A 144,179-nucleotide genomic window follows, 5' to 3' on the forward strand; every position below is an offset into this window, starting at 1 on the left:
GTAGAATGATTGCATCAATTGTCTGTGGTAATTAGATGTTTGAATCATGTGAGTAATAGTTCACTCATCTTCTAGCTATCTAATTCATGGTTAATGAGTGCTCTTCAAGCACTCTTCACCATAAGGACTCAGCTCATAAATCGCTTCCTATTCATGTGGGAGTTCACTTCAGTCTGAAGAAACAGACTATGTAATGATGTGATTTTGATGCTTGTCATCTCTTCAGAAGGTAGCAGGTCAGTGGGAAGAAAAAAAAATCACACTGCCTTGCCCCGCAGTAATTTCCTTTTGTCTTGGTACAAAGAGATTCTCACTTAAGCATATAACAGGAGAGCAGCTAGTCTACTTCTTCACAAGGCTTTTTTTTTTTTCTCTTTGCCTTAAAAAGAGCTCACACATGCTGTTTCTCTTCAATCATATTTTTCTCTCTTAAGATTTAATTATCATTCTGTAACTTTGTTGTTTCCCTTCTCCTGACCTCACTGACCCATTTAAAGATCTTGCTTTAACCACTCTAAGGTTTACAGTCTCTCTTCCTGTAAAAGAAGTAGCAATGCAGTGGCCTTTAAGCAGGTGAACAGGGAGAAACTAGATTACCTATGGGGTGCCCAACACTTGGATTTTAACTCCATGACAGATTCTCAGAACAATGGCCTCTAGTTCTCACCAGAGCCAGTTACAGCAAGAATAAATAGTTTTTAGATAGGCCAAGGTAGCGTCAGACATTAGTACTGGGCAATGAGCATGCAGAATTGCCCAGCAAGGTTAAAGGATTTACTTTCAGGGATGGTAGAAAACACAAACCTCTTGGCCCACCAAGTTCAGGCCTTTGTTATTGTTGGCAACTAGTTTATATAAACCCTTTCCTACATAGCAAGGTATCAGATGCTTATTAATAAGACGGATTTTTTTTCCTAGCATGTGGAGACACTATCAGGGTAGGTAAAATCTTCAGTGTGTCATGTTGCAAAATTACTCACTTTCCAACAGCTCTGTGACAGGGAGCAGCAAGGGCAGGCTAAGCCTCAGGGGAAACCAGTTGGGAGCTGAGTGTGACAAGAAGGCAGGCAGAGACAGTATCCACACTGAAAGGGGCACGGTCCCACAGTACCTGAGCAAGAAGGGCAGAGCAAGTACAGTGATGGTAACCAGGTTCAGCCAGCAGTCCACACTGCCAGACAAGCTCAGAGCGATGAAGCAGGTCTGAGATCAAGCCAGGAAGTCAAGATCATGTGTCAAAGTCAGGGTCTGTACCAGCCAGGCACAGGAATGGCTCAAACACAGATTAGGCAAGGATCATGTATGAGAGCCTCAGCTGAAAAGCTACTCCTGAGCAAAGAGTACCTGCACTATATTTAAGCTGCCTTCAGCCCAAACAGCCAAATCCACAGGAGGGGTGTGGGGGGGTGCACTCTGAGCCGTGACACTCTGAAGAAGTCTTGACCTCCTGTTGTACTACAGGTTTGTCTGCACTATACAATGAAATGCTGTACAAAGACATCTGTTCCTCACAGGTGAACTGGCCCTTCTTCTCAGCCCAAGGATTTCAACATGTTAAGGAGCAATAAGTAGAATTAGCTATGCCCTCAGGAATCAGTGCTGCACACAGATGAATGTGGAACCTGAATGGACAGAACTGCCTACATATTATTCCTCACAATGGCTGTACGTACTCAAGATAGGCTACCTGGAAAAGGTTAAATCAAATAACAGCTCTGCAGAGTTCATTCAAGATATGACAGTTCTGACAGAGATTAAAGGGGATGTGAGTACCCTCAGCTCTTTCCTTATAAAAGCATATGCTGCATAGGCAAATGCCACATCTTTCTTCTGCTCAGTGAACACATTTGGTATTGTGTTACATTATTAGTTCTATTAGAGTTCTTATTGTCCTGAATGATCATCACAATACAGATGTTCTGAAATAGCTAATTCACAGAAACCAATCTAAAAAGTTACATCTTCCTTTGTCATAACTCATCTGATGTTCCTTTTGTATTCATCATAGAAAGATGTCCTGGTTTGGACTAGGACAGAACCAATTTTCCTTTCAGTGACTTTTCCTTTCAGTTAAGTTTCTTCTAAGTAACTGCACTTTATGAAGATAACTATGTGTTTTTCAGTCAGTGTCCGCTTCTAGAATTGATAACACTTGAAGTTTATAGTTATTACTAAGGTAACAGTATGAATGGTATGCAGAAAGGCTCTTGCTTATACTTATTCCTATGCTTCTTATGGGCCACAATTGAAAGGCCATAAAAGAGTCGCACTTGCAGGGAGAAGCAGACAGGACAGGTGACTCAAAATTGACCAATGAAGGTATTCCATCCCATACATGTCATTCTCAGTATAAAGTTGAGGGATCATGAGGGTTGCCCTCTCTTCTTCTATGGCTGGTGTCCAAACAGGACTCTGTCCATTTTAATCCTGCCCTCGATCCCGATCCGTGCATTCCTAAATCCAGTTCCCATCTGTCACTGAGTCCAGCCAGGGCCTTCCCAGAGCCTGCCCTGCAGTGCCGGTGGTGACGTGACCGACATCGGGAAGCTCCATCTTGGCTTTATATGCATTTAGTTATTACTATTACTATTATTATACTCTTTTTCATTGCTATTTTTTATTAAAACGGTTTTAACTTTCCAACCTGGAAGTCTCTCTCCCTTTTCTCTTTTCCTTCTCCTGTGGGGTAAGGAAAGGGTTAACGGAGAGCATCTGCCGTCCATTTAACAGACAGCCCAGCTTTAAACCTTGACAAAAGATAAGCAAAATCCTTTCCATCCAACATTAAGATTATCAAAAGAGTACTAAACAGAACAAGGTAGAAAAGGATTTATGAGTGGGTACCAGGGAAAATCCTGACAGTTCCCTTTAGCAATTAGGCTAGTATTAGTGCATGGGCTGGATGTGAATGGAATTAAATTTTTAATAAATTATCAAAGGTATGACTGAAATGACATTATGGCAGCTTGCTTGTGCAAATTTTTACATATGGCTACAGTTTGCTTAGGAAAAGATGGGAAAGAAAAAAAGAGGAGTTTTTGGACTGTTTGTAACAATAGTGTATCTATTTAGTCCTGAAACTCAGGAGGTGGTGAGTGGAAAACTTGTTTAAAACATGCACAGGAAGATAAAAGGAACAGTGAAATAATAGGATGCCTGTTCAAAAACTCTTGCTCAGGGAAAGGGGGCTTTCTGGAGTCCCACGCTGGCTGTCTGCCAGGTGCCCACCAAGCTGCTCTATCCTTCCCCCTTCTCATAGGACAGGGGGAGAAAAACAGGACAAAAAGCTTGTGGGTCGAGATAAGGACAGGGACATCACTTACCGATTATCATCACAGGAAAAACAGACTCAACTTAGGGAAATCAATTTAATTTATTGCCAATTAATCAGGGTAGGATAATGAGAAATCTAAAAACACATTCCCCCCACCCCTCCCTTCTTCTCAGACTCTACTTCACTTTCAAATCTTCTACCTCCTCCCCCCACCAGCAGTGCAGGGGGATGGGGAGTTGGGGTTTGTGGACAGTTAATAACGCTTTGTCTCTGCTGCTCGTTCCTCCTCACGCTCTTCAGCATGGGACTTTTCCATGGAGTGCAGTCCTCCATGGAAAGAGGACTTGTTCCAGCAAGAGTCCCCCATGAGGTCACAGTTCCTGCCGGGAGCCTGCTCCAGTGTGGGCTCTCCACAGGCTGCAGCTTTCTTCAAGGCACAGCTACTTGCTCTGGCATGGAGGCCTCCATGACCTGTGAAGTGGATACCTGCTCCATTATGGACTTCAATGGGCTGCAGAGAACAACCTGCATCACCACAGTCTTCACCACAGGCTGCAGGGGAATCTCTGCTCCAGCACCTGGAGCACCTCCTCCTTCTCCTTCTTCACTGAATTTGGTGCCTGCAGGGTTGTTTCTCTCACATTTTCTCACTCCTCTCTCCCAGCTGCTGTCGTGCAGCACTTCTTACCCTTTCTTAAATATGTTATCAGAGTATATTAAGTAAGTTTTACTAAATTAGGAGGAGCTGTGGACTCCCTTGAGGGTAGAGAGGCCTTACAGAGAGATCTCGATAGACTAGAGATCTGAGCAGTCAACAAGCGCATGAAATTTAACAAGGGCAAGTGCTGGATTCTGCACCTGGGACGGGGTAATCCTGGTTATATGTACAAACCGGGGGACAAGAGGCTGGAGAGCAGCCCTACAGAAAGAGATCTGGGGATTTGAGTCAATGGCAAGTTGAATATGAGTCAACAGTGTGCCCTGGCAGCCAAAAGGGCCAACCGTGTCCTGGGGTACATCAAGCACAGCATAGCTAGCTGGCTGAGGGAGCTGATTGTTCCACTCTACACTGCACTGGTGCAGTCCCACCTCGAGTACTGTGTGCAGTTTTGAGTGCCTCAATATAAGAAGGACATCAAACTATTAAAGTGTGTCCAGAGGACAGCGACCAAGATGGTGAACGGTCTTGAGGGCAAGACTTATGAAGAGCAGCTGAGGTCACTTGGTTTGTTCAGCTTAGAGAATGCTGGGGGCCGACCTCATCACAGTCTACAACTTCCTCAAGAGGGACAGTGGAAGAGGGAGGTGCTCATCTCCTCTCTGTGGTGACCAGCCATAAGATGTGAGGAAATGGAATGAAGCTGTGTCAGGAGAAGTTCAGATTGGTCATTAGGAAAAGGTTCTTCGCTGAGAGGGTGGTCATCACTGGAACAGGCTCCCCAGGGAAGTGGTCAGGGCACCAAGACTGTCCGAGTTCAAGGAGTGTCTGGACGATGCTCTTAGTCATACGGTTTAGCTTTAGGTAGTCCTGCAATGAGCAGGGAGTTGGACTTGATGATCCTTATGGGTCCGCTCCAAGTTGAGATATTCTATGATTCTAGAAGGGCTACCAATGTCGCTGATTGACTCAGCTTTGGCCAGTGGTGGATCTGTCTTGGAGACAGCTAGAACTGGCTCTGTCTGACATGGGGGCTTCTTCTGGTGTCTTTTCACAGAAGCCACCTCTGCAGCCCCCTCCACCCCAAAAAAACTTGCCGTGGAAACCCGATACACACACTGAATCATTTAAAGAATTGAACGCTATAGCAGTGAGGCCTTTACCCATCCGTCCATGGGAAAATGGCATGACAATTCATCAAATGGCTAGAGTGCACTGAGGACTTCTTTAATTTCAAAAGGGAGGAAATTATTTGGGGAGGAGGTTGTTTAGATTTGTACAGCTGGAGAGGAAATGTTAGAATGTAATAAGGGTAAAAACAATCACAGAGTTCACTCTTCTAAGGAAAGGAAGCTGAAGACCAAGCAGAATGATGGTATTGGACTTCAGCAATCCCTGGGATATGGCAAGCGGAGTTACTTGCGATTCTTATCTAAGGCAAAAAGGGCATAAGGCAGTAAACGAGTAGTAACAGACACTGCATTAAATACTCAAGGGCAAATTAGCCCAAGACAAGGGAAAGTTATTTGTACAGCAAAAGACTATACTTGCTACTTCAGTAGTTCCTTAAGTGCCCAAAATTTTAAAAATAGTTGTTCAAGAATTGAGGAAAAGGCCATGTAATTGAAGTACAGATAAATAACACCAGAATGTAGAGATAATTATTACAGCAGCTGCAGTGAAAAACAGTTCACAACCAGCAAAAACCACAAGTACCAAAAAGAGAAGGTACTTCTGTGTTTACAGAGAAGGACAAAGAAAATATAGTCCATGGCTAAATGGAAAAGAATAGACAGCTAATGCTGAGTGAACCATGGGCCATCCTACCTTCCAGGATTTGGCAGCCTAGAAATAAAAAAAAAAAAACACCCTGATTTATTGCCAATCCTAATCAAAAGTTATTGTTGAAAACCACACAGAGTTACATTTTTAATCATCTCCTCCATAGCCATGAAAGTTAAAAGCTTACTTTAAAAATATATATCAAAAGATATTCCCCAAACAGATACTTCCAGTAGACAGGACTTCAAGGAAAATTATGAAAACTGGCAAAACCAATACCATTTGCAGATCAGATCAAAACTGAGGCCAGTGAAAAACTTACTGGATTCAGTGGGGTCCGAGTCTGACCAGGATGAAGAGCAAAGCTGATTTTGCCTATATTTGGTACAACTTTTAGCAAAGCAGAACATGAACAGCTGAAGTATTTCATTGATTTGAGAAAGATACTTGAGTTAGTAGAGAGTTAAAAATCTCCATAGCTGTATATTGACTGTAGTTTTAATGATCCAACTCACAGTAGATTTATGCAAAATATCTTCCTATATTTCTGGCTATCACATCACCTTATAAGTAACAGCTGCTTCCACACTGACATTATTTCACCCTTGAGAAAGAGCTGAGTGCTTGACAGGCCACCTGCAAATCTTCATTTTATCACCCATAATACAGTAAAGACTTGTCAGAGGCCAGACTTCATCTCTTCAAGGAGTGGTTCAAGAAATATCACCCCAGGTTTGCTCAATAAAGAAAGAACTGCTCAGCAGCCACAATTACCTTCTACACAATACAACTGGGCCAGTCTGTTTACGTTTATTGTCTATACCCTAACTCCTGGAACTCTGTAAATCATTCTAGTTAGTTAAAATGACCAAAAGTTTCCCTCAGGGTTATGACTTTTCTCTTACAAACTTTCTGAATTCATATTGCCAGTAAGCATAGGCAGACAAGTTTTGGAAAAAATAAGTTCCTTACTTCATTTTCAGAACTTCAGCTAGACAATTCTTTTGTGGCATTTTTGGGCAGAAGATATTCCTATATTCCCCTCAGCTTATCTTTGTTACCTTTTCTCTGTTAGCAGGTCTCCTAGCAGAGAAATAAAGATTCTAAGCTACACTGAACTTCACATGCAGCAGTTAAGACACAGAAAGCAATCCAGTTTTCACTCTACAAGTTTTGTACCACTGCACACAGTGACACTTCATACATCTGAGTACATCATCCCTGAAACACAAGGGAGAACAGGTAATTACACTGCGTTGTCAATATGATTCACATTAGTGCAGCACAGGTTTTTGTGAGTAAATCAAATGGATAGCTCAAGTTAATCACTTCAGGGAGTGGTACCCCCCTAATCTCAATAACAAGTGCAATATTTAGCAGTCTATGAGCAGCATGCTTACATGGGACCCCATATCTCTTGCAATGAGTTATCTCAGCTATGTCCTAAAACAAAACTTTTAACTTATCCCCTCAAACAAGGAGTAAACATTTGAATAAAATACCAAACATAATGTGCATGATCTGATCTTCCGTAAACAACACAAATTTGTGCAAAGAGCTAATGAACATTAAAACCACTGTGTGGGGTTTTTTTTGTCTAACAATGTATGTCACATAAATCAATGGAGTGAGACAGATATATCATTAAAAGGAGTGCCTCTCAAAGTCTGTTATAACTGAAGGAAACATAGCTAATGCACACCGTCCAGACAAGGAACAGAAGAGATCTCACAGCTTGAGCAGACTGGCTGATGGGGGAGGTGGAGGAGGGTGGGGGGAGAAAGCTTGATTTTCAAAGGGCTTACTTATTTCTAGTTACAAGCTGTGGACAAAACAAAGGCTGTTAAATGTGAAAAATCAGACCTCACATTTTCTGCAGTGATGACCCCCAGATATCAGTACTTTTCTCTGTCTGAAAGCTGACAATAGAGCAAAATGAAGCAATTCTTTTCTGCTTTCTTAAAAGCCGAGAGAATCCCTTGCTTTGCTAATATACACATAACAAACATCCACCGATAGACTTAACTTTCAAAAAGAAGTTTGTGAAGCCCCCTTAGGAGTGAATTTCTCAACTTGATGAGCATTTGTCCTCTGAAACCAAGATCCTTTAATCTGTATTTACCTACTCAAATCAATAGTGTTCCTTGAAAGGTAAGCTTTGCCTCTTCCTGGCAATTGATGCTCTAAGAATGTATTAATATGCAGATTTAAGCTGTTTGGGAATTATTATTTGGAAAAGAATGGGGGGAGAGGAGACAAAAAAAAAAATCTATGTGGCATTGTGGTCATCTCTGCTTAACACTATGCAGGTCTGGCCACCTCATCTAACAAAGGAAACAGGGGAGGCAGAACAGGTACTGAGAAGGCCAAGTATGGAATAGATTCCATTAGAATAAGAAATGAAATGGTATGTATGTCTTCTGTTTAGTAGAAAGATAATTATAGTTTGAAATAAGTCTGCAAATTCACACATGGGATCAGAAAAATTGAATATGAAATAACACACATTTCTCATAATGCAAAAGTTAGGAAGGGCAAGTTAGAATCAAGCTAATGAAAAAAAATTATCACACAGCACATTGCAGAACTCATTACCACGAGACACTGCAACAAATGTATAAGGAGTTTAAATATAATTAGACAGACTCCATTAGAGATTAGTAAACATGCTTATTTAGATGCGTTCTTTAACTCTGGTGATCTCCTGAGGCTTAGAGGATAGAGGGAAGTCTTGTTCCATAAATGTTTTTTTTCTTTCACAGTTTCACATAAATATCTGCAACTAGCCATTGTAAAACACAGGATAGTGTGGAAGATGACTCAGAGTGGCTGCCCTGAGAACACAAGAGTCAAAGTTTTGCATGAAATATAAAAGCAGCTCAGATTTATGCAAATTGCTGAATTTATGTTTAAAATTGTACACGTAATTGCAAAGAAAAACGCCTTAATCTACATATCTTTAAAATTTTAAGGCAAGAGGTGAAGCCATAAAGCAAGTAGATATTTTCAAATGAAATAATTGGTTTGAAGTAGTAAATAGTTGTAAAACTCTACACGTTTGTCTTGGAACGGTTTCAGTAAGTTATTTATCACACAGTGGATAATAACTCTGTGAGATTGTAATTGAATACATATAATAAAGAAAATAATTTGTTTAAAGCCTAAAAAGCACTGTAATCACTTGTACACAAAAATAACACCAGCTACAATTTGTTAAAATATTACCAGTTTGAGAATGAAAGAACACATGTATTGATACATTTAGTCTTTGAACTGATACAGATTTGAAAATAACACTCCCCTGCCTCACCACAATAAATTATATTTAAACTGGGTTTCTGCTGCATAGGGATGCATCTGCCTGTGTTTTCTGGACCTGGAGAATAGATGAGGAAGCCAGGAAAAGATGAGGAAGCCAGGAAAAGAAGAGGAACAGACAGCTAGCTCAACTCCACATTACAAGAGAGCCTCTATGCAGGGGTTCAAGAATGCCGTTGGTTGCTAACTACAAACTCTGGGGTAGTTTTCTGAGTTCCAGCCAGGTCATGTGGACACACAAGCCACTGACCAAGCTGCAGAGTAGGGGCACAGGTGCTACTGAAGTTTTTGGGTTGTCTTATCTCTGCATGCAACTGCAGTGGAATTCTACTTGCTGAACATGTTCACCTCATCTCTTTCTCCCTCATTGTCCTGAATAATGGGATCCAACAGAGGCAAAAGGGAGCTCCGAGCAGAGCAATGCCTAAATACCGTGCACATTGAGACTCACGTAATTTCTCTGTCTGTATCTAGTCACAAACACAGTGAACCTCTAAGTTCACTAGTTGATGAGTCACTGCTTGGTTACACAGCTTCTGAGATCCTAGGGCTCTATTTCAGTGTTGGTTTCCTCAAGGTATAAAACTGGTTACTTCAATGCTATGCAAGTTAAAATTTAGAGCAAAAATTGGCCTGTCTTCCCTTTAATCTTTCAGGCCTTTCTTAAATTCCATTTAACTACAACAGGAACTTTCAACTGAGAAAAGACACACAAAATCAGATTCTATCTTCTTCATCTTGTAATAAAAACAGGTCTTCTTCAAACCATTCTGGCACCACAAAAAGTTAAAAAGAGGAAACTGAAACTTACATCCATTGGGAAGCCCTTTGTAAGGTCAGAAAAGTAAGAAGTGGCCTTCCTGCAAATGAGGCATAGGCAATGGTGTTTAACAACTGCAGAACTGGAGAGAAAAACATCTTCATGCAGTCATAACCAAATCTCATTCTTTCAGGCTGTGCTTCTAATTACAACAAACAGCAAAGCAGGAATCTTGGAGATACTATAACTACCTTGTCCCTTAGTTTTATTTTAGTCTGGACGAAACATTTTGCTATGATCCTTAGCTTCATTTTCATATATGAGTGTATAAAAAAGCAACCTTTCTTTGTGGTTGAAACACAATTTAATTTTGTAGAGTTCTGTAAGAGTAAGATGTTAAATAACTTTTTGCTTTTTTTGTCTCATCATTATTAAATCTAGAAAGCACAACAACAACGGTACAGTTACCATTGTCGATCCTACATGATCAGTGGGGCCACTTTTAATAGGATCAAGCTACTTTTCTAATGAATCCTACCATTATTATAGTCACTTAAATGCATACAGTCATTGCTTTTGCAATCAAATTATCAAAGGCCTGAGACAGGAATATCAAAAAAGTGAAATAAGAATGTATTTTTATATAACAAGCCAGTGAGCAATATAAATATAAATAAAGGCTGCAATGAATGCATTGAAAAATACTTGAAAGTAAAACAAAATCTTTACAGATACATGAATGCTATGACACTGCATAACTTATGAAAACTGAAAATAAGAATGCGACAAAAAATGCACACATAATAAATGGAGTCAGTTAAGAAAGGAGACTTCTTTTTAACATCTTCTTATAGTCAGTTGTTTGTTGTTCTAGAAGACAGGATTGATGATGAAGATTACATGTAAGCACCACCTACTGAGAATGCTTGACATTTAGTCAACTTGTGTGTTGTGTTTTTTTTCTTTCAGGTACACATTTTTTCCAGATCTCCTGGGGCCAACTATCATTAACAACCCTTGTATAAGAGAGTCTGACACATAATTTTCTAAGTTTAGCTGAAGAGAAGTCAATTATCTAGTCTAAGCCACTTGTCCAATTTTCCTCTCCACACAGAGGAAAAGAAGCACCTCCAGAGGATGATGTATCCCATCCTAAGACGAGATCAAACCATCAATGAAGACAGAGAGAGAGAAATATGTCCAGAAAACAGTTAATTGTCCTTGGAGGCCTCTTGCTCTCCTTCTTCATTGACGGTGGAAAAAGCCTGTGCAACTAGCTTAATGTAAAAGTCCGACTGTAGGCATGTCTAAAGTCAGGCAGGCTGAATCTCAGTCTACAAGCACAAAAAGCTGTACAGGACTACAGTATCTTTTGTCTATAGTGATAAGGAGAACCTAGGGGCCATGTAATTTCTTTGTTGAAAACACTACACAAGGAATTTGAACTATTTAATCTAACAAATTGCCTGGACAATGCAAATCTCAACTCACGGTTACTGCAATAATCTTCAGGTTAGCTGAGCCAGGGCCAGAGCCTTGCCTTTTACAGTCATTGTTGACATTCTGTAGCAAGCAGCAGCACAATTATTCCTCTGCCCAGATCTAGTCTCCCTCTCGTACACCCAGTACACTAATACCTGTTGCCTTGAACTGGATGTTGTGTTGATAGAATTGTTTTCCTGAATTGTTTGTTTCTCTCTCTCTCATTTTTACCAGATGGCAGGAGATACACCTCTGACAGTGATGGACAGTATTACAAGCTTAATCTGGAGGACTTAAATGTATTTTTAAAAAGTAGGGTTTTTTTTAAAAAAACAGATAATTTACCAGTATACTAGCTACAGATAAATATCTGTTGCTTTTCATCATATTAAAAGCAAAATCCTTTTTTGCTGGTGTAAGTAGTTCTAACTCCTTCTCTGTCTCCTTCTCTGGAGACATTCAAAACCCACCTGGACGCGTTCCTGTGTGATATGATCTAGGAAATCCTGCTCCAGCAGGGGGATTGGACTAGATGATCTTTCGATGTCCCTTCCAATCCCTAACATTCTGTGATTCTGTGATTCTGTAACTCCACCGGATTATTTAAACTACAGAGAATCCATTCCTTGGTTTGGTACACCAACTGAAATCTAAGGGAAAACAGACGGAGGCCAGGATTTTTCAAAGTGGTTAGAATTATTCTGTCTCTGCTGCCTGTGACAATTTGAATTCTCCAAGAGCAGAATTAACCAAGCACACAGCACTGCCCTCCCTCCAAAACCAGTGGTATTTTAAGAATTCAATGGTTTCTTGGAAAAAAAAAAACTACATCAGAAGTTTGGTGATCTTTCTGTATATCTGGAGTTGAGAAAAGTCCAGCAGCAGTTTAGTGCATTTCCCACGCCCAAAAGAACTGTGACTGCAACAGGATGACATCAGGGAACAAGAGCTGCCCTGACAAGAGAAGGATGCAGTGCAGTAGTGCAAGTACCACATACAGAGAGTATGAGATGATGTCAGGTGCCAGAAAGAAAGAGCAATTTCAGTGTTATGGCAAGTAGAATTTCTTCAGTGCTTATGACACTACAATCACTCTCTGTGAGTACAAAGCAGAGTTAGTTACACTGTTGGGAAGTGGCTGTTTGGGGATACAGCACCACTGTCTCACAACAGAATCACAGAATCATCTTGGTTGGAAAGGACCTTCAAGATCATCAAGTTCAACCATTAACCTAACGCTACCAAGTCAACCACTAAACAATATCCCTAAGCACCACATCTACACGTCTTTAAAATACCTCCAGGGATGGTGACTCCACCACTTCCCTGGACAGCCTGTTCCAATGCTTGATAACCCTTTCCATGAAGAAATTTTTCCTGATATCCAATCTAAACCTCCCCTGGTGCAACTTGAGGCTGTTTCCTCTCGTCCTTTCGCTTGTAACCTGGGAGAAGAGACTAGTACCCTCCTTGCTACAACGACCTTTCAGGTACTTGTGTACAGCAATAAGGTCTCCCCTAAGCCTACTTTTCTCCAGGCTAAACAACCCCTGTTCCCTCAGCTGCTCCTCATAAGACTTGTTCTCTAGACCCTTCACCAGCTTTGTTGCCCTTCTCTGGACTCGCTCCAGCACCTCAATGTCTTTCTTGTAGTGAGGGGCCCAAAACTGAACACATGTATTCGAGGTGCGGCCTCACCAGTGCCGAGTATAGAGGGACGATCACTTCCCTAGTCCTGCTGACCACACTATTTCTTATATAAGCCAGGATGCCATTGGCCTTCTTGGCCACCTGGGCACACTGCTGCCTCATATTCAGCAGGCCAACGATCAACACACCCAGGTCCTTTTCCACCAGGCAGCTTTCCAGCCACTCTTCCCCAAGCCTGTAGCATTGCATGGGGTTGTTGTGCCCCAAGTGCAGGACCCAACACTTAAGCCTTGTAAAACCTCATACAGGTGGCAGTGGCCCATCAATCCAGCCTGTCCAGATCTCTCTGCAGAACCTTCCTGCTCTCAAGCAGATCAACACTCCTGACCAACTTGGTGTCATCTGCAAACTTACTGAGGGTGCACTGGATCCTCTCATCCAGATCATTGATAAAGACATTAAAGAGAACTGGCCCCAATACTGAGCCCTGGGGAACACCAGCACTTGTGACTGGCTGCCAGCTGGATTTAACCCCATTCACCATAACTCTTTGGGCCCGGCCATCCAGCCAGTTTTTTACTGACTGCTCATGGCCCATCCAAGCCATGAGCAGTCAGTTTCTCTAGGAGAATGCTGTGGGAGACTGTGTCAAAGGCTTTACTAAAGTACACAACATCCACAGCCTTTTCCTCATCCAGTAAGTGGGTCATCTTGTCATAGAAGGAGATCAAGTTAGTCAAGCAGGATCTGCCTTTCATAAACCCATGTTGACTGGGCCTGATCGCCTGATTATCCTGTACATGCCCCATGATAGCGCTCAAGATGATCTGCACAGCAGAATGGAACAGCACAACCTGAAGATTCCACTTTTTCTGGAGTGGGGCCACAGAGATTACATTCCCACTAATTTAATGGGGGCAAAAATTAATTTGGAGTGCTCCTAAGAAAGAGACCTGGGATTTTTCAGCGTAATCCCTAGTCCTTCAGTTGCTTCTGAGGAACATCAGAAATCGGTAGCATTACGAGATCACCCGCTAACTGTTGCATAGCGGGTCAACAGTTTAGGGAAAACATTCTTGCACAAGAAACATGATCAAGCACATATGTAGTAGCGATGGACTTTAAATATATGCTACAGAATCTTCCTAGAATCGTGCCTGTAAAAGTAATCATTACCAGAAGATTAATGGCAGAAACTAAGTAACTTCATTTAGGCCTCAGTAGTCTACAGTTAGTCTCCATTCTCCATTAGACTTTCGCACTGGCCATATAGGACTGCTAAAGGGTGAGCAAGTCTTACTAATCACTCCTTGATTTTCTAATTGTCTAATCAGTTTATGAATGGGGATCAGGGAGTCTCGATTGGTGCGGTATTGTCGTTGGTGCACCGTGGTAGTAGCAATTGGCACCTTTTGTTCTTCAACCTTCAGCAACCCCACAACAGAAGGATCCTCTGAGAGGCCAGGCAAGGTAGACAGCCATTTAATGTCCTCAGTCTCTAGACCTGCTATACCAAAGACCCATCTATACCCTTTTGGGTCCTTAAAACACCCTCTCTTGAGGTAGTCTATGCCAAGGATACATGGAGCATCTGGACCAGTCACGAGCGGGTGCTTTTTCCACTCATTTCTAGTTAGGCTCACTTCGGCCTCCAATACAGATAATACTTGAGATCCCCCTGTTACTCCTGAAATACTGATAGATTCTGTCCCTTTATGATTAGATGGCATTAGGGTGCACTGTGCACCAGTGTCTACCAGGGCTCGATACCTTTGTGGTTTTAATGTGCCAGGCCATTGAATCCACACAGTCCAATAAACTCGTTTGTCCCTCTCCTGCACCTGGCTGGAGGCAGGGCCCCTCTAATTAAGGAATGGATTCGTGCTGCTCACGGGGATTGGACCTTCATTCCCCCTATTCACATTTGGGAAATAGGGATCTGAGGCCCATCTACCCTGACTGGAGTACTGCTCACTGGTAACTGGAGCAGTCATCCTCCTAGGAAAATTCTCTCTGGTATTTCTTTTAGCTTGCAACTCACGTACTTGTGCCTGTAGGGTACTGGTAGGTTGTCCATGCCATCTGCTCATGTCCTCCCCATAATCACGCAGGGAAAACCACAGAACACCTTGTGGCATGTTCCATTTCCTTTGAGCCAGTCCTGTAGGAGTGAGTTTATTCTCGATCCTGGACAGTTTGTCTGACAGTTGTTTAAATGAATCCTTGTTTTCCTTAGTCAGTTTTTCCACAGCTGAGATGCGGGCCTGAAGTGGGGAAGAAATACTATCTTCATACTGTCGCATACAGTTAGCCATTTTACCCACAGTAGATGGTTCCATAGCATCTTCTCCCCGTACTGATATTGACAATGTATGGGTATATGTCAGTGGAGCACTCTGCACAACCTTCCAGAACATGGATCGGTTGCATTCCACTTCATCAGGATTTACAGGATCTACAATTTCCCGTGGGTGTCTATAAATGATCTCTTGCACAGATAGTTCTCTAAGGTAGTTAACACCTTTTTCTATAGTGGTCCATTTGCTTGGGTGGCTCAGAACATCATCTTCATAGGGATACCTGCTCTTTACGGCTGACAAGAGTCGCCTCCAGAGGCTGATAGTGTTTCACTTTTTCGCAAGCACCTTATCAATACCACCGTCTCTGGACAGGGATCCCAACTGTCTGACTTCTCTACCATCCACGTCCATGCTATCCGCCCCATTATCCCATCATTGGAGCAACCAGGTAATAATTGGCTCACCGTCATAACGACTGAAGTCTTTCCTTATATTTCTCAGGTCCTTCAGGGATAGGGAGTGATAGGTTACCTCTGTGTCCAAGTCTTCCCCTGTGATGGTTCTGCTTTAGAAGGACCTTTCTTCTGTGATGGCTCTGCTTTAAGACGATGACCAAGGCAGCCCTCATTTGCATCAGGTGCTGGTTCTGCCTGAGAAGGACCCTCACCTGCGTCAGGTGATGGGTCCACCTGAGAAGGCTCTGCGTCATCATACTTCTCTTCACAAGCTGATTTCTTTTGGTATTTCTTCGTGGTTACAGGGCGATTGATACCAGCACGGATCAGTCCTCTGGTCCATCTGTGGTGTTTCCCTATGGGCTTGAAGTAGGCATAGAGCACTTGCATCTGCACTGAGCACCAGTAGCAGATGGAGGTAGAATCACCGTGGCAGACACCAGAGTTAGTGTAGCTGCGATGCCCATCATTGAGGTTAAAGTAACTACAGTGCCAGTTGCCAGAATTGGAGTAGCTGCGGTGCCTGTTGTTGGAGTTGCAGTGGCCGCAGTGCCTGTTGCTGGAGTTTGAGTAGATGCAGTGGCCATCTTGGGGGCTGTAGCAGCTGCAATACATGCTGCAGAGGTCTGAGTAGATGCAGTGGCCATCTTGGGGGGTGTAGCAGCTATGGTGCAGGTTGCCAAGGTTTGAGCAGATGCAACTGCTGTCTTGGGGGGTGCAGTGACTAAGGTCCAGACTGACGAGGTTTGAGTAGATGCTGTGGCCATCTTGGGGGGTGTAGCAGCTGCGGTGAGTATTGCTGGGGTTTGAGTGGATGTAGTGGCTGTAGTGGCAGCACATGCTGTAGGACTGAGATGGCTGCATAACACCTACACCTGCACCGATATTTAATTTTATACCACACCTGAAACACATTCAGGAAAACCAATAATAAAAACATGCCATTTAGATAGCCCCATCCGAAATTCCCCAAATCTAGCGGAATCAGCTTGGCAGAAAAAAGGAAGGTACTATTTCCAGAAGTAAAATTGAAAGCGTAATCATTAACGAAATCCGCTAGAGGTAGGCAGATGAAGTCACTGCTACTGATTCGTGGTTAAAGCTGCCCATCATTGTGTCAGAGAGATAAGAGATTGGAACGGTAACATTCCAGTTTATCATGGCATACATCAGTATCAAACCCCATAGCAAAATAATGCATTTTGACCAGCATCCACTACTAATCCGCACATAAATATTAATAAGAAGCAAGCAGTAACACAGTGCATACGGCAGGTATGGCAGCATTGCAATACTCAACTGTGAAAGAAATTCTATAAAGAGATGAGATAACACTGTGCCCAAAAGTGACATTACCGTCTTAGCTATCTGTTTTAATTTCCAACCCCTCATGAATCTCAAAGGAAGAAATCTGATACTCTCTCGGCTGAACTATCTGGGTCTCCTCCCCCCAGAGCTGGGATTCGACTTATCAGAGCAACCTGTGGGAGCCCTCTCAAGCTGAGTCAGGTGCCCCGTGTTGGGCACCAATAAATCTGTCACAGTTAAAGGCTGGCTGGCTATTAAACCTGTGGCAGATGCTCTCTATTAACCCTCCTCGCCACCCCAAAAGGGAAAGAAAAAGAGAAAAGGGAGAGAGACTTATGGGTTGGAAAGTTAAAACAGTTTTAATAAACTATAACAATATAAATGAGTATAATAGTAATAATAATGGAAATAATTAAATAAATACAAATATATACAATACCAAGATTGAGCTCCTCCGATGTTGGTCACATCACCACCAGCACTGCAGGGCAGGCTCCGGGAAGGCCCAGACTGGGCCCAGCGATGGATGGGAACTGGATTCAGGGATGCACAGATTGGGATTGAGGGCAGGAGAAAAAAGGACAGAGTCCTCTTTGGACACCGGCCATAGAAGAAGAGAGCGAGACCCTCGTGATCCCTTCATTTTATACTGAGAATGATGTGTATGGGATGGAATACCTTCGTTGGTCAATTTTGAGTCACCTGTCCTGTCCGCTCCTCCCTGGAGGTTCGTCCCTTCTAATTACCAGCTCTTCACTGGTATTTAGTGAGGAATTTAGCAGTGACCTTGGTTTCTCTAAGAATAAGTACAGCAAGAGCCTTTCTGCATGACATCGCTACCGGTGCCTCAGTGATAACTACAAACCTTGAGCATTATCAGTTCTGGAAGCAGACACTGTCTGCAAAACATGCAGTTAGTTTCAGAAAGTGCAGTTACTTAGAAGAAGCCCAGCTGAAAGTAAAAATCACTGAAAGGAAAATTGGTCTGCTTTCGGCCAAACCAGGACACATTAATAAGCAGATACATCTCATCTATTATTATTTCATATATTTTAATTCAGTTAAACTTACAGTGCTTGCTTTCTTCTCCAACTTCACTACAACACAGCTCAGAAATCTGAACAGATGTTTAATGGATGTTGTTGCTGCCAGTTTCATGAAACTTCCTAAAAAATATGCCGAATTCTTGCATAAGACCTAGAAAAAATAACAGCATCTCACAAGCATGCTGCTTTGATCTTTTCTGTGCAAATTTTAAATTTTGTCAACTACCCACTGAAAAGCTGCCTCAGCTGCTCACCCATCATACTGACACAGGACACTACCATAAACCAGATCAAATTATTTATATTGCTATGATCTGGCAAACAGTTGTGGTCTGTGTTTGCGTATGAAGATGATATGTTTCAAACATTGACCTGAGCTCTGCTCTCTCTCTTACCATTTCTCTACTGCGGTGCTGACACTAGTTTACAATGTTCTTTAGTCATCTCTGGTTTAGTTTTTAATTTACCGTGACGGGACTTTGATGGAATTTCTGCCATTGAAGATAGTCCTAGTTCTACTCCATTACAAGGGTCCTGGGCACAATGGTAACATCATGAATACCAGTGAAATCCAGGTGCCATAGTCTAAGTTTAATACATTATAATTGTAATAAATTGTCATAATTTTCACCATCTCTGCATAGTTTATAGTTGAAAGAATCATCTAGGATTGCATAGCCTGCTGTTGCTTCCTGATAAATACCAAATAGCGCCTTGTTGTCAGTTCTGCATTCAGTGAAGTTTGTTGCCACTTTTACCATATACCTGTTCTATCTTCTGTGCTCTAGCAAAGCAGGAAAAATTACTGGACTTGATTTTTTTACAATGTCTTTTAGCAAAGTAAAGGAAACAGTGAATGACACTGCACAAATACAAGATTTTTTCTCCAAAAGACACAGAGCTATGTGTGAGATGTAAAGACACAAAGCAGAGTATAGGCAAGTCCATGTATAAGATCACTGCCTTTCATAACTGACTGAAGTCAAGTGAAAGACTTCTACTAATTTCACTGACTGGTCAATCCTGCCCCTGCATCAGAAAGGAAAATCTTTCCTTGGTGCCTGTCCCAGTACTGTAATGCAGAAAAGAACGTATTCAAGATGGCCCATTTGGCTATGAAAATCCCACTAGCAGCTCCAATTGCAAGGACAGCTCCCAAGGAAGAAATTTTTACAATGCTCCTTATCTCTTGTTCCAATAAAGAACACAGCTGTTACATGTGCTTATATCCACTTGGAGCAAAGAAAAGGGATTTGTGTGTTATAAAACTGAAGAAAGCAATTCTGCAAGACAGATTCTCAGTAGAACAGTGTGAGGCTCAAAAAAAATCCTTTCTTAAATGAAGCAAAAATGTTAAAACATAAAAGTGACAAAAAAGATTAATGCCTACTCATTTCTACTGAAGAAAAAAAGTGATGTTCACATATTCACATCCAGCGAAGAAGTCTATTCTGTATTCATCTGCCTATCTCAAATCTTCTCAGTACTTAGTGCATAATCAGAAAACTGCAAAGCTGGGTTTCTCATGGTCACTCTGTGAAGCAACACACAGTCTGATGCTTATGGCTCTAAACTGAAAAGTTGCTTGAAACTTCAAAACTTCCCAGTCTGAAAAAATAGATCTCATAACATTTTTTTTCACTTACTTCCCATATACTTCCTTCTCATTTACACCACTGAGCTAGACCATGCTCTTTACATGGAAATTTTCCCTTGCTGCATTAGTACAATTGTCCCAATTTTGATGTGTGCTATTACTTAAGCACTACTGTGACTGGAACAAACAATAGAAATTATCAAGAATACAAACTTACTCCCAGAGACAGAGGAGCAGTACTGCATTTCACTTGATTAAAAACAAACAAACAAACAAACAACAAAACAGATAAACTTAAATAGTAATGTTTTTGTTGCTACTCTTCTGATTTTTCAAATAGTAGTGCCTAACCAAGCTCTAGTAACAATTCAGATATGATTACCAGACTCTGACAATGTATCACCTATACCTTTTCCATAATTATTTCTGCACTAGCATTGACAGCTTCCAAACCATGGCAGACCTGCAGCAATCTCTGCAATAATCTCTTATTATTGTTATTATACTCACTGCAGTCAGAATCTCTCTTGAGGACTGCCTGTTACTGCTTTTGACAGTACATACACCTTAAAAGGCTTCTTAACAAGACACAAGAGAAAAGATATGCAGTGAAATGAGGCTGGATTAATTATATGAAAATGTGAAAAAAATGTAGACTTGGACAGCTTCCTGCTGAAGTTGCTTTTCATTGTCCTCAGTCCTGTTCGCGTGTAACAGAAAAATACGGTACTTTCTCCCATATGTTCTCTTCTTGAAAAAAAAGATGTTTTTAAGGTTGTTACTCTGACCCCACAATTTCACATTTCTAGACATTTTAAAGGAGACACTTCAATCACCATAAACATTATTAGTAAATGGCAACCATGTATAGCATTTGCTAAGATCATCGCATCAAAAGAATTTAGCTTAACCTGACACTTGACTTTCTCATATTCTGCTATGTTAATTGAACCATCCATACTCAGTTGCTGGCCTTTACCTTTGTAATCAAAGCAATTTCGAGCACCATGTTATTCTTATCAGTTTTGTATATCATATATTGCAAGAAATATTCCACAAGTAGACATTTCTTTTCTAGTCCAGGGCCATCAGCTTGCACTCAGCAATTCAAACATGGCACATTAATGCAACAGAAAGTAAAACCTGCAAGGAGTACTTATATCATGCAACACATTTTCATCAGCCCACACCCAAACACAAACTGCCACTCTCAAATGACCTAGTGGCACCGTCTGTCTATGAATTTTGACACTGCATAATACCTGTGAAGAGACTGGCTTTGCTTTTCAGTATCCCTTCTGGACTATTTAGGATTGAATTACTTGGCTAAGTTTACAGGGAATGGCCTGTCTCTTCTTCCACAGCTGTTATATTAAACATCTAATACTGTATTAAAGAAAATGTGAAATGCCAGGTTTCCCTCAAAGACACAAAGGAAGGTGAAAACTGAAACACAAATTAAATTCTATAGCATGCAGAATAATTAGAAGCTGACTCTAGTATTCAGGAGGTTTGACATATGAACAAATTAATACCTATTTACTTGACTGTAAAAATAAGTCCATACCAGCTTCTCTGGACAATCCAGTTCAAAGAAAAATGCATCTTTTGCATAATAAATCTACTTCAAAGACAGACATCTACTGCTTTGAAAGTACAGAACACAAACTCATTCACATATTTCAAATAGATTTCCTCCATGCTTGTTAAGGAACAACTTTTTTTCCCCTTCATGGACTAGGAATTTGTAGCTTCAAACTATGATTTTGTTTCCATGCTCCTTTCAGATCAGAAAACTTCTCCTACACCACATCAATAATATAATTATACCTAAATGTTTCTCTTGTTACAAAGAACTGAAGCATTACATTGCCTTTTACCAGCTTCCTTGCTAGGACAGAATACAGAGGGATGTGTTTCTAGCTACAGTAATTACCTTAATTTTGTAGGAACATAAGATTGCTGTGTAATCGGCTATTACTAATGCAATTACTCTGAAGAAATGGCTCACAGAAAGATGTGTCAGGGGTGCTTCTACATCAGCACAGATTGAAGTAATTTAATAATGAGTCACATTTGGTCTCTGAAGTGGGTAATACTGAATGGCAAATATCCACACTATAATGAAGATTTATGAAAGCATTATTTTGGGGCATGCTTATAGGATAGCTACTGGGTTTTGAAAATTCACTATACACCTCTTCTTTTCCCAAACATATTATCAGTATTTCTATAATTTATGTTAAAGTAGAGGCCCCAGCTGGGATCAGGGCCCCGTTCTGTTAGGTACCTGTTCAGAGTCTGATACGCCTTATTCTTTCTAAAGGCCTGACTCAGAGCTTGCTGAAGTAAATGGAGAGACTTTGGATGGGTTATGGACTGAGCCCTAAATAACTGGCAGACTAAAGGAAAACAAGGAGGAAGGAGAGGCCTGTCATCCCACTTCCAAGAGTCCTAATTCAAGAAGGTCCTTGACAACATGCTTGACTTTATTATTCAGTATTCACTCAAATGTTTTCCTGAATCAAGGCCAGCAAATCTCTCAAGACCAGCCAGGAAGCATGTAGCAGACCTAAGAAGTGAACTCAGGTCTCTGAAGTCCCTCTTTAGCCCCTTAGCCACAAACTACATAATTTCTGTAAACAGAGTTCTGTGGTGTGCAATTAATTAGTAAATTTTTTAACTATTAGCACCTCTCAAAAGGCCTGTATGACATAGCTTAATTAGTTATTGACTTTGATTGTAAAAAAGAATTATAATGAATAAGCAACATAATGTATGCCACAGCAGGTTGCCACACTGCAGCAGTTGGAATGAAGACCATTTGTGTACAGTTGCCCATGCACTCTGTTAAATGATTACAATTAGCTCTACATAATGAGCTGACTTACCATTGCTTTACCCCAGAAGCAGAAATACAGACATGCTCAAAGTAACAAACATACATAGAACTGTCACTACAACAGGTACAGTCATTCTTTTTTTCTCTTTTTTTTATTCCTGAAACTTAAAAATATAAACCAAAATCACCTAAACACAGGGATTAAATGATGACACTAGAGTTTTATCATCGGATAAGAAATTACTGCTGCCACTATCAGTGCAGTAAAATAGAATGCAATGAATATAATAATTTTAATCAGTACAAAGTTCGTCACTTTCAGTAATACTCGTTAATTGTTAAGGTATGCATAGAGAAGGCCAGACCTGGCCATGGTTAACCCAACAGGGTGTAAGAAATTGCCAGGTACTGTAGAAAATGGAAGGGGAAAAAATCAGCTGGCCCATCTTAACCTGAGGCTAAATTAATAGGGCAGTAACAGAGAAAATTTCTAGATATAAAATACTGAAAAGGGAGTATCCGGAACTCCCTTTGGGTGAAGACTGAAAAGACAGTGAAAAGGCACGTGTTGACTTACTGGGGTCACTAACAAAGGCTGAAACTACCAAGCAAGGATGCATCTCCCACAGTCCCCAAACAAAAAAACAAAACCAAAACCCAAACCCTAATAAAACTGGGAACAACAGTAAAAGTGTAAAATGGGGACAAGCTATTTATTTGAGAGGGAGAAAAAGGGTTACCTGCTTTACAGGTCTCTGCCTAATGAACAGAACCTGGAGCAGCACAATAAACCTGTTGTTCTGACCATATTCTTAGGACCCCAATGCATCAACAGACTCTGCAACCTCTTCCTCCCCTCCTAGGGGTTTGGCTGCCTGTGCTGGAGGCCAGCTCAGATATGACACAGCTGTAGCCTTGAATCAGACTTATGTGAGAAAGAGCTGCAAGAAGCCTTGCTGGGGACCTCTCCCCCTTTGCTCAGGAGCTGCATTTAAGCTCAGGCCTTGCTCCTTCCTGAGCTACTTCATAGATATGTCTGTGCCCGGTCATACACCCTGCTGATCCTCACTCACTGATTTGAATTCCTGGTTTGACATCGTAGCTACCTCATCACTATGGACTTGTCTGGCAACAAGTAGACTGTAGGCTAATCTTCAATCACAAGAGCTCTTCTGCTCTTCTTGCTTAGGTACCATGCACTTTGTTGGTGTGGAATTTAGGCACACAGTGTTGGATCTTCAAACCCAGTCTCTTGTTGATGATAAGCAACATCTGTGTCCAGTTTAGAAGGGACCTCAGAACATCTACTTCACATTCCCCAAACACTTCTCAGCACTTTCTTGTATATTTCAGACATGAATCAAGAGATTCAAAACAATACCATGCTACAGAAAGAATCAGAAACTGAGAGCATCAACGTCAAGTAAATCTTTGAATTGGCAGGATGTTAAAAAACACAGAAGATCTTCATAGATGATCCTAAAAAAATTCCCTATCTCATGTGGTTGAAAATTCTTTCACGATCCCAAAGTAAGATTGAACAATTCAAGCCTGAGCATTTAAACAGGGGAATTTAGTATCTCTAGAAATATGAATGCACACTGCCTGCATTTTGCCTCAGCACCTCTTAGTGTTCAGTACTTAGGGGTTCTAAGAATGACATATCAAGGAGAAGAAATATTTTTCTGTGTGCCATAGCTGACTAGCAAAAGCCCTGAAGTATAAGATTCATGTAAAGGAAATATGACATAATCTACTGTCTCTCCTTTCAAAATCCCTTGAATATGCCATAATATAGATACCCAAAGCCTTGTACCACATATATAATTTATTGTCTCCAGGAAATCTGTTTTAATTATGCAGATTTGAAGTTCCATTTTTAAATAGTTTAGGTTCCTGGCTCACACTATCCTATCAGAAAGACAATTTCAGAACCCTACTCTTTGAATGGTTAGGAAAACTTACTTTCCATTCCAAATTTAAGTGGTATGTATCCAGTATTTTTAACAGCTTCTATCCCCTTCGATATTTATCCCCTGAGTTTATTTATGAAGAGGAATCATATCTCCTCTCAGCCTTTATTTGCCTAGACTAAATCAAACTCCTCTCCTTTGTTCCCTCCACCTAAAGACAGATATTCCACTCTCTCATTCGTCCCAGGAGCCTTTCTGAGAACTGTATCTGTTCCAAATTAAGTTTATCTTTCTTGAGCACAGATGACCAGAACTGTACAGTATTCCAAATGAAGATTTAGCAGCATTTTATAAAGTAATATAAACATTTTCCTCTATCTACTAAAAACATCTTTTCTAATATTCCCTAGAACAGTATAAAGCTTTTTCATACCTGTATGAAATGAATGAATACTGGTAGCTTAGAGTGACCTTTTGATTCACCATATAATTCACATCTTTCTTTTTTCCTCCCCTTGCCTCAAACTGACGCAAAACAAATATAGAATTAGAACTATTTCTTACACCTCACTACTTTGCTCCAGCTGACGTTCTTTCCAAGGTGTGTCTCTCATACCTCCATTTGCTTTCATGTTCCTCTGCATCCTGGTCTCTATTAATATTGGGGCTCTTTTGACGTTTACCCTTTTCTTTTTCTACCCATATATGTCAGCTTCTCAAGTGGACCAAGTAGTCTAAAAGCGAAGGGGTCTCCTGTCAGAATGTGTTACAATGTTTTAGATCTGTAGATTGAAAGGGAAATAATCCCTAAGATCCTTAAGAACAGTTGATTAAATTTGATGACACCTGCCCTAATCAGAGACAAACTCCAAACCTAACTAATAGGGAAGGCATCAGACAGCAACTTTCAATTTTTATGTAAAGATCTCATGCAGTGAATTGTATTGTGTTTCGCTTCTCTCATCCAATACATATATATGAGAAACTCAGTTCCCCACGTAATTTTTATTCTGTACCAATCCATACCTCTAAACAAGATCTCACATACCCCATTACAACATCCTTCAGCTGAACTGCATGATTATGAGCCAAGAGAGACCTCTTAGAAGTATCTGAACTTCTTAATTTCAGAGACCTCTTGAAATAATTTTGATGTGCTGAGCCCTGGTCTCTGCACTGAAGATCTTGACAGCAGTTTACCAGGCCTTTAGAGCACTGTCGGATATACCCGTGGGTAAAAAATGAAACAGAAAAAAGACATTTGATGAGAACATTTGCTCTAACTTTGCAACGGTACTCATCAAAATAATCTCTATCCTTACCTATTTTTAAAAGAAGAGTATTTCTTATTATTTTCAGATGAGACTGACACATTGCCAGTTTCAAAAATGTCGTTGTGTTTTATTTGTAAGGTTAAAACATAAGTAGTTCATGGAGTTATTGGCTGTTTTTTTTGTTCATGGGCTTGCCTGTTTTTTAACTCCTGCATGTTTCCTCAGAAACATGAATATCAAGTATTTCTGATATATCATAGTTTTATATTCAGAAACTGAACAAATTATAAAATACTGTAAAAATAAAAGAAGATCCATTACCAAGAACAGCACAATAGCTGCTATAAAGAGAGCTATCTATGCTTCATCTCTTAGCTACCCTTTTCCTTTTTATTTATTTATTTGCTGGGGCCAGTGTTTGTTTTGCTAGATGAAGCAGTAGTGACTGAAGGCAATTTAGCTTAGTTCTTGTTCACGTAAAGCCATTTGAAGAAGTTCCATTCATTAGTATCTAATTTCCAAGACCCTTGTATGAAACAGAAAGGCAAATTATCAACTCATTTGAAAAGTTATTTTCCCCCTAATATAGTACCCACATGTCCCGGTTCTATTCAGTTAAAGTTTTTCTCCTCAGTCTTTCCTGTACAGCTGTTAACCCCTTGACCTACTCAGGACTGGATTTCTGGCGCCCTTTTCCCCAAGACAGTTTTTGCCTCTGCTATGAAACCAAACATTTTTTTAGTACAAAAGGGCTACACTTAGTTAAGAAAACTGATACATATTTCCTACCTGACTGTTTCAGGAAGAAACGTTGTCAATGTTGTTCTCAAATAATTTCACCACTGACTGCAAAAAGCATTACTCGTAAGAGCACAAAGGTAGTTTTAGCTTTCTTTATTGAATATATAACCCTTTTTGACAGAGTTTTTCAGTTTGTTAACAATTACAGAAATTTCTTCTGCTAGGCTTGTCTATTAAATTATGTATTAACAACTACTGCTTTGTATTTACTTTTTGTTTTCAGAATACAATTACAATCCTAGTCATCTGAGAGCCTGGGAGTGTTTTTACAGACTGACTTTATACCATCTGTAATATAAAAAGTATTAAATCGAACCGGTTTTACCTCTCTATAATGAAAAAGAGAATTAATTTCAGCTTTTTACATCTAGCAGTTGGTTTTTTGTTGCTTTAGTGTAAACTCTTCCACATTGTAGTGCCTTGTATTTTTTGTTATCAAATTGATATTAATTTCATTTACGCCTGTCTCATTTATATAGTGACTTCAAAATTTATGCAGAAAATGCAGAAACCTTCCTTCAAGGCTTCTTAGCTGGCACCCTGGGTGAAAGCCTCAGTATTATATATATCATGTTTCTCAGAGACGCATGTTTATCATAGATGAGAGCCTAGGGATGTTGCTCAAAGCTGTAGCTCATGTCTTCTTCTTTCATTTCCCTTACTATGCTATTTGTATCTCTCCGCTGCACCCCTACCCTTTACTTTTGGCGGTAGAATTTTATTATCTTTCCCACTCTAATTCCATCTTAATTCTTTGTGATTTTATCCTCTTTCTTCATTATTTTCCAACCTCTTGACTAGTCAAAATTTTGTGATTTTTCTTCCTAATTGTTTTTTCCTTATCACTTGAGTTCATCTCTCTTTTGGCCTTAATAACTTGCCATTTTATATTATGGCATTGTCTCCTGCTGTGTGTATTCAAATTAAGATGCATTTGAAGATGAGACTGTATTACACTAAATTCAGTTTTTCAAGGATTCTAACAGTTGTTCTTACAATGTATTTATCTTTTTTTTTACTCTTCCCAATAATTTTTAATTTTATTTTGCATTTCTGTTCCTGATTACTATTTTTAATCCATACTTACATCACTAGTCCTAACCCTTGTTTCTTGTTTACTAGTGTTAATCCTACTGAACCTTACCTCCACTGGGAATTTTAGGGAGTTGATTTCTGAGATTTAATTTCAAGGCATGATTTAGCAATACAGGCTGGTTTCTTCATGCTTTGCTTCCTTATGGAGTGTCTATTGACTCTCCAGCCCTTGTGTGCTCTTCTGATTTATGACCTCATAGTAACTCTATCTGGGGACAAATACTTTTTAAGATGATGCCTTTAGGTAGGTATTAATTCTAAAATCAAGAGAAATCATCTTAGGAGTTGAAGAGCCCAGGAAGGGGTGAAGCGTACAGATGGTGCTGTATCCCTTGGGGACCACTTTGAGAATCCGTTTTCTCCTGTGACCTTCAGCAATCTCCAGCAGCAGTTGATTAAAAAAAAAAAGATATAAAATGCAATCCATTCACATATCAACTAACATTAGTAAAAAAGCCCTCCCTCTTATTAAACAAAATCTTAAAATAGCACGTAGTCTCACCTGCTGTCCTGGCAAGAATTTTGCATGAATCAACACGACATTGAGAATATCTTTATTCTTTTAAGCATAAATGCCAAAAATACCTAAGTATATACTATTAACTTAGCATAAAATGCCTAAAAAGAAAGAACACTAAACTTTATATAATCTGTCAATTCATTTAGATGACAATTTATTTTCCTTTTCCAGAAACATGGCAGCAAATACCTTACTCCTATGAGAGAAAATAAAATTTACTATTATCCCAATAGTAAGAACTTTAAGGGAAACTAGATTGCAAATGTAGGATTCAGCAAATTTCAATCCTAAATGGTACGTACGTAAAAGATTTTCCCATCACAAACTCTTTTACATTACAATAGGAGCAAAAAGGTGGTCATCTTCCTCCTATTCTTTTGGAGGCTCATCTATCTAACAAATCTAATGTTGAACAAAGTCTAGTGCGGGGTTTTTTTCCAATAGTAAATACCAAACCTACTGACAACACTGCTCTGTTTTCCAAAAATAGTACGTCTGCAGGCAGCAGAAATAAGTTGCCAAAACAGAGAAGACCCAAAGCTATACTTAGTAGATTTGCCTACTGCCTACTACCACTGGAAACTGAATTGTTTCACAATTCATAAAATAACTAAACTAAGATAGCAAATTCTTACTCAGTTTTTACTGCACCTCCACTCACATAAACATCCAATAAAGTAATTTTAAGTTAAACTTACTTTTAATAAGAGTCTAGGTAAAGACTGAAGAATCGGCTCAGACAGCCCTAACTACAGAGAAAATCTGCTTTAGTAGAAAATATAATAAGCTTTCTACAGTATTAATTTACTCGAAAAAATGCTGGATGTGGTGCTGGTTTCACTTACACCAGCATAATTCAGAAAGAGTTCAGCTGAAGTCAATGAAATTATTCCTATGAAAGATCAAAGTAAGATCATTAAGCAGCAAAATTGTGGAGACTATGGCAACATATCAATATTAATACTTATTGGCTTTATAATACATTGAACTTTATTCAACTTTCAGTCCTTTAGATTTTAATCATGCACGTAGGATCTGGGATAAACAGCTCCCAAATTCCTCCATGATCATCTGCTCAGCTAGACAGGCAGGGTAACCTGTTTTTTCTGCCTCTTCAGCTTGCACCAGGAGACAAGCACATATTGCTTTCACTTCTTCCCAAGATACACATACAGCTGGTTGCCTGACAGGGGAAAAGAAACTAGTATGAAACATCTCCCTTTTAAATACACAAAATAATTTAAAAGACAGACCGCAAAACTCAGTTAAGAGCTGATGCACAGAGCTGAATCAGAGTAGCTGCACCATTACTGTAAGAAACATCCTTGTAGGAGTCTCACTGATCTACACTGAATAGCTTCTGCTTCTAAAAGATTGCTTCTGAGTTTTTCTAATTTGTCACAAGGAAGACTGTGTTCACACTACATAATTAATCTACGCAAATGCTGCCCAACAGGTGCAGACAGAGAAAGGTTATACAATAAGCCTCTTCCTCCATCTGCATGCAACAGCCAGATCCTGCCTCATGTACAAGGAAATGTGCTAAAAAGGCTTAGTCAGGGTCTAGGAGGTACTAAATATAACTTCAGTCTACTGCTGTTAAAGTAAAAAGCACCAAGCCCCTCAAGGATTTCCTGAATGGCACCTTAGCAGCCTTGCTTTGAATAAACTCTTGAAACTACCAGACATTAACATGACAACTCATTCTCCTATATTAATAACATAATGCACATCCTACTGTGCAATTCAAGCAAAGGCAAAATTTGGCAACATTTACCACATCAATACACTTCCAACACCAGAAATTATTAAAATATTTTAAAAACAGATCATCAGAAAGCATTTTAAAAATTGAATTAAGATAAGAATTTCAAGGTAATAGTTGATGCAAAGAAGCAAAGAAAATTATGTATGCAAACCGAAAATCTTAGAGCCTGGAGTAAAGCTCCCTAAAATCAACTAAGAGGTGGTTTAATTAATTTTAACTGTTATTAACAGGTGTTTCTATCTATTAGGCAAATGACTATAAACCAACCCAAAATAGAGACTAGGCTACAACTATGTCAGAAAGCATAGCAACATCAGGATAGTATGGCCGCCTTAGAATATTTTACAATCCAAATTGCCATAATAAAATTGACAGGAGGTGGACCAAAGGAAGAAGAGATGGGCAAGAAGTAGTGATATAAACATGCTTATTAATTGAACATCACAAACATATTAATAACATAATTTTCTTAGTACTTCTTTGGCCATGGTTTTGTTAGAAATTAATGTTTGAACACAGAAAAATTTAAGAACAGATAAACTGAAGGAAAAACATAAAGTAGCTAGGGGGGAAAAAGTTGAGAGAATGAAATATGTTATCAATACATAAATAACTGCTGTTTTGTAAGCAGAACTAATATATATATACCTGAACTCTGTATATGATATTTTTAAAGGATAGTTATAGCCTCTCTTTAGATATCTTTTTATTTATAGAAACAAGATGGCAAATGCTATGTGAAGTGATACCTTGTATAGAAGATACCTGTCATTTTAGTCACTATTTCTTAGATAATTATGATAATGGTTACACAAAAAATTAATGAAGTCAGACCAATGGATATATTCACCTGTCTTTCTTCAATTTTGGTAACGTTTTGAATGTTGATGTTAAAACTGGGCTATTTCCTTCATTATTTCCAATGTCCATGTGGTTTAGCACATTCATCTCTGTTTTTTCGTCTGGACTTTCCTTATAATTTTTGCAATCAATGCATTTGCAAATACAGGAACACGTAATATTAGCCTGGCAAATACAGAATGCTTAGAATAAAAATTGTATAAATCTTAAATTAAACACACATTTGAGCAACAATTGGAGCTATGCCACCAGGGACTTATTCTAGATGTGCTGGTCTTGAATACTGCCAGAGCGAGACCATCAGTATCAACAGAATAAGGAAGCACAACAGGTTTTTTGTCCATGGATTCTCTGTGGAGATTGACATTCTGTACATGGACAAATCACTCCTCCCCTTAATCTGTGGATAACTTTGCAAGACAACAAAATACCACGGATGCAAAGAAACTACCAGAAAACCATTCCTCAGTTCTTCTGGAGCAAGGCATTGGCTTAGAGCTCCTGATACCAAAAATTTTAGCTGATCAACTTCAGCCAGATTCAGTTCTTTAAAGACATGACAAGAAAGAGACTATGTCTCCTACGTTCAAAAAGTTTTATGATGAAAAATACAAAGAAAGAAGTGATTATTTTCAGCAACTACTAGTTACAGAATATAGTCAATGTTAAGGTAGTAACTGATGAAAGGAAAGTTCACCTGACTCACCTCAAAGCACTCACAATAATTCTTGAGGCATCCCGAGCGCTTGCAATTACATCCTTTGTTATGATGAGATTTAATTTCTCCTGGTTTCCCTTTCCTAATCTTTGGTACGAAAGCTTCTGGGTTTCTATCAAGACAGGCCTAAAACAAAAATTGCTAGATTATAAGAAATTCAAAGAAATGTTTTAAACACCTGAATGACTGTGATCCAATGTTTAACGAAGTGGTTCTTACTTTACACTCTGTCCTGGTTTTGTGGGGATAAAATTATAGAATTAATTTTCTGTTACATTTTGTTTTAGTTTGTGGCCAGCCATGGTATGGTGATCAAGTCCATAAGCAGTGAAAGCCAAGGCAGCTGACCCAGGCTGGCCCACAGGTGTATTCTATAACATAAATGTCGTGTTCATTATAAATTGGACATCTTGCTGGGGTTCTTTGCTGTGATTCCCTTCTCTCTTCTCAAGAGGAGAAGGTTGCTAACCCTGGAGGGAGTTGCCACCACGCTATGAGCTAAGTATAACTTGGTGTCTTTTATAGTAGCATTAGTGCTGGTTTTCTTATTTTATTAAATCTGATTAAATTTCAACTCACGAGAATCCCTCCTTTTCCCAATTCCCTTTCTTGGTCAGGGAGGGAACATTAGGTGATAGAACAACTGGTTATTGTTTAGTCCTGGGTGCAGGCTAAATGGAGACACACTCTCATTATTGGTGGTATGAAGCCCATGCATAAAGGAGTCTTCCATGGCATGTGAGAGTAGGAATTCAAAGATTCCAGAACACTAAGCCGACTTGGCTCTACCAGGGGAAGCAACTTATGTTGTTTTTATGGAATAACATAATGACCCATCTACTGTTCTCTTGGGGCTGGTTTTCTTTCACTGCTGACGCTTCTTTCACCAGAAATACAAAGTTCTCAGTGAAGAAAGAACCCTTGCATACCTAGTTACGTACATCCCAGAAGTTTTAAAGATATATTGTTTTATCAATGGTTCAATACAAAGACCATTCACTGAAATCAGCATTGGATTGGAACAGCAGGTTTTATTAGGTCCCAAGTCCTTGCAATGCCATGGACTACTAAAAGGCAGGTTAAAGAGGTTATGTGCCCTTTATGTACAGTATTTATGGATGGCATAATGCTCTACAAGATGCCATCTAGAGCAGTGAAAGGAGTCCTTAGACACCAGCAATCCCATCAGCTGAACTACACGCAAGCATCTGATTTGAAAACTAGTTGTTGCATATTAACAGCAAAACCTGCTGTGGCTTTGACTGGTTGGATGTGGCAAAGCTCTGACTCTAGTTAGATCAATGTCTTGTACAATCCCGAAATGATGTGAATGATACAAAAAGAGTTCTGGAGAGTTGCATACAAGAAGCACAAAGCCATTAATATATCCTTAAAACATCAGCAATAGAACAAGACTTTTCATTATCACTTTAAAACTTACAAAATATAACATACATATTAGATTAAATTATTGCCCAAATTGTGCAGTTTGACATACACACAAAAATTAGCCCACATATTATTCTTTATTCCACTGATAAAATCAGTCTCCAAATGTAGAAGCAACCTGCTTCTCACTGCTGCAGGGTTCAGTGTTGCTGCCAGGCGAGTCAACTTTGCCTTGCTGCATGCGTCTACCAGAAAGACTAACACAGACAACTGCAGAAGATGAGAATAATAATTTGGATAGCAATAATTTGTATTCTTTTAAATACTGTCTGACTTCAGGATACAATAAATTTTTCTTCAAGTGAAAAAATTTGCTGAAATTAAATTTGGGGTTGAATACTTCCTAACAAGAATAAAAATTATCATACAGTTAACACATCACTAGTTTTAATCCAAACTATCAGAAGTTCTACAAAAGGAAGGACAGAAATCCCTAAATTTCTTTATGTAAGAATAATGCAGAGGCAACACTTAGCTTTATTTAGGTTAAAAATAACATATTTCAAATACTGTAACTAGTGGAAAAAACAATACTGCTATATTTTTCATACATGAAGCTGATAGCAATGTGTACTGTTCTTTTTTCTTTTTTTTACCTTAATGGCTTTAAATCGCTTAGCTTCATGAAGTTGATTGTTGTAACAATTATTGCAGTTGCAGTTGTTGCAAAAGTCACCATTGGCAAAGCAATCACAATATCTACGATTAACATGTAAAATAACATAAGAAATGAAAAGATTAACTCGTTTAAGTGTAAATTTAAAATGTAAATTCTACTTCTGGGCAGAATGTTTCATTTTTGCTAATGAAAAATGTTCCCTCCTCTGTAGTTTAATCACATCCAGACCTAGACAAAGAGTTCCTCTCTCTCTTTCAATTTTACATTTTGTAAAATACACCCAGTCCATCAATGAATCAAACTTTAATTATCATGTATACATCTCTCTGCATATTATTTATGTATGAGAGCAGCAGTAAGACAGAGAAACTATATTTTAGTATACAGCATTTACATTCTACTAGGATTTTCCGGATATGCTCTGAACAATTTTTCTAGCTTCTCTTTTTATTTTTTCATACTTTGGAGTATACGCAGTCATCTACACCTCTGCACCAAATTCTGAGCTTGTGTGACACTAGTTTACATCAACTGTGGATCTTTCTAACTCAGTATCAGATGAATAATTTCTGACACATATGTACTGTTCATTTTAAAGCACACTTTTCTTGTATGTTTGTCCTTTCATCTATACACTGTTATTAGCATTTATTAAATGTTGATAAACTACTACTTACAATTTAAGACACTGACATTTTGTGCAGTTACATGGCTTCTTGGACTTTGTAACCCCTGAACCAAAAGGTAAGCTACACAGGTTGAAAAAGGAACACAATTAGAAAAAAATATACAAATACAACTACAAGGAAAACTAGTTATTCTACAGTTTTGAAACAATAAATACTGGCTTTATTTTTTTACACCAATATTGGTGCTACTTAACAAGTGTGGCCTCACAGAGTGCGTGAGAATAAGCAACCTGTAATCGCCCTCTATCCACCAGCTGTCACCACTTGGGGCTGGTCTGAACTTAGTCATACAACCTTGTAATGGTTGTGCAACTTGCAAAGCTCTCTCACCTTTCATACTGGGGTAGCATCTGCCTCTTCTTTAAAAATGATCTGCAATTAAACATTATTAAAAGAATTCCACTAGTGTTAGAAATACAGGCTAAACACATGCTAATTAGGTTTGGAAACATATCAATTAACTTAGAAAATTAAATGTTTTTCAGGCACATGGACAGCACAATTGCACTGACCTTAAGAAAACCTAAAACCATGCTACATAGTCTTGACCACCAGCAACTGGCATCACGACTACCAAGATACATACACAAAGCATCCCTACAGAACTGCATTTTTGTTACAAGAGCGAAGCAACTATGCAACATGAAAATGTCTAGGAGTCATTGCCAGTTTAAAATTCAAAAGTCATCATGGATGTAAGATGTTTCACGCATCTTACCCCTCTGAGGTCATTTTCACTGGCCCGTGCAGATTTGGTTCTAGATGGAATGTGGCAGTGCTAGCTACTGGTTGTAAGGGTCCATTTTCAAACTGTTCAAGATAAAATGCATATATCCTGTTTAAGTTAGCTTTTAAAAAAATACTCTTGTAAGTTAACAGAGAAAAAGTAACACAAAGAAAATGCATTAGGGATAATCTGATTGCCAATGTTACTGATAAAAACTCACGGAAGTAAAAAGTTGTGAAAATGGCATGTGTCTCCTCTTGGAAACCATTCAGTACGTCAGGAATCCCATTTCTCCCAATGCAAAGAACCAAGAACAGTTTTCAGTGCTGCAGTGTTGGCACACTGTTTTCAATTTACTGATAATTCTAGGTTCAGTTGCATTTAATTCCAGTAGTCAACTGAAACTGGCTAGTGATTTTATGATTTACATTATGTTCAGCTGCAATATGACATCTAATTTGTTGAAGACTAAGCAAAATTTTAAAAAAGACTCAGCTCACAGGCCAAGAAAACACACTACAGATCTGTTGTCTCTTCAGACATATGACTAATAAGGGCCTGGTTATGGAGAAAGACAAGGGAAGAACCATTAGGATTACGCTGATATTACTGATAACAGAGGGACAGTGAATAATTGTAAATCACTGTTATTTTAATAGGTGATTAATCTAGCTGACCATAAAGAAGAGGAAAATTAGTATATTTAAAGCAACAGAAGAAATCTAGGAAACAACTAATTTGGGATAAAGTTAGAGAAGAATTACAAGCCTGTCTACATCACTGCTCCAGTATGTTTAGGCACCAATTTGCAGCTACACCACCTTTAGAGACGAAAAACTCCCTAGGTCATTGTTTGATCTGACCCTTGGATTTTTTTCTTCCCTCTTTTATGATAGTGACTGCTATCCACAAACCATTTGCTGTGTTTCCACCCACATCACATATTCACTTCACACAAATCAAAAGATAACAATTAAAAATTTGCAGTGATTTTTGCTACCAGCACTGTTTGAAGTAACACATGAGAAGCCAAACATCTGCAAAGATTTTTAGTCTTCTGTTCAATTTTCATCAACAAAAAAAAATAATCAACAAAAATGATAAAGACTTAATGACTGTTAAATCCTAATCAATAGAAAAGAGTGTAAAAAGTCCTGCTGGAAGAAAGTATTCCCCTTCTGGTAAAAGTCAGTGTGCTTTTCTTCATCCCAAGAGTCTTAAAATGGTTCTCAGAGCTAACATAATCTATAAAATACCAAATTCAAGGCTTCAAAACTGGAATAAATTTATTTTTCTTACGGAAAACTCTATTTTTAATTCTGGTATTACTTCTAGAAAATGTTCAAACCAGAAACCTTCATATGCAGAAAGTATACTGAGTGCAGCACTAATCTGTCCAAAGCAGCTAAACTGTATTTAGAAAATGCATAAATTGTTACTTCCCAACATAGACTTAGCAAACAATTTTAAGAAAAGGAAGAAGTGTGTATTGCACTTAACAAGTTTAAAGGATAAAGCTTCTTTACCTCTTGTTCATTCAGAACCAGTTCACCTGGAACAGGCAAAAACTGCCCCAGTAGAGCTGTTCCAGGGTTGTCCATATCTGAAAAGAAGACGTTTACCTGAAGACAACAGAACTACTCACAGTGTATAAAGTTTCATTTTTGCATAAATATTTTTTAAATTAAGCATACAGGCAAATTGGTATCTTCAACTTCTTTTGTTAATAAAAAAAATTACCTGAGGCTGTCTGTCTTCTGTTAGCACTTTCTCCTACAATTTAGTTTTGAATCCAAACCTACTCTACAATAAAGTCAATGAAGGATCTAGAAGTTTTCTCTCCAGAAATGTTTAAAACACAAGAATAAAAACCTGACCACACAAAAACACCCCTAACAGAAGAACCCACCACCAATTTGTCAGCAATTAAATGTATTTATCCTGAGCTCTTATTTTACAACTTACAGAGTTCTGGGAGAGCATCTGGAACAGAAGTCTTTAGCTTACGAAAAAAAATACTAAAAACCCATGGAGAAAACCATAGCTGTAAGAGTAAGTCTTTGTGTAAGTCCTGGTGAAGAACTGCTCATGCAGAAAAAGAACTGCTTTTTTATGCATGAGCATCCTAGCCTATGCAGAAAAAAGCAAACATTAGTCATAGTAAGATTACAAGATGAATCTTAGACCTGTACTTTCTTCCTTCCCATCTAGAGAAAGAAAAAAAAAATGGAAGCCAAAGGACAGCTTAATTCAGAAGTTTAAGAGATTAGTCCCTAGAAACTTTTAGATATAATTTCTGGACCTAATTCTTTTATTTGCTGTGAAGATGAGTAAAACAGAAGAAAGCTCAAGCAAATAAAAACTAAAAAATACATGCCAGTGCACTCCTCCTCAGCTTTTTCTTCCCTAACATTACAGCACATGAGTAAGAGTTTGAATTTATAGAGAAACATGACCTTTAACTTGAATGTGCCTGGTCTACTCTTCTGATGGCTTCTGACAAATATAAGTAAACAGGCTCCATACCTGGAGCATCTGCTGAGAGATGCTCGCACTCAGCACCTACTGATATTAGCAATATCTGTGCTTGAATGATGCCTAATATTAAAACTCTTTGTTTTCACGTTGTCATCAAAATGCACCACTGTAATAATATTATAATAATAAATAATGAAATAAACCATGTTAATAATGTTTTTGAGGAAGCTATATTTAGGTAAAGAAATATTTATTTAAATTTAAACTAAACTATACTCAAATACTTTGTTGCTGCTCAGATGAAAATGTGTTACTCCATCTAAATAGCATTAACTTAATTAATAAGGACATTAACATTAATAGGACCTCAGAAACCACTTTCTTTAAAAACTGATGGCTTTTCAAGTTCACATAATTATGTAAATATTAGTGAGACATTCTGAATCTCAAGGCTAAAGTATACTCATAGCCCTCAACGCTACTCTTCGTTTATAGAGAAACAGTGACACTTGGTGGCACCCTCGGGTAAATGCAAACGCATGCAGGTGCTTATGCTAAATGTGTTTACATGGAAAGTAATCTGTATACTAAAAACTTTCAATAAATTCAACATATCCATTACACTATTCTTATTACACTGAAGCGTCTAGCAATTTTTCAGTTATAAGATAAATTAAAATAATAACTGGTGATAGCTACATTAGCTTTGGCTCATCTCCCACTGTTGCTGCTTAAGAACATAAACATATGCAGTTACATGTTAACAATCTACGATGTAATATCTGACAGGCTAGAGATAATTTTCATTTTTATTGTACCTGATTGAAGATAATTATGTTGGTCATGATACTCAGGAATTAGATGAACTGGTTTTAGTTCTTGTGTGCCACAACTCTCTATACAGAGTATTTGAGTACCTCCTTCCAACTCACAGATAATCTGGAATGAATAATGATTAGCTTTCACCTAAGAAACTCTAATTCTAAGCATATAGATATAAAGGTTTTCATAAGAGTACCACCTGCCTTATAAAGCTTCATCATCACAGACTGGAATCTCTCAAAGGGATCATCATGCATTAAGATGTTTGGGTTTTGACCCTTAATTTTAATTTATTTTTGTAAGCAGCTATTGAGATCTATCATTGTAGCTCCTCAACCTAGGTGATACGGATTTCTGGTTCTCTAAATTGCTCCATGTGGCTTTGTAGAGCATATTCTAGCTCTCTACTAGTGTGCTCACTTCAGATTCAGTTCCCTAACCAGAACATGCCATTGTAATTGTTCATGTTTCATTTCATTTATTTAGCTGTGGTTTTAAATCAAGACTTTTCCTTCAGATGAAGTCATCTTCACGTTGTTTTTTTTTTTGTTTGTTTCCAGCTGTTAAGCAGAAAATAATATGATTTTTATATATATATATATAAAGTAGCACTGTAACTAGATAAAATTTAGACTGTGAGTCCAAGGAAGGGACTGCCTGATTCCTGATACGGCAGTTACTAAGTGGGCCTCCTTGATGCTAGCATGGTACAAGTTAATTTTCTCTAGCATATAATTTTGCTATCAATTACAGGATATAATTACCACAGGACTGGAATCATTTCTGTGTGAACATCCGGATTCCTCCTCTACACTCTGCAATGCTAATAACTTGCAGCCAGACTCGTCAACATTTGAACTCTGAAAAATTGCTTTTTCTTGGTGATTCTCAATAACATTACCAACTGCCTCTCTTACCACAGCCTGAAACATAAAGTTTTAAATCTTAACAGGCATACTTTAAAATCTACTTTAAATTCCAAGCAAATACAATAAATTTAAAAATTTATCTGCATAAATCATATATTTTAAAGCAAGGATTGTATTCAAATGTAATACTAAGAATAGCTAACTTGTCAATGGCAGAATGATTTTTGCTTATATTTCAAGTAAAAATATTGCTAAAGAATAATGAACAGTAACATACTTCACAGTAACAATGGTGTTCAGTGTCTCCAACATCACGAAGCATCAACTGATTTCTAGACTGCCTTGGGGAAGTTAAGCAATAGTCACAGCAAATTATACAAAACAATAATTAATCTTGAATTATATAACTTGACTGGGGATCATAGGGATTTACTCTAAGTAAGAATTAGTCATCTGAGACTGGACTGCAAATTCAGTTATACCTATAAATGAGATTGTTCCAAAACGAACTTTTGTTACGATGTGCCATGGCATTCCATCATAGATGTGGTGCCACTTCCAACTGTTGAAAAACTATTTATCACCCACCTTGCTGATCCATTAACTTATTACATTGTCATCTTCACAAATGTCACACTCACAGATGAAGCCTTGCCCCTCTCAGTACACACTTTAAAACACTGAATGGACAACCTTGAAAAACCTGGCTACAAAATTCAAGTAATTTTCAGAAATTTCTCTTTCATGAAATGCCTGAGTTTCTATAGTTTCTCTTGCATGTATCTAAGAAATTATTTTTTAAAAAATTCATGCATTTTAAGAAGACAATTAAGTTGCAAAGAACATCTCTCCATTGGCAGGGATTGCTAACATTAAAGCCAGATTTTCATATTCAGCTCTGTTCTTTTATATACACAGCACATGTGATAAAGGCTCAAATTCTCATCAGCTGCCCAGGGGTATTTGGTGAAGTCCCACTAGGCAGTTTGTGTTCAGGTGGCTTTTGGAGAAGCCCCCTCCCTAACTGGCCTGAACTGGAACCAGAATGTGCAACTGGCAGACAGGAGTCAACTAGACTTGAGCCAATAGTAACAGCAACAGGCAAAAAATCCAGATGCTATTCTTCCCTCCTCCACAATATAGCAGTGCAGGAAATCTATGGAGCAACATTTTCCTTTCCCTCTCTTTTGTGAACAGATCAGATAGGACAGTACTTGAAAGATCCTTTTACCCTCTGGCACTTAGAATAAATGCCATTTTAGACATTCAACACTTGGACACGTTCTTCCAATAATAATAAAATCTTGCATGCATACTTACTATTTCATCATAGACAGAAGCACTAGTCTGAGGTAAGCCACAGATATCACTTGAAGATTCTAGTACATAAAATAAAGCACATATTGTTTACAAAAAGATCAATGTTTTATACCAAGAACTCCTTTACAGCATCAGTAAAAGAGATTTTGATGTCACTACAGTATTACATTCTTGTGAAAGAAATATTTAATATTCTTGTAACAGACTTGCTGGGAAAAACAAACTTCAGTTTGGGTCTTTTTTACGTGTTTAAAAGGTCTATTGTGCCCATTTGGGTAAAATTCATTTAGCTTCAGGATAAATTACATTGTAAGATCAAGTCTAGCAGTCAGTTTAACCCTCAGCAGGATTGTGAACAGGTTCTGGGCAGAACGCATCAAACAACTGCTCATGAGCTTACTGTCATCAGCAGCATTAGTGCATAACTGGTGGTCAAACTTCAAAGTTAAATAAAAACACTGTTCAACTCAGTTAAAAAAAAAACAATTGTGCTGCAAGAAGGAATATCTTCTTCACAGTCCCCTGAAGGAATAGGAAGGTGGTATGAGAGGAAGGGAAAATCAAAAGTAAGACTGAACTACGTGGTTGAAGCAACACGAACACACATGAACAACCACTGATCTATTCTCCTTTCAAGCATTCTTAGTTATATTAACGTTATCAGAAAAGGCTCATACTGCAATTTGCCAAATCCAGAAATTAATTTATTTGGCTATTTAAATCCTTCCCTAAGCTTATAAGAGGAGGAAAAAAAAAAATAAAATCCCCCTCAATCACTTGGGGCACTTACCTTTTAAGCAATCAGTCAAGTTTTGTAACTGCATAATACTGTTTTGGATTTCTTTAAACTGATCATAACAAATACATTTATTCTCACCTGCAACTGGAGGTATGAATGATCTCAACACCTGAAGAAAATAATGTTTTATTGATAACTATTTTATGCATTAAATGATTCATTTTAAAAAAGCCAAATGAGTAAACAAAAAAATGACTTAAAATGACCTTGAAAATTGGAAGTTATTTACATTTTCATGACATAATTAAGCACATAAATGCTGCCGCCTATTCAGCATTACCAGATACCATTACATACCTTGAATATTACTTCTGCTTTTTCTGCTCAACATATAGTTATGGTCCATATCTAATGCATTTAGAACTATAATAGCATCATACTGAATAGCTACATTTGTATTGTCAAAAACAAACCAAATAAACAGAAAATGCAACAAAGACAGAAACCAACTATTTTTTAGCTTCAAATCAGAATTGAGATTGTTTGAACCAGACAATTTGCTCTCTATTTGTGTGTCCTTTGCTTCCTCTTAATATAGACAGCAGTTTAGGAGGGTAAGCAAGCAGCATAGAAACAATCAATCAGCTTGCTTTATTTCTATGAGATGATTTATAACCTGATTACAGTTTTGTTCTAATACCTTCAGGAAACAGGGCAGATTAAGGAAGCATGCAGATTTAGTGTGATAAACTGTAAGGATACTAGGAAGAGAGCTGGTCAGAAAGATTTTTTCTAAATATCGTTTTTAGCTCCTTGTACAGAGACTAACAAATTTTCATTATCTTCAACTTGACTTTGAAGAAAGCAACTGCTATGTCTTAATCATGATTATTAAAGAACTACTGATAATATTGAGCATGTGTGTAAACAACCTTCCAAGCCAGAGATTCTTTTAAACTATAACCATAACCTGAAATCAGAAAGAAAACCAAAACACATAAGGTAAGTGTCATGGTAGACCCCAAGCATCTCAGGATGAAATGCCACTGGGGAACACACTGGGCTGGGTAGTGTCAGCAACTATTTCTGTGATATGAGGTTTCCTACACAGACAGCCCTGCAGCTGCCAAGCGGCTTCAGCCTGGCACCTCGGTGAAATACTGCAAGGGAAAATCAGATCTCATTTTCAACCAAGTGATTTTTGTGAGTTTTGGGGGTTTTTTTTAAATGCTTTTGATTTTTGAATCTGAGAACAGCACTGTTGGTCAAAATATTTACACAGAAAAAAATGTCAACTGGTATGCTTAGTTATTTCAAGAGAGCTTATCAGAGAAAACCTCAGTGCCCGTCTAGAAGCGGCCACAGTGCAAACTTAAAATTTTGAGATTTCTTCAGATAATATTCTACATCTATAAACAAAGATGCAAGGACATGGAAATAAGAATACTCTATACTACATCTACTACTTATACTTACTATAAGTGAGAATACTATATACTACATATAAATAGCCTGCATTAAGCAGGTGTATTTGGTCCTGTGACCATCACAAGAAGTTTTATGCTGCATACCTTTCTAGATAGTAATTGATCCAACATAGAAAATGTAACTTCAAACTATACAGAAAAACTGTCAAATGTAGTAAGTGATGGGAAACCCGTCTCTCTTACAAAACTACTTTCCCCATGGAGATTTAACAATACAGGCTACGGGTTACTTCGGCAAATAAATTACTTTTTAAATTCATTTGGACTATACATTTTAAGATGGAGTGTCACCTGTGGAACTAAAGAACAAATGTTAATATCCTGCTTGTACTTTGTACAATTACCTAATAGTTGCTAATACAGACAGTAATATATAAACCCAAAGTGGATATATTTGTAACATAGTAAGATTTTTTTTAATCAGCAAAATAACTACCCAGCCAGTTAAAAATATGGCTCCTAACATGGACAAAAAAGAACAGCAGTCAGAACCATATGTTCACACTGCATGCTATTTCTGGTGATATAAAACAGAAATTTATTTCTGTATTTACTACTAAGTTTGTTCTAGTATAACATTTATGACATAACTTTAAACATTACATGGATCCCATGTAAGTTTTAATGTGGCAATTTCCCACATTTAGGTCACAAATAAGCATGAATATATAAAAATTCCTATTTCACTTAATCTTACTGGCACCATTCTGACATTTTGATTGACTGTTCCTTCTGGAGAGAAAATGCTTGAAGTTGGAACACTGCAATTTGCATGCTGCATCGCTACTGAAGAAAGAAAGTGGACACCATTTGAAGGCAGATAAGGTGTATGCATATGTTCAGCTTCTTCTGGAAGATTTAATTCCTTGTATTTTTCAAGATCTTCCTCACAGCTGTTGTCTCCATGTGGATGTACTTCAACTTTTACTATTGTATTTTGATTTTCAACAGCAAGTGGATACTTGAAGTGATCTAACAAAGTCTCTCCCACATTTACAGTGTATAAATGATTGTCTTGACTAGATAGCAATCCTTCTTCAGTGGGATTATTAATTACTGCAGTTTCCAGATTAAAGTTTTCAGAACTAACAGGACTATTTTGAGTAAATATTTCTGTTACAAGTCCACCTTCTGTTACTGATCTTATATCAAGCAATATCTGATTCTCCGTAGTCATGGACAGACTGTCAACTGGTTCATATTTATTTTTTTCATTGAAGATAATTACATTTTCTATTTCAGTATTCTTCTGAATAGTTTTTCTATCTAGAAGTGAATGAAATAGCCTTAATCAAACAACATGTATATATAATACTGAAGATTAACCCAATTAACATGTAAAATTGTGAAAATTAAAAACATAACGCTGGAAGAGATTGTTGGGGTTCTGAATCTAGCTTTCAGAAAATACAGGCCACCACGCCAACACAAACAAGCTGCTTTCACCTTAAGAGCACATTCTTTGTAACTTTTAAACACATTAACAGCATCCAGACTTAAATCAGAATTTTGCTACTTGGCTTCAGTAGTCAAAAAAAAGCAATCAGATTTGACATAGTACACTTGGACCACTATAATTACACTGTTTTCAGTTTGTGTCAGTAAGTAGCACATTAAGACCAAACCTTATCTGTACGGTCCATATCAGTATAGCCAGTTACAGACAACGCAAGCCAAAGCACCTCTACCCAGAGCATCACAAGGCCACCATTAGAAAGACATGGGCCGAGATCCACCTGCACAGTCATCACTACCGTTTCTGGCTTTAGAATAAGGCAATACGGGGAGGGGCAAGATACCCATGTCCCCCTGACTGCACTGGGATATGGCAGCCATCTGAAGGCTCAGGTCTCTCTGACCCACATGCAACAACCACTACCAGCTCTGGGACACCCGCGGGGCGGTGCGGGGGAGGGAGTCCAGCCCTGCCCAGAAGCTGCGGCTGCCCTGCCCTTCCCCCGACAGCACCCGCCGGCTTCCAGGGCGGAAGGGAGAGGGACAGGTCCCACCTCCACCCCGGGCCCTCCGCAGCAGGCACGTCTCTGCCCCTTCCCTCAGGCCCTTCACCTTCCCCCATAGCCGGCGCCCGCCCTTCCGCGAGCGCGACCGGGACCGCGCGCCGGGCCGTTGGCAGGCTGGGCGCGCGCCGGAGCGCCGCTGCCAGCGCGGGCGGGGCTCGCGCTCTGCAGAGGCAGCAGCGAAGGACGCGGGGTGTTGGGGGGGGGGGGGGTTTGTTTTGTATTTAAAGTATAATTTCCCTTGGAAATTATCTCGCATTACAAGGAGTCAAAGATGAACCAGGAACTGGTACTGAGTAAGAGGTTGTCACAATCCATATAGAAGAGTGCTGCTGAGCAGGGGTAAGGCCACGCCTGGAGTACTGTGTCCGGTTCTGGGCTCCCCAGTACAAGAGAGGCACGGACATACTGGCGAGGGTCTAACAAAGGGCCAGGAAGATGATTAAGGGACTGGAGCATCCCTCCCACGAGGAAAGGCTGAGAGAGGTGGGACTGTTTAGCCTACAGATATATAGTGGGAGGAGGGTACAAAGAAGATGGAGCCAGGCTCTTTTCCACGGTGCCCAGTGACAGGACAAGAGGCAACGGGCACAAACTGAAACACAGCAGTTTCCTTCTGAACATGAGGAAACACTTTTTCACTATGTGGGTGACCAAGCACTGGCACAGGTTGCCCAGGGAAGTTGTGGAGTTTCCATCCTTGGAGATGCTCAAAAAGCCATCTGGATATGGTCCTGGGCAACCATATGGTTGGACCAGATGACCTCCAGGGGTCCCTTCCAACCTCAACCATTCTGTGATTCTGTGAAATAGCTGGAGCCCTTTCTGCAACTCACTATGCAAATCTTGGAATTGTCAGCCCAGTGCCATAAAGAATTCAGAGTTTAGAAAATAATCCAAACCTATCAGGCTACTACCTATGGCCATTTAAGATAAAAGATGGTTTCCATGAAAGCAGAAATTGAACCTGAACTTTCCATTTTATATATTAAAGTCTTCATTTTTAGGAAATTTTGTGTGTTAAAAAACCCCCACACCAACTAAAACCACCCAAAACAATGTCAAGCTACCTTTCATCCATAAGGTGCCATGCAATTAATCCAAGAAGAAAACAGAAGCAATTTTTCCTTACACTTTTGGTTACAAATTTCTACCCTGCCAGCCCCAGGTCTGCAGTCACAAAAGTTAGGGAAAAACAGAATAAAACAAAACAAAGAAACCCTACGCTTTCTCCTCCCCTCTCAAAGGTTTCATCTAAGTTTTTTATTCTAGTACTTCCCAACAGTTCATTAATCTCAGCTGGAGCTGATTAATCCCACACATCACATACAACTACAGCAATATTTTCTGAGTATAAACTGCATCTTATACTTGCCACCCTTAAAAACAGGCAAAGGGAAGAGGGGAAAAAAAAAACCTAAAATAAATCAGCATTTTCTGTGCCTAGGAAGTTGCCATATAGTATTTCTGTTCAGATCAAACATATCACTTTACAACTTCAGTATGCAGCCTTGGTGGGAGATGTTTGAAATACAACCAGGAACTAAAAGTATCTAAGAGATGAAGTGTGAAATTGAAATCACTGTGTTCTTTCATGTAGTGAAGGCTGCAACATCCAGAAAAGCAGCAAGCTAAATGACTGTGAAAATGGCCTATCACACAAAACTATTTAGAGAGTTTTGTAGTTTTGTTGTTGTTGTTGTTGTTGTTTGATGGTGTTTTTTTATTATTAAGCACCAATTCAAAAACCAGGACATGAACCTTTAAAGGATTAAAAAAATTCTCTTCAACTGTCTCAAAGTAGTCCCCAGTTTTAATGCAATTACAGAGTAATTTCAGGAATCTTCATATAAAGCAAATAACATTTTAACAATGTTAACTTTCTGTGCCTGAACTAGTTCTCCACTGCCTTACCATTCATATTCTATGGATTATTCACTGTAAAGATCAAACCAGTGCTATCCAGCAGCTTGCAGACAAGATGGTTTCACAGAAACATTCCAGCAGTTATTTGGATCTCATGAAAAAAGCTCATCTAAAGTAAGACATACATTGTTCCTTCCTTCTGCTGAACCTGAAAAAAAAATTGTTCATTAACATAGTTCCTATTAACTAGCAAGGCACATATAAATCACTGCTAAAATAAACTGAATAGTCTGCTACTACTATTTCTAACTGGATTTAATAGCAATGATTTCATAAGTCCAGAAACAGAAGCAAGGGAGCTGGGGAAGAAGATGCAAAAGATATTAAACATTGTACTAAGCAGTGGTAATTGTGAAACTTTATTTTATTTTTTGAAGTCACAGAAGAGGGTAGAAAATAGAGACAAAATGTTGGATGTAAATAACCAACCACAGATGCAGAGTAATTGAACAAGATAAAAAAAATAACCTAGCTTAAATTAATATATTTTATACGAGAAAATAATTGGTACAAAGGCTGAATAAGAACCACAATTTTCAAGTCAGGCACACACTTCCTTAGTCCCTCAAAAAACCCAACCGTGAAAAGAATATTTAGTTGGAATAGTGTTAATCTTGGACAATGGTAGCCTCTAATGCACTTAATGCTTTCCTAATTTCTGGCATGAAATAGCTGACATAAGAAATTTGGAAAATGCACATTCAAGGTATTCCACCAGTTCCACACTGTTATTTAATAAACAGGTCAATTTATTGTCATCCAACCTGACTTTTACCACCTACTCAATCCTAACTTTGAGCTCTTAAATCACTACTCAAGAATACGTGATTCATAGTTTTAATAACAAATTAGCAGTTTTTCTGGAATATGAACATTTTATACTTTATAATAAAGTATACTGTACTAGAAGGTTAATTCAAATCTAGGTAATTTCAGTTACATTCCTATGGCTTTTGAGCAAAAAAGCAAGCAGTTTTACTGTATGTACACAATATTGAACATCAACATATAAATTAATTATTTATTAATAAACTACATTTGATGTGGATTTCTAACATTTACATCCAAAAAGCTTATTTTATTTACATGCTGTTGACATTGTAAAGAAAATGAAATAAAATCTTATCTGTTTAGGAATTACGATCTATCCCAAATTAAAAAAAAGATAAAATTAACATCACAAAATGTTTAAAACATTTACAATAAAAAACAGCTTTCCATGCCAATTATACTTACTTTCTAAGAACGAAAAATTGCATTGATAACTGCACTAACTACAATTAGACTTGAAACATTTAAAACCTGAGAGTCAAATCTAAACAGTTTTTTTTCTCTTTAAAGAAAATCCTACAAGCTAATATGCCCTAATGCTAATTTAAGCACAGATTGGTCACTGGTCAATTAAAAAAAAAATAAACAGTGCATTATTTCTTCAGCTCCAAAAGAACAGATCACTATAAAATCGTTGCGGTAGTTTGATAAATGCTAGGCCTGCCAGCTGCAGTAAGGCTTATTTCGAAGTGTCCTTTCCCTGTACCTAACTAAATAATGAGTGCCTTTAGCCCATTCCTGTGAGGGTTCCTACATTTATGCAAGCATGCATTTGCTTAAGTATGCATCTGGGATCTTTGAGGTTTCCCACCTCAAACATACATATACAAGTGTTTTAATAGCTAGATCAGAGTAAAAAAAACAAAAACAAAACCCCACAAACAAAAAAAACCAACCAAACAAAACACCCCCCCCCAAAACATGAAGAGGCATAGAAAGTTAGAAATACTGGCCGGAAAACATTCAAAGTCTAATGAGAAGTTTTATATCAACCCCAAAGGCCTTTTAAAATCACCATAGTTCTGGAACAGCATTTACTGTATTACTAAACACCATGTACCTTACATTTAAAAAAAAAAAATAAAAATTGTTGCACTAACAGGTACATTTTACTGCACTGCAGGATGTAAAAAGTAATCATACCCATAAAGCCTGAGGAAGAGAAGCATCGCGCACAGTTACTCCATTTTGTAGTAGCCATTTTATTTCTGCACTTCGAAACATTATGCTCCTTTTTGAGTGAAATAGCTTTCCCCTCCCTCCTTGTATCCTTCAGAAACTGTGCGTGACCAAAAGTGTCTCCCAGGAAGGGTTTGAGAAGGCCAGGATTTTCCCATTCTGGGGTTATTTTCCATGGCTTTTATAGTTTGCCCTTCTTATGCAGATGGTTGGCAATGTAGTAGTGGTCCTTCCAAGCTGAAAGCAGGCAAACTGCAACTGATGAGCCTCTACAGGCAGCTTTGCTTCGTAGACTATCCAACAGGTTGCATTTAACTAAATTGACATTCCCTGGGACCCAAAAACTCTTATCTCAAATGACCACCAAAACCATTCACCAAAATAAATGAGTATCTGTAGCTCTGAAACAAAGTTACTCCTGCACTTCACAGGGACTGATCTTTGCCATTTAAGATGGGAGCATTTTATTAGAGCTTTAAAGCTAACTGCACCATATGGTAACATATTCAAGTCTACTTATGCCACATCAACCTAACTTATAATTTGAAAATTAGATCTGCATTACTACTACTTCACCTCCTTCACCACTAAGACAATGTAAAACCACCTCCCAGCATAAGCTTACATACTGGGCTTAGGATCTTTCTTTTTCTAAGGCACTCGCATGAACAAGCACACAGGTCTATTTATTTATACAGAAATAAAATCAATGATGTGGCAAACATGCTCACAAGTAATAAGAAAAATATAATACCTGCTAATTAGGTGACACATTTTACTAACCAATGTAGCACTACCCAATGGTTTTTTTTTCCAAAACCCAAAAAATTTCTACCACTTGGTATGTTATGGTGTGTTATATCAGGTGGGTGGGTTTTTTTTTTTTTGTATGTTTTATGGAAATTACCTTTTAAAAAAAAAACAGAAAACAATGAAGGTAAATAGCCATTGACATAAAGCAGCAGATACACTGAAGAACATTCTGCTATTAATACATAGCAAATTGAACTTTTTCTAGTATTTAAGACTGTGTGTTTTATCTCTCTGATTCTGGAATAAAAGTAGACTAATTTTAAGTAAGAAAAGAACATGTGTATACAAATTAAGAGAAAACTGCAGGAGTTAGAATATACATGACTTCATGCAATGATACTATACTTCATCCCTAGAAACACACAAAAGTCATCTTTTGTGGAAATAAACTCTTCCAAACTACTGAAATAAAAAAAACAGTGAAACATTCAATACACTGCTAAGGTTTTCATAGGTGATCAAGAAGATGTTGATTCAGGTTCCTCACCAGCTACTGTTTGACAAACCTTGCTCTCATTCACTGTTCAGAAGAGTTCTCATCCCAGCGACTGGAGAATGCTTGGCACCAATAAGGCAAATCACTTGGTACAGTTTTTAGTAAGGTTAAATAAACCCATGATGTCAACCATTGCTTTTTGGATGTTTTTTCCAAAGCGATGAGAATCCTTTAAAAACAAACAAACAAAAAACAAAACCAAAGACTTGTACTGTCAATCAACAGTTACCTTTTAGACAAAAGAAGGAACTTTTCAACATTTTGTAATTTTGGAGCTACAGAATTAGGGCATGCATTTTACCATAAAATGGGGAATTTAAACCACAAAAATTTTAATGCTATACAAAATTAATCCAGGTTTATGCTATTACTGATGAATGAGTTCTTCATTATGCATTTACTTCCCTACAGACAGAACTGAGATCATCTCATTTTGAAATCAGATGCATCTATAGCTTTCTGTTACTTTAAAACAGGTGGGTTTCGGTATTATTTTTTTAACACAAGATTTTGCAAAAGCTAATTTTCAGAAAACAAAAGAATGTTCAGAAAGTGTATGACTAATGACCTAGAAGTACTGAAGGAACAGAAAATCATTTTGTATTTGAATTCCTATCAGAATCCTGAATCTTTTGCCATTGAAAAATTACATAAAGTATTGAAAATGAAAATCACAATTATCTAAGTGTAAACAAACTATGAACTTGTTCTGTTTATTCTAAGTGTCACATGAATGGCACAAAGAAGAAATTAAGATTACAAATACAAGTTATTAGCTACATACAGGACCTACTACAAAGACCCTACTAATATCACGGCCATGCACATGAAATGCTGCCTTTTCTGTATGGCTTGACTAATAAGTAAAAAATACAGGGAAATTTAAAGTATAAGCTAACAGGCATCTGAAGAACAATTTTAACTATGAAAAAACAAAGGTGTATTTCCTAATCTTTAATGATTAACCAAAGGCACCAAGATCTCTTGGACAAGTTAAGGTCAAAAGAGGAAAACTAGTTCAGCTGTGTAATCCTGAACAAACCCAGCATGTTTATTAAAGTCATAAAAATCTAAAGGGGAAGGATGGATTGAAGCTCACTTAAAGCAGGCCTCCGCAACAGCAGGATATCGAATAGATGACATCTACTACATTCTAATAATGGGTGTTATTCTAACACATTTTTTATTAATTATGTTCCTCAAGCACAGATTACAACTTATGGGCCAGCTTCTTTCAGTATTATTTAAACCAAGAGTATTTAAAGAATACGGAGCATACATTTCACTCTGTCTTTACAACTGCAGCAAGAGACAAATCAAAACAAAACTGTAATAACAAAAAAAACCAGGAGACACTCATCTTACTGTTTATGGGACAGATATGAGTCATTTTACATGAGTTCCAGGGAACTACACATGTGTAAAGATGACCTTGGGCCACATGTTTTCTTTATGCTTGACAGCATAAGTGAAATAGCATATGGTTTCCTTGGTTCATAAAGCCATTAAACTTACAGAAGTGAAGAAAAAAAAAACTCCAACAAAACACTGTATGTTGAGAAAGAAAAAACACACGTTATACCTGTATGTTGCAAGTCCTACTAAATTTTTTTAGACAATGAGTAGAACAGTTTTATAAGCAGATATCAGATTTATTAAACCATAGGAAAGGACCGACCCTTACCGTCTCAGAACAAGATATTTTGCTGGAGACATGGAAATGGATGGAATTTTCATCCAAGATGATATAAGAAACACCATAACCATCATCAGCCACCTAGGGGAAGACAGAAGACTAAAACTAGTTCTAAACGTTTTCTTTTTTCCTCCATTCCTAAATTACCTTAGACATAATTACACAATTCTTACTGTGCAGTTTTTAAAATCAGTTGCAATTTCTCCTCAAGCAAAAATTAAGCTTCCACATTTAATGAATAATTTCTGAAGATTGATTCCACTTAAGGAAACAGTTCTAGTCTCATCTGAAGTGCATGGAATTAACATTTTCTGAATATATGTCTGTTATATTTCCCACCTTTAGTATTTTGAAATAGAATACTTATTCAAAGACCTTCTCCTATCAAGGTCTGGTGCTAAGCAGCTATACAGCTTCTCTGCTTAAGTAGAAAGGAATAAAATAGTTCAGTTGTATACCTAAACATCCTGTTTCATGGGTTCATTCTGCAGATGTAAACAAATACAATATATAAATACGGAGTATACAAGCCTTGTATTATGAAAACTTGCCCAAAGGCAAAGTCATCCATCTCTACAGTAAAGATATGATTCTGAACACCTGTATCACAAGCAGAGCTCTAGTCCGATTTCAACATCAGCAGCATTACTCGTCCCAAGTTTTGTTCTGATGTTAAAGTATGCCTAGTAAGCACAGACTATCCTGCCACCACCCTCCTTCCTCTCTTTCCTAACTCAAAGGACCACAACGTTCAAGCTCTTCATTGACACTGCTGCTAAGCAGCCTGATAGTTTTCTCTCCATTAGTGCTACAGGGCTAGATTCTACAGAATGCTAAAAAAAAAAAAAAACACCAAAACAACCCAACTCAAAAACCCCCCCAAAAAACCACAAAAACCCCAAATCCCAAAACCAACAAACAATACACACAGAGAAAGCCTGATGTACTGAATCTCTGGGCTACTTCAGCAAACCAAAGTACAGTTTTTGTAAGGGTACAAGAAATGATGAATTGAAATGTAAGCAGGGCTATCTGGAAAGGCAGACAACTGAAGGAAGGAAATTAAAGGAATGAAGAAACAGTAAGAAGGGAGCAGTTAATGTAGCATTAGCAAAACCAGAAGGAAAACAGCGGTAGAATTTCCTGCAGCCAAAAACCTATTCTATTGCGAGACCACACCTTTTTGGGGATTCTAAATACTGACTTTATAATATGCTGGAGCAAGACAGTTTTTCATGAATGAGCAGCATTGCAATAGCTAGGTTTCCTTGATACTGCAATTTAAACTCATTCCAACTTCAAGAACTACCGAAAGCTGGATCAGAAACATGAATAAATAAATGAAAAAACACAAAAAACAACTTCCAGCTTGACAAACCAGACAAAATACACTGTACTTGTCATCCTAATTTCTGTGTGGCCAAGAGCAGTCCTGTGATCCCTCTCATTGTTCTTTCAACAGAAATGCTTTTTGAAAACAATAATCTAGTCTATAGCTCCATAAAATCTGCTTAACAGATCTTGTTAACAACATCATCATCATCAATGGCCATGTTTAAATCCCAGTAAAATACTACAGCAGATCAGAAGCTTGTAAAATCTCTAACAATACACTAGTTCCTTCAGAAGCTGTAGAACGTGGTTTTATCCTTGATTTAGCTGCTGTTCACATTAGGAGGGCAAGCAGAACAATGTGAGCAGCTTAATTTGGAGAAAAGCATGAACACATTTTTTAATTAATCAGGAAATACAAAGAACAAGTCACATATAACTACTTTTACAAATCTCAACCTTAAAAACTACTTTAAGTAATAGCGCATTTGTCACTGCAATAATAGCCTGATGTACAGAAGGTCTGAGCATAGGTAATGTGGTAAAAGCCCCCACTTTAACAGATATCTCTGCCATGGAGCCCTGTACCACATATGATAACTGTGTATTTCCATACAAAACAATCCATTTTTGTAGTGGAGTATGAGAAAAAGGTGATGCAGATTTTTCTAAGCACATCCACATCATGGGAAAGCATTACACACATGCATTTAAAAGCATGTGTTGCACCTTTGATGTGCAACATTAAGGTATTACACATCTGAAATTTTTAGACTAGCATATTCAAAATAAAACTGTTTTTAAAGAGGTACTTGTATTTAGCAAACATACTGGTCCAAATCCTCCACCACAGGATAACATCTCAGGGTTCTTCTTTAGATCAATGTGTTGCTGTGGTGTTTGACTCGTTGACAGCCTCCAAGGCTCTGACAAAACCTTTATTAGATATGAAAGAGATGCAAACAAGTATAACACACTGTTTAAGAATACACAACTTTCTCAAAAACTAGTCAAGATAAATTAGAAAGCAGTCAACAAAACAATATTAAGAATAACTCCAATTCCCATTTCAATGGAATGAACAATTAAGAAAGTTAAAAGAAACAGCTAAACTTGTCCTGATATGCAAACCATTAACATATGAGGTCATGACGTCAGTTCCTCAAAGAGAATAGAAGTTCTTTCAATAGAAATGCTATTTCAAATCTTGTCTGTAGCCTGGTAAATTCTCCATAACAGGTCTTGTTAACAAGAAGATCATTAATGGCCATATTCAAATCCCTGTGAGATACTACATCAAGTTAGAAGCTTGTAAAATCTCTAACAATACACATGCATCTTGAAAGTCTGCGGAAGCTGTAGAAAGTTGTTTTATTCTTGACTTAGCCACTACTCACATTTAGGAGGGCAAGCAGACACATGTGAGTAGCTCAATTTGGAGGTAAGCTGGAACACATTTGTTATTAATCAGAGAACATGAACAAGTGCAATATAATTACTTTTATAAAATCCAACCTTAAAATCTAGTTTAAGTAATAAGGCATTTGTCATGGTAATAAATAGAAAGTGATTTTGTCACAGTTCCAAAACAACATTCTGGAGAGAAAAAACACAGCCTCTGTTGTGCTGACTTGAAAATACATAAAAACCACAAGCAACCAAAAATTATTTTTTTATTACTGGCTATGTCTTTCTTGCAATCCTTAATAGCATGTATTATACTACAGAGCTCACAGAAAGCATTACTATAGGTCTATTAATAAATGTATACACAAAGCAAAATGAAACTAACTTGTAATCTACCAGCAGATGTTAAGCAATGCTAGCTAAACTCTTACTTTTTTTCTTAAGAAAACCAGAGTTCTACAAGTATGTAAGCAAATACCACAAAATACTAAGTAAACAAAGGATTATTTACTGTAATTAATAGTTATCAATAAAAGTCACTTACTTCCTTAAGGAAAGGAGAATCTACAGCAAGGTACTTGGACACGACATAAAGGCAGAACAGATGGCGATCAATGCCAGCACCAGTCATGGCGAGACGATATAAGAGCTGATGTTTGGCAGCAGCAAGATGGAATAACTTAAGCTTATTTTCGGTCTAACAACGAAAAGATGAAGAAAAATCAGTTAAGTGAACTGTGTTGAGGATGGAAGTGCAGAAACTAAGTTACAGCAATGGGTTTCAAGCCTAAAGCACTTAAGGGTCAAGTACAAGACAATGCATGCAACTAACACTAAATACTAGTATCCTCTAGCTTTTCAACCTCATGTATTCAATTTCAAATATTAGCAAGTGTCAACTATTACCTGCTATAAACAGTGCATAATGAAAACAAATTTGTATTTTAAGAGTGATCTAACTGAAGAATCAAACATGATTACAACTCAAGTTTACTACATTATTGTACATTTAGTTTCTAGAGAGCAAATCTCAACATAAGTTAAGAAAACCTGTAACTGCAACAGCCATTTTAGAAGGCAAACTGACAACACTGAAGGTATTGGGGTCCATGAATGCCAGTCATTTTTTAAAAGCCTTCTCTGAAGAACTCAGGAGCAGGCAATTCCCAAGAGTCAGAAGTCAAGCAAGCACAGCAGAAGGTCTGCTTGGCTGAACAGGGATCTTCTTCTAGAACTTAAGAGGAAAAGAATGGGTATGGACATTGGAAGCAAGGACAGGCAAAACAGAAGACTACAGAGATGCTGTTTGCCACTGTAAGGAGAAAATTTGTATGGCCAAAGCTCAATTAGAGTTCAAGCTGGCCAGTACTATGAAGGATGACAAAAAGGGCTCCTCATAAATAGGGACATAGACAAAGCAGAGACATTCAATGCCTTCTTCGCTTCTGTCTTTAACACTGATGATTGGCCCTGGAACCCCTGGAGCCCTGTGTTGGAAGACTGTGACTAGGAGGATGATAAACTCCCATCTCACTCTGAACTTGTTTGAGACTTGCTAGTCCATCTCAAGGCACGTAAGTCCACGGGGCCTCCTGGGATTCATCCCGGAGTACTAAAAGAGCTGGCCAATGTTATCGTGGGACCTCTCCCCATTATTTTTCAGTGGTTTTGGGAATTTGGAGAGGTCCCAGTCAACTGGCAGCTGGCAAATGTTGTCCCAGTTTTCAAGAAGGGTAAAAAGGAAGACCCTGGTAATTACAGGCCTGTCAGTCTCAGTTCAGTGCCTGGTAAAACTATGGAGATGGTCATTTTGGGAGTTACTGAAAAACAATTGAGACACAATGCAGTCAGTCACAGCCAATGTGGGTTCATGAGGTGAAAGTCCTGTTTACCTAACTTAATTTCTTTGTATGACAAGGTCACACACCTAATTGGCCAAGAGAAGCCAGTAGATGTGGGTTTTTTTGGATTTTAGCAAAGCTTTTGATAACTGTCTCTCACAGCATCCCTCTGGACAAAACGTCCAGCATAGACCTAGACAAGTCCGTAATACATTGGGTGAACAATTGGCTGACAGGTCAGGCTCAAAGAGTTATGATAAATGGGGTTACATCAGATTCTCAGCCAGTTACAGTGGGATTCCCCCAGGCTCAATTTTAGGGCCAGTGCTCTTTAATGTTTTTATAAATGGTCTGGATGCAGGAGTCAAATGTACATTAAATAAGTTTGCTGATGATGCTAAACTATGAGGAGCTGTGGACTCCCTCGAGGGTAGAGAGGCCTTACAGAGAGATCTCGATAGACTAGAGAGCTGGGCAGTCACCAACCGCATGAAATTTAACAAGGGCAAGTGCTGAATTCTGCACCTGGGACGGTGTAATCCTCATTATACGTACAAACTGGGGGATGAGAGGCTGGAGACCAGCCTCACAAAAATCTGCGGACTTGGGTCAATGGCAAGTTGAATATAAGTCAGTGTGCCCTGGCGCCAAAAGGGCCAACTGTGTCCTGGGGTACATCAAGCACAGCATAGCTAGCTGGTTGAGGGAGCTGACTGTCCCACTCTACACTGCACTGGTGCGGTCCCACCTCGAGTACTGTGTGCAGTTTTGAGTGCCTCAATATAAGAAGGACATCAAACTATTAAAGTGTGTCCAGAGGACAACGACCAAGATGGTGAACGGTCTTGAGGGCAAGACTTATGAAGAGCAGCTGAGGTCACTTGGTTTGTTCAGCTTAGAGAATGCTGGGGGCCGACCTCATCACAGTCTACAACTTCCTCAAGAGATGCAGCGGAAGGGGGAGGTGGTGATGTCCTCTCTCTGGTGACCAGCCACACGACACGAGGAAATGGAATGAAGCTGCATTAGGGGAAGTTCAGATTGGTCATTAGGAAAAGGTTCTTCACTGAGAGGGTGGTCATCACTGGAACAGGCTCCCCAGGGAAGCGGTCAGGGCACCAAGACTGTCCCAGCTCAAGGAGCATCTGGATAATGCTCTTAGTCATACGGTTTAGTTTTAGGTAGTCCTGCAAGAAGCAGGGAGTTGGACTTGATGATCCTTATGGGTCCCTTCCAACTTGAGATATTCTATCATTCTACGAACACTGTATGAATGTTTCAAGGGCTGAAAAAAAGTGTCTGTTCAAAACACTTAGGTAGCCATTATGTTAAGATTTTATAATGTGGAATGCAACACACTGAGTATATGGCAACCTGTCAGTTACCTCCAGCATCACTGCATTTTACACCACTTATTTGGGACACAGTGAGCAGCCTGCTTGCCTCCAGCATGAGAAAGTAATAAATCACTTGTACTCATGCTAAGTATGCCTATTATTGGCATTCAGGAGTAAATCTTTATATGGATAGTCCATGGAGGATAGAAGTGCCCAGGAAAAATTCTAAGGAAAAACCCAGAGAAAAGTCAAAGCAATCAGTAAAGGCAGATGACTCTTTTTAAAATAATATATAATTGCATATAATATAATCTTCATAACAAACTAAAAATTGCATTATGAAGGCAAGGCTCCTCTACTCTGTGGCTGATCTTTGCAGATGAAAGGCAGTAATGAATCCACAAGTCTGAAAAAGAATCATGTCTGTAGTGACCATTAAAAAAAAAAAAAGTGAGCAGAATGAAGTCTGCTTTATATATAATCTTTCCATGTATGAGGCTACCTTATTCCTTTAACAAAAATGCAGATGTTTACCACAGAGCTGTAATAGCAGTTAGTTCTGACATTAGGACTACGTCAAAATTACTTTCTACACACAGGGTAGCTGTACAGTAGCTGTGCCATACAGTTATGTATGATATGTTGACATAGCTGGATTTCCAGACTTGTACTGGTGTGATCACAGCTCCCAGCACAGCATATTGAAAAACTCAGGGGGATTTTACCTACATAGAACTTCCAGAAAGAAGGGGGAGAAAAAAGTTTCTCTCTTTCTCTGCGCATCTGTTTTCTTGCTGTAACATTTATTCATGGAATCATGGGGCTAAAAAGAATGTCAACTGTTCATCTGCTTAGACTTCTCTGCCCTAAGATCTGATCAACTAAAACTCTTTCCTGAAGGACCATTCCTTTTAAAGATTTTAAAAGTGAAAAAAACAACCTCCCCAAATAATTTGTTTCAGGCTTATCACTACTTCCCTCCTTACTCATTATCCTTACTAGCAGGAATTGTTTCCTTAATGTGTTTCTTTCTGATATTTAAGTCCATTACTTCTTGAGACAGAGAACAGATTGATCCTATTATCTCTGCATCAACCTTTTTATCCTCTTGATCACAACCTGTCTCCCTACCTCTTCCACAGTGTTCTCTCTTCTTCAGACTAGCCAAGAATAATTAAGTTCAAACTCTCCTCACAGATCCTCTTCAGAGGTTTCTAAACATCCTTCTTGCTTTCCTTTAGACTCTTAAGTGGGGTGTCGACAACTGGACATGCCACCCCAGTTAATGCTGTACTAGAAAAAACTGCAGAGACAAAAGACTACTAAAAACAAAAGGCAAGACTAACTAAAGTGAGGGCTCCATTTTTCCCAATGGCATAGCACTGTATGTGCTATGTCAGGGTTCAGTTACTGATTATTATAGTCCTAGATCTTTTTCATTAGAACTTATACCCATGCAGCTGTTATGCATGCCTGGATGCAATATCTTGAGTACATTCCTATTTAACAAAATCCTCTTTTTCAGGTCAAATTTGTATTGATTCTGAAGAACTGGAAATCCCCTTCAGCTTAGCAAAACCTGCAAATGTAATGATTTATTTCATCAACTGCATCTGTGAAAACTGTGACCAGCAGTGGATTAAAAGAACACACAGCCCTCAAGATGACCATCCTCCACCCTGCCGTTTTGACAGCAAACATTTTAACCAGTATTGTTCAGGTTTTCCAAACCAATAAATGTTCCCCTAGACCATGCTTCCTCTGTTTGCTAATCAGAACGTCACAAGAAAGATTAAAAAGCCCACTGAAATCAACACGTAAGAGCAATTCCTTGTTTCCTGTGAATAATACTTGCTTCCCTATCAGAAAGGAAAGCCTAACTCGTATGAGATTACTTGTTCTACAACTCTATGTTTGAGTTTTACAAGTCACAAAAATTTCACAAGTCATCTCAGTTTTCTGGAGTTCAGGAACTGTGAGAAATGGCATATTTGGCTAAGCTACTGCCATTCTCTTTCGGTATAGCCTTGAATTTCTGCCATATTGACAGAAAATGTAGACAATTACCTTATGCTGCACTTCATTCCTAAAAAAACAAAAGGTATCACTCTAAGTATTTAAAAACTATCTAGTGATATCTCACGTGCCTTACGGATTGTATAAGGCAACAACACCGTGAACTTACACCTTCAGTTGGGTCTTCCATGGTTTGAACGAAATTACATGATTCAACAGTACACGAACGAACAGTTTCGGTCCTGCCTTCTCTGAACAAGCGTGTCATAGAGGCTTCATATGTTAAAGAAAATTTTCCCATGTCCTTGAAAAGGGAAAAATAAGAACTTAAAGGTTTAGCCAGACTTAGCCCCTGTTTCTTAATCAGTAGTTCAAGGTAAGCACACAGGACATGAATCACTCCACAAATTAGACTCAACATTAAGTTTTTAGTAGCTCACCATTAGCAGTCTTACCTAAAGACAGTAAAGGCAAAAATAAGATTAGTAGCAGGATTTGATAAATGCTAATAGAACAACCAAACTAGCAAGGACTACCCTCTGCGTTTTCTATTCAGTCTTCTTCAGTTATAACAAAAGGCAATTTAAAGGCTATCAAAAACCTATTTGAAAGTTCAGTGGCTTCTTAATTAACACAGCTGTGGTAAGTAATCAAGAAAACTGTAACATCCTTTAAAGTATTTTCAATTAAAAGTTTAATAGCATGGAGATGCATGCCAGTGTGGGGATTTTAAAGAATGTGAGAACTGAAAACAGTCTGCAAAATCCAGGAAGTGTGGCTTCTGTATTTCCTGTAGATGTGCACAATCTACAGATTAAGAGTTGTCAAATTATAGAAGTTTATCATCTAAGACATTAGCAACTCTACCTGTCTAAAATATACATCAGAACAGATTGTGAAAGTCTGTTCAGTTTTAGATTAAGAGGATGGGTTCTCAAAAGAAAAGGGGTAGGTGGATAATTAAACTATTTGCCATGTAGCTAACGAATGGTAAGAAAGACTAAGTGGTGATAGCAGCCAGGAAATCTGGACGCTTTGAACCACCATTTGGAATTACTTAAAAAAAAAAAAAAAAAAAAAAAAAAGTAGAACAGTATCTCAACAGTGACAACTAGAAAGGAAAATGAAAAACATGCATGTTGCTACACTGGTATTTTCTGAAAGCACATTATAGAAAGGAGAACTAAAAGAAGGAAACACAGGCAGGCATTTCTGTTAATCAGGTTAGGGACTGTCCATGACTACTGAATTAAGGGTGACTCCAAAATAAAAGATAAGTTAAACAGTGTTCTAACCTAAACAGTGTTCTAACCTAAACACAGCTATTAGAAGTTTCATATCTACTTCTTTCAAGTCCAAAATGCCTAGGGACAGACCAACTAAGCAGAAGAGAAAAATTTGCACTTGTGTCAACACGCCAACCTTTGGACAATTAATTTCCAGCTAGTAATCTGTTTAGGGTTTGTACCAATTTCCATTGAATGTCTTTAATAACCTTGCACAAGCAGTGCAAGATCACTCTAAAGTACTTTACACAGTCACACGTTTTAATCACAAACAAGCTACATTCAATTTAATGAGATTCTATACGCCAGAAACAGTCTGTTCTTCTTACCCGATAGTGAGCAAGCTGCAGGGCAAGTTGCACAAAGGCATCAGGGCTGGTTTTTGCCTTCTTTATTAGTCCCTTCCCAAAAGCATCAAAGAAAAATGAATGAAAATCCACATCATCTGCCAGAGCCATGGCAGTGCTCAGAGACCTCTCAATCACTTCTTGACACTAAAATAAAAACATAAATAAATAAATATCTATATGTATATATGTGCATATGCATGCATTCAATGGCACTTCAGAGAACTGTTGAAAAAGTGCAAGAATTTTTAATTGATAAATCAGAAATACTGCCTTTAGGCATGCCAGGAACATCATTATCTAAATAATCTCCCTTTGGAGAATGAGGAGGAGCCATCTTTGTCAGAAAGTTAAAATTCAAAAAGCTAATAAAAAATAAGTTTTAAGTCAATACACATCTGGAGTCCAAAAATTACACTTTAAAAAACCACCAGCATTAAGACTGTTCAGATCACTAGAACATAAAAGAATGACCCACAGAGATAGAATGGCAATAGTTGTGTGGCTTCCAATCTGCCATACATGCTTGATTAAATATATCACCAACCATTACCTTTTTATCCAAAATTAAAATCCAAATAGGTGACGGCAGTTTGTCTCGAACTCAGGCAAAAAAATCAAACCTTATTAGACATGTATACAGACTTTTGAACACAAAAAAGATAGCTAATCTCAAAGAACTATTACACAAGAGCATTTGTTGTGACAATGGTAATGGAACCTCAGCCAACTTAACTTTCATTTTAATACAGTTACTATTTAAAATAGGTGGCCACTTATTTTTGACATGTTGCCAACCAAGAAAGTTTCTAGTAAAAAGTCGGGATTTCCTGGACAGAATTTTTAAAGAGTGATGTTAAAAACCCCTGATACCTTTTTAAGTAAACTGAGTAATGCCCACACATGAAATACACATCTTACAGGACTCAAAGGAATTTGAAGTTGATTTATAAGGTTATCAGTAATTACTTAAATGATTTGACTGCTCAGGAAAAGAGGAGCTTCTTTTTCAAACAGCTAGCTGTTCCGTACTTACTTCTTCTGGAATTTCCCACTGTAGTTTGGTAGGAATAGGAATATTTTGATTGGTATCTCCTTTGCAATGCCCATCTTCTGAATAGCCCAGTTCAAGATACTCAGTTGCCATTGCATTCTGCAAAGAACAATACTTCTTCAGAATTGCAACACATTACATATTGCTGTGGAATTAGGATTTCATTGCAAAATCAATATAACCCATTTTCAATACATAGTTAAATACAATATATAATCAATTTCCAAATGCTTAAAACAGCTGGAAGTGAAGCCTTCTGTTTTACCTCTTATTTTAACGCATTTTTACCTGCGTTCTGAGTTGGAAGAATACCAGGTATGCACAAACACCTCTTCAATTATACTGGTGCATTTTGTCAGATGCTACTGAATTAATCAAAAAGTTTCAATTAAAAACCCACCTCAAACTTACTAGTAATTACTTAATTTTTATTACTAGTAATAAAAAAGTCAGTCTTAGAGTCTTAGATTTCACAACCTTTGTTCAATTTAGGTTCTAGAGAATTTCTGTAAGTTTTTTTATCTGTCAAAACTTGTTCATCAAGAAACAGTTTATTTCAGACTCAGTGCATATCCCTGCAAGAATTTAAGCATTTTTAAGATTTTCATTCCACTCAAAATTGCAGTTTATTTTATATGTGCACTAGAGCTCTTGGGTGAAGAAGTAGAATGTTTCCAAGATGAACAATACAACTTGAACAACAGATAAAAAAGGCTCTGTCTTAGAAGGTTTCAAACACCCTCAATGTAAAAAAAAAAAATATATTAAAAATTACAGAATTATCAATAGATTTGAATCTGCTCAATATGGAAAAAGAAAGCTTGACAAAAATCTATTGCATGTTCTACATATATATCTCTAATCTCTTCTTTAAATTTCATTTTCTCACTTAGTGGTCAGAAAATGCCAACTATGAAATAAAGCTTAAGCCATACAATTCTAAAAATAGACAATCTATAAAGAGCTAACAACAGATAACTTTTTAGGAAATGAAATCCTACTTGCTTTATTTTAGTCATCTTAATTCTTAGCAGAAAATGAACCAACTAATAGTAAGTATAGAGATATGAACTAAAGCATATAACATCATTCATTAAAAGAAAACAAAGCAACTCTTTTCCATTGAGCTAGTCTAAACTGCACTGTCAAGTCAATCTCAAATCAGTTTCACCTTCTTTCTTCCCTGGTTAGAGAATGCAATGAGGATTTTTTGTTCTTACACACATGGAAATGCTCATATAACAAAATCAGGAAATTAATTGGAACACCAGTCAGACCTGAGACCCATTTGCAAAAACAGATAATGAAATCAGAATTAGTAATGTTTATGAATAGTTTTGAGTGATTGAGTCATGTAGCTGTTTATGGGTTTAAGCTTCAAAAAAGAAGGAGAAGAAAATACGATTTCAAGTAATAAATTAAGCTTATGATGAACAAACTTGACAAAAAATGATTTCTTTCATTGCAAATAAATACAAGAGGTAATTCAAACAGCATATCAATCTGCAGCTCATCAAACAATGGCTTAGACGAAAAGTAAAACTCTGTACCATTTCTTTAAATTTTGAAGGTAAGTGTGGGATTTTTATAGCACAAGAAAGCTTAAGTGCTTCAGGAGCATGTATATACACAAAATACAATGTCATATCAAAGAGGCAACAATCTGTTGATTTAGAATATTATAAACAAGTTAGATGGGGAGCTGTATGACTTTTCTATGAAGACTTCTATGCTCATTAAAATGCAATAAGGTCTTTAACGGACAGCAACCTTTTCTTTTAAGCAAGGGGTGTTTTTTAAATTCTACAGTTGCTGTAGACACAGGCCCATAATCACTCATCAGCAACATGAATGCAAGGGTAACTGCTGATTTTCAGGACTGTTGCATGGACCATATCACATTACCTTCTGCATTAACTACTTGTATTAAACACCTACCTCCCACAGGTGTCCAAGAGTAGGAGCATCTGCCCAAGAGTGCTCTGCATTCAAACCCATTCTGCCATTTTTGAATACTATAAGAGTGAATGTTTTATCAAACCACCTACAAAAGAAATTGAGATTTCCTTATGGGTTTGTACATTTCAAAAGCATTTTTATACTGTAACTTCATCTCTCAAAAATTCACATTCAAATGCACTAGCTCTTGGCTTTTTAAAAAAAAATAATAGTTCATTTAAATAAATAGACATAAATTTGAACCTTATGAAGTTCAATGAGGTGAACCTCATGAAGTTCAACAAGGCCAAGTGCAAGGTCCTGCACCCGGGTCAGGGCAATCCCCAGTATCAACAGACTGGTGGATGAAGGGATTGAGAGCAGCCCTGCAGAGAAGGACTTGGGGTACTGGTGGATGAAAAATTGGACATGAGCCAGCAATGTGTGCTTGCAGCCCAGAAAGCCAATCACATCCTGCACTGCATAAGAAGCAGTGTGCCTGGCAGGTCAAGGGGAGGAGATTCTCACCCTCTACTCTGCGCTCATGAGACCACACCTGGAGTACTGCATCCAGCTCTGAGGTCCTCAGTACAAGAAAGACATGGACCTGTTAGAGCAGGTCCAGAGGAGGGCCATGAAAATGGTCAGAGGGCTGGAACACCTCTCCCAGGAAGACAAGCCGAGAGTTAGGGTTGTTCAGTCTGGAGAAGAGAAGGCTCTGGGACACCTTCTTGCGGCCCTTCAATATATAAAGAGGGCTTAATAAGAAAGACTGAGAAAGACTTTTTACCATGGCCTGTAGTGACAGGACAAGAGGTAATGGTTATAAATTGAAAGAGGGCAGATTTAGATTCATCATAAGGGAGAAATTTTTTAACTATGAGGGTGGTGAAACACTGGAACTGGTTGCCCAGAAAAGTTGTGGATGTGTTCAAAGTCAGGTTGGACTGCACTTTGAACAACCTGATGTAGTGAAAGATGTCCCTGCCCATGTCAAGGAGTGTGGACTAGATGATCTTTGAAGGTCCCTTCCAACCCAGACCATTCTGTGACTCTATGAAATTATCAGGTTATAAGTCACTAATTCATATGTATTAGCCATGTGAATTAGTGAAATTCTAAAGGAGAGAAGGTATTTTCCACAGAGTCAATACTGTACCTGTCATAACATCTGCCGTGTATTAAGGATTTTGCATATGCATCCAGTGACCTCACTGGATCTTCTTTCCTGTACCCTTGCTCGATGTCATCCAATGTCACAAAAAATGCTGCTTTTTCAACAGCATCTAAGGACTGTTTGTTCTTTCCACGACTAAAATAAGCCTGTCGAGCTTTAGCCCATGGTACTCTGCAAAAAGAATTTGGTTTATAGCCAGATTACATGAATTTGTCAATGTTTCATCACCCTTAAGATCACTACGAGGCATTCGTCCTACTTTTATCAAATTTGAAGCAACTACTTTCATTGCATTTAAACTATATTAGCAGTGCAAAGCTATAAAAATACACATACAATGTAATCCTAGGAACCAGTTCAACATATCATCACACATGGACAAATCTTAATCCTCGGAAATTAAACATTTCCGCAGCATGCAGTACGTATGGCACAGATCATCTATGTTTGTAACTGAACAAAAGAAAGTATTTATTATATGGAAAAAGAAAATAATAATAACAATGAAAACAATCAACAGATATTAATATCCATTGTTGTAACATCTAAATCTAAAAGTCTGGACAATTATCAAAAAGTTTCATCGTAAATGCCTGAAACAGATATGAAGTTAAAGAAGTCCTGAACAATATGATTTCTATATGGCTGCACCATGTTTATTTATAAATGTGTGGTTTTCACGATGAAAAAAGTTTCAGTTTATTTTAAGGCAGAAAGTGAGAAAAAGGAAGGACTCCTACCAAGAAAGTATATTAAAATCCACTGCTTTTTCTCTCCCTTGTCTAGAAAAAACGACAGATTGAACTAAGTTTGTCACAATTCAACGATCTTGCACCTAGAACCAACTGAGTACATAATGCTCTATTTTGTAGGTTCAAGTCATGAATATGGAGTAAGTTACCGAATTCACATTCTCAATTTTTAAGATATACTTTAAAATGCCAGTGAGACCCATAGCAGATCTAAAACTCAAGTAGTTCAATATATGTAATATTTTAAAGCTTCTGCTCTTATGATAACTACGATTAAACCAAACTTCCCCAGCTAAGTACGGTTAATCTGTATACAGGGTTGCCACTGCAAAATTACTTTTTACTCCATGTCGTTACAAATGACTGAAGAGCTGTTACATGTTAGCAATATACAAAATCAGTGATCAAGGTATAATCAACTGACTGCAGACTGTTTTAAAATTCCAAAGTCAATATTCAATTAGTATGTTATGCAACTATTTATAAATATTAAAATTAATTTAAAAAATAATAACCACCATACCTGTCTCCTGCAGTAAGAGCTGCCAGTTTCTCTTCACCAGCCTGAGGCTCTGAATTATCGTCAAGAATTCTTTGCATCTGCTGTTCAATTTCTCGGGGTTTCAACAGTCTACCATCATGGTACAGCCACACTTTGAAGTAACGGCCCTTATGATACACAACAATGTGTTTGCTGTCTTTCACATGCTGGAGAGTATCTAGAATTGCAATCAGTTACGTGAAAACAAAGCTAAAGTGTCAAAACACTAATGCACTAAATAACATCAAATGCCTACTGCATGCACTATCAGTTAGCCACAGCTTATTTATTTTAACAAAGTAATAAATAGTGTGGAATAAACCACTCCCCCATGTTATTTCAGCACAAAGACTCCTGCATGAAACAGTCAAATACCCAATTTGTAATTATTTGCATATATAGCACCACCAGTTTCGACACTGGAGGCCAATATTAAGCAACTAAATCTGTATTTCTGTACCTGAAAAGTGAGCACTAGTAATGTAGTCTGATTAAGCAGTCAGCCAAAGAACACACTAGATAAGTCTGAGGAAAGGTACTTTTAAATCATCTGCATTCAAGTGCTAGACAACTCACAATACAATCTATGGGGAGTCTTAAGAGAGCCTATATTTAGTACCATAAGCTTTTGTTCACATGTATTTCACATTTTTATTCACATTCACTCTGCAGATGCAGAGTGAGTATTCCATCTATGGCCAAAAAGCATAGTGTTATGGAATTCAGTGAAGCAGAAACCTAGGCCACAAATTTTTCCTCACTTTATTATTTATATAGCTTAATTGGGATAAGCCTGAACTTAGTCATGAAGGCATTGTATCAAACTAAAGATGAGGTTTATACAGCAGCCAGGAAAAGCCCTCAACTGATGAAAACTGTTGATTGAATTCCTTCACTACCCCAAAGAACTGTTATATTCCTATGAATCTGAAAAGACTCATTACTGAAATAGTAAAGAAAGATGATGTCAAAAAATGAGGGCTGAACCTAAAAGTCATCATTCTGAGAGATCTGAGAAACTTTGCTTCAGGAAAGAGTTCTATACTTTGGGTGCTCTCAGCTATCCATAAAATTTTGGTAGGTATGCTCCATCTACTGATCAGAAGCAGTTTTATGCTAATCATGCCTTTGGCTATCCACTTTGCATTTCTGCCAAAGATAGGATGCCTGTGATAAAAGTGCTAGGATTGGCAAAAGCATCACTCCAACAGTCAAGTACATTAATACAATGGGTTGTGAACTGAGGAGAAACCCCACAGAGGGGGAAAAGCAGTAGCAAAGCAATCAGCTTATGAGGTAACTTTTTCTATAATCCCAGCCTGAGTCAGTACCCCCCAAGTATTTGTCTCATGTGCATGATGTGTGCATACAAAAAAGATAACCTCCTGAGTGTAAAAAGCAAAAGTGAGATCATCACTTATCTACATCAACAACTGACTTTGCAACAGTTATCAAGCCCTGGCAATTACCTTTCAGACACCTTAATTAGGCACCTAAATACACATGTATGCACCTGGAGTACAGATTTGTTGTAATACAAAAAAAATCCTTTCTTTTTTCTTGCCAGTCCAAGAAGTCATTTATGTACAACTGAAGATGCATGTAACATGCTGCATGGGTTTCCTATTAAAAAAATGGGAATGGAAAGATATAAAGGCTCTTCCCTGCTTAAAAGAAGTGGTTCACTCCATAGTGTGTTTTGTTAAAAGACATGAAGATTAAACAACTGCTTAACTGACAGGGTACAATATTCATTAAGATTTTACCACCAATTAACATAAAGACATGCCACAGAATCTTTTTATTTTTTTTTTTTAAATATGCTGCTCCTTTAGGAACTGTAACATACATAAAATACAATGGAAATCAGGGGGCAAGAAATCAAGCTACTCATGAGAATCTGGGAAAAACATCTTTTAACTCACTTATCCACATACAGAATGATAAAAGTTGTTTTTCCTTCAAAAGAATAGAAACAATGAAAAACTGAAAAACTAAAATAGGAATTGTGAAGTACTTAGGAGGAAAATAAGGTAATTTTATGATGCTGACTGTACTTTAATTTGAAAGACTAAGCAGGAGAAACGGAGTAGAACCATTAAGATATACAGGACGTATTTTAATCACGTGTTATAGTTAGAATGGGCCACTTCTACACTTTTGTACAAAACTAATTTCAGACTAAGAAAACCCCAAATCCAAAGCTAAATGCAAACAGTTCATACCTTTTATTTTATTGAGGACATGGAAGGACCAAGGGTAGCACTTTCAGTACTTCAAGAATTCTAAATAACAATAGCTCATACACTACAGTTGCCTAACAGAGATTTTAAGACTTGCTAGTCTACTCAAACTACTAGCTCATGATCAGGGAGTAATCACATCAGGGATATGTTTTTTTCCATTTTGCAGATAGAAGATGGTGAGGCACAGCTGGGAAATAATTCCTCAATAATCTACCAAAGGCCAGCAGCAGAACTGAGAGTAAAATCCTTATCTGGCACATGCACTTACTGCTTTATCCATTAGCCAATGCCACTTTGCCCCTTAACCAACTTCATACAGTACAGCAAATGTTAGACCTCCAGCAGGGAAGAGGGGGCACATCCTTGTGTCTGTTTAGAAACTCTTTTATGTTTTTTATTCTGCAGTTGAGTTGGACTAATACGCTCAAAGGCAGCTTGAAACGTAAGAGTGAGTTACAGATCTCAAAGATAAGTTAAAAAATATATCCTGTCTTCAAGTGACAGCCCATACGTACATTCCCTATGGAGATGACTAACCAATAACCCCTTGCGTTCCAATTCCTAGTGATTGTCTTCTGCACTAATCATGACTGTCAGGATAACCCTGCCAAATGCTGTATTTCATTCTGATGCTGCCACAATGATGCTGTGTTGGATAAACATGTGAACTCAGTTCTAAGAGGCTCTTCAGCATATAACCAGATCAGAGAAATCTAGATATAGTTTAAGGTTTTGTACAAAGCACAACAACAACAGAAGTCTTCACTCAAATCTGCTGTGAAATTATTAGTTTGCCTCTCAAAGAACGAGAAAAATGGACAGCAATGTTTTCTTCCACCCGTTGACTACAAATGTTAGTATTTCTACATGCAATCTGCCTCCTTTTACAGTGACAAAACTGAGGGGAAAAAAAAAAAGCCACTTTAATAGTAAGATCATAAAAAACAGCTTGAGCCTGGAAAATTTAGGACAAGCTGATGGAAGATCTTTGAGGGCTACCATGGGTAGAAACCCATAATGAACCTTTAGGGATACATTACCTTTAGAAAAATAACACCGTATGGAAAAGAATCAGCCTCAAGATCTTGGATGATGTATTGACCATCAAAAAAAATGATATTTTAATGCTGAGATACAACAACAAACAATTTATCAAAGGTTTGCCATTGACAAAAACGAAATGCTTTTACGTCTATAGGCAGTGTTAATGAATGCATGCAACGAGAGCATATGTACACCTCCAGTGAGAAAGTGTATATGAATTGTCACATACAGATACAATTATTTTTTTGACTCCGCTAAAATGATTGCTTGTGATCATGTAAATATATCCTTAGTCTCCCGCAATAATCAGAAATTGAAGGGACAGGTAAAAATTACCCTGCTGTAAGTCAACAGGTACGCCACTCTATTCAACATTAAAATGTGAAAACTTAGTTACTCATAGCATAGGATAATCAGACCATTGCAGGAAGTTAGGGCAGGGTGAGAACTAACAAAACTCAGAGTATCTATTTTCTTAATGTGTTACAGAGAAAGTTTTGGACACAGTTCTTATTACAGGTGATTTCACTTAGCTGATGTCTTACAGTGCATACAAAAGGTCAAGGTAACAGTGGTGCTGAAAACCTTGACAGGACTAAGACTGTACTTGCCCCCAAACCACGTCAACAGCTAGTGTTGAACGTACGTTGATACTGACAACACCACATTGGGATGTTTTGTGAGTCATAAGCTGAAAGGAAAAAGGGAAAGTCAAGCAAGCAAAAGATTTTTAAATGGTTGAGGTAAGAGAACACAACTTTTACAAAGATAAAAACACGGATATCAAAGGATCCTGAAAGAGTAGAATGGAGAAAAGTAAAGGTTATTCATAAATTAAAAACACAGGGCAGACAACAGTTTCTTGAAGCTAGTTTTTAATTTAAGTAAAGGAAGTGACAAAAAACACTGAAGAAGTTTCAAAATCACCCTAAAAGGAAAAAAGTCTATGCACTCTATAGCACTTCATTACTTCCTGAGTATCGGAACACAGTATTGGTGTGTCCTTGTGTCTGTCAGATCCTTATGTGGAAAACTAGTATTTTAGCAGAAAATACCCCCAAAACTGAATTCCATTAAGACGTTTATTCTCCTTGGCTAGCCCTGCTTACCTGATTCCTCTCCTGGGATACGGGAGGTATTAAACATCCGTTCCCACTGAGCTGAGCAGAGTGGAACAGTAGATCCCATCAGAAGAATCTGTGCCGCAAATGTACATTAAAATGGGATTTTGCATATACAAATAGCAAATTAAAAAGGAAAGAAAAAACAAGATCTGGTTAAAAGACAGGCTGTAAAACAGTAAGAGTTATAATATATCAACTCAGTGTTTCCGCCGCCCCCCCCCCACCCGAGTTTATTGTCTTTCCTTGAACTACATGTGAAAGATTCCACTGACATTCCAGTAGCTGCATTTTTTCCCCTCCTACCAAAAGTTCACCCTTCAGGAGGAAGGGCTGAAGCTAGCTAGCATTTGCAACCCAAAGAGCTCTCAACAGCCAGTTCAAATGCAAAACCTACAAATGCAGCATGCATTACCCCTTAATTTCTTCTTTTAAGGCTATTTCTGGTTGTGTAGGAACAAAAGCTCACATTTCTCAGACTTGTAGTTACATACAACTAACCACATCCCTGCCATGACCTTCAACAAAACTACTAACTTGTTTCCACAGTATTTGTTCGCTACAACACACAGCCACTGGACAGAACAGAAACTCAGAATGGGATTCACCTTGCCTATCTTTGCTACCTAGAAATTAGTGCAACACAGGATTTTATCATCATCTATACTTAGGCTGCCACTGGCCCATTCTTGGCCTCAAGGTCCAGTCCTTTGTCCCAACCACCCCTTGTACTCAACACTACATGATACCACAGACTTTTCAGACTTCAGTAGCTCAAAAGTACCATTACGTGCTTAGCACATACCAATAACATCTGTTATACAGAATACTTAACATATGCAAGTACAAGCCGCTGTTTGTCTTTTGGGCACATACATATGTTAATTTCAAATAGTGCAATTAGTTGACATGACAGAATCCTGTATTTTTGATAGTCGGTAGGTTTCTGCCCGTGTGCAATTCAAGTGGCAACCAAGATATTTGGGACCACAAATTTAATTACATCTTGCATGTAGCTCTGACAATTCCTCTCCTCATTCTGAAAACTGATCAACTTTTTACAGACTATGCTGGAAAAAGATCAAAAGCCATTTAAACTGATATACATACTGGCTTGATTTCTTGTCTGTCCAATTTTTTCCGATAGAGCAGGATGGCATGTATAACATTACCAGCTCTAGCTGCCTGCAGGGTTGTGGGAGATAAATAAAGGAAGTCCTGTAAAGCACATAAGAATCATAAGTTAATAATAACCAGACTACATTTAAAAAAAAAAAAAATACTGGTAGTACTTCTCATTCACATTCTTAAAGTTTATTCTGATCCATATAGAAAAGGCTCTAACACATATGAAGTGCACTACTAGTGCAGTGAGTTGATGACTTGAAACTTCAATTTCTTCAACAGTCACAATCTCATTAAACAGCATCAGTCCTAAAACATGCATGATAGCTGTTAATCATCCCAGTAGAAGAGACAATGCTATTTAAAACTTGAATCCAAGACTACCATATTTCCTCTTTTTACTTTTAATTTTAGGGTCTTTTAAAATTTTACTTCCTGTACAGACATTTGAGAATATGAGCACACACCTTGTTGAATTGTGTTACCTATGAAGTTTTACATGGACCTTTTGAAAGATTGCTTGTTACAGTAAGCACAAAACTGTATAAGTCATTACTGCATGAGTTTGCCTAAGTGCAGATGTGCTAAGTTTATTATTAAGATAACACTGTACTTGAAGATATTGGCTGCAGGTTATATCAGAAGAAAGAAAAACAGAGGTCACATACTCAGTGGCAATGGATTTCTAAACAAAGATATGGCACTTAGTGCCATGATCTAGTTGACAGGGTGGTGCCAGGGCAACGGTTGGACTCGATGATCCCTGAGGTCTCTTCCAACCTGGTTGATTCTGTGATTCTGTGTGAAATAAGATACCTGGCAGAAATTTTACAGTGCTTCTCAGACACATAAACTGTTTACAGTATTTACTTACCATTGCAAAATAGTTACTATTAACCATAATTGGTCCACGTCCTCTAAGATAGATATATTCTTCCCACCAATCACTAACCTGTAGCAGGAAGGAAAACAAAAGCAGTAAAATCTCATAATTTCCACACTTTGTGTCTTCTGTATTAATGACTCCACAACACAACATTCCATACAGAAGCAGGAAGGAAACTGCTAGCTTTCCCCCCTACTAAAAAAAGACAAACAAAAAATCCTAATTTGTGTTAACCTTCAGGGAAAACAGCAAAAAAGGGGTGAGAGAATTAAATTAATTTCAGCTGTAGCTCTCTGATAAGCTTCTGAAGAAGTCATCATCCTCAGATAATATTTAAAATATACCAGATCTGAATGTTTTGCAGCCTTTGCCAGGACACTGCAGCTCCACTTGGGCTACTGTGTACACCTAGATGTTACATAATGTATCAGGAAGGAATTATATTACAGTTCTCACTATGATGTTGGGGTTTGGGTTTTTGTTTTGGTAAAAAAACAACCATATTGTTACAATTCTTTATTTCTCTTCCATGTGCTTTAGCTGTTCTATAGAAAAAAGTTGTCCTAAATCACTCTTCTAAACTACCTGGGTAGCCAGGCCCATTGTTGAGTTATCAAGCTTAACAAGCAAATAAACAGACCTCAAACCCAATCATAACAGCAAAAGCTAAATCATCTGCTCCAGAATAACAAACACAAAATGAGATTCATTCTTTCAAGTGCCATTCACCACACTGTTTGTTTACCAAACCACACAAATTATTTCTGTGCAAATCAGGTGGTCTTCGATGCACTTTGCAAAAATATTAAGCAGTTTCAATTGCTGCCTTTTACATTTAAGAAAGAATGAAAGTTAAGCCAAAAAAGGCAACAGGGAACAAATTAAGTTATGTAAATTGAGCCTCCTGTTTATCTACTCACATAATTTGTGGCCCACCAGGATTTTAGCTTCAAATACCACTGAAGCCTTGGTCCCAAATTAAATGCAAAATCTTTGGCAAGACCCTCCATTCTTCTGAACTCTTCATCATTCATAAGTGGCCGAACTGATTCCAGATACTAGAATACAAGAAAAGAATCAGCACCAGTATAGTAACTAATATATAGCTTCTTGCCATTCCTACACAAAGCATTTGAATAGTAGACAAAGATTATCCAGACTCAGTTCATAAGGTTGCAAATACCATGTTGTTAAAATAAGAGTATACACTCTTCTAAACATCTGCCTGCAAACTACAAAAATGAAATATTCTTCCAGACACTTGTCAGCAAATGACAAGTGGAAGAGGTTGCTTTTCTAAAGCTACATTTTTCTACTCAAAAGGGGAAGACATACTGCTTCACTAACAGGCAGAGATTTTTTTCATCTCTAAAAATAAAACCTTCAGTTTCTGTGACATACTGTCCTACTTACACACTTTGCTATAAGGTTTTGTGTCATAAAACACACATGATATGTTCAAGCTGATAACAAGATAACAAAATTGGTATGTTTCAAAAGCCCTGGAAATCACACTTCATTGCATAGTCTTCCATCAACAGACATCACATCATTCAATATGAATTACACCAGCTTCAAATTGTCATCAGTTTCAGTGGTTTGTCATAGACTTTATTTTAATTTCTATGCTGAAATTTTAATCCATTACACCGTATTGATATCACCATGCAATGCTTTTATAAGACATGGCAAAAAAACCCACAAGGGCATCTAAGTATGGATTCAACGTTACTGAAGAAAATAAATTAATGAGTGTACACACCCTGTTGACTGTGTCTTTAACAGCTGGAACTGGCAATCGTGGTAAAGATGTCTGGAAACTGTATAACATGGGTTTACGTCCTGAGAAGAGTTTTACAAGTGCCTGAAGAAAAACAAAATATACACCTCAAATTATTAGGTTCAACAACAACAAAAAAAAAAAATCACTGTTTCACAAATAAAAATGCACTGACATAAACTAACTTCCTAAAGGTTAAATAACATGTCAGTAGAAGAGAAAGATGATCACAGTCATTCCTAACCTCCCAGACAATCTTCTGGTCATTAGGCAACATTGTTGTTTATGAATGGCAGACCTTGATCTCAACAGAAAAAACAGACAGAGTTACTTAGCACTTCTTTTCTTCATTCATTTCCCTCTGTAAAGATTAAAAAAGCAAGTCTACCAGTTGATCTTTTACTACATAATAGATACTACAAAAATATCTATATTGTGCTTCAAAACAGGAATCATTATCAAGCCTATCACTCAGGTAAGGACCCTAGATAACTATAGCCACCTTTAAAAATAATAATTATGCTTTGGAAAAACAGTTTAATATTTTCCAAAGTTATAGCTCAACATCCATAATAGCACTGATGTTACAGGGAGCTTCTTTCAGCATGAGTTTATCTCAGGTAGTCTACTGCATGATTTGAACATACCACATTGTGCAAGCATGCCAGTGTTATACTCCGTGCTTGTGTTACAAAAAAAACAACGAAACAAAAAAGCTACAGATGACAGTTCACATCTTAAGATATTACAGCATCTCCTGTTTTCCATGGGAGACTGAAGATAGAAGCAGCATTTCTTTCTATGACTACTTCTCAGCTGTGACATGCACTAGGCTGAAAGTCTAGACCATGTAATTTCTAGGCTACACATGAAAGGATTTTGACATTATCACCCTACTTCAGCATGAAAGTAAGGTCAAATGTTACACCAACAATCCAGTGGAACCTTTATTGTCAAAGTCCAGTCTTGGTCCAACATACTATACTGTACATTGTATATAGGCCAAGAGACTAAAGACAGAGGAAAACAGAGGATGTCATTTCACTACTGAATTCCTAGACCTTCTCCCTTCTATCCCCCTCCCCCCAACTGTCAAAACTACTTGTTAAAATGTAGAGGTTTCCCCCCCCCCCCTCAATTTCCTTGGTCAGCACAGCTGGAGGAGATTGTTTTAGGCAGCACAAAACTATTAAGAATTGCAGAGTATTACAAGCCACAAAGACCTCCCCTGATCTGTATCAGAGTGTTGTCAGATGTATACAGATGCACCACAGTGATCAGCCCAATGAAATCTAGTTGTGCTTCATGACAAGATAAATTTGAAGCCAGGTGAGAAAAAAAAGCTTAGCTTTTCATAAAAAAAAAAAAAAAAAAAGAAATCTAATTCCATACTTGGAGACAATTTTATTCCAGAACTCTGAAGACAGGGAAGGCTGAATTATCTTCAGACAGAGAGTACCTGATCAACTGACAAAAACAGCAAACATATTTCACAGTATTTTTCTCTTAAGTAAACTTGTAGTAGAGAATCTATAACAGTTTCAGACCTTTAAAGTGATCTGTCAGACATGCATACTTAATTACATCTCTGATTTCATATGCAGACACAGCAAATAATCTCATTCTAGCATGCGTTGCATCTGTTCACAGAATATTATTATTTTTTAACTTATTTTTTTTAAAACTGCAACCAATACCTGCATTTTTCCCCTAATCCTGGTACAGGAAATTTGACTTTAGAAAATGAAATATGTTCATTAGAAGTGCCATCAGACTTCCAATCATCCTGAAAATCACTTTGTAATATGACTGAAATCAGAGCTCAGGTTTTTGATCTGCATGACTATTTGAACAGAAGGCAGTATATTCACAATAGCATTTTTCATGTTGTTAATCAGCATGAAAAACAGGTAAGAAAAAAAAAAATGCTACAGGAAAATCCCTCTAGAAAATTACACAACATTAAAGGATAATAAAAATCCAGAAAGCTAAGGTAGTTGGTATTGTTTTACTAGGGAAATCAGTCTTCTCTTTTGTTGAGACTAGCTAAAGAAAGAATAAGGTATTAAAATAGACCTTCATATTAAGTATAGATGAGACACTGTTGGGCATACACCTTTATAGTGTTCTGTATTTTAAAACATATATAATACACAACAAAATACATATGCAACGTATATGTAGACAAAAATTTGTGAATACAATACGCAACAAAGCATGGTAAGTAGCATTACAGTTCATACTGTTTAAGGTTGATAAGGCAATATTAACAGCTTTAAAATATCTATCTGGTAGGACATGCTGAAAACCCAGACAGCTACAGCTTCAAGCAACTGACAGAAAGCCTTACCATTCAGAGCCTGTACTGTATAAATTCGAGTCATGAGGCTCCCGATACCGCTTCCAGGAGAAAATATCAATTAGAAATTTCATGTGTAACAGATGAACATTAAATTCTATGTTAGTGTACCATTCTGGATACCTGTCCTTGAACATACTTCATAATAAATCATGACATGTTGTTACGTCTAACACACATCAGTTAATTTTTGAGGCTGTAGAGACTAATTTTATCATAGTAGGGCACTTAAGTTATTGCTACAACAATACTGGCAAAAGTGAGTTGAAACAACCAAGTTCAAGTAACAAAAACCCTCTTCATGTCTTGGAGCACCTATATGTACATTTCCTCACTTTATACTTATCGCATCCTTTAAGAATCCTTTTCCGAAGCACCACAATAATTTACAGGAGCCAGATCACTCTCATCCTTACGTGAAAAATGCATAACAAGCTGCCTACCTTATGCTTTTTCTCCAACTCATTTTGGAGGCATACCACTAAATTCATTGAAAGGACATTCAGAATTATTTTCTTCAAGCATAAGATTAATTTTAGAATGGATGATTAGAAATCCTAACATTTCGACAAAGAATTAGGGTAGCACTTTCCGGAGAGGACAAGATTCTTTGGTGCAGCAGCCCAAGTTTTTTAAGCTGTACTTGCATATAGAGAAAAAGTAGGTATTTGAGTCACACAGTTCCAAGGCGTTGGCAAATTTCAAAGTTATTCTTGAAGTGTTTACTCTTCCTTCTACAAGGCCATCCTGAATAGTTTAATTATAGCATCAGAAGGATGACAGTAATTAGTAGAACTATCTACCTAACAGCCTCCTGACACAGAAAACACAAGCAAGGAAAAACCTACAAAATTTCCTCTTATAGGGCTTTGAATACAGATCAGATAGAAGTTAAGATGAAATAGGAAGACAAAATATCCTTACCATCCAAATCTTGGTGCCTGCAGAAATTTTGCCATATTCAGCAAACATCCAGCCATGATAGGAAAGCAGCATTTTTAGAGAGTAGCGCATTGTGACAATAAGGGCAACCCAAAGCCCTGTGCCAAAAAGTATTCCACTCACAATGTTCTGTGTTTGGTTTGACATATAGCCACTATTTAAAACAAAAGCCAGCATGTGCCAGTTAATGTCAGTTTAAGTTTTAAAGAGAACATAATATTGCAAACCTTAGTCTAATGGTACTACAGGCAGGCATTACACAAGCTTCATGCCTATTTAGCCCTTTTTACACCTTCTCATGCAGCAAGATCAAAGGCCACAGAAGCTGCCAAATGTGCTTCCCAAATACTCAGAAAACAACGTAGTAATACTGGTATAACAACCTACCTATTTCACACCCTCATACATCTGCTTATTTGGCTTACTCTGTCACAAACATACTGTTCAATAACTGATATACTTTAACAGGATTAGCTTTAAGAGTAGCTACAAATAAAACTGATTTACTTTAGAGGAACATTAAACTTTTCAGTCTACTTACGTTGTATCAAGTGTTCGGTTGATTTTAGCTATTATTCCTAAAGAAGGATCAATTTTGGCATACATTGTTGACATCACACCCACAACTACAATAAGCCAGCTAGACGGGCTAGCAGGATAAACGCCAGTGATAATTCCATTCTGGAAAGAAAAGCCTTCACATAATTTTTTCATACCAAAGTGGTTGACTTCATATTACCATGGAAAGAAACAAAAATCAACACATTTAAGTCATTTAGTTTTAAACAAGAAGTTAATATTATCCAACATTTTCTTAGGTATGCATAACTCAGGAGTAGGGAATGGATTTAGTTAAGTTTGGCTGCTACAGAAAATTGTCACAATGGTATCAAGAATTAAAGGAACTTTTAAGTTCTTTTGTAGACAACACTGATCCTGCTGCAAGTCTAACGAAAAATACTGAAACTAGCAAACAACTTTGGAACAAATTACACTCCAATAATTCCCGCTTACACTAAATGAATACAGAGCAAAAATATTTACTGAACAAGATACTGAAAATGGGAATCAAGTTTTTTAATATCATTTAAACAGTCCTTCTCATAGCTTTATAAGAAGATTTTATTAGGACTACTGTTAAAAATGTTTTTGAAAGAGATGTTGAAGATATTAGTAGCAAACTAGATAAGCTACAGGCTAAAATAGATACTTACCATTTATGATTCCATGAACAAAACAATAAATTCACAACAATCTATATCAAATACTTCATCAGAAACATTACTACTTAGCATAACTTGTACAAGATAGATGTTCATGTAACATTTTGAAAACAGCAAACATTCTCCTTAATTTGAAAACTTAATTTTGGCAAAGAATACATGAAATCAAGAGTGTAGTCTTGTGCCTCTAAGTGATATGACACTAAAAATCACAACTAGTTATATTTCTGGCTTATGCTAAAAGAGTACATAAGTACATGATGTATTATGAAGAGAATGAAGTAAATTAAAGCTATTGTTAATTTCTACATCTGTTTCATCTTGCTTCCATAGACTAAATCAAAAAGATGTACCCTTCAGTCTTTACAGCATCACCTAGTGTTACCTTCCGCAGTATCCCTTGTCTTAACTAAAACCCACACAAGTCTTTCACAATAAGGAACTTTATTTACCATAAAGGCGAAAAAAAAAGTTTTACCTAAACAAAACTTCAATAAATCTACAAAACATTAAACAACCCTCAAGTCTGGTGGACTTGACTAACTTAAAATACCTTGAATCTGATGAACTTTTTCTTCCATGAATGGACACCAGATAGATAAATTTGTTTGAGTGCCTCATGGCTCATTCGCAGGTCAATCCCATCTGGAGTTACTGTAAATTGAAAAGCTACTGCTTGATGAGCTTCTGCCATTTTCAGAGAGAGAGTTCTGTCAAAAAGTAAAGTTAAAAAATGATTTCCTTTTTGTTTAAAGGAACTAGGAGCTAGTCCATTTCTAGGAAGATACCTTCTACACAGTAATTTTGGGAAATATTTCAATGTATGCCAAATTTACATACAGTACTTGCCTCTTCCTTACAGGCTATGCTTGCACTTCAGTCCGAGTATCCGGTATGTTAATTAAGGCACCTCTTCTAACCACAACAGCTGAAAATGGAAGTAAAACACTCATTTAACTTAGGTCTTTAGGCAGGATTGCAGAAAGCTGAATATCATGCATACATGCAACGTATAAAAATTCAGAGCAGAGCAGAAAATTAAAGCCATAATATTTAGAAAAAGCATATAGCAAGTACATAGCATCTCACTCTGTAATAATAAAGGAGATTCATAAAATGTTTTTTTCATCATTTTGAAACTAAAGGTATTTAAAGTCTTCACCCCAGCTAGCAAAACAAAGCGGCTTCTGGCCATATCTTCCTCTGAAATTTTTTTCATATCTTAATTTCAAGCTGATTAGTCACAGTAATAAGACACTATAGCTCCTGTGGCTCTGAGTTCTGACTGGCAAACAAGTGCAGAATCAAAACTATGCAGAGTTGAGGGAACCAAATCACAACTGTCAGAAAAATGACCTTCACATAAACAAATCTGAAATTAAGAGGAAATTTAATTGAACTGCAGCTCAATTTAAATATCCAAACAAATATCAACAATGGTGCCAATATAGACAAAAGACCATCATAATGGGCAGGCATAACAGGCTCAAGTAAAAAACACTGGCATTTAAAACAGAAATGTAACTGTGATTCTGTTTAGATATTTATGTCTCAACCCTGAGGATACAGCCAATTCAAATTGAACTGTATGTTCTTACTTATCAGCTCATCTTCATAGCTTCTTTCTTTCCGTAACCAATATTTCTACACAAATATCCTGGAAGTTACCCCTACTCATCATTAATTCAGAGTAATGTTGATAGAGCACTTACAATCAGAACACAGGTTTTTGTGGACAGGCTCTATGTATAACATTGAAATTGTCCAAACTACATATTCCTGAGGAGACCATTGTGATTCCAAAATCTTTTGTCCACATTAATTTATTAGCTTACCGAAACTTCCGTGCATAATCCTAAAAACAACATGCTCTTACAAGTATGGCACAAAGGTAGAGGAATCCATAATCCCGTCTGTAGGTCAGGATTCAAGGGCAAATTTTGATTTTATATTTTTACTGGTACAAAACACAATGTTATCAATACCAAGTGTTTTAAGGTGGCACTGGCATTACCATTCAAGCAAAATCAAAAGAAAGTACAACTACTTCATGCCTTTGGAATCCTAAAGGCTGAAATTTACATTTCTTTTGCAAACCTGAAGCTTAGACTTTGCAATTAAACTTAAATTCTGGTAGACGTTCATCCCCTGCTGAACAGCATGAGAGGACTAACCAGTGCAGTTTAGCTGGTCACATCAAAAGCAGTTTATTATGACTGTAGGGCTGCTTCTCTAGTCTGTAAATATTCTACTATGTCAAAGTCATCTGCAGCACAAAGAAGCTGTGCAAAGGTGTATGAATAGACAACTGGGGAATGTAAGCACTGGGAACGCTGCAGTAATAGTAGGCTTAGGAAATAAATACACAATACAGGAAGAGAAGGAGCATCAGGCAGAGAAGAACAAGGTAAGTGCTGTTGCAGAGCATCTAGTAAGGTTGCTGACCAATAGATAGTGACTGTTTGCAATATTTAAAGTGATGATGTCAGGAAAAAGCAACCTCACATCAGCTTTAAGAGCGGATGGAGTGAATAGGAAGAACAAAAAAGTACGTGTAAAATAGCACAGAAAGAAGCAGCACTAAAACAACTGCCCTGCCAGTCACACTATGCTGGCCAAAGGCAACTGCAGAGCCCAAACTGCAGGAACAGTGGGAACTTGTTCATCTGAATGCATATGTTAGTGGTGGGGCAAGTAATGATACTCATCTTTGAGGTCACTCAACAGCTACTTCATAGCGCTCAGAAGTTCACACTTGAGGGGCTTCTAGATCAGGTAAAAACATGGCACCTTGCCCAAAGACATTACCAGAAAAAAAAAATAAATATTTAAAGTGTCTATCCCTACACCAGCCTGCAATGATCAACCTCTGCAACACAACTACTGCCTGATGGTAACTCACTGATCTCCCAAATCCACCAGCCACTGCTCAGTCTTAGAGGCTGAGTCCTGGGCGAAGCAGCCTTCTCTGTTTCCAGAAAGGTAGCTAAAGCTCACAGTGTCATACAGATAGAATGCAATTCGATCTATGCATGAACAGTGTCTGATTAGGACAACAAAGAAACAAAATCAGCTTTGAACACCAGTTTCAAAACCTTTAAGACAAGCCTAGTAACAACTGCAATTTGTAGTACTTAATGACTCTGTCACTAACAACTGTTTATGCATAGGGGCCTTGCTGTAGACAAGTATCAGGAAGTCAAAGTCAGCTGTGGATTCACTCATTTAAATTGTGCATCACAGGTTCAACGTTGAGACCAAAACTGCAAGAGAGCAATAAAACAGAGACAGGCAGCAGTAATACATGGTATACCCTGGACTCAACAGGGTTTGCAAAAGGGGAAGACACTTAAAGTTAAGAATTCATCATGTGTTTAGTAGTATTATTAAGACTGGGATAAAAAAAAACCCACCACAACAAAAACAGCCATATCCCCCATATGGAGAATCAGGCACCTAGATTTGTCACAAGAAGGGTCAATAGGTTGTCCAGTTCACTCATGGCATTTTGTGTTCTGGAATGCCAGTGTCTTACGTACCAGATCAACTAGTTTCTATTACCCTTCAACTCCCCTGTGACTTCTCAGCCTGGGAATTTGTAAATATCCTCCTCTCTGCTTCTGGAGAGAGAATTTCAGGAACCCTTCCCTTTTTAGACACATGCATTTCTACTGTCCAAGGCAGAAAAAGATCATAAATAGCATTAATCATAAACAGTCGACCTAGTAATTTAATGAATTAAAACTTAACATGATCATAAAATTAAATAAGCTTCAATAAGGAAAATATTCCTTATTCCCAAATGAAGAAATATTAATCCAGCAAGAATTAATCCTGAATCAAGTAAATAAGCCCTGAAAACAAAGACAAGTCTAGTTCTAGGACTGTATTACTTGACCATAAGATGTGAAACAATCAAATGGCTTGCTTCTTTTCATATCCTTTTCCTTTACTTAAGAAAACTGTAAGCCCTTAGGACTGTTCTGAATTATGATGGCTGAACACCGAAGACTTCCTGAAGTCCCTTTCTTTGAACACTTATTTTCCTCCTTAAAGGCCAATTTAATCATAAGCTGCTGTACACTTCCCCTGCTCTGCATTCCTCTGCTGTCACGTGCTTGCTAGCAAAGTAGGTAAAAGGGCACAGGCCAGTGGAGCATGCGTTAGACTTACAAACTTAACTTGCCAATATTAGTAAGGCAGCGCCCACATCAATCAGCTAACGCTGAAACAATAACTTCTTCTAACTTCAGGCATTTTGGTCAGCAAAATATTTCTGTACAGCATATACTAATTAACCTCATTTCCAACAGAGAGTCATAAACAAGAGCTTTTGACTTTCTTGGCAGTTTGGACAAGTCTTACTTAAAGGGTAAAAAAAGAGTACAATAATTTCTAAAAGTAATCTGAAATGGCTATTGTAATCCCTTTCAGTGTTCTCTCATAATATTAATATATCTTAAAAAACACGCTTGCCCCTTAAAACTTGGTTTCTTTTTTTTTTTTTCCCCCCTTTTAATTAAAGGAGAAAGCTGCCTGTTCCGTGCTCTTTTCTGGTTTTACTTCAATTCAAACATGCTATAACAGCTGCAGATGTTTCTCTTCTTCCCTTTTCATACCTCTGCTTGAGCCAATCAAAACTTACCACAATTTTTTTCCATTGTTATAAACAAGTACTGCTAGGTTGGATGTCACTTTTAAGTCAAGAAAACGCACTGGAAGGCCTAAGCCCTAATAGACCTAACGGCCTGAAAAACTATGCTGCTATGCCTACTATGCATAAAGCCTCCTCAGACTGCTATCTTTGCAGTTTCAAGATATTTACACTACAAAGACTGAGGTTTAACTCACAGACTGCTCACAGACCTTATGATTTCAGGTTGCAGACATTGAACAGTCAACTCTGTATTAGGGCTTACATGTTCCTACAGCCACGGAAAGAGATGAGGGCCTCAGCTCTGGAAAATCTGAAGCTAAAAGAGATCCTATGTATAGGACTGCTTCCATTTAGTCAGGCATGCAAGAAGTCACTTGTGGTTGCTAATGTCTTTCTGAAGCACATAACACAGAACACAATGTCTAAAAGACAGTGAAAGAATCACCAGGCACATCTGAAAAAGCACCAAGCCATGAAACACAAGTTAAATCTATTACAGTACATTGCACAAAACAAGGTATTAATTCCTGAAGCAGTTACTTTTGGAAATGCTATTGAATATGAACCTTTCTGTGTTTCTGTAGATTACATAAACTTTATATGGATAAAACGATAGTGCTAAAAAAAGTAAAGTCACCACCTCTACCCCACAAAAAGCAATTCCTCTGCTTTAAGGGGATATCCATGTCACCTCTTATCTCAGAACTCATCTTAGCCACTTGCTTCACATACATTGCTTGGCTCATGCAATCCATTTATCCCCCATTTCCTATTTCTCTTGGAATATAGAAAACCCTGCCATTTCTCCTTGGCAGGAGTCCAAACATCCACTGGAAAAAGACATATTATTTAAATGTAGTTTTCACATCTATAGCTCCATTTCCTGCAAAAGAAGCAAGTTAACAAATGCAGAGGAAAACTGGAGAGAAGTCTTATTCACATGACCCAGAATAGCTAAAACCTTGGTGAAAGACTTAATTCCACGACTCACTTGCAACCTACCTCAACAATTTAGTTTGAGGCTCTCCTCACAGATTTTTGACACCTATTTATATATTGGCTTTTATATACAGGGCATACACCTGTCAGTAACCAAACTAAGATCACAAAATAATTCTCTCCAATTATTCTACTTTGACAATCAAGGGTTGACCGTTTTCTTGGAAAAGCAGTGACTGCTGCATTCAGTTTCTCTGAGAACACTGCTACGTACCACCCCACACAGGTTTCATACTGTCATAGCCCTCAAATAGACATCTTTGGCACCCAAAGCACAGGCTGTTCATAGATGGTGGGCAGACTTGCAGCATTACATGTCCCTGTGCTAAGAGCTAGAACATGCTGCACCTTGAAGCATGATGGCAGTTCCAAATTCAGAAGCACCTGGAAGCCCTCACAACTTCATGCAGATGCAAGGTACCACCAATAAAGCAGTAAGAAGCATCTTATCACATAGGTAGTATCTTCTGACTCCTGCCAAGTTCCTACTAGCAACCTTAAAAGCTAAAAAAAAGAAAAAAAAAAAGCCAGAAACCTGACCTTGAAGAATTCTTCACTCCTTTCTTAAAATAAACTTACAACCTCAAAATTTAGCTTAGCGCCCAGGTTTCGTATAGGAATAGAGACTGGTGAGGAGAAAAGAGCGATACTAAATCATTTACAATTACATTGTTTAAGGAAGTTTTCAAGATGGGAAGTGAAGAGAGATATCAGTTGAAAGTACATTAAACCTGATTTTAGTTAGGAAACATACTTAGAACTATGTTAAGATTTCTGTTTAAAGCTAGACACCTTGAACTCAGAAGGTCTTGGGAAACCAAGCAAGTGCCCCAATATCTTTGTCCCCAAACCAGTTTTTTTTAAAGAGAAATGGGGGTCAGAAATTGCATTTCTATCAACATACAAAGCAATAACAGTTACTGTTTGAATGTTACAAGCAGGCACGCAGAACAGGAAAAAAAATTCTGGAGCTCTCACAAGTTTTTAAAAGAAGACTTCAACTCTGAAACTTGTTTAAATATTGAAAACATTGAAGAAGTTTTATCCAGTATTTTATTGTCCACACATCAGATCTCGCTTCAGTAGATGAGCTTGCTACAGCTTTTGGAAGAAAACAGACAAAAACCAAACATCCAAAAAGTTTCATTTGCATGTTCATTTGTTAACATATTTTGGCACTTCAGGATGGATCACTGAATTCCAAAAGACTGAGGACAGACTTCATGAAATCAGAGCCAATATTAAAACACCAGAACATCTGTGCTGAGACAATGATCAAGTGTTTTCTCTCACCTGTTTAAGCTATTACTGTAGAAATTTGCATTTTCTACTCTCCTAGAAAGCCAAAACTATGAATGCATTTTGTTTTATACAAATCAATGAATAATTGTTTATGCTCAAATCTGTTGATTTCCTACCAGATACTAAACTAAAAGCAAGAGAACTCCAAACACCGAGATGTCTCTTCATGCATTATTCCAAACTAATCTTCAGATTTCTGTTACTGATGCTCCTGTCAGTCCAAGTTTTCAGTACCACCTACACAAAGTAATTCAGACTACTCTAGGGCAGCTGACTTTGCCTAGATATTGTGCTTGCAATGAAGCGATAGGTAGCGAAGCACAAAAAAGCCAGTGCCAACATCCTAAAATAACTTGCTAGCATGTTAGTTTACTTCCACACTTTGCCACCAACTACAGTTTAATGGCAACATTGATCTATACAGCCATCCCAGAAGTGGATGCAATCCATGGATAATCAAGGTTGCTTGAGTTTTTTGGGGTTTTTTTTTGAAAAAGACTCATACAAACAAGGTTCTCCAAACCAAAGAGTGTATCAAATACTTACGGCAAGCAGCAGGATCTCTTCTTACACAAATGTAAAGGGTTAGAGTCTTCCAAAAATATTTTTAGAAGTGTAGTTGTCTTTGTAACATTCATCAAGTACGTCTTCACCTGTCTGAATTCTGCAGAGGTTCTGAAGTCTATCAATTTGACACTCTTCCAGATGTTTGATGCAAAACTAGCAGCTGTCAAACCTATTTGAAAGCTTGAAGACAGCAAAAAAAACAAGAATAAAAAGAACTAAACTGTAGATGGATTTACAAGTACAGGGACTGAAACTGGGAGTAGTGGCTGATAGACCAGAGAATTTCATTGCCATCCAGATGGACATCAACCAGCTGGAGAAATGGGCAGGCTGAAACCTTATTAAGCTCAACAAAGAGAAGTGCAAAGTCCTGCACCTAGGGAGGAGTAACCCCATACACTAGTACATACCGGAGACTGACTGGCTGGACAGTAACTTTGCAGCCAGTTGCACACAAGTCAGCAAGGTGCCCTTGCCCATTTAAACATATGGCCAAAAAGACTGTCTGGTTTCTCTTGTATCTGTTTCTTGGATATTCTACTAGCTAACCTCGCTTTCTTGCAGTGTATACTACACTTCTGCAACAAGGTAACAAGATATCAAAGCCTCAGAAAGAGTACAGAGCTTACTCACAGTTCGTGTGATATTCCACAAGGTGCTGACTTCTGAACTTACTATAAAGATTAACCAGACACTGTTATTCACTTGAGCATTTCTATTTCTAAATAGCTTCCTTGTATACTAACCTTCAATAATACCTAATCATGCTTCAGCATATAAAAAGACACTGATACTTGCCCCTCTCAAGTCTTACCAATAACTCAGCTACCTTACAATGATTAATCATATTCTACAGACACAAACTCATTAAGAGAAATCCGAGTGGAGTGAAGCCAAATCATTTATGTGCAATAAACAGTCATGTGGATTAAATTCACTCAACAGGGCTTCTCAGGTGAACGTAATGACTATAGTATAGAAATAAAACAGAAACCAAAGAATCACTCTCATTTAAAACTTGAAATCATGTAGTATTTAATCAATTATCATTCAATCTGATGAAAACAAAGTTAAACTGACAGGTTCTCTCATGCCACTTTCTTTGTGACTGACACACACTAAAACCAGCTTAAGCCTCCTAAAAGCTGAATGCGTTGTTTATGTGGCAGTTCTTTCTCATAGGGTCCCCAAAGTAAAATTACTACGCCATCACTGAAGTGGCTTAAGCCACTTGGAAAGAGACAGAAGCCTCTCCTCCAACAGTCATCATTTGACATGTAAATTTCAAGTTCTCCAATCCTTCCCACCTTCACCTACAGCTGACAGCTGTGGTCCCTTGGAATTCCAAATGTCTTAAAGGATTTCTCACATCTAAAAAATGAACAAAAGCTGCGGTTCAAGCCAAGGTGGAGAACTGAATACATGTATTTGCCCAGGTACAGCAACGCTGGGACTTACTGCAAACCTCACCCACAGCAGGCAGTTTGAAATCAGAACAGCTAAGGAGTTTGCAGTAACTTGCTGTCCCACTGACAAACATATCAGCTTGTGTCCTGTCCTCGGGAGTTTGCCAAGATCACCCGTGGGTGAATATTTGCTACCCTCTGCAGGCATCTCCTTTGGAATCTTGGGCCAATTTCTTTATCCCCTTCCCCAGCAGTAAACTGGAGCAATGGGCATATATGGAAGAGAAGAGACAAAAACAGACCAATGAATGAAACGTAAGCGTATCTGAACAGCTGTCTTCCTTAAAGCAGACTTGAGATCTATTTGTCACATAGAAATCTTCTGTCCCGCAAACTCACTGCAGCTGGCAACTTGAATAGGTTAGGACACACTGAGAGGCAGATTCATTCCAATGCTGCTAGCTCCTAACAGGCATTACACTGCAGCAATGGCAAACAGTTGTAGCTCTGAAATCAAGAGTAAAGAAAAACAGTTTGAGCTTTGATTCACACACAGCTTTCAACCACTCAGAGGGACTGGATCAGACTGGATGTATTTTAGAAAAACTGATGGGAATGGAGAGAATAGTCAGAAACAGCAGTTCTGAAACACTGTTTTCCATTACACTGGATGAACTGTGGAGTGAAAGAAAGTTCATCTGCTACCCACTCAGTCACTTCTGAGGGCTCAAACTAGCGATCACTAGCTAGTGCAATAACCAAGGTGATATCAGGGGCCCCTCTCCTCTTCCCAAATAGCATGCTCCCATAAAAGATGGTTCCAAAATGTACACTTCAACAAAAAAAAACCCTAGAACACTGACATGCTCCACAACTGTAATCACAACAGAAACTTTTACAACTGTCACATTACTTATGTTTTTTCCCCTATACAGAGTAGGACATACTATGCTGTTCCTAGACCTTTTAGATTATTCTAGTCTCTACTGCAATGCACATTATACTGTACACAACTCGGCAAGCTACCTCCTCTGACCTTCTAGAAATTCAGAATAATCTTGCTGAGTAAGAGATAAGCATACAAAACTAAACCACTGCACAGTCATCATACCGTGCAGGAACTTCTCCCACCCCCAAAAAACTAGGCTCTAGGATCGGGGTATTTCTTTTTAATACTGCTATAAAATACATACCTAGGCATTTAGATTCTACGAGTTTTATCCCTTCTCTCTCCCTTTGCACTAATGAGCTTCTATGCTCATGCAGTAAAGAAGAATTATCTTCTCTATAACAACAAATATTTCTGAAATGGCAGGACTTTTACAACACATGCAAGATGGCACATTTTAGGACTTTGGGGATCCTGGAAACTGGACAACAATGTTTGGTTGCCAAAGGCAAACTGAATGGATTGCTCTCGCAGTAGTTCAATGATCGTTTACTGTACAATGCTGAAAGATGTGAATAAGGTCTTTCAGCCTGTATTAGGTTGAAAGACTGAAGAACCACTTCTAAACATTTTACAAATATTTAAATTGACCATGCAAATTACAGTTAATCCAGACTTGGAAAAAGAGGAATGCTTTTCAGTCATTTAGACCTTGTTCTTCTGAACATGTGGAGTTCAGGACTATGATACAACATGCTGCAGGATAAAGACAATGGTTTTGGAATATTTAAAAATACACAGTTTTGGGTGTTTGGGGTTTTTTTTGTTTTTAAATACGAGCATTCACTTAAGTCACCTTTTACCCAAGATTTTCCAAAGCCTCTCACGCAGTCCTGCTGGGATTCAACATTCCGACCACCCCTGCACGGGGCGAACAGCAACGCCCCCCTTGCCAAGCGCACATCCCACCGCCGGCCGCTCCACAGCTCGCGCGTGTTTTACTCGCTCGGGAGCGCGCCGCTCCGCGCGCTCTCCCCCGACCGCCGCCCCAGGCCGCAGCAGCGAGCGGTCGGCTCCGGCGCCGCGGGAGGCCTGAGGGGCGCGCGCCCCTCCCCCCGGCGCTCCTCGGCGCCCCGCCCCTCCCCGGGCTTACTCACGTGACCGCTCCCGAGAAGTGGGTGAAAGGTCGCGCCGCAGCAGCGCCGCGCCGGCCAACAACAGCCGGGCCTGCGGCGGGGGCGGCCCCGCCCCGGCACTCCCGGCCTCTCCAGGCTTTTCTACGCGGGCCGTGAAGGCACTGCTAACGCCAGACAAAAGTTTCCAAAGAGAAAGACCGCAAGCAATGAAGGAAGCAAAGTACCTCTCAAAGCTAGGAGAAAACCGGGGTGTACTTAGCTTATGCAGCTTAACAGTGTCTATCCTGGTTCTCAGTGACAAAAAGCCTCAGTTGTGTGATGTTACAGTCTTCTTTAACCACGAATAATGTTTTCTTCCTGGAAGAGGCTCTTGAATCAAGGCTGTAACAACCCAAAATTTTAAAGAGCCCCCAGATCAACTTATCTTTCAAACCAAGTCACAGCTATGACAGAGCCTGATACCCGTGTAATCAAGTTATTCTTCCCTAAACTAACAGAGATCGACACTGTACTTACCTACAGTATCACCTGTGCTATTAGCAATAATTGGTGTGCCAATAATTGGTGTGCCAAAACTGGCAATTATTGGTTTATATCAGTATACAGATATGCTTACAACAGGAAACGAACCTGTTAATTACCACTGAAGACTACAATACTTTTAAAATATAACATCCATTCTAAATGGTCAGAAAACACATAAAAGAGCTTGCAGATACGGAGTCAGACACTCGGGAAAACATAATTGTTTAAGGGAAGGAGACCGAAGGCGTTAGATCTTCCCCATTCTCAGTGCTACGCTCCTACAAACTTGATAAGGAAGCGAGTAGTGTTCTGTACAGTAATTGAAACTCTGCAGTTTAGAGAAGATTGTCCTCTAAGTGCTGACAAATAGCCAGATAAGAGGAAGAATGAGGTATCTGTCTTGATCCTACTATAAAGCAAGAAAATGGAGTTCTGAGTTGCTGCAAAAATCTTAATCTACCTTTAGCAACAAGTCCAATCAGCATTCTCATCCACTAAACCTGACATACCACAAACAAAATACACCATTTTCTGTCTGTGTGTATCTCCAAAAGCAGTTTGCAGAGACTGCCGTTTTTATAGGTTTCACAGCCTGCAATTACATGAACATACGGACTAGTCTCTCTCAAACACACACACACTTTATGCAGTATTTAGTTTACGCACACTTGAAAACCCACCACTCATACCAAGCCGCGTGGACACCTCTACAGAGCCGAAGCTCGTCCTGGTAATGGGTCAAAGCAGCTCCAATAACGCGCGAAGCTGCAGGTCACCAATGTCATCTTCGTTTACGCGGCGCAGATTTAGTGACTCTCCCCGTGTACCTCTGCAGCACCGCTCCCCCCGCCCCCTCCCCCTCCCCCGCTCCGCTCCCTTACCCGCGGCAGTAACGCACTAATCCTCAGGCCAGGGGAAAACGCGAGCACGATGACAAGGACACCGTGCCTTTCCAGGGCGCTCCCGCGTCCGCCCGGATGGACCCTCCCGCGCCCGCCGGGGAGCAGTACCGCTCCCACCACCCTCCCTGCGTTTTCACCCTTTCCTCCGGCAGGGATACGCCCCGCCTAGGAAACAGCACCCGGCGCACTCGCACATTTACTACAGAACTTTGTGCTCGCCCTAACGAAAATAATAATTAGACTCAAAACAGACTAACCGAGACCGTCCGCCCGACCCCGCTCTAGTCCTCCCTCAGCCCCAATGCGGACGGCAGTGCGTTGCGGGCGTGTCCTGGCTGGGGGGGCGGGGAGGGAGAGATGGAGCGGCAGCCCGCAGTGAATAAGCCGGACACAGAGGAACGCGGCCCGTCACTGCCTCCTACGCCGTTCCCCTGGGACGGCCGGAGCCCACCGCCTTGCGGGCGGCGGAGCTAAGCGGAGCCGCGCCGGGAAAGCCGGCAATCAAGGATCCGCGCCCCACATCTGCCCAAGGCCCGCTACCGGCGACGTGATCCGACCTCCCCCGCACCTGCTGAGAGAATGGCGGTTACCGGCGCTCAGGCGGGGCAGGCCGAGCCGGGCTGAAGCGAGCGGCAGCACAAGCACGAAACGAGTGAGACAGCGGCCGCTCCCTCGCACACCCTGCGAGACCCGGGCTTGCCGCCCGCTCCCCCATTGGCTGCTGGCCGCAGGGGGGCGGGTCCGGGACGGGGCAGGGGAGGAAGCGCAGGGCACCGGCCGTGTGGGCGGAGCAGAGGCGGGACGGGGGCGGTACCGATAGGCGGGGGGAGGGGCGGGTTGAGCTGTGCGATTGGCGGGGGGCCCGGGGCAGAGCCAAGGGGAGGCCGTGCGCGACCAGCGGGAGGAGTCGGGGCGGGGAAGGGCCTGAGGCTGAGGCGGGATGGAGCCCGGAGGTGCTGCGAAATACAGCCTCCGTGGTCTCACAGCCGCCCCGGGGAAGGAAGCGCCAGGGGCTGCGAGGAGAGTAAATGTGTGGGGGAAGAGACGTACCGGGCGGAAGCACTGCGCGTGGGGACCTGATGGGTGGTGCAGCCATGGAGCCAAGATGGCCTCCCTGGGAAGCACCATCCAGCCCACTCTGCTCCAGCAAATACTGGGATTTGAAGGAAATAAGTATGCTCAATACATATTGGCAAAAATAGTTGCATTCTTTAAAAACTGCAAAATCATTAATTAATATGCATCAGTCTCAGGGCAGAATGGCACTCAATTTGAAATGAGTACATTTTAAACTTGGAGTGGGCTGGTCGCTTTCAAGAGCTCGGAGCTTGAGTATCTTGATGCTCTGATTTCAGTATGGTAACAGCAGGAAGGCTGCTGTGTCCCAAAAGGAGGTCATGGCCTGTCAGACTGCAGTGATGTCAGTATGAAGTCTCTTCTCCGACCTAGTACGAGATGGAATTCATACATTTTTCCCTGGTGGACAGACCCACCCAGCCACATGCTCCTGCCCACTGCAGTTTCCAGGATGTGGCTGAAGGCTCCAAAGCACACAAGCATATGACCAAATCCAGAAGCATGGGTGCTACAGACTAAACCTCTCCCTTAAGATCATACAATGTCAATGAAAAAAAAAAAAAACACTTCTGGTCAGAATTTTCCCTTCTAGTGTTCTGTGCCTAATGATGCAATTTTAAGAAGATGTTATTCTTTCAGAAGTAAACATAAAGCGTAGCAGAAAGCAAGGGGAGGAGGAGAGGAAGAAGAGGGATTTAGATCTCTTAATATTAGCAGGGAGAGAAAGAAAACAAAAGAATAAATCACTACAAACCCAGCTATGCCCCCAGATTCAGCAGCATTTGTATCTACATATTTTTAGCCGTAGCATATAGGAATGTAATTTGGATGGTTACAGGAAGGTAATTAATAGCTTAAAAAGAAAAAATAATCTCTATGTGTTTCATTATGCACAAAGGCAACCTAAAACGTCTTGTTAGGTTTTAGAAACGTTTAAAGAAACGTCTTTTCTTTATATTGAAGGTACCTTTTAACTTTGAAATATTAAAAAACATAAACCAAATCTACTTTCTCTCAATCTACCAGGAGTTTCATACATATCTTAGTCCCCAGTCAACGTTTTCATCTACGCAGTAATCAGGAGAGAATCAGTCAGCTGGGAAGAGATGTTGGTGTTAATTATTTTGTTCTCCAAATAATTGCACAAGCTGTCATGAATTAGGGAGCACCAAGATAGAGAGCTTACTTTAACATGACTCCAAGCTCCGTGCAGCTACCCTTAGTAAAGACATGAAAAGTATCGCATTACATAAGACTGCAATGATTGCAACTTAGCCAAACCTGACTTGGCTCTGATTAGCTGGCAAACAAAAAACCTTACAGATAATCCTGTGACTAGTTCCCAGTGGTCCTGACTTTGACATCCAGGTCAGGTTCTATTCATCCATTGACCCACAAGGAGCAAGTTAGATACTTCTATAAGACCATCCTAATCAGAACATTGTGCATCTTTTATTGTGGCAATATGCACTGCTGAAGTGCTCTATCTATCTCCTCTGCTAACCATGTTTCTTCAGCTAAAGGCATAAGGTGATTCTGCTTCTCATGGCTGCAGCTGTAGTCATCTGCAGGCCTGCAGCGTGACCTGTGTTTCTGTAGCAATCTTCCACTGCTCAGCAAAGGTAAGTCAATTTTTCCCCTGTAATTGACATATTTTTAATTTCTAAAAAGTTATGAATATCATCAGCAAAGACCACATGTGCTTGGTGCTGTAAGACCTCCCTAGTAATTAATTCTGATCCTTGTAATCCAAAGAAATCAAAACAATCAATCAATGGCAGGTCACATTTTTCTGTGCCTTGGCAGACTGAAATAATTTCAGCTTACCATGATTTATATGTAGCTCTTGAATTAAATACATTTGGATATCTTACCCCAGCCCTTCAAGACTTCCTGGCTTCTGTACATGCAACATGGCTTCTTTGTAGCAGCTCTTCTTATCCAGTATACATATCTTTCATTATTTTTACTTTTGTCTATTTTTTAACAGTTTTTAATTATGGCAAAGCACTATACCTTACACCTGGATCTGGTCTGGAAACCTGGCGATCTCCAATGTGATTTTGTGTTGTTCTGTTTTGGTGTATTTTTTTGAATTAATTCAGTTTCTCAAGTTGCTTAAGGCAAGCAGTTTTAATATAGACAAGCGATTCTCTTTGTTCTGTTGAAACAGAATTATTCTGCTTATTGGAATTGAATTATTCAAGACCTTCAGAGCACAAATTCATTGGGTGCAGTCTAAGTTGCTTGAGCAGATATTTTCCCAGTTTGGTTGCAAGTCAAAACACCACTGCAGTTTCATTTTAAGCAAGACCAAGACGGTTTGGTTTTTTCCTTCATGTTACCTCCCATGATATCTGAAAATGAAGGTTTCCACTTCATAGTTAGGATGTAAGCACGGGTAAGTCAGTGTCCCACAGCAACTTGCCACTGCTAGCCTGAGCGTCAAAACAAATTGGTAGTAAGTGAACTGAAGAACAGCTCCAAAATGTAATTTTTTGTAGATAGGTAAGTGTATGCATGTTTGTATGCCAGGGAGCTGAAGGTGAGAGCAAAGCAGGCATGGCAGGGCCCTCCCTGACGAGGGCATCTTCCCATGGCACCTGAGCAAGGTGAGCAGGACAGGTCCTGTGACAGCAAACAGGGTCGGCCAGATCATTAGACACATCCTCAGTGATGAGGCAAGTCCAAGGTTGCTAAGTTGGAACACTGAGTCAAGATTAGGGTCCGGATCAACAGGGAGCATGGTCAGGTGCAGGAGGGCATCGAGGATGAGAACCTCAGCTTAAAAGCTACTCCCAAGGAAAGCAGGGAGCCCCACTGGGGCATTGCAGCACAGCATTCCCCAACAGCTCATTTCAAGGCCAGACACCTGCACCAGACACCAGAGGCCTGGCAGTTGAAAGCCCAGGAGGGGTGGAGGGAGGATATCCCCAGGGCCCTGACAGTGTACACACATATACATTTGCAGACTCACAAAATGGCCACATTTACCTTTCTGTGAGATGATGCAGGAAAAGTGAAGGTCCTTACAAAATGCCATGTCCAAAAGGGTATACGAGTTTTTGTCTAGGACGCAATGTTGCAAAACTGTGTAGTGCACATTACTGACCAGTGAAAATCACTGAGTGATTTCACATACCACAAATAATGCCCATGCCTTGCCACATCCTCCTTTTCTTCCAGACCACTCCTGTCTCCCAGGCCCTTATTGCTGTGAGTCAACCATCTCAGCCGCTGTTGTTATACTGAATAACACCAAACTCTGCCAGCACAGTAATGTCGCAGACTTTGATCTGGCTCGATCTTTGTCCATTCTTAAATACTTTCTCATGAAGATACAGTAGCAATTCAACCAATACTTAAACAGAACAGAGTGATTTGCCATGTCTTGCCCTGCTTTTTTTAACCAGATAAAATGTATACTACTAACCTCACTTGACTGAGTTGTCAACAGGGTTATCAGCCTATCCTGTGGCAGTCAGACCTAGCAGAGAACATACGGTGTGCATCTGTGATTGCAACAGCAGAAAGATGTTTTGGAAAAATAAATATGCCCCTCTTCTCCTAAACAATACTATTTTTAGAACTGATTATTCACTTTTAGTGTATTAATTTTTCTTGAGTGCGACAAGCATTTGTTTTTAAATTCATTGGTAAAGGAATTACAAAATTGTCACTCAGAACATGTCACAGGTTTTGCTTAGAGTTTATAAATCAAAATAAAACAAGTGTACATTTCCAGTGCTCTGTCAAACTAGCTAGACTTTACAGTCTCCTTGGAAAGTGAACACTTGTAGATGCCATTTAAACAGTAAGTAATATGTTGTTGCTTTAGAAATGACACAATGACAACTTTTCAGGTGGTGAAAACTCACCTAACTTCCACAGATCTGATCCAAAACTTCTCCATGACTAGAGTTATGCTCCCAGTGTCTGGTATTACTATGTAGTACAACTGAGATAGTCTTACCTATTGTAACATTACCTCCAAAGAGATGACTGGGGGACCAAGTGAACACAAGCACTAATCAATAGCCATTGAAAAGGGGATAGGTATAGGTCTAATATGCTGCTAACCAAAATGTCCATAAACCTAGCAAGTATGTAAGTTTTTCAGGAAAGGTTAAATTTATAACCAAGTAACCATGGGTAGACCCCACTGAGATTTTCTAAAAGTGCCTGAGTATCTTTGGCAGAAGAATCCAAAAGAAATTAAGTGACATCTGCATACTCAAAACACCATGTTCCAAGCAAGTCACTGTCTCTCCAAGTTATTTTTAATACATATTGACGGGTAAGAGCAAAATGAATAGTACTGCCATGGCATACAGATGAGATAGCCCTTCTGGGCAAGCTTGTAGGGGATCATCCACTCAGAAAAATAGGTCAAGAGGCTATCTGGTAGGAACATCCACAGCAAGTGACAGATCTGCCCCACACACAGATTTTTAGATCTCCTGGTTTTCATTTCTCTCCTGATGTTTCACTTCTTTTCTCTTTGCATATTTATGACTCCTGGCTTTGCCCTTCACAGTCACATTGCGTGAGGAATATGGATGTCCTGATACCATCTTGGATGTAAGAAGATGGATAGCATCCCAGGTATGAAGGACATCACTTAAAATCCTCACAGCATGTGCCTAAAGGTATGTTAACAGTAGCAAAATGCAGCCTGGCCAAGCTTTGAAAGGAAAGTATGTAGCTGGAAATTTTCTAAGGTAAGGGAACAAGTCAAAAATATGATACTAAAGGTCACTGTATATTAGAAAAAGCCACAGTGAATGTTGCAACCTAATAGTGGTTGTGTTTGTGACACTCCCTAAACTCTGCAAAACTTCGAGAAAGAAAGCTCACTGGTCTGAAAATACACACCATCATTTCTAGCAAATAGTAGAGGTTTATTTAGAGATTATTTGGAAGGTTATTTAGAGGTCGCTTTGTTCAGATTGAAGGATCTGGCAGATGCTTTTGGGAAGACACTGTTACATCCACTTGTAAAATATTTAAAACAAACCACTGTCAATAGAAAATTTGTCACTCAGACTGATAGTTGCTCACAAATTGATAGCATAGTTTTCCTTAACAGTTTCAAATGCGAGGCATAACTAGGCATATACTGCTTGTACTGCAGATGTTTTTGCTCATTGGACAACAGATACAGTATGTACTATTTCCTACTGCAATCTACTGGATAGAAGCAAAACTGTTTGTTTGCTACCCACATAGATCTTCAAGGACAATAGTATTAACTATATGTGACTATTTATTTGATTTCTAGTATACCAATTATGTGCCTTACAGTAATTCTTAGACTGTGTCCAGAGATTGAAGGAGATTGAACGGCTGTTTAGACACCAAGCCTAAAACAAAGGAAGTGAGTTCAATTTCTTGCTACTCTACTTTAGGGACAAAGCATATCAGCTGAGTTCCTCAATGGTATTCATATTTCAAGGTAAGCAGAGCACATGGGAAGACCATGCAAAAACCGATCTGTGCAGGTAGGGAGTAAGGAGGAGAAACTTCCCTTTATTTCACATTATTTGGCCATTTTAGAGAGAATGAAAAATGCACAGGATAAGACTACATGACTCCAGTTTTAATCCAGAGTGGATTAAAAGATCCTCCTTCCACTTTCTTCATAACTTTTGAACAAATAAAATAAAACGCCAAACCATCGCAACACCCACTAGGACTGCTGTCAGTTATGTAGCTTTGCTGTGGTCCAGCAGGTCATCCACAGGTGACTGAAGCACATCCACACTTCATTATGGCATTTTCCTTATTAATTGTCATGCTCACTCAGATATGCCTTCTTTAGCGATGAGTACAGCCGTGTGAAGACATATTCTTCCATTCTCCCTAGTGCTTTGTGATTTTCTTGCTCTTTTCAGAATACCTCCCAGAAAATACAGGAAATTTGGATCAGACCAACCCTGACCCCATCAAGCTTCTGTTGGTATCTGATATCAGTGCCAGAGCTATTTCCAAACTAAGCCACATAAAGTATCCAGTACTGAACACCATAGTCACAGCAATCAAACTAAGATCCACAGTGCTACTCTTCAAAAAGACTGTTCCCCAACCACTGTTTCAGGAAAGAAAAGGATATTCTAACTACGCAAAGTCCTGAAAGAGGGCTCATTTTCATTATAACATTCATACCAAAGTAAAAACTATCTGTGCTGTAGTTGCTCTCTTATCGCACCAGTAGATTTGCATAAACAGGCTGCAATATGAGCTCAATTCCATAGACTTTGTTTCAGATGTGTAATGCATAACCAAGAGATGTTAAGGCCCTGTAGATTTGCAGCGTATGCAAGTCTCATCTTCAGTCAAAGCTGAGTGCACACATACGATTAAAACCTACCTTTGTACCTTTTCTATTGAATTTCCTTATCTTTCTGTATCTGCATCCATAATAAAGCACAATTTATTTGCAATGTGTTTCCTTTAACTTCTATAGTACCACCAACTCAAGCAAAGCAGAGTGCTGAGTGGATAAGAGGAGGCAAAAATCCTCCAGAAATTGCAGCAGGGCGTGAGAAAGCAAGGCAAGGCAGCTTGGGCCTGGACAATGTTTGCACTGGAAGAGAAGCAGTTTAAAATCTCCCTGCATAGTTCTACTGCACATCCAGGTTACTGATGCAGCTCCTCACCTGCAGCAGTGGTGTGTAGGCTGCTGCTGGGGGCAGGTCCAGCGTGGCATGATGCTCTGTGTGTTGTCCTTGCCACGACTGTTGGGCTCTGCACCCTCCACACCCTCAGCACCTGATCATCTTCCTCATCAGATACTGTGGTACACTTGTGTGCTTGTTGTGGCAGCAAGTATCACAGCTCTTTTGTGGATTCACGGTGCTAAGCTTTGCATAAAGACATTTTAATTCCTCACTCTGCCTATATGAATCCTGTTGCAGTATTCTGGCATTCACTTTCCTCCCTTTCAGCTCCCATTGTGCCCTGTTGCCTTTGCTGTCCCTGATGACACTTTGAATTTTCTTGCATTCTTACCGGGAAGAGAGGAAATACGTGCATTTAAAAGGCAAGCAAACATTGCCATAACCTCTCAAGTGGTCTCTAGGAACATTGCAGGGGTGAGAGGGCAGCACAGCTGTCAAAGCAGTGCCACATACTCACAAATATTACCCAAAATGGGCAGTACCCACAGTTATGCTGAGATTTCATAACTGCCTAAGACAATATGAAGCAGCTGGGACATTCTGATACCAGCCCTGGTTCTCCAAGAGTGAAGCATCATAGTGTGACGAACTACTTAGTAGACTGTCCAATAATGTGCTTTAAATAGTGTGTTACAACAGATGGATCCCAACTATAATACTCAAAGCTGTAGCTGCGAAACCAAGATCTTGGTTAGTGCTCATAAATGTTTAAATTAGAAGCCAAATCTTCCATTCATCTGCTACGGAATCTCTGACATCAAGCAAGATTTTCTTTTTTTCTTTTTTCCTCCATCAGAAACTGACACCAACACTAACAAAGTCAATGGCTAGTTTTTACAACTAAGACCTCACTAGAGAGGAAAATTGTGTAAAGGCTGGAGAATTACCAGGTTCAAAAGTCAGTTTGGAGGTAGTCTTATTCTATAGTCTTCTGTTGTGCGGTTTGTATTTATTCTTCTTCATTCATGAGAAAGCCCCTTCCAGAAAAAACAATTTGTCATGTTGGTCTTTCTTCCTCACTTAATTGGCAAAATGTATTGCCTTTATATTTTTATAATTTAATATTTCCTGAGCACATTGATGTATCTACATATATAAAATCAAAGTGAGTCTGGAAAAGGTGGTTTACACTTGGTGCAGGAGGCAGTGAAGTTTGTGGTACTTTTCACCTAAATATAAGCAGGTGAAAGATTGGCTCTGTGGGTAAATAGCTGAGAAAAGCACCACAATATTTTTCAGTTTCTGGGGAAATTGAAGTATTTAGTAATGTTTAAAAACTTCATGTTTATCAAACCATCCTAATGAGTAATAAAAATAGTTACAGAAAGCAAAACGTTTGATTAATCTATTTACCAACATTAACTTCAGCTCTTATCAAGATGGGCAGCAGAAAGTAAACCAAGCAGTACACAAGTACTTTTGTGCTGTTTGGCTGACTCTTTGAAGTGACGTAAGCATTCAGTGGACTTTGTCCATATTTGTGATTGAATAGTTCATTTCAGTGGAATTCTACTCAGTTTTGTGTTCGTACCCCAAGCACAAATTCTACCCATACATTGAAACCACAGAGCTGAGAACAGATAAGGAAAGGTAACTGGAAGCACAGATCATCAACATGTTTCAAAAACAAGTTTTCCAGGACCTAAAGAAGTATAACAGACATCACTCTGTGGGCTATTTACTGACCTGTAGACAGGTCAGCATGCTAGGTAAACCGTATCTGCCAGGCTGGTTTTCAAAATACTGTCAGCCAGGGAATGACTATGGCAAAGCTCCATGTTCTGTGTGCTGGAGCTTTACACTTGTATTGTCTGTGAGAATAAGTCTAGTTTGCATTTGTGCCTGGGAAGTTAATGAATTTAAGAATCACACAGATGACCTGCTGAATGATGAGAATACCACCACACATAAATATGTTCCTGCAGTTTAATGAAGGAACCGAAGGATCAAGGGAAAAATGGCTAAGATAGATAAGAAAGCCATCAGTATATGGAATTATTAAAAGCATACAGGGCCAAGAAGTCTCAGTGTTCTTCTGTATGAAAATATATAAGAAACTGAATTGTTCAGAGAAGGGACTGAAATTACACCTCTCCTTTAAAGACTATACTTTTCTGAATGATATAAAATGAAGAATAGTGGAGAAAAGCAATATTGTGAAACATCACAGAATGCAAGGAAAGACTGCTTTCTACCAAAGCCCACGAAAACAGTAGAATAGTGTTTCTCAGGGTATCTTAATGCAGGCCTAATATTTGTAGCAAAGTGTTAATGACTCTGCCAGTGACTGATTTTACATGGCTTTTCTAGGAAACTAATATGATTTGAATCATGAACTTGATGCCGGCAGATTTTAGTTTTAGAAACAAATACAAGAAAATGACTCTGTAGAAAGAATACATGTGGGAAAATTACGTGCTCTAGAATAATGTCATTTTAAAAAGGCCATAATAATAGGTCTCTAATAAATGTTCTTATTTTCATAGAATCACGGAATCACAGAATCGTTTTGGTTGGAAAGGACCTTTAAGATCATCTAGTCGAACCATTAACTTAATACTACCAAGTCCACCACTAAACAATATCCCTAAGCACCACATCTACACGTCTTTAAAATACCTCTGGGGATGGTAACTCCACCACTTCCCTGGGCAGCCTGTTCCACTGCTTGATAACCCTTTCCGTGAAGAAATTTTTCCTGATATCCAGTCTGAACCTTCTCTGGTGCAACTTGAGGCCGTTTCGTCTCGTCCTGTCACTTGTTACCTGAGAGAAGAGACTGACACTCACCTCGTTACAACCTCCTTTCAGGTAGTTGTAGGCAGCAATAAAGTCTCCCCTGAGCCTCCTTTTCTCCAGGCTAAACAACCCCAGTTCCCTCAGCTGCTCCTCATAAGACTTGTTCTCCAGACCTTTCCTCAGCTTCGTTGCCCTTCTTTGGACTTGCTCCAGCACCTCAATGTCTTTCTTGTAGTGAGGGGCCCAAAACTGAATGCAGTATTCAAGGTGCGGCCTCACCAGTGCCGAGTACAGAGGGATGATCACTTCCCTCATCCTGCTAGCCACACTATTTCTGATACAAGCCAAGATGCTGTTGGCCTTCTTGGCCACCTGGGCACACTGCTGCCTCATATTCAGCCAGCCATCGATCAACACCCCCAGGTCCTTTTCCGCCAGGCAGCTTTCCAGCCACTCTTCCCCAAGCCTGTAGCATTGCATGGGGTTGTTGTGCCCCAAGAGCAGGACCCGGCACTCAGCCTTGTTGAACCTCATACAGGTGGCCTTGGCCCATCGATCCAGCCTGCCCAGATCCCTCTGCAGAGCCTTCCTACCCTCAAGCAGATAAACACTCCCGCCCAACTTGGTGTCATCTGCAAACTTACTGAGGGTGCACTGGATCCCCTCATCCAGATAATTGATAAAGATATTGAACAGAACTGGCCCCAATACTGAGCCCTGGGGAACACCACTTGTGACCAGCGGCCAACTGGATTTAACTCCATTCACGACAACTCTTTGAGCCCGGCCATCCAGCCAGTTTTTTACTCAGTGAAGCGTACACCCATCCAAGCCATAAGCAGTCAGTTTCTCTAGGAGAATGCTGTGGGAGACTGTGTCAAAGGCTTTACTAAAGTCCAGTTAGGCAACATCCACAGCCTTTCCCTCTTCCAGGAAGTGGGTCGTCTTGTCATAGAAGACACCAGGTTAGTCAAGCAGGACCTGCTTTTCATAAACCCGTGATGGCTGGGCCTGATCGCCTGGTTATCCTGTATGTGCCCCATGACAGCACTCAAGATGATCTGCTCCATAATTTTCCCTGGCACCGAGGTCAGGCTTACAGGCCTGTAGTTCCCTGGATCCTCCTTCCGGCACTTCTTATAGGTTGACGTCACATTTGCTAATTTCCAGTCACCTGGGACCTCCCCGGTTAGCCAGGACTGCTGATAAATGATGGAAAGGGGCTTGGTTTTCATGAATCCTGAATTTGATTCAGGATTTCAAAGTGATCCTCATTTTGAAAATTTGGTGACGTACTTCACTGTCTCACATTAGGTCCTTAGTGTGCAAATAGTATCTGCATATGTTACTGAACAAGCACTTTGTGTAACATGTTCAGAACCCGAGGGAAAAAATACTTCCTTCGGTAGAAAATAGGGTTTACTGCCCTCGTGTGGCTATTGCTAAAAAAAAAAAAAACAAAACCAAACCAAAAAAAAAACAAAGAACCAACACCAAAAAAAACCCCAAACCAAAACTACTCGAAATAACTACTAAGAACAGACACTTACAAAGCATAGATTGCACATCTTTCTCATTGGAAACTTTATATTTTTGCCTTTGACTTGTCATACCCCAGTGCTTGACTAGATGACTCAGTGATCTTATATTGTCTGACTATTTCTGGGCTCTTCTAAATCTGAGGAGATATTTTATCTCCTCTGTTTGGAGACAGGAAGGAAATTATGGATTCATTTTTTCATCCTATAATTTTTGTGACTGATCTTTTATTATTTCATAATTTTCTCAGAGCATAGGCTTACTCGGGGGTCAATGTTCTTAAAAAGCCAGCATAAAATGTGTTTAAATAGTTTTTGATTACTGCATTTGAGAAATTTGCTAAATGCAGAGTTACTCTGCTCTCATTCTTCTTTCAATAGAAGAAGGGTACTTCTATTAAGCCCCTTTGAAAGTTCAAGGCTTGTTTTTTGTTTGTTGCTTTTTATCGTTGTAAAAACTTCCACACATTGCAGGCTCTTCACAGATATCTGCAGTTTTCACCCCTGTCATGGCATTTGAGCTGGATATGACTTCCAAAGAGAAAAGTGCACAGTTTTGCTGGGCTTCCTGTGAAAGTGTGCAAAATGCATGAATATCGATGCAAATATGATTGCCCTGTTTGGAGATTAGCGAACATCACTCACCCCCTTTCATCACTAGCGTTTGTAGAGGGGCTCCTGGCTGTATCCATCACTACTTTTCAGCAGCTATAATTAGAAAGCAACACAGATAAGCTTGCACAATCTGTTTTTTTTTTTCACAGGGTTCATACCTTCATAATCCTTCTGTAATACCTGGTGATTACACTGATAATGTTATTAACCCTGCGAGCTCATGATTGACCTTCCCACATTGTACCTGCAGTCTCCAAGTGGAAATGTCACCCTCTAATGTAATGAGATACCAGCATTGCATGGAGAGCCATTACCCACCAAATATGTCCTTGCCTGGGGTTTTGTGTGCTGTCAGTTGTCCACACTCCCTGCCTGAACCAGGCACATGAAGTAATGCATAAGGCATGTGCAGGTGCACATGTGGTATGCATACAGCAGTATATGTGTAGGGTAAATATCAGATATATGACCTGACTTTACTGGGAAAATTTAGGTGTGTTCTCTGTTCCTGCCCCTAACTCCTAGACATTCTTGCTGAAGTCAAGAGACAGTGGAGACCTTTGAGTTTGCCTTAAAAACAAATGATGGGGACAAACAGAGGGAGAGAGTCTTTCTCAAACAGCATGTCCTTTCAAAAAAAAGACCACAGACACAAAAACACTTGGCAACCTTGCCCAAAATGGACTCTTGAACTGGACAAGATATATGGTTTGGGGTTTAGCAACATATTTATTTGTCTCTCTGTGTAAATACTGGTGCTAGGACACTATCACCTACTCTGGTGTTTACAGTCCAGCCTGCTGACAGACAAGGTGGACAAGTGTGGCTCAGTCACATCTTGTTCAGCAGAATCCTACCAAATACCAACCAGACATTGTAGAAGTTCTTTAAAAACTGCTCAGGTTGTTCACACAAGTCAAAAGAAAAAGAAAACCAAGCAACACGCTTGGTTGGTAAAATTACTAGAGAAAGAGTAATTGCTGGTGCCCCAGCTCTCAGGGGGTCTCCAGGGTGGCACAGGTTTTTTGCATGGCCCCAGACCCTAGTCTGCACTGGTTAAGCAGGGCACTTACTGAAGGTTTCATGTAGCTGGGAAGTTTATGATTTCTGCCATGGATGGAGAAAACACAGTTTCTTCAGGAGGCTAAAGTGGGAAACCTGATAATAATAAGAAGGGGACGTAAAACCAAGTTGTTTTTTAGGCCCAGCAACCCAGCTTAGTGAAAATCTTCCACCATCCAGGCAGTTGCCCCAACTAAATCTGCCATAAAGACAGAGTTCGTCTTACCTCATGGTGGCTCTCTGACACTTAGTTCACTAAGTCTGATCCCAGGTCCCTCTGTGAGCTGTGGCAACATATCCTCTTCCAGGCAGCTGTAGCACAGCCCACAGGCATTGCCGTCACTCTCCAGGGCTAAGAAAGGAGCCCGCAACACTATCTTACACTTACATAATTAATTCTTAGACACCTAAAATTAAGTGAGGTGGATTCCTCCATGAATAATTTGGTCGAATGATGTTTATTTATGGCCAAATACTGCCTGCCTGCTCTCACTGATGACCACAGTACAGTTAACCCCATTTCTTCCAATGTGAGTGAAGTGTTAGGCTGTGGGATTAGAGCTACGAATCTAGTCCTCTGACTATAATCTGTGCTGTGTCTAAATAGCAACCAGAACAATGAAACATTTAATTTGAAAAGGAAGTGATACAAAACATTAACTTTAAAGCAAAATATTTTACCTTATCGAAGAAAGTAAGTTTCCGTGACTCATTTTAGCTCATTAAAATGGCAGGGCTTCCCAAGAAATATCTGCACTTTGATGGAGTCTCCTTTGAAATCCAACACAATTCACTTATTTCTCTTGGCTACAGTCACAGTGTGGCAGTGCCTGGGAGCCTAGGGTGAACTTTTCACATGACACACTCTATGAAAGGCATTGGCTTGCTAGGTGAAGAAGCTACAGGAAGATTAACACCCACACTGCAAGACTGCTAATTTAGCCTACTGAGATCCTGGCTCTGACAGCTGATTGCCTTGACTGTTCCAGATAGCTCATTCAAGCCCATTCATGCTCTTCTAGGCTACAGCTTGTAGTGCACACACAGCCTAAAGAATCTGCAGCATTTCAGTAAAATTACTACTTGTACTTACTGCACCTGCATCTTGGTTACATTTAAATAAACATAGTCCTGTCTGACTTTTGGGGCAGGCCCTTACCATTTGTAATGATGAATTCTTATCAAGAATAGAATGAAAGTCAGTTGCAGATCCTCCCTCTTCCCAAGAGAGGTCACTTCTGTGAGATGTTGAGTCCCTGGCTCCAATCCAGCAAAGTACTTAAACCATTTACATGTGCATTCAGTGACGGTGCTCATGTGCTTAAAGATGAACCTCCATTTTGATGGCCGATGGAGAGGACACCAAGTCCTTAACATGCTGTGTAATGTGTAACACAAAGAGCAGCATTAAGACAAAATATTGTATTTGAACTTCTCACTTTCAAGATTTTCAGGCCTTCCATCTAAATGACAGTGCTGAACTTTATCAATGCTCAAACAACTACATTCAGCAGTGATTTTTATGTTAAATTCTGCTTTCAGATTTTGCAGTCTAGATTGTTCCACAACCACAGAGAATGGGACCTGGGGTTCACCTTCCAAGACCACCAACCCCACTAACAGGAGTGACAAATAAGACAGAGTTGAAGAATGTGTGTTTTTGGTGCATGTCCGGTGTTTGAAATACGCTTCTCTGCTAGATGCCACCACCAGTTAATTTTCAGAAATCAAATCAATCACAAAAATATATATATTTACGGTATGGGGATAAAAAGTAACACAGTGTGAGGTACAAAACAAATTGCTGTGAGACATGCAGACTCATCACCAAAGGCACAAAATTGTGCAAGAATCTCTTGTAACTGATGACTTATTAAACTAAGGTCTGCTTATGGACTACGGGGGTTGGTTAGTTATCTACTTCCTGGAGGTACTTGAGTGTTCCCAGAATTAGTTAGTTCACTTTAACTGAACAAAGTTGACTATAATACAGAAAAATCTCACATGTTAAAGACAAAACCTGACAAGCTTTAAAAAAGGGGAGAGCAAAACTGGCATGTGAAGCAAACCACTAGAGCCAGCTCATGTGTCAGTCTCAAGCTGTTGTAATTTATTTACTGCATGCCTGGCATGTCTTCACAAGCAGCCCAAGCTCTTGGTGCTTTCTATTCAACAACCTTGTCCTAGGAAATGCTGAGTGAGGATCCTGGGTCACGCAGAAAGGCATGCAGAGGCCCTGGGGTGCATAGAAAGTCACTCGGAGGAGCACAGAAATGCATTCAAGGGTCCATGGGGTGCAAAGAAGGGCACTCAGAGGCTGCAGGGCTGCACAGAAAGGCACTCAGAGGCTGCTGGGAAGCAAAGAATGGCACCGGGAGGTCCCTGACATGTACCAGAAGACACTTAGAGGCCCAAAGGTCTTACTGAGATGCACACAGTGGCCCCTGGGGGACACAGAAAGGCCCAAGGAGGCTCATGGGCCTAACTGAAAGGCGTTTGGAAACCCTGGGGCCACAAAGTGACACCGAGGGCGTGGAAAGGCACTTGGAGGTATCTGGTCTGCACAGACAGGCACTCAGAGGCCCTTTGGTCAAGCACAGAAGCACATGGAGTCCCCTGGGATTTATGGAAAGGCACTGTGAAGCCTCTGGAATGCAGAGAAAGGCACCCAGAGACCATTTGGTCAAACTCAAAGGCACTCAGAGGCCCCTGGCTCAAAGAGAAAGACATTCAGAACTCCCTGGGCAACAGAGAAAGAGACTGGGAGGACACTGGGCTGAACTTTCTGTTCAAGCCAGGGGCTTCAGATTGTCTTTTTGTGTGGCTCTGGGGCATCAGAGTGCCTTCCTGTGTGAACCAAGGGCCTCTGTGAGCTTTTTTGTGCTGCCCAGTGACCTCTGTGTGCTTTTCTATTAGATGCAGGGTCCTCTGAGTTCCTTTCTGTGTGGCCCAGGGACCCCCAAGTGTCTTTCTGTGCAATCCGAGGGCCTCCGTGTGATTTTCTGTCTCCCGGGTGCCTCTTTATCCCGTTCTGCTAGAGACAGGGGCCTCTCAGTGCCTTTCTGTTTGACCAAGGGACCTCTGAATGCTTTTCTGTGCAATATTTTTAGTATCTTTCTTTGTCCCTATGCTTGGATAAATTGGAAGCCCAGATACAGGAGGAAACCTTAGAAAGTGAGCTAAAGAAATGTGCAGGTTTTGACTGGGAGAGAGTTAATCTTCTTCATAGTAGCTAGTATGGGGCTATGTTTTGGATTTGTGCTGGAAACAGTGTTGATAGCACAGGGATGATATAGTTACTGCTGAGCAGTGCTTACACAGGGTTAGGGCCTTTTCTGCTTCTCAAACCACATTGCCAGCGAGTAGGCTGGGGGTGCACAAGAAGCTGGGAGGGGACAAAGCCAGGACAGCTGACCCCAACTGACCAAAGGGATACCCCATACCATATGATGTCATGCTCAGCAATATAAAGCTGGGGGAAGAAGGAAGGGGGGGACGTTTGGAGTTATGGTGTTTGTCTTCCCAAGTAACCATTACACATGATGGAGCCCGGCTTTCCTGGAGATGGCTGAACACCTGCCTGCCCATGGGAAGTAGTGACTGAACTCCTTGTTTTGCTTTTCTTGCACACGCGGCTTTTGCTTTACCTATTAAAATGTCTTTATCTCAACCCACGGGTTTTCTCTCTTTTACTCTTCCAATTCCCTCCCCCATCCCAATGGGGTGAAGTGAGTGAGCAGCTGTATGGTGCTTAGTTGCTGGCTAGGGTTAAACCACAACATCAAGACAAGGGAATTGTGAGCACAACTGGAAAATCTGGACACCTGGATGCCCTAGAAAATGACAGAAAGTAAACCAGACAATTGCAAGCAAAACTGGAAAGTTTGAAGAACCAGTTGAGCTTGGATAAACTGGAAGCCTAAGTACAGGGGGACATGCTGGAGATCCCAGTATGCACAGTTAGGAAGTTAGGGCATAGTGTCTGTACTGGACAATGGAGTCGTAGGGGTCAGGTACTTACTTAGCCCAGTGAATATTAGGGTGGAGTCAGCTGGGATTCCTCTACCAAGCAATGGACTGAAGAGTCCGAAGACAAAAATGGTAGAGTGATCCCTGCAGGTCCTTTGGTTGTTAACAAAGCAAAAGGACCTCCTGGTGTGCTGCTGCACACAATTTTAGTGTAGAATGCGGAGGACTTGTATCGGCAGTTCAAACCGCAGGAAGCTGGCACTGGCCGCGGCGGTGGCATCAGCAGTTGTTGCAGCGTGCTGAGAGGAGTGCAAGGCTTGGGAGGTCCTGGGGATGTCTGAGGAGGTTTCTGGGCCCCAGGCACCTTTGGGCTGTGTGTGTGGAGGGACTAGCTGACAAGCGACAGGTCCCACGAGAGGGACAGATGAGAGTTGGGTGGTGCCGGTGGTCCCCATGACCAGTTCGAACCATGGGAAGATGCATATAACTGGCCCCTAGGAAGCTGTCTGCTCTGCTCCCCTGCAAGCTTAGGCTGCAGCCCTGATGGTCACTCCAGCAAGATGGTGGCCATGCAAGCCTCGCTGGCAGCTTGAGGTGTCCAAGGAATTAGAATTAGAAGGAGGACATCTTTCAAAAGAACTACCATTTTATAAGTGGGCCATTTTTTGGGAGGACTGCAAGGAGACTGTGACCTGCTGAAAGAAAACGGTGTCAGCCTGCCACAACTGCAAGGCTGAGGCTGAAACCCAAAGACAAGCACTACAGCCTATGTATGCTGACATCTCCAGCCAAACAGACTGCCTAAGGACTGAAATAGCTGTCCAAACCTTAGGTTGCATGGAGTTCTAGCACCTGGAAGTCCCCCTAGCACCTGAAGGCAGCAGTGGATGTCATAGCTGCCAGTGTGCCCAGCTAGAAGAACTCTTCAAAAAACTAGCTGTGTTTCACAAGAGGAGCTCAACAGGCAGTGCAGTATCCAGGCATGTGACCAGGAGATTGATAACACGATATTGTGCACTGCCCCAGTCTGAGCGACAGCCCTGCCTTAAGGCTGCGCAAGGGGAAGGTAAGCCTGAATTCAACCTCTAACTGACTGGCACAAGTAACTGACAAGATGAAGGAAATGGGACCCTTGTCTCTGCTTGGGGCAGAAGGAAGAATCTTCCCACTTCCCGTAAAGTGCCCCTACATAACAGACAGTGCTCTGGGGTTAGAGAATGGAGAGCACGTGAGCAACGGACAGGATCCAGGAGAAGTCTACCATGCAAAGTGGATCCAATCACCCACCTACATTAGAACTAGTGCCACCAGAAAAGCTTGTAAAATATTAGTAACTGGAGATTCCTTACTGAGAGGCACCTGTCCTGGTTTCATGGGGATAAAATTTATAGAAGCAAGTTTCTGTTACATTTTGTTTCAGTTTGTGGCCAGCCATGGTGATCAAGGCCATTAGCAGTTAAATCCAGGGGAGCTGACCCTGGCTGGACCACAGGTGTAGTCTATAACATAAAAGTCAAGTCCACTATAAAAGGGAGGGTTTGCTGGGGAGGGGTAGGTCACTTTTTGTTCTGCTCTCTTCTCCACTCCCTTTTTCTCCTTCTCAACAATTGCTATCCCTGAAGCAACTTGCCACAACTCTGTGGGCTAAGTATAATTTTGTGTGTTTTGTATTACCATTGATATTGGTTTCTTTATTTTATTAAATCTGTTTAAATTTAACCCATGAGTCTCCCTTCTTTTTCCAATTCCCTTCCTCAGTCAGGGAAGGGACATTGGGTGAGGGGACAACTGCTTGTTGTTTAGCCCTGGGAGCGGGCTAAACTGAGACGGCACCAAAGCACCCATTTGCTGTCCAGACAGTTTCTATAGAGAAGTTTTCTGCCTTCCAGATGCTTGCATTTGGGACATCTCTGAGAGGCTGCTGAGCCTGGTGACCCCTACAGATCATCATTCACTCGTCCTGTTCCACATAGAGTCTAACAATACTGTGGCAAAGCAACTTAGAACCATCAAAAGAGACTATATGTCCTTCAAGGCAATGTTAAAAGGATCTGGAGCACAGGTGGTGTTCTCCTTGATTCTTCCTGTCAGAGGAAAGGGTTTAGGAAGGAGAAGAAAATTGAACAGGAGACAAATGCCTGACTGTGTGGCTGGTGCTGTGCTCAAGGTTTTGGCTTCTGTGATTATGGATCTACTTTTGAGAAGACAGGTCTCTTGGGAGCTGATGGGATTCGCCTAACCAAGTGGGGCAAGAGGATGTTTGCCAACAAGCTGGCTAGACTTAGATGGAAAGTTTCAGGTAGATTTAGTGGGGGAAGGGGATGGAGTTTTGAGCAACAGAGAAGAGATGGGCTGCTAATGTATTGGGAACCAACAGGGAAACACCTTTGAAATGCCTCAGAGGAATTAGGGCATGTTCCTCTAAAAAAGTGGCAAGGTCAGTAGCCCAGCTGAAGGGCCTCGATACCAAAGCACACAGCATGAGTAACAAACAGGAGGAGCTGGAAGCTACTGTGTAACTAGAAAGCTACAATCTAATCACTATCACTGAAATGTGGTGGGATGAATCATACAACTGGGGCACTGCAATCAACGGCTGTAAACTGTTCAGAAGGTATGGGCAAGGAAGGAGGGACAGGGCAGGGATTGCCCTCTGTGTAAAAGAATGGATTGACTGCACAGAGCTGTCTTTGAAAACCAGAGATGAATAGATTGGGAGTTTATGGGTAAAAATTAGGAGCCAAGCCAACAAAGGAAATCTCATGGTTGGTGTTTACCACAGGCTGCCCGATAAAGGAGAGCCAGTCGACAAAGCGTTCTTATGTCAACTACAGGAAGCATCATGCTCACAGGCACTTATGATGCTGAGGGTTGTCAGTCACCCTGACATCTGCTGGAAAAACAGCACAGCAAGCTGTAAGCAGTCCAGAAGACTCTTGGAGTCCGTTGAGGATTCCTCATCCAGGTGACTGACAGCCCAACCAGAGGAGAAGCATAACTAGACCTATTGCTTACCAATGGGGATGAACTAGTTAGAGATGTCAAGATTGGTGGCAGCCTGGGCTGCAGTGATCCTGCTCTGGTGGAATTTACAATCTTGAGGGCTATGGGCCAGGTCAAGAGTAGAGCCGGGACCCTGAATTTTCAGAGAGCAAACTTTCAGTTGTTTAAGGAGTTAGTGGATGGGACCCCCTGGGAAACTGCCCTCAGAGATAAAGGTGCTGAACAGAGCCGGCAGTTCTTTAAGGACATTTTTCTTAGAGTGCAAGAGCTCTCAATTCCAACATGTAAGAAATCAAGCAAGGAAGGCAGGAGACCAGCATGGTTCAGGAAGGACCTCCTGGTCACAACTGCACAACTAAAGCATTAAGAGGGAAAAGCACAAGTGGTGGAACAAGGGATATGTGTCCTGGGATGCTGCCTGGAGGTGTAGGCATGGGATCAGGAAAGCTAAGCCACAGTTGAAGCTGTATTTGGCAAGGATGCGAAGACTAATAAGAAGGCTTCTACAGGTACCTTGGCCAGAGAAAGAAGACTAAAGGAAGTAAATAAATAAGATAAACAAGACAGGAGAACTGGTGACAGCTGATGCAGAGAAGGCTGAGGTACTCAACAATATTTTGCCTCAGTTTTCAATGGTAATCTCTATCAAGCCACTGAGCCTCAAGGCAGGGACTGGGGGAAATGAAGTTCCTCCCATTGTAGGAGAAGATGAGGTTTGAGACCACCTGAGGAACCTGAACATGCAGAAGTCTGTGGGACCCAGAGAGATGTATCCCAGGGTCCTGAGAGGGAACTGGCTGAGGCAGTTGCCAAGCCACTCTTAATCATATTTGAAAAGTCATGGCAGTCAGGTGAAGTCCGCAGTGACTGGCAAAAGGGAAACATCACACCCATTTTTAGAAAGAGTAAAAAGAATATGGTTTCACCAAGGGCAAATCATGTCTGACTAATATAGTGGCCTTCTACAATGGAGTAACTGTACCAGTGAACAAGGGAAGACTTGTGGATGTCATCTACCTGGACTTGTGTAAGGCCGTTTATACAGCCCCCTGACAAAATTCTTTCCTCTAAATTGGAGAGAGAGATGGGTTTGATGGATGGACTGTTAGATGGATAAGGAATTGGCTGGCTGGCTGCATCTGAAGAGTTACAGTCAATGGTTCAATGTCCAAGTGGAAACCGGTAAAGAGGGGTGTCCCTCAAGAGTCTGTGCTGGGACCGATACCATTTAATATCTTCATCAATGACATAGATGGTGGGATTGAGTGCACCCTCAGCAAACTTGCAGATGACACCAAGCTGAGTAGTGCAGCTGATCATTAGAGGGAAGGGATGCCATCCAGAGGGACTTTGACAGGCTTGAGAAGTGGGCCTCATGAAGTTCAACAAGGCCAAGTGCAAGGTCCTGAACTTAGGTTGGAACAATGCCCAGTATCAATGCAGACTGGGGGATGAATGGGTTGAGAGCAGCCCTGCAGAGAAGGGCTTGGGGATATTGGTGGATGAAAAATTGGACATGAGCTGGCAATGTGTGCTTGCAGCCCAGAAAGCCAGTCTTGTCCTGGGCTGCATAAAAAAGAAGTGTGTCCAGCAGGTCAAGGGAGGTGATTCTCCCCCTCTACTCTGCTCTCATGAGACCCCACCTGGAGTATTGCATGCAGCATACAGCTGTGAGGTCCCCAGTGCAAGAAAGACATGGACCAGTTAGAGCAGGTCCAGAGAAGGGCCATGAAAATGGTCAGAGGGCTGGAACACCTCTCCCATGAAGCAAGGCTGAGGGTTGGGGTTGTTCAGTCTGGAGAAGAGAAGGCTCTGGGACACCTTCTTGCGGCCTTTCAATATATAAAGAGGGCTTATAAAGAAAAGAGAGAAAGACTTTTTACCATGGCCTCTAGTGACAGGACAAAGGGCAATGATTTTAAACCAAAAAAGGGTAGCTTCAGATTGGACATAAGGAAGAAACTTTTTCTGATGAAGGTGATGAGACACTGGGACAGGTTTCCCAGAGAAGCTGCGAATGCCTCATCACTGGAAGTGTTCAAGGTCAGGCTGGACTAGGCTTTGAGCAACCTGATCTAGTGAAAGATGTCCCTTCCCATGGCGGGGGTGGGGGAGGCAGCCGCAAGTTGGACTAGATGATCTTTGAAGGTTGCTTTCAGCACAAACCATTCTGTGATTCTCTGCTAAGCCTGGGGAAAAATTAGGAGAATGGCTACTGCAAGGGTGGGACTGAGGAGGGGACAGGGCACAACTGATGCATCTTGGAGCAATTTCCCAATATCCAGTGGTGACCTGGAGCAATTTCCCAATATCCAATGGTGACTCAATGCTTAAAAGGGGCACAGGCAAATGGAAATGTTATTTATTCTCTTTGGGAGTGGTTGTGGGGGGCAGTGAAGCTACAGCAGCCCTCCCAGTTTGATTGGAATGATAGACCAATGACATGGAAGTACATGTGACATGATGGAGGGGCAGTATTTGAGCGATTTGATTATTAAACAGGGTGTTTACAATCTTGCCTTCACTAACTCTGACTTAGAGGTATTTATGTTGGCAATGCAATCCAGAATGTTATCTGGAGCACATTTTCATCTTAAAGGGGACATGATAACACTCCTGGGAGCTGCCCAGGTGAAAGTGCTCAGTGATGTAATTCTCACATTAGGGCAGTTAGGAGAATACCAGGCTGAAAGGGAAGAGAGGATATTATGCTTTGTGGAAAAACTGCCAAAAAAAGAAGTTACTTGAAAAGACATGTTTGTAGCTGTATTCTTGTCTGGAGTCCCAAAAGACAGAATTGATGAGGAAACTAACTTCTATTTATGGGAAAAATATAAGCAATTGCAAGGGAAAAAGAGATCACAAAAGGATGTTAGGACAACGGATAGACCAATTACACACTCCGCTCCCCTCCAGCACCTTCAGTGGGGAGAGGAAGAGTATGCCAGGACCAAGTAATAACCCCATCTTGCCTCAGTGGCTCACTGGAAAAACATAAAACTTGTATGGACCAACTACATCTGGATCCCCCCTTCAAGCTGCTACAGGTTGTTGGGGCCCCACAGAGAGATAACAGACCTTGTATTCCCCTGACAATACATTGGACCCATCATAACCAGCAGTGGGTGATGGGTCTAATGGACATAGGGGCTAAGGTCACTTTAGTTCCTGGGGCCCCATTGCAATATGTGAAAAATAGATTGATGGAAATGTATGTCTTTGGGGGCAGAAGAACCTGTTTGTGAAATCTCTTTGATATTACAAATGGATTCCTACCCACCCTTTATAGCAAAAGTGTGGGTAGCTGAAGTATCCAAATGTATTATTTGTTGGATGGTAAAGCTTTCATGACGATGGGGGAAATACTCTTTTGTGGTTCATACTAACATTGTGGAAAAAGTGGTTATGGCTCCCATTGTTTTGGACACACACACTGCCCCCCCAACTGGTCGCATCCAAGCAGTACAGGCAAATATTGCCCAGATAATTTGACAGCTATCAGAGGCTGGAATTGTTCCCTGATGGGTCCTGGAGAATGACAGTTGATTGCTGATTCTTAAATAAGGCTGCCTCCCACTTGCGGCCCTCATGCCTAACATAATCCCTCTCCCTGAGCTAAGTGAAACCAAAGCTGGACCATGGCACGCTGTGTTCCAGCTAATGCTTTCTTTAGCATTCCATCTGCTAAGAAATCACAGGACCAACTGTCATTCTCATGGAACTGTCAGCAACGTGCCTTCATGGTTCTACCCCAGGGATATCTACACAGCCCTGAGATTTTCCACGGGCTGGTAGCCCAACATTTGGAAGATTGCAGTATTTCCCCACATCATAAATTGTGGGGGAAATCCACTCTGTGGGTGATGTTATGATCACTGGTCCCTGCTGAGATCCTAGCCCAAGAGTTAGGGTTTCAAAATTCTTAATTTTGGAACATTGTGCTAATATTCCTAAATACGTTCTGCAAAATTTGATTAATGTAAAATGGTGAATTCAGTTTGTTTTGCAGAATGTGGATATTGATAGCCTACTGGCTAAGTGTCACATATGCACTAGCCCAACGCAATGTCTGTCAGTGACCTGTATATTGCACTCAAGTTTGAAATTCGGCACATGATGGACTCTCTGGTGGGAACTAAAGGGCCCACCAGTGTTGTCTGTCTGCCTAGATTCTTCCAAGTGTCCTCTGGGGCCGTTCAGCATCCTTGTGGTGCCTCTCTGTGGGATCTGGGGGGTCCAAGTGCCTTTTGCTGCACTCCAGTGGTTTCTGAGTATGATTGGTGCTGGCAGAGTATTGTGGTTTTCTGTGCATCCCAGGGTCTCCTGAATCCCTTTTCCTGTAGCACCAATTTCCTTTCTGTGCTGTCTATGGTCATCTAAATATCCTCCAGGGCAGTTCTGTGTCCTCCAGGTGCATTTCTGTGTGCTCCAGGGCCTCCGAGTGCCTGTCAGTACTGTCAGAGCTCTGCTGAGTACCTTTTGGTGCACTCCAGGTTCCCCAGGTGCCTTTCAGAGCAGTCCATGATCCCATGAGAGCCGTTTTGTGTGGCCTGTGCCTCTGAGTGCCTTTGTGTGCAGCTCTGGGGATGGCAAGTAAGTACTGTCATAGTCCAAGAGCCTCCAAGTGCCTTTCTGGGGAATGTCTGGTCTCCTTTCAGTGCAGGCCAGAGGAAGATCCAGGTGGTTTTCTGTACTGTCAAAGGGCTACCGAGTGCCATCCTGTGCTATCCAGTGTCCTCCAAGTGTCCTCTGGAAGAGTTCTGCATTCTCCAGGTGCCTTTTTGTGCATTCTGGGGGCCACTGATCGCCTGTCAGTACTGTCAAAGCACAACTGAGTCTATTTCTCTGAATTTCAGCATCCTCTGAGCACCTTTTTGTGCAGTCCAGGTTCTCTGGGTGTCTTTTGGCAGAGTCCAGCGTCACTCGGGTGCCTTCTCATGTAGCCAGCAGCCTCTGAATGAATTTTGCTGGTGTCAAAGGCTCTTTGGTTGCTTTTAGTGGCTTTGCAGATCTGCTGAGTGCCATCCTGTACTGCTGGGGTCCTCAAGTGTCCTTCAGAGCAGCTCTGCAATCTCCAAGTGCCTTTCTGTGTGCTTCAGGGGCCTCTGAATGCTTGTTGCTACTTACAAAGTGCCACTGATTGCCTTTCAGTGCACTGCAGGGCCTCCTGCATGCCTTTCAGCATAGCCTGTGGCCTCTGAGTGCCTTTCTCTCCAATTCTGCAGCCTCTGAATGCATTTCAGTGCAGTTTAAGTTTGCTGGGAGCCTTTTGGAGCAGCCCAGGTTCCAATGGTAGCCTTTTCATTTAGCCTGCTGTCTCCTGAATGCATTTCACTAGTGTCAGTGGGCCATCAGTTACTTTCTGGGTGCCGTTCTGTGCTGCCTATAGTCCTCCTAGTGCCTTTGTGTTCGTGCAGACTCCTCTGAGTGGCTTCTGGGTCTGTTTGGCATCCTCCGAATGCCTTCTTGTGTGAGCTGGGGAACATGCTAGTGCTTTTTGGTGAAGTCCAAGGGCGACTGAGTGCCATTGCATGGTGTCTGGGGTACTCCAAGTGTCCTCCAGGACAGTTCAGCTTCCTCTGTGTACCTGTCAGTGGGACATCCGAGTGCCTACGGTACTTGCCCGGGTGCTCTTGGTGATACTCATTGCTGTTACTGGGAAAAGAAACAGCCCAAGAGAGACCAAGTGACCTTTGAGAGAAGGAAGAGCATCCAAGTACCTTTCAGGGCATTCCAGCTTCCCTGAGTGCCATTCAGTAAAGCATTGTCTTGAGAGCATTTCATTGATGCCAAGAGACCCCTCTACAATTCACTCTTACCCACAACATCTGAGTGCCTTTCTCTTCTCTCCGAGGACCTTAGAGTGTCCTTCTGTTCTCCAGCTAATGGAATGCCCATCCTTAAACCTAACCCTAACAGTGAGCCACTTTCAGTGGTCTGTGATCATAGAATCATAGAATGGTTTGGGTTGGAAGGGACCTTAAAGATCATCTAGTTCCAACCCCCCTGCCACAGGCAGGGACACCTTTCCACTAGACCAGGCTGCTCAAAGCCTCCTCCAATCTGGCCTTAAACACTGCCAGGGAGTGGGCATCCACAACTTCTCTGGGCAACATGTTCCAGTGTCTCACTACCCTCACAGTAAAGAATTTCTTCCTAATATCTAATCTAAATCTACCCTCTTTCAGTTTAAAACCGTTCCCTCTCATCCTGTCACTACTTGCCCTTTTAAAAAGCCCCTCTGGAGCTTTCCTGTAGGCCCCCTTCAGGTACTGTAAGGCTGCTATAAGGTCTCCCTGGAGACTTCTCCAGGCTGAAGAGCCCCAACTCTGTCAGCCTGTCTTCATAGGAGAGGTGCTCCAGTCTTCTGATCACCTTCATGGCCCTCCTCTGGACTCGCTCCAACAGCTCCATGACCTTCTTATGTTGGGGGCCCCAGAGCTGAATGCAGTATTCCAGGTGGGGTTTCATGAGAGTGGAGTAGAGGGGCAGAATCACCTCCCTCGACCTGCTGGCCACACTGCTTTTGATGCAGCCCAGGATACGGTTGGCCTTCTGGGCTGCAAGCGCACATTGCCAGCTCATGTTGAGCTTCTCATCAACCATCTCATCAACCATCACCCCCAAGTCCTTCTCCTCAGGGCTGCTCTCAATCCATTCTCCGCCCAGCCTATATTTGTGCTTGGGATTACCCCAACCCACATGCAGGACGTTGCACTTGGCCTTGTTGAACTTCATGCGGTTCGCACAGGCCCAGCTCTCGAGCCTGTCAAGGTCCCTCTGGATGGCATCCCTTCCCTCCAGCGTGTCGACCACACCACACAGCTTGGTGTCATTGGCAAACTTGCTGAGGGCGCACTCAATCCCACTGTCCATGTCAGCAACAAAGATATTAAACAGTGCTGGTCCCAATACTGACCCCTGAGAAATACCACTCATCACTGGTCTCCACTTGGACATTGAGCCGTTGACCGTAACTCTTTGAGCGCAACCACCCAGCCAATTCCTTATCCACCAAGTGGTCCATCCATCAAGTCCATGTCTCTCCAATTTAGAGACAAGGATATCATGTGGGACAGTGTCAAATGCTTTGCACAGTCCAGGCAGATGACATCAGTTGCTCTTCCCCTATCCACCAGCACTGTAACGCCATCGTAGAAGGCCACCAAATTTGTCAGACATAATTTGCCCTTAGTGAAGCCATGTTGGGTGTCACCATAGCAGAAAGAGAGCAAGACCCTTGTGATCTCCCCGCTTTATACTGAGAATGACATGTATCGGATGGAATACCTTCGTTAGTCAATTTTGGGTCACCTGTTCTGTCTGCTCCTCCTTGGAGGTGCCGCCCTTCTGCGGCTCTTCACTCGTAATCAGTGAGGAATTTAGCAGTGACCTTGGTTTCTCTAAGACTAAGTACAGCAAGAGCCTTTCTGCATAATGTCCCTACCGGTGCCTCAGTGATAACTACAAACTTTGAGTGTTATCAGTCCTAGAAGCAGACACTGTCTGCAAAACATGCAGTTAGTTTCAGAAAGTGCAGTTACTTAGAAGAGACTTAGCTGAAAGTAAAAATCACTGAAAGGAAAATTGGCCTGGTTTAGGTCAAACCAGGACAATCAATAAAGTACGTTGTTGCTTCTGTCTTACAAGTGAAGTGCATCTCTCGCTTCATCCATAACAAGGTGTTAGAGCAAAGACTGAGACGTGGTTTTAGTGGACCTGTGAATAGGCTGCCAAGGGAAGGTGGAGTCCAGCAAGAGCTTTCAGTCCTGGCCTTTCTGTGTGGGAGCCTTTGCTGAAAGTTTTGTCTTTTGAATCTGTGCTCTGCCTAGACTGAAGAAGTAGTAGGGGGAAATCAATAGGTGTCAGAACAAGCGCAGGGCCCCAGTGTTGGTGGGTCTGTGAACGAGCTGCAAAGGGCACTGGCAGCCAGCAACAGCTTTCAGTCCTGGCCGTACCTGTGTGGGATCCCTAGCTGGCGGCTGTCCCTTTCCTTGCTGGGTTGTGGTGATAATTAGATGTTAGAGCAAAGGCAGAGCCCTGGTGTTGGTAGTGTTGTGAAGTGGCTGCCTAGTGAAGGTGAGGGCCAGAAATAACCTTTCAGCCCTGGCCAGTTCTGTGTGGGAACAGCCTTTGCTGGATGTTTTTCTCTTTTGGACCTGGGCTCTGTCTAGAGTGAGGCGTTAGGGGAAGGAGACCATTATGTATCAGAACAAGCTCAGAGCCCCAGTGTTGGCAGGGCTGTGAACTTGCTGCCAAGGAGTGCTACAAACAGCCCTTATTAGTGTCCACTTTTGTGTGGGAGCCCTAGGTGGTGGCTATCTGTTTTGTTGCTGGGCTCTGGCAAGGGGTGGGGTTAGGTGGTAGAGCAAGTGCAGTGCACCTGTGTTGGTGGGGCTGTGAATAGGCTGCTAAGGGAAGGTGAGTGCCAGCTCTATATTTCAGTACTTGCACCTTCTATGTGGGAAGACAGGAGATTTTCTCATTTGCACTTGGCTCTGGCTTAGGTTGAGGGAGTGTGGTTAGGGTTAAGGTGAGAGTTAGCAGTTTGGGTTAGGGATAGGGCCCTATTGATTTTGGTTTGTTGTTAGGGTCTCTTTGGTTTAGGATTAAGGTTAGGTTTAGGGTTAGGGCCTATTAGGTTTAGTTTTAGGGTGACTTTTAGGGTTATGGTAAAAGTGAAAGCCATTAGGTTTAGTTTTATGGGTTAGGGTTCAGGTTTATAAGGGTTAAGTTTAGGGTTACTGTTAGAGCCATTAGGGTTAGGTTTAGCCTTATTGTTAATGCCTGTTAGGGTTAGAGTTAGGTCCATTAGGGTTAGAGTTATGCTAGGGTTAGGGCCCCATTAGTGTCTGGGTTAGGGCATGCTAATTTTAAGTTAGTGTTAGGGCCTATTAGGGTTAGGGGAGAGTAAAGATCTATAGTTAGAGATTTTTCTTCCTCTTCCTTTGGTGAGCCAGAGTTAGTACATGCATCTGGATGCAAAAATATTGCTTGCACCGGGAAACAGCTGTATTCTTTATAAATAAAGCTCGCTCTCACCACTTTGTAAAAAGGGAGCCTAGAGAAACCGCTATTAGAGCATTGCAGTAGGTAGCAAAGACTTTTAATCATTAGTTAAGTACTGTAAAATGGTTTGATTTTAAAAACACCAAAAGCTTACAGATCTTGCAGGTTATTTTGAATTGGCTTGTTGAGCTCTTAAGTAGTCAAGTGACCTAATTTTAATCTCTGTTCTGTGAAAATTATTCCTACATCTATATAGAAACATCAAAAGGGATAACGAATGAGTACTATAAAGCTTGAGAACAGAAACCCCGGCTATTTGCAAAATTTAATTTTTGCATTTAACTTGTGTTTGTTCAAGAATTAAAGATTATTAAATGCCAACAGTAGAAGACTACACATAACAGTGTTTAAGTGATTAAAATTAAATGGTAAACAAAAAAATTTTCTATTCATATTCATAACATTTTTAAACATACAAAAAGCCAAGAATTGTCTTAGCCTTAGAATTGTAGTTTTTCATCAGTGACATTGCAGCTATATAAATAGTGAGGTAGATACAAGTAATCGTTGACTTGGACCTGCTTGTGACAGGCATTGCGGAGTCTTCCCTTGTGCTGGTACAATTATTGTTTAAGCATCACTTGCCTATAAATTACCTTTTCAGAAGTGGTGTGGAGAGCACACTCTTGTGCCATGGGTGAAAAAGTGTAACTGCTGGAAAAAAATCCAGCCAGTGTTACAAGCTTTCTCTCAACTACTTAAAGATTGAGCTCTTGCAATTTACAGTTGTTCAGAGGAATTTTGCTGGAGTAAAAGCTAAATGTGCTAAAAGTGATGTGTGAGGCTTTCTGTCTAAGAAAAAGCTGTTTTGAGAAATGCCATGTGAAAAGGTTTTCCTACCTATAAATTTTAATTGGGATTATTTAAATTTCATTTCCTTTTATTACATTTTAGTCATAGCATGTAAAGATCTTGAAAAGTGAAAGAAGAAATATTTCCAAGCTAAATAGTAGGAGCTATGTGTGAAAATGTTATGAGCATCCAAGATTCTGGGGTTTTGGTAGAGAGCTGAGCTTTGCCCAGCACACAGCTGGTTTAGCTCAACTGTAGCCTCTGCTGGAGTATCCCAGTGTTGCAGATCATCAGCTGATTTTAAAATAGGTGTTAAGAATATGAAAAGATGAAGTGCACATTTGTGAACAAGTCGTCCCACTGTAACACCAGAGTAAATTGAGAATAAAATTAATGTCTGCATCCTTTTATGTAAGGAATGTTAGTAAAATGCAAAAAAACCCAAAATATGATTATTCTTCGTATCTGATGACATGCTGGCTATCACACTGCGCCTTGCTCACAGATGTAGCCCAGGAACTGTACTTTCCGTGTTGAAGAATGTAACAGAAGTAAAACACTTGGTGATTTTTTTAAATTTTTTTTTTTTAATGGATGTGAATGGAAATAGCTTCTTCACGCATCTGGAAATCCAAAGGAATCTGTAGATGCTGTATGTTTGAAGGCGTAACGTGGAAGCTGGCCTGTACTCCTCGGGCTTTCACTGCTCTTGTTCTGTGTTTCTGCTTTTCTATGGATGACAGAATAATTGGTTGCTTCAGGACCCTGTGTAAACATCTCCTGACAAAAAGTGCACTTGTCTGAGGGGCAGGAAAGCTGTGATTACTGCTGAGGTTGCAAGAGCAGGCAGAGGTTATCTGTACTGAGTGGGCAGCAGGGAGACCTGAGTGAGTTTAGTCCTGGAAGCATTCAATGGCAGCAATACGGATATCCCAGGAAATAAAATTATCCTGCTGAGAAACAGTACAGGCAGATCTTAATTTTCTCCTTCTACCTTCCATGCAAATACTTGTGCAGATGTCAAATTTATTCGCTAAAATCAGGGTACAGGGGAGCATGATGCTTGTCACCCCTCTCCTCATTGGACCTGCCATGTAGGGTTTGGGATGGGAGAACAACCAAGAGTTTGTCTGGACCTGAGAAATGAAATTCCTGTCTGTTCGCATGCTGATTTGCCTTATCATTTCAGATGAAAATTTCTCTAATGTTTACCTGACAACAGCACCTATACTCAATCTTTTTGGAATAAAGAGTGCTGAAAAGGCCACCTCAGGGTGCTGCTAAGGGAGACATCTTCCTCCTTCACAGGATTATCACTGGATAAGCATACTTTATTCTGAGACTGTTCCCTTCGGTAATTTTAATGTTTTGTTTACATAAGAATGCTATATACATACATAATACATACATAATGTTTAATACATACATAATGTTTTGTTTACATAAGAAAAAATTAGTATTTGGAAAACCATCAGTGTGGGAATGTTGCTCTAAATTCAATATTCAGTCCATATTAAATCTTGCTTATAATATTTGTTTTTAACAGTTTTATATTCTGGGAAGTGACAGTGCATATGCACAGTACTATAATTAGGTTATAGCCTTGCTTACTAAAATACATCAAAAGAAAGGGAATAATATGACAGTTAAATTTTTACTTTGTCTTTAACGAGAACTTGCATAGTTTGGAAAATGTATTAAGAAATGCCCTATAAAAGAATTCTTCCTAATTATTTTTCTGTAACTAATCTTGGAGACAATGTCATTGGATGTTATGATGCCATTAGAACACGTGCACATTTTGCACCTTGTGCCTCCAGGAAAAAAAGGGGCTAACCTTTCAAAGTACGCTGTTCATCATCAGACCACTCAAACTTGCTGTCTGCTGAGCTTGTAGAGTGAATCTTCAAAGATATTACTGAATGGAGCAGAAGTCTAATTTTTTTTTTCAAGCTTGAAGCAGCAATCTGCAATGCCTGTACTGGAATTTGTAACAAAGTAGCTGAGTTTACGGGGCTACGTAAACAGAAGCAACCAAGTAAGAGGGCTGAAACCAGCTCCAAAAAGGAGAAAAGAAAAGTAATTGTTATAGGTGACTCCCTGCTAAGGGGAACGGAGGGCCCCATATGCAGGCCAGACCCGAGTCACAGGGAGGTCTGCTGCCTCTCTGGGGCTCGGGTAAGGGATGTTGCCAGGAGGATTCCTGAACTGGTGAGGCCCTCTGACTACTACCCACTATTAGTATTCCAGGTGGGTAGGGATGAGATTGAAGGGAGAGGTCCCAGGGCTATCAAAAGGGACTTCAGGGCCCTGGGGCGTTCGGTGAAGGGGGTAGGTGCGCAGGTTATATTCTCTTTAATTCCTTCGGTGTTTGGTGAAAATAGGGAAAAGACTATGAAAGTACAACAGATTAATATGTGGCTAAGAGACTGGTGCCGTAGGTGGGATTTTGGGTTCGTTGACCACGGGGCGGCTTTCATGGCACCGGGCCTGCTTTTGCCGGATGGGGAACAGCTGAATCAGAAGGGGAAAAGGGTTATGGCCCAGAAGCTGGCAGGGCTGGTTAAGAGGTCTTTAAACTAGGTTTGATGGGGGAGGGGGATAAGACCAGGGCAGCCACAAATGAACCTAGGGGTGACAGGTCTGCGTCGGGGGCAAGGCCGCTAGCCCAGCTGAAGTGTGTTTACACCAATGCACTCAGTATGGGCAACAAACAGGAAGAGCAAGAAGCCACTGTACAGCAGGAAGGTTATGATGTGGCTGCCATCACAGAAACGTGGTAGGATGACTCTCATGACTGGAGTGCTGCTATGGATGGCTATAAGCTCTTTAAGAGGGACAGGCGAAGCAGGAGAGGCGGTGGGGTAGCGTTGTATGTTAGGGAGTGCTTGGACTGTGTTGAAATTGAGGAAGATGGTGAGGATGACAAGGTTGAATGTTTATGGGTGAAGATCAGGGGGAAGGTCGGCAGGGCGGACATTACGGTGGGAGTCTGTTATAGACCACCCAACCAGGATGAGCAGGCGGACGAGGCGTTTTACAAGCGTCTGTCAGAAGCTGCCCGGTCGCCGGCCCTTGTACTCGTGGGCGACTTCAACTTGCCGGATGTCTGCTGGAAATACAACATGGCAGAGAGCAAGCAATCTAGGAGGTTCCTCGAATGTGTGGAGGACAACTTCCTCATGCAAGTGGTAAATGAGCCCACTAGAGGAGGGGCCCTGCTTGACCTGTTGTTTGTGAACAGAGAAGGACTAGTGGGAGATGTGAGGGTCGGTGGCCGTCTTGGGAATAGCGACCACGAAATGTTAGAGTTTTCGATAGTGGGGGAAGTAAGGAGGGGCAAGAGCAGAACTTCTGCCTTAGATTTCCAGCGGGCAGACTTTAGCCTGTTTAAGAGGCTGGTGGACCGAGTCCCTTGGGAGTCGGTCCTGGAGGGCAAAGGAGTCCAGGAAGGCTGGACATGCTTCAAAAGGGAATTGCTAAATATTCAGGAGCAGGCTGTCCCGGTGTGTAGGAAGACAAGCCGTTGGGGAAAAAGACCGGCCTGGTTAAACAGAGAACTTAGACTAGAACTTAAGGAAAAAAAGAGAGCCTATTTGCTCTGGAAGAAGGGTTGGGTAACTCGGGAGGTCTATAGGGACGTGGCCAGGTCATGTAGGGAGAAGATTAGAAGGGCCAAAGCTCAATTAGAGCTTGATTTGGCTGCTACAGTCAAAGATAACAAAAAAAGCTTTTACAAATACATCAACAGCAAAAGAAGGGTCAAGGAGAGCCTCCACCACTTGCTGAATGAGGAGGGTAGTGTAGTGTCAAGGGATGAGGAAAAGGCAGAGGTGCTCAATGCCTTCTTTGCCTCAGTCTTTAATGTCAAGACCGGTTGTCCTCAGGAGACTCGGCCCCCAGAGCCTGAAGTTAGGGATGGGGGGCTGTGTGAACCCCCCGTAATCCAGGAGGAGATGGTTAGTGACCTGCTGTGCCAGTTGGACACCCACAAGGCTATGGGCCCGGATGGGATTCACCCCAGAGTAATGAAGAAACTGGCAAATGAACTTGCCAAACCACTCTCGATTATCTACTGGCAGTCCTGGTTAACTGGAGAAGTTCCAGCTGACTGGAAATTAGCAAATGTAACGCCCATCTACAAGAAGGGTCGGAAGGATGATCCAGGGAACTATAGGCCTGTCAGCCTGACCTCGGTGCCAGGCAAAGTGATGGAACAGATCATCCTGAGTGCCATTACACGGCACATGCAGGACAATCGGGGCATCGGGGCCAGCCAACATGGATTCATGAAAGGCAGGTCCTGCTTGACCAACCTGGTCTCCTTCTATGACCAAAAGACCCGCTTAGTAGATGAGGGCAGGGCTGTGGATGTAGTCTATCTAGACTTCAGTAAGGCATTTGACACTGTCTCCCACAGCATCCTCCTAGACAAACTGGCTGCCCGGGGCTTGGATGGGTGGACTCTTAAATGGGTTAAAAACTGGCTGGATGGCCGAGCCCAGAGAGTGGTGGTGAATGGGGCAAAGTCCAACTGGTGGCCGGTCACTAGCGATGTTCCCCAGGGCTCAGTTCTGGGGCCGGTGCTGTTCAATATCTTTATAGATGATCTGGACGTAGGGATTGAGTGCACTGTCAGCAAATTTGCAGGTGACACCAAGCTGGGTGGGAGTGTCGATCTGCTGGAGGGTAGGAAGGCCCTACAGAGGCATCTGGACAGGTTAGATAGATGGGCCGAGACCAACGGCATGAGGTTCAACAAGAACAAGTGCCGGGTCTTACACTTTGGCCACAACAACCCCATGCAGCGCTACAGGCTGGGGGAAGAGTGGTTAGAAAGCGGCCCGACAGAAAGAGACCTGGGGGTGCTGATCGACAGCCGGCTAAACAAGAGCCAGCAGTGTGCCCAGGTGGCCAAGAAGGCCAATGGCATCCTGGCCTCTATTAGGAATAGTGTAGCCAGCCGGTGTAGGGAAGTGATCGTCCCTCTCTACTCAGCACTGGTGAGGCTGCACCTTGAGTACTGTGTCCAGTTCTGGGCCTCGCACTTCAAGAAAGATGTTGAGGTGTTGGAGCGAGTCCAGAGGAGGGCGACCAAGCTGGTGAAGGGTCTGGAGGGTCTGACCTACGAGGAACGGCTGAGGGAGCTGGGGTTGTTTAGCCTGGAGAAGAGGAGGCTCAGAGGTGACCTTATTGCCATCTACAACTACCTGAAGGGAGGTTGTAGTGAAGTGGGAGTCTCCCAGGCAACTAGCGGTAGGACAAGAGGACACAGCCTCAGGCTTCGCCAGGGGAGGTTCAGGTTGGACATTAGGAAGCATTTCTTTTCAGGAAGGGTTATTAGACATTGGAATGGGCTGCCCAGGGAGGTGGTGGAGTCACCATCTCTGGATGTGTTTAAGAAAAGACTGGACATGGCACTTAGTGCCAAGGTCTAGTTGACAGGGTGGTGTCAGGGCAATGGTTGGACTCGATGATCCCTGAGGTCTCTTCCAACCTGGTTGATTCTGTGATTCTGTGAGTAATAACCTATAGCAGGGCTCTGTTTTGTTAAGTTTTGCCAGAATTTGCTGGAGTGGGATGGTACACAGGCCGTGAGAGCTGAGGTTCTTTCTGTTAGCACTGGTTGGTGCTGTGGTTTGTAACACAGTCCTCGGCCTCTAAATTTCCACTGTGTTAGAAGCAGGTGGAGGTGGGAATCAGTCATTCCTAAATTACAGAATTACACTCCTTTATTTACGTGAAGTCTAGAGGCATAAACAATCAGCTGAAATCCTTTCTCCAGTCAGTAAAATGTGTATCTTTTATTGCTGAAATACATTTAAGACCTTTTTCTAGCATGTGGAAAGTCTGACATCTGAGTTCTGTTCTTGCTTCACACCTGGCAAAATGCGGGCTGAACCCAGATTTCGCTGGAGAGTGTAAAATTCTCTGTTGTTATGCAGTGTCGCCAGGATTTTTCTTGAAAAGCTGTGATTCAGCATAGATGCTTCTTTGCAAGAGAAAATCCCAAATGACAAAGATGCTCTGGTGCAGAATTACATGCTTTATGAAGGAATCATAGTCTTATGTGCTGCTTTTGCCTCACTTGCATATATTGGTGCTTTTCATCAGCTTAGGATTGTAGCCATCAGTATGTAAAAGGTGTGGTGTTTCTCGGTTGAGCGCCTCAGTGATGATGCTAAGCTTGATTCCAAATAAAATAGTTTTTGCAATCTCTTTCTAGATTTAAAGAAGTCACTTGAATTGGCACTTTCAATGTTGGTAGGTAAATGGCTTCCACAGTTATAGACTTTTAGGCTCTTTATTCTGTAGATGCTTCAGTGGTACAAGGAGGCACCATATGAGAAATGAAGCTTGTACCGTTTTTTTTGCAGTACTTCAGTCTTGGAAATAAAAGCAAGATCTGCCGTGGGAGGAGTTTTAAGTTGCTTTGGTGTTTGTACATGACGTTTCATGAGCATGGGGGAAACAGCTGAGTAACCTTCGCTCCTGGCTGAAACCATGTGCAGACCTGGTAGGAATAAATTGTCTTAGCTCCATTAGAGTTTCAACACTATAACAATTTACACCAGTTGACCCTTTTTAAGACTCCTTCAGATTTTTATCAGGTTCTTCCTAAACTGTACTGAAAGAGACCACTCCCTCCCAAACTGTTTTGCACTGTGTGCCCAGCCTAGTAGTTAATAATATGTGGAATAACTTTGTGCTGAATTAATCCAGTGTGTTCAGAGGCTGAAGGCATTTAGGTGAGGAGCGCAGAGGCAGAGGTTTCTGTGCGGTGGCAGCTGTGACCAGGGAACACCTGGTCTGCACTAGCTCTGAGCTACTGCCGCCTAGCTGGGCTGTGCAGGGAGAAGATTAAGACGGGGGATTAGATTTTGTTCTGGTGAAAACTGTTCTGTGTGGCATTATCTGTCATGGAGCTGTCTTCTGTACTTCCGTCCTTGGCACGAAGCAAGAGCCTGTTACTCTATGTTTTTGAAGAAACAGCTGTTCAATGCCGGAGGCCTGAGGGCACCACCATGCCTGACTGTCCCTACCTACGGCCTCCCCTCACCCTGCCCATGGCCCAGGGCCCTTAGTGATGGCCCAGCCTGGCCTCAGCCTGTCTCTGTGCCCACAGCCCTGCCTGGCCGTGGGGCTGTGTCTGACCCCAGTTGCCCTCACAGGGCCTGATCCTCACCCCCACCTACAGGCCTATGTGCCTGGGGAGGTACCTGGTGCTCCTGCCTGCTGCCCTCCTCCCTGTCGGTGCAGTGGGACAGGACATGGCTGCCAGGCCCTGGGGAGCCGCTGGAGCCCTTGGCCCTGCGGTGCCCTAGCAGCAATGTAGGCATTGGTGCACTCTTACATCCTCCTCCTTCTATGACTTATGCCACTGCTAACCCAGAGGTACCTGCTAACCCCAGCGTGCTGTGCGAGGAGGCTGCTGTGTACACATGCTTCAGAGTCCACATAGCTTGTGAATAATGTGATCCATTAGTGCAGCTTTATTCTTTAAATCAAGCCATTATGTGCAAAAGAAAAACACTGGAAGATGGGCTGTCAAAACATTTATGTCTGTGGATCATAGACACCTGTTTATAAATGCAGAGGTGTCCGGGGCACCTCTGGTGTGGGTTAGGAAAAAAATGAATGGAAAAGAGCCATGTGTCTTGCATATTAAATACTTCATTCACATTGTTAACAAACTGCAGTTAACAGGAAACTAAATAAATCCAGAAGTATTTTGCAGTCATTCACATTTTAAAAACACATTTACAGTAAATCTGCATAACTGCATTAAGGCCTTGTAGTTGATGGATCTCTCTTTGACTTGGCAGAGGCTGTGTTGAAAGGAGGGCCACCTGGGTGGGTTTTGTCCATGATGATGGCTGAGCAGCATCAGACTAGGACACACAAGGTAATTCCTGCAATTTTTCAAGATTTTGAAGGTTTGACTTTAATTAGCAGCCCAAACAGAATATATTTGTACCACATCTGTGTATTTTAGGTAGTTAAATATATTTTGAAAGTGCTCATCGCTCAGTTCTATGTCTTGCCATTGACTGAGAAACATTTTTATGTGGGGTTTAGTGCCCTAGTTTTGGCTGTGGCTGATGATTTTTCTTTTAGCAAAGTCATTGTCTCATATTAGGAGACAGGCAGCTGCAATAAAATTAGAGCATTTTTCACAGTACATCCTTTATACTGTATTCCTATCCTCAAGGGGTTTAACTCTCAGGAAGAATGTGTGTAGCTGTAATGCAGATAAAAACAAACAAATGTTGAAAAACAGGAGTAAAAGGAGGATATCCAAACAGATATGCATAATTTTTGGAAGAAACCTCAGTGATAGTCATCTCTAATCTGAATTTTGCAACATTTGGTAGGTAGAGATGAAGCTGGGACATGATCTAAGTTGTGAAGTCAGTAACAGCCATCCTATATCCCAGCCACACCCTGCATAGTAAGGTAGCAACCTAAAATGGTATTGCAGCAGTGGCACTTAATTTGATAATCCCAGTTCTTAAACCAAATGCTTCCTGTAAAACACAGTTGCTATTGCAGACAGGTTACAAGAATGAGACTTTTAGGTCTAAGGAACAAAGGAACTCCACAGTGAACTGAGGTTTTGTGGAATAACATGCTTCAGAGCCATCCATTGGAAAGCAAGACCAGAGCCCCATCAAAACTCCCCGAATGCCACTTGTGGTAGGCCTAAAATGGCTGATGGATTTAGAATTGTTGCTTTAATTCATTATGTGGAAAAAATAAAGTCCGCAAAACTACCAAACAGCTATGATGCTTTCAAAAACTGCAACTGAATTTTCGTATACCACCTTTCATTCTAACTAATTTAGTTATTGTAAAGTTGATGTACGGAGCAGCTGAGGGCACTTACTGCACATTAATTTTTATTGTTATATGTGCAATTGTATGTCATAGGTTGCTTTGAAGAATTAAATCTATGTTGCTGCTGATATGAGCAAAAGCTCTATAGAAACCTCTCCATAAATGCTATTTGCATTTCAAAATTAGTCTACTTCAGCAAATGCTTTCTTTTCAGAATGGCTTGGTCCAAATGCAGAAGTGACTCGAATTCACCTTCATGAAGGTTAATAGAAGGAAAATTCAAACTTCTATGCATGAGAATTTGTAGAAAGTGAACTTGGATTTCACAGAAGTAAATATTTTTCTTCAAAATTCTTTATGAAAAAAATTGTATTCATTCTGCCAAATAACAGACTATAATAACAGACTATACAAATAACTAAACTATATTTAGTGTGATCAATTGCAACTCACCAATATAGTAGAAGGAACAGTGATAAATGATTGCAGTGAACTCTTTTGAGGTTCAAAAAAACGAATATACTAAGTATATATGGATTAATATATTTGCATAGATGGAGTTAGTAGCCAAAGGAGGTAGCTGCTTGATAAATAATTCAGAATAGGGTTTTATTTCTTTGTCAGCTAGGTTGACTGGACATATTAAATCCAGACAAAGAGGACTGAACTGTTCATTTTGGACAACGTACTGATTTCTAGCATATCTGAGAAATGCAATGGTTTAGGGTAGAATGAATCAGAAGAGTGGCTTTCTTATGAAATGAAATAAACTTCTCTGTGTTCTTCTGAAGTATAGGTACCTAACTGGGAAATGTCCCTGAACAATCTCTTTTAAATGGCAGTGAAACAGGGAGAAATTTATTGTTTCTCAGTGGACATACTGGCTGAGACAGAGAGAGATACGGAGGTTTTAAATATCAAAATTAATCCTAATCTCTTGAGCAGCAGTAAGGATATTCTTAACAGTGTACTAGGAGATAGTGCTTGGCAGAAAGCACAAAGGGGAAGACAACTCCAAAGTTCAAGTGCTGTTTTTGTTGCTGTAGTCTGTCTCTTGATTCAGACTACAATGAATTCATCCAGACCGGCAGAGGGGAGAGAGGGAGCAGAAAAACTCCCCCTCAAGTGTCCAGTGCAGCTGGATTATTCAGGCTGTGGCATGTTTTGTGCTGAGGAGGAAGCATGGGGCAGTTCATATCTTGTTCTCCTGCCATCCGTGGGCATTCTTTCCAAACTTGTACACCAGCCTTCTGTCCACTCGTTCCAAAATGCCAGTTTTATAATAGTAACTGCAGGGGGAAAAAGAAAAGAAAACAATGGAGAAAGTAGAAGTCACATTAGAGGAGTTCTTTACATGGACTTCATGGGAGGAGAACAGCACATGAGTCATTGTGTTCTTTACAGTCAGAGAGTTCCTTTCTTTCTGTTAAATTGCTCTTGTGACTTTAAACTTCCCCACGTGCCTTGGAGTATGCTTTCCACTGTTGGAAAGATACAGGATTACAAAGAAATGTGTTCTTTTTTGTTTTGTTTTGGTTTGGTTTTGTTTCCCTAAGATTACCACAGTTCAGAAGAAACCACCAGCGTTACTGCTGCAGAAATAAGGGTCATTTTGTGGGGTCACTTGGCAAACATAGTCTAAAATTCTCAACTGAGGTAAAGTGTGATAGCTTTGTTGTCATCAGTAGTTACAACTCTGTACTGCTTTACAATTACTATTATGATATTGCTTAGAAGCAAAGGAGACGGGGTGCTATCTCATGACCTGTAGAAAAAACATGAAGAAAATAACCAGACATCCTGTCACCCACCCCACCGCACCCCCCACGCACCTGAGTTTTCAGGATAGTTATGAAAAATGGATGCTGAGGTAGAAGTCAACTGAAATGAGGGGCCCTGCTGCCTGTTAACTCACCGGAGAGCTCTGCTCAATTTTTCATATGTCATCCTGTCATTTTTCTTCTTTTGTCCCCACATCTTTGCCAGAGCTTCTGATTTGACAACCCGAAAAATGCCTTGTCCCCTGTCTTCCCATTCCAGGATGCCACTGTTTTCTTCAGGGGAAAGGAGCAGGTCTCGTACGAATTCCCACAAATGAGAATTCTGCAGGTCTTGAACAGGAAGAAGATACCTATTTAGTAGATGTTTTCTTACTCATGCCAAAGTACTAAGACAGAATTATATTTAAAGTACAGTTTACTATTGGGTTGTCAACCTCACAAACCAATTGCACTTATTTAAATTTAACTTTCTAAATTTGAGTGCATTGTCTCTCTGTAACTGGCTTCAAATTACTTGCTCCAGGAAAAATAAATCAGGGTCATGCAAACACCTATGATGCTAGAATCTGTTTTTTTTTCACTCCAGAAATTAGTGAATTTTACTGTCTTGCAAAGTTTATGTCATTCATAGCTTCTGTTCCACTGATCTTCAACACAGTATTTAACTCGATGTTTTAAAAGCAATTTTCAAGTTCATTTAAAGTGTTTTAAGTGAAAGATTGTAAGCAACATTGGCTTGCCTGAAAATGAGACAATAGTATGAAGATTTGCAAAGCCTATTTCCCAGCATTGCTAGACTCTTCTCTGCTATTTCCACTCAGTTCAGAAGTTTGTTTGAGCACCGAATATGCTAGAAATAATGGGGCTCTACTAAAAAAGCTGGTAGAGCTGTTATATGCATCTGTTGCCTTAACTTCAGCTTAGTTACTAGCTAATCAAGGTGCTGGGCATTTAATGAATGTTCAATTGCAACACTGACCAGAAGCATTGAAAAATAATGAGTCAGACCCCCCCAAAGTCCTGACAGCAATAATAATAATAATAATAATAATAATAATAATAATGACAATTATAAAAATATCTGAGGTTTCTTATTAATTTTTCTGCATTTAGAGCCTTTAGGTTATTTTCAACTTATGTTTTTCCAGTTACTCAGCCACTAAGATAGCTAGAAGCACTTAAAAAAAGTAAACAGAAAAAGAAATGTGGCATTAAGAAAAATGACAAGTACCTCATGTCTCATGATAAAATCGTGAGAGCTGGCAGTACTTAAAAGCCAAACCTCAGTGAAATTTTATTTGTTTGTGGTGTCATTAAAGCTTCTTTTGATAACCACATGGAGCTGGAGAATTAGAGCAAGATAGCCTGTATAATCTTAACTCTAGTTTTGAGTTTCTGATATGTACTTACTTGTTCTACCATGACTGTGACATTCTTGGCCGTTGATGCTGCCTGCCCTCATGCATGCCTTATCACGGGCTGGGACTGAACTGCAGAATAACGTGAGAAGTGAAGAAGGAACTCCTGAGTCTGGTGGCAACTTGGTCAAAAGGTCACCTATTCAAATACCATGCAACATTAAGTCAAAGTGGGACTGTGAGCTACTAACTTTATCTCTTCAAAAAACTTCTAGCACAAAGGTAAAACCAAGTGAATAATTAACATGCAACTGTATGGATTGCAGCACAACAAAATATGAAATATTTATCAATGCTCTGTTCAAAATACTTGGATTCTGTAGACATGTGGAAATGTACCCCTCTGTGATGTGCAGCCTGAAGATTTCTTGGCTTAGGCTGTGCAGTGCTTCTAAAAAGTCAAAACTGCCTCAGCAGACAAGATGCTTGCACAAGTGACCAAGACTTCAACAGTGTCTGTCTCAATATTGCAGTGGTGCAGAGAGCAATTAGAAGAGGATAATGAATGACTGCAACTGGAAGGATTATCAAAGTCTGCTAAAGACACTTGTATGCAACTGTAGAATCATAGAATAGTTTTGTTTGGAAGGGACCTTTAAAGGTCATCTAGTCCAACCGCCCTGCAATGAGCAGGGACATCTTCAACTAGATCAGGTTGCTGAGAGGCCTGTCCAACCTGACCTTGAATGTTTCCAGGGATGGGGCATCTACCACCTCTCTGGACAACCTGTTCCAGTGTTTCACCACTCTAGCAGCTACAAAAAATTGTATCATCTGCTTGGTACACACCTAGTGAGGAGGGTGATCAATGAAATGCTGTGAGAGTGATTACAAAGTGAAGACCCACAAATCCATTTCACTGGATAAGTAGTAGTAGGCTAAAAATAACAAAACGGGAACTTCTGTGGAGATGGGCTGCAGTTTTATATTCTTATATCCCATTGTGTTTATGTTCCTAAGAGCTGACCCCCAGGAGTTTATTTTGCTGCATGTGAAACCATGATAGCCACAAAAAGATGGAAGCAAGATGTCTATGTACATGCAGGGCTATCTGAAGGGCTTATGCTTTCAGTTACGAAGGTTTCATAGTATATTTGGAGTCTGCTACTGGCTCAAAGGAGCATCAGCTAGAATTGGTAAGACAGTATTCTGGAATATATTTTTTTCTGACTGCTTCTTTTCACTGGAGTCTTTCATGTTGACGAGTTTGTTCAGTATTCTTTTATTGGCTGAAGGGTTTGACCAAAGCAGTATCCCACATTGCCTAAATCCTAATGTGGAACACAGGTAAATCCAGCCAGAAACATTAATATCCCAGAGCTGATTGAGAGTTATTAGATTATTAGAGCTGGTTGTGGTCAGAACTGAGCGATTACAGAATATTCTGATTGTGCTTAGATGTAGTCAGACACCTGATATTTTGCTAGCTTTACCCATTTACCTCCTCAGCAGATAAACAGCAAGCTCAGCTGTGTTTAGGATCAACAGGATCTGTATGTCTGACTGTATGTTAGTCCACCAGCTGTATCACCTCCCGCAAAAATTCAAAGTATTTTCATGGAAATGAAGCTGTGCTTCTGCCCTTTTGGAACCTATGCACAAAAGAACAGCTTTGCTATGCTCAGTGCCTGGCTTGTAGCCTCAGTGAACGTACAAAGGCTCCTGGGATCCTGCTTCCCTTCAAAATACCAATTCAGAAATGCTGGGATCTCTGCTAATCTTTACTTCTCTGCATACTGCAGGTATTTCAGGAAAAGCATTAGAGAACAATTAAATGGCCTGGATTTTTTTTGTGTTTAGAAATCTCTTGAACTGCTAAATATTGCTAATCTTTGAATACAGTGTGTTTCCTTTTGAATGGAGCTTATTATGTACAAAAAAGTTTACTTACAGTCCTTGTTGGATGGCTTTGTTTCTTCTGCATCAGTAGAAACGGAAATGCCTAAAAGGGAAAAACATAATCCAGTGTTCAATTCTTTTCTGAATAAGAATAACTTCTGAACTGAAATTTAAATGCAAGTCCTGACTTTTTGCATCATTGCTTGTGAATATTGCTCAGAATAGAAGTTGTAGAAAATGCAGAGTACAAAACCATGAAATAATTTTTCAACTTATCTGCTGCTAAAATGATTTGTCCCTCCCTGACTTTAACTCCACACACTCTGACTACATTGGTGGGGTTTTTTTAAAACTTTTTTTTTTCCTTACCCTTTACATTATGTCTATATGTCTCTATTCAGATGATCCATGTGTACTAAGTTTCGTTTCCCTCTGGTCCCTTTCCATTTGGTTTTTGCTGTCATCTGTATAACATTTTTTCCCCCTTTTTTTACACTTAGATTAGTCCTTTCTCTTTCAGCCCCTTGCCCTTTAGAACTACTCCTGCAGTCTTCCCTCCCTCCTTCCCCTAGGTAAAAATCATCTCTACTGCTGGAAATCAGATCTTCACAGGGCTGGAACTTGTCTGCATTAGTTGGACAGTATCACCTTTGTCGTTACATTCACAGCACATAAATAAATACATTGCACATACAAATCTGCATTCAAGGAACTTAATTAATGTTGTGAGTCTGGCATACAGAATCGGGAAAAGCTAGAATTAAGCCTGCTTGTGCAGCCACAGTTTCGTCCACTGCTTAAGTATGTTGTGGAATGTCTTGCATTACTGGACCACATACTGCCTTTCCTCACAGGCCTTATGCAATTTGTAAAGGTGAATATGCATGTTCTGTTGTATTTCATTTACTGCCAAGTGTTCGATCTCTGCACTGTCTATAAAAAGTTAATTTTCTTAGTGAACTTTTCTTCCCAGCTCTGTATTCTTTAACTCCCTTAATAACATCCTTATGTCCTGCATTTAATAATCTCCTTCTGAATGGCCTGTCTGACATGATGCATGAACACTGGGTGGAAGACAGAGATGGCTCTCAGTCCCACAGGAGAGCAGTGTCAACCTAAAACACAGGGTTGTTTTGTTCTTCCGGCAGCCTCTAGTCTTGCTCACCTCTCCCAGTCTTACCCGTCCTATTGAGAACATTCTCAGTCACTGCACAACCCTACTTCATTTTGATAAGGCTTATCCACATATTTTCTTATGCACTGCCTTGTCTCTGATCTTCCCAGTCTCTCAATGCTCCTGCTCCTTTCACCTTCAGCCTGCCCCCTGCCAATGTTCACTGTGTAGCCAGGTCACTGCCTTCTCCCTTTCCGGACCCTGTGCCTCGCCAGCCGCTTTCCCAGCTGGGCAGCTGAGAGGTGGGTAGGGGACCAGCGAAGGATGGCTAAGCTCCAGCACCTGCTCACCATTGGGAGCCACTGGCAGTGTCAGCTCCCAACGGGGCCCTCCACGACCTGCATGCCTAAGCCTTTCCTCCTTTTCCAGCAGCCCTATGGCTCCAGTTTGGTCAAATACTCCCCTAAGCCAGAGGAGGCTTGAGCCATTGAGGGCTCCAGGCAGCTAAAATGCTCCTCAGTTTCTCGTTGCTAGGGCATAGGGAAATGACCTGAATTTCCTTGCTTAGTGGAAACTCTTTTGCTTGGGGACCCTGACCCCATCACAATGGACCCCGGTAGAATTACCCTAACTTAGTGTACACACTAATTAATCTTTCAGAAGTAGTGAATATAGAGAAAGGGTATCTGCAGCAGAGATTTCACTTGTATTTCACTTAGACAAAACTGTCAATAACTTAAATTCATTTGAACCTAAATTCATTTAAGCACTAATAAATCTTCCAAGACAATGTTGAAAATAGTAAATTAAAGTTGTTTCCATTCAAGAGCATCATTAAGCCTACTACTAATGAGGTGGACTATCAGTGCTTACTGCACTGATAATAAGCCCACCAAGCAGAACTTGCTTACTTTTTAAGAAGCAGAGCAACCTCCACTACTTTCTGAGTTACAGGAATAACAATGTATTACGTCTTTCTATATCCAGTCATTATGGATGGATTATGAAGGTTGACCAGTTTCAGTAGAAAGGCCAAGGAGAGAGCGGTGCTGGTGTCTGGAGATTTGACTGGCTCACAGAGACGAGCCTGGTCTGCGTGTGATTGCAAGGCCCAAAGTCACATTGAGCTTGTCTTCTGCCTGTCATATTTCTGTGTACTCCTCAACGCTGTATCTAAGTGGCCTCTGTATTTTGCCTTTCTTCAGTGCTTGAGGCTGTGCATCCCACATTTTCTGTTAGTGTGAAATTAACACAAAAATGCAGTGCTTTTTGTTTTGTGTTTTATTTCTGGAACACTAACCGTGCATCCTGATATTCTGTAAGATGAAATACAAGTATTCGCCACAAATGCCTGCAGCATCTAGGAACTCTTCCTGCGTCATGTTGCACAACTGTAAGCCATTGATATTAAAGTGTGAAAAGGAAATGCAGTTGGCATCTAGCTTGTACTGGTCACAGCAAAACTGCAACCATTCACAGACGTCGTGCTTACTCCAGTATTCTGGGTGGATGGATGTCCAGAAAGTATAAGAATCTGCAATGTATTTGACAAGAAAGAGGAACATTGCAATGTAAAACTCATGGTGCACTTCATTTTAATAAGCATATTTCAACCAAAACTAATTCCTCTTCCTTCTCCTGTTATGACTGCAGTCTTGCTTCCTTGTTCCTCTAGAACACATCAGTCCTGCCTTTTGCAACTTTCTGCCTCCTATTGTCATAGACTTTTGTATTTCAAATATTCATATTAATTCTGTCAGACATTTCAAGAGAAAGTGCTTACATGTGGGAAAAAAAGAGCAAGTGCGCCTCTTAAAATGGCAATTCAAAAAAATTAAAAAAGGTCAGAGTACAGATTTTGTGAGAAATTATCACTCTGCAATAAAAAGGAGTGATGTGTTCCTAGACTAAAATAATCTCGGGTCTTAGATGTGAAAGTACTCTCATACAAAGACACCTGGCTACACTCTGTGGCAGATGGGTAAATACCATTAATTTATTATAATTTTTCTTATAATTCCATCAAGGTCTTTCACTCCTTTCATCTAAAATAATGTTGTTAATGTCATCGTAGGGAATATTTTTTTGTTAGATTAGAAACTGGAAAATGTTTTACTCTTAAAACACTTATCACTGGAGAAACAAGAGCTAAGTAAACCTGCCAGGCAATTGCAACCTAAAACTACTTTGCCAATTAAATGCCCAGTTTTTTAACAGACTTCTTTCCTCAGCAATGCAGTTACCAGGAAAATGTGTAGAAATGTGTATATATTTGCAATAAACATTTAATTTTGTTTCTAGAAAAAACATATTTTAACTATTACTAATGTAAAATCTGGGCCTGGTATGATAAACCTCTATGCTGCAGCTAACACGCATAGTCTGTGACTCAAACGCTTTTCTCTAGAATCAAAACACTGGCTTTTATTATTGAAGCTGGTTGGGCTTATATTGATGGGCACACTCTTTAAACAGCTCTGCTTTTGCTTTCTTTAGCTAGACTGCTACATGCATGCGAAGGTCTATAATATAGCAGTCTTCTGTTGGATGTCTGTGCATGTGCAGCTACCTTTTTTTGGGTGATTGGAAGAATTATGGGCAATGGCACAATTATGTCCTTTCTGTATCCATTCACATAATGCTTAGGGAAAACAGAATTCAAATCTGCATCTTGGAATTACTGTTTTAATTCATCCATTACTGAATTTGCTTCTATGATTTTAAACTTTTTAAGGATGACTACTAATTTCTTCCAGGTGATATTCTTAAGCAGATTTCTGCCAGCCTTGAGAGATGATTGCTTTAGGAGATTTAAGGATTCTAAATTGATTTTGAATATATTATCTGTAATATTTATTATATCACTGGAGCAGTGCAGTTACAGAATAGTAAATAACAACAGAAAAGCAATCAAACGTGAATGAGAGTAGTGTAAAGAAATCAGAGAAGGTTTAGTTTATTTTCACATCTCACAGCATCTTACACTTGGCTTATATTTCACAGTTTCTTAGTCCAGTCGTCCATTATTTATTATTTCATTTTTAAATGAATCCTGAACATTTGATTTTAGGCATTGCTTATATGAAATTGTAATTCAAAACAGGTTATGATAGCACTGCAAGCCAAGTAAATTGTATCTGTCATTTGTCTAGACAGCCAGTTCAGAGTGTAAAATGATGCAAATAGGCTGGATGAGTTTCCATAGTAAAATTAATTCAAAGAGTTTGAAATTGTGACAGAGTAACTGAAATATGAATCTTGCATCCTACATGGCTTCTGTAAAGTCATTAGTACTTCTAATTATAAGTCCTAAAAGTTTACAGAGGAATTTGTGGTTGCTTTCATGAATCATTCCCATGCTATAAATATCTTCATATGTATGCACGTACAGAATTAACGTAATACTGAATGCTGTGTTTTAAACCCTGAGATGCTACTGTGACATCCTAGCAAAGCCAAGAGGTGAGCAGAAGCTCTGAGTCTGACTTTTGGGACCCATATCTTGAAGAGATTTGGATCTCAGGTTTTATTCAGCTCTTTATTTAAAAGGAAAATCAGATGAGCTTGACATTGGATAGGCTTTATGAGCCCTGCAGACTGCACACACCTGGCTATGTCAGAGTCTGAAGTCTTCCTGAGGTGAGAATGGGAGTGCTAGGAGCACCAGCCTCACAAGGCTTCTGCCAGAAAAAAAACACCAAACCTTTAAAATTAGGCTTGAGCACTACATGAATCCCAACTTCAGGGGCTGCTCAAGAAAAGCAGAAGGCTGAATTGATCCCTTTCTGGGCCAGGCAGCCTTTTTTATTTAATCCCCTGCCAACAGCCTCCAGCCCCCCTTAGTAAAACTGGAACATCACTGTGTCCTCAGCTAGAGAGATTTACCGGCAGAGGGGCCTCCCTGTGGGGCTAGGCATGAATCCAGCCCTGTGTTTCACAGCCCGCTCGGTGAGCTGCAGCAGCAAGCCAGCCCAGACCCTTTCACTGCACCTGTGTGCAATACGCAGCCAAGTGACAAGCTCATGGCTTTGTTTTTCTGTGTACAAGACTGTTGGATTGCTCATTTTTTTCTATCTTAAGGCAACAGGAAAGAAAAGCAGAACTATTTATTCTGCCATTCCACAAGTACAGTGAATAACCTTGAAATATTTTGGCCATTGGTCTTGAAACTTTTACTTGATTGTGATAAATATCAGTTTTGCTGGCCATATTTATATGGCCATATAAATGGCACAGCATGTTTCTTTCATGGAACAGCACTCATCTGGTCTAGTTTCCTTGTTTGATTTGGCTTTGGAAAGGCTCGGTTTTGTTCATTTTTGTTTTTTTTTAATATTCCTGGGCCCCCTGAAGCACTGTTGCATATGTGATGAGGATTTAAAAGGTGCTGACACAAAGGCTTCGCCTTTGCGTGTGCTCTTGCCTTTTATTTCTCATATCAGAGTTAAGCATTCAGGGGGCTTTCCCGTCTTGTAAATGATGGACGTGACCAAAGTATTGTGCCACTGTGAAAGAAAAGGTCAACCAAAGACAAAGGCTCTACAAAAGATTTTCAGGTTTTCTTTTAGAGAAAAAGAAAGGGGCAGGTAGAATTTCATCCCACCATGCAAAAACATAAGGGCAAAACCTATGCAGTAAGATAAGATGGGGGCAGGTAGATCCCCCGGTGGCAGAAACACACCAGAACTGTGCCTAAACTACAGCTTGAGGGCAAGGGAGGAGGATACCTGGCAGGATGATGGTGGGCAGCTGAGAGTGGACAATAAAACACAGAACTCATACCTTGCCCTTTCCACCATTTTAAGGTGATTTCCACTGCCTGTTCAGCTGCATTGACTGTCTTATTGTACTTATCCTTGAACCTGGGTATTTAAATCCTTTTGTGCTGGGCAGTGTCCAGCCTTCAGGGAATGGCATTTGTTGATGTAATCTTCCCATGCTGCATAGGCTGTTTCAATGAATAGACTTGATTCATGTCCCCTAGCTAAGGTGACACTTCTGAAATGAGTTTCCTGCCTTGTGGGGGCTCTGGTTTTACCAGTAGTGACAAGCAAAACTGTGGAAGACAGTAAGTCTCCAGTAGGTTCAGGAATGCAGGCCAAATAAAAGACAGCTGTCCAGATTTTCCTGGGATATGCTGATTTCTGCATGGCATATGCAGGCAAGTTAATACAGTATGTATGCTTACAACGGGGGGAAATACTGCTATCAGCCATAACAATACTGGATGGTCTGTTTATATGTAACCTACTTTTAATATAGGGCAGGCAGAACATTCCTATATAATTTGGCTCACCTTTTTGTTGGTTGAAAAAGATATATTTCATTTAGGCATAAAGATTTAATTTTTAGAGCTAGAAATTCCGTGTATTTTCTGTATTATTTTCCATTTTTCACCCTGTGCTTGAAAACAAAGAGGAGAAATGAAAATGACACAATATTTTCAGTGTCACAGATTTTAACTTCCTCCACTTTGTATTAAAAAAAAAGATATGCCCCCCAAATATATATATAAATCCTGATATATTCTGATTGCCAGAAAATAAAAACATTAAAATGACCAATGGGGGAACCATAAAGCGAACTAACCCTTTAGTTCTTCTCATAGGAACATGGGGATGGATGCAGTGTCCCAGACTAAAGTCCCTCTAAGCCATGGTCCTGCCTCTGATCGGGTTTGCTGGAACAATTTCATATTTTTTGAGAAAATACTGTAGAAACTTACATCATGCTCGTACATAAAAGTACTCATGCTTTTTCTAGTACAGGAGCTGACCCCAGCGATAGCCTGTAAATCAGTGGTCTTCATCTGTTTCTTTCTAGGCAGTCTTGCCATCCCTTTTTCATCTGTTCAACCTTGAGCTTCTGCTTTGTTTCTAGCAAGTTCAAACAGGTTTTCAAAAGGTATAGGGATCACAATCCTTAAGCCTGTTACTGTCACCAGAAGAAAGTGTAGGTTGAATGTTATTACGCTGACCTTCATTCTTCTCTGACTTCAGAGCAAAGTACTTAACTTTTCTATTCAAGGGCTGTTTGTGAAATGCTGGTGGCACTGCAGTAGTGGTTTTGTTTGTGTGTGCTAGACATGTTAAATATACTCCTTCGCTGCTGTGGAAGAAATGATAGGAGAACTCACATGTTGGTTTAAATTTGATTCGGGAGAGAAATGTTTGTAACTGTGAAGGACTCCTGGAAAGCCTAAAAGCATCAAAAATTGAGCAATAGAAAACATATGGAGGAAGAAACATAGCTCCTACCCTGGTCAGAAAAGGCTAATTATTTCCTCAGCTCAGCTTTGCTTAGCAAGAGGCAGTCTGACCTGATTGTTGCACAAAACTAACTGTCTTAAGAGCTGAGGGACCTTTGCATTTAGCTACAAGTGGAGTTCAATTCAACAGAATTGCTGGGGTATAGATGCTGCACCACTGTTCATCTGGATGAATTCAGAGCTGCGCAGCTGTAGAGTCACAGACATTGTACTCTTAACAAGTAACAGACTGCAGTAAAGCTAGAAATTGTCAAAATGCCTCAGACAGGCTGCTTTGTCTTTGGCAAATGCTGATCTGCTGATATCAGAAGTTCACTTGGGATTATTTCAATTTCAGTGTTGCGGTTTTTTGTGTGTGTTTTTTTTTTGTTTAAAAAAGTGGAAGATTGAAAAATAGGCAAATCTCTGCTAAAAATCAAGGCAACAGAAGAATTGTTCTGGCTTGTGGTGGACTTGGTAGTGCTAGGTTAATGGTTGGACTCGATGATCTTAAAGGTCCTTTCTAACAAAAACGATTCTATGATTGATCCAAAATTAACTTTAAATTGAATAACATTAGATATGTAAAAATGCATGTTTAAATTTTAAAACAGAATAGTTTCTGTGTTTTCTATAATTTCAAATGAAATTTATAATTGTATTCTAAGTTGGAATGAAAAC

The 144,179-nt window shown here is 40.2% G+C and overlaps 2 protein-coding genes across 14 annotated transcripts in view; both read right to left on the reverse strand.

The window, feature by feature from the left end:
- Positions 1-29,039: 29,039 nt before the first annotated feature.
- On the reverse strand, positions 29,040-92,392 carry LOC137662068 (carnitine O-palmitoyltransferase 1, liver isoform-like). Of its 12 annotated transcripts, XM_068398021.1 has the most exons (26): positions 86,839-86,906; positions 80,184-82,124; positions 79,888-80,044; positions 78,653-78,792; positions 78,094-78,265; positions 74,793-74,894; positions 73,951-74,088; positions 73,019-73,096; positions 72,130-72,237; positions 71,008-71,095; positions 66,591-66,786; positions 65,298-65,486; positions 64,139-64,244; positions 62,183-62,299; positions 61,129-61,293; positions 59,683-59,817; positions 54,864-55,016; positions 53,744-53,848; positions 51,569-51,661; positions 34,898-34,989; positions 34,510-34,551; positions 34,168-34,239; positions 33,468-33,570; positions 31,411-31,548; positions 30,694-30,869; positions 29,040-29,258 (listed from the first exon to the last, which is right to left on the reverse strand). In XM_068398021.1, the coding sequence occupies exons 3-26, from the start codon at positions 80,026-80,028 to the stop codon at positions 29,096-29,098; spliced, it is 3,012 nt and encodes a 1,003-aa protein (XP_068254122.1). In that variant the 5' UTR covers positions 80,029-80,044; positions 80,184-82,124; positions 86,839-86,906; the 3' UTR covers positions 29,040-29,095. The 12 variants fall into 12 exon arrangements, 9 of the variants coding, with proteins under 9 accessions (XP_068254122.1, XP_068254114.1, XP_068254113.1 ...); XR_011047944.1 differs by lacking the exons at positions 29,040-29,258; positions 30,694-30,869; positions 31,411-31,548; ... (2 more) ...; positions 34,510-34,551; positions 34,898-34,989 and adding exons at positions 40,393-40,454; positions 41,273-41,303; positions 46,554-46,713; positions 49,895-50,053; positions 91,975-92,056 and having other exon boundaries at positions 80,184-80,262; positions 86,839-87,039; XR_011047945.1 differs by lacking the exons at positions 29,040-29,258; positions 30,694-30,869; positions 31,411-31,548; ... (2 more) ...; positions 34,510-34,551; positions 34,898-34,989 and adding exons at positions 41,687-43,887; positions 46,554-46,713; positions 49,895-50,053; positions 91,975-92,056 and having other exon boundaries at positions 80,184-80,262; positions 86,839-87,039.
- A 39,899-nt stretch (positions 92,393-132,291) lies between these two features.
- Positions 132,292-144,179, reverse strand: part of ELF5 (E74 like ETS transcription factor 5) — a 13,273-nt gene continuing 1,385 nt past the window's right edge. Inside the window, exons 3-7 of one of the 2 annotated variants that reach the window (XM_068399184.1) lie at positions 138,552-138,785; positions 136,190-136,240; positions 134,291-134,359; positions 133,015-133,210; positions 132,292-132,388 (exon numbers count right to left, since the gene is read on the reverse strand). In XM_068399184.1, coding sequence (XP_068255285.1) covers positions 132,292-132,388; positions 133,015-133,210; positions 134,291-134,359; positions 136,190-136,240; positions 138,552-138,785 — 647 coding nt within the window. The remainder of the gene's footprint in view (positions 132,389-133,014; positions 133,211-134,290; positions 134,360-136,189; positions 136,241-138,551; positions 138,786-144,179) is intronic. The other variant, XM_068399185.1, reaches the window with a different exon arrangement.

The sequence above is a fragment of the Nyctibius grandis genome, chromosome 4 (genome assembly GCF_013368605.1).
Source record: "Nyctibius grandis isolate bNycGra1 chromosome 4, bNycGra1.pri, whole genome shotgun sequence".
Classification (NCBI taxonomy): Eukaryota; Metazoa; Chordata; class Aves; order Nyctibiiformes; family Nyctibiidae; genus Nyctibius; species Nyctibius grandis.

Coding starts and splice junctions, on each gene's coding strand:
- LOC137662068 (XM_068398021.1), bottom strand. CDS start 80,028: ATGGCAGAAGCTCATCAAGCAGTAGCTTTTCAATTTACAGTAACTCCA. Junction 71,096..72,129: donor ACAGACAAGAAATCAAGCCA/GTATGTATATCA, acceptor TTTGCGGCACAG/ATTCTTCTGATGGGATCTAC. Junction 51,662..53,743: donor GTGGTGGAGGATTTGGACCA/GTATGTTTGCTA, acceptor GTCTTCCCCTAG/GTGGCTGATGATGGTTATGG.